The sequence below is a fragment of the Zonotrichia leucophrys genome, chromosome 1A (genome assembly GCF_028769735.1).
Source record: "Zonotrichia leucophrys gambelii isolate GWCS_2022_RI chromosome 1A, RI_Zleu_2.0, whole genome shotgun sequence".
In the NCBI taxonomy this organism is placed as follows: Eukaryota; Metazoa; Chordata; class Aves; order Passeriformes; family Passerellidae; genus Zonotrichia; species Zonotrichia leucophrys.
The window spans coordinates 6,891,473-7,035,651 of NC_088170.1; the positions used below are offsets into that span (position 1 = coordinate 6,891,473).

A 144,179-nucleotide genomic window follows, 5' to 3' on the forward strand; every position below is an offset into this window, starting at 1 on the left:
TCCCTATAAATAGGCTTTCCTTTCAAAATTATTTTGGTAACTAAGCTGACTAGTATCCTGTACACACTCTCTGGGTGTGAGAATAACTTATGCACCCAAATCTAACCTAGAAAAACCTGTAGAAGGAAAAGAGTGAAAAGAGTTCCACAACATTTCCTTCTCTTTTATTCCTCCCAGTACTGGCTTTTTTGTCTTGGTACTTGGCTAAGTCTATGGCTAAAGTTTTGGTTCTGTGATCCACAGAGCTAAATCAACATCTGATTACAGCTTTAATCAGTCACAGTGAAAAAAAATGGTGCTAAATACATCAGAGGTTTTTCCATCTTTTTGTCTCTTCTAGGAAATTTCTATCCCCATAGCTTGATTTTCCCCAAAACTGCAGCATTGTGATTTTTGTAATTTAGAATGGCAACTAGTTTGCTCTTCTCTTAATAAATTGAGTGTTTCTGACCTAGTTCTATGTAACAATAGCCTCAGTGTCTTCACAAAGAGGAAAATATTGCTTGGACCTCTTCCAGTTGTGTACAGATGTAGTGGAGCAGTGCTGTGGTTGACGAGAGCCCTGCCCTTATCCCCTTATCTTCTCCTCAGGTTCTGGATGTCGCCTCCAAATTAATGGCACCACATAATGCTCATTCACCACCCCAGGGAGAACCTTGCATTGCCATTTACAAGCCGTAGATGGACTTTTATGGAATAAGCTAACTGTGAAAAGAGGGAATTAGTGAGAAACCCAGGCAGAGGGGCTCTCCACAAAGTCAGCAAACATCTAAGGACAGGATGAAATGAAATTAAATGCTCCATGACTTTTAGATGGCCAGTTCTCTTGCAGCTTGTGTCCTCTTTTGCCCTAAGCCACAAAAAACATTGCCATCATTCTCACAACAGCAATAACATGGTTTTTTTTAAATCATGTTCCAGTTGCTGTTATGCATGATCTGGAAAGGAAAATACCTGAGGCCAATACTTGGCAAACTCTTTTTGTGTAGCAGCTAAGATTAAATAAATCTACTACTGAGCTAATAATCAGAGCAAATTTATACCCTGAACCATTTCTGAAAATATTTATTCATTAAAAAAAAATCAAACTAACTTTCCTGCCACAATTTTTCAAAGAAATATTAGAAATATTAGAAAATAAAAAAGAAATAATAAGGATTATTTACAGTGCATAGATTACATTTTTAATGTTTATTGGGGCATGCATTCTGAAAATTATTTTATTCCAGTATTCAAGATTTTAGAAATTAATATTTTCCCAATACACTTCATTGAATTACTCACAAAAATAATTGAGTAAAGCTCAATTTAGCATTTCTAACAAGTTATTTACTGTTTATCTCAACTGCTTCTGCAGTGGAGAAAAGGGGAGGCTTCAGGTAAAGCCAAGAACCTGTAAAAACTCATCTTTTACTCATATAGGATGATGTAGATTCCATCCAGTTTCAGAGGAATGACACAGAATGGGTTTTGCATTGTTTGTTAGAGTCAGACTGATTTTAAGTCAAATAAGTACAAAGGAGAGCAGGTTGAAGAAGGAGACCAGTGAAACTCAGAGCAGGATTCAGGATTTGCAATATCTATCTGTTCTGAGGGCTGTGGAGTTATGCTTATGCATATTCTCACAATCTCTTTGGTCTTCCCACTCTAAAGAAGTTTGCAGTAAAGATTTGGGTTATTAAAATACTCCTAAGGTAAACTAATACCTTGAAAAGCACTAGGTGAAATAGCACTTTCCAGGCTCACAGCTGATTTTCCTGTGTTTTGGAGCAGTGTAACTCTAAGCCAGGATGTCACAGTACATGAAGTTCCTGTGAAAGTTGGTTGGGATATATCCTGAAGGATTGTTATGGAGCATGCAAGCATGAAATATGGATCCAAAATATAAAAATGGACACAGAAATCTGCAGCTAGTTTGGCCTATGCAAGATAATGAAAAAAAACTGCATGAGATTTGTTTAGTTTGAGGGGTTTTTTGAAAATTCAGAATAAAAACTGTGTTTGTCTGAAGCTTTATTCAAATCCACTAACTTGTCTACTGATTCTGAATCCTTCTTTCAGATAAACCTGGGCTGATTTATAAATTGGTATCAAAATCTCACTAAACCATGGTTTTGAGCAGTTTAAACTGGCCATGCTATAAAATCGAGGTAGCAGCCAGTGGTTTTGGCCGGGTTTTTCAGTGGCTATTTTGAGTTCAGCAGAGCCCCAAGCTCAAGATGGAAAACCTGGAGGTGCCAAACCTGTCCTGCTCCCTGCCATGAGCTTTGGCAGGGCTGCAGGGGCACACAGGGGAGCTGGGTTTGCTGCTGCATGAAGGACTCCAAGGGGAGGAATCTGCCATTTCTCCCCCAGCAATTCTCCCCCAGCATTCTGAGATGTGCTCAGCCACAGAATGAAGTGTGAGAGTGTGTCTGCAAAGGGCTGAAAAGCTGGTCTGGGCAGGGAGCACTCAGGCAGAAGAGTAACTGCTGCAAGTTCAAGACTTTTGTCCAGTTGTGAGTTGAGAGTGTTTCTACTTGTGTTATTATGTCTATTATTATTAACCTCTTTCTTCAGCTCATGCTGGATTTTATCAGCAATGTGTGTTTTGAGAGCCAAACAGCTCCTTTTGGAATGGGGCTTGTGCTTCTGTGACCACTTGTTTTGCATCTGTCTTGGGTGATTCAGGAGCAAATTCATCCACTTGTCTCCTCTGCAGTATAGCCCTGCTGTGCTTCCATTACGTGCATGATTTCACATATTAAATTTATTTCTTCTGCTGCATTTATTTTAAAACTTTATTCAGCCATGTGCCTCTCGGTGCATTTAAAAGGAGCCACAAATATTTATGAGGCAATTTTAACACTTACCAATTACTTTTGTGGTGTTTGGTACTTTAATAGCTGTAGTTGTATCAGCCTTGGCTGATATTTCCTAATTATTCATATCCTGACATGTTATCAGCCATCATAGAGCATTACCAGCATCATTTTAAGCTCTCTTCACCTTCTTCAGTCTGGGTTTTATTTGAAAAGCAGACATGCAGTCCCCAGTGAGAATTAAAGTAGAAGCATTAGCTTGCAAAATATATGCCAATGACCTAATGATTCTGACATTTCCACAATACAAGCTTTACAAGAAGGCATGCAGACAGCAAAGTCTGTTTTTCTATCTCATATTTTTTTAATGGCTAAATGTTTGGAGGAAACAAAATGGATTTATTCTGCTCAATCCAGGGTATAATATCAGGACTTATCCGGTTCCGGGCCCCAGGGCTTCAGACAACTAACAAAACACATCTTACTTCTGCTCTGCTAGCTCTCTGTTATGCTTTTCACATGCAGGAAGAAAGAGTAAAAGCATAACCCAATTGAATAAAGCAGCATGGCCTGCTATTCTTTGCTTATGAAGCATCACATGATAGACACCAAATTAAGAAGAACCCCCCCACCTGTGGTTAAGTATGTATGCAACTGTCAAGCTGTTTTATCTAATATAGAGGGAATTTCACCATTCCCTTCACTGCCAGAGTGCAAGAATATGTTTAAAATGTTAATGCCTTACCAAAGCATGCTTCATTGTTTTTGAATAATCCAGTGATTTTACATAATTTAAATAAAAATCAAAGCTGCTCCCTGATCTATTTTGAAATGCTCCTACCTTTCAAAGCCTTTGCTCTGATATATGGAGAGAAGGCTAATCTGACATGGTTCTCCTTACAGAGTTTAAGTTGCAATTTGTTTTTTGGCTCTTCAGTCGCTGTTTATGTAAGGATGTATTGGGATAGGGCTGTCTGCCATGATATGGCAAAAAAAACAAAACCATCTTTCCTAATAAAAATAAGATGCTATTTAAACAAGAGGCTAAAGGAAATCTATCCTCTCTGTTGACCTTTCAGACTGTGGTAAGCACAGAACACACAGTGCCAATTTTATGACACAGTCATGTCAAATAGATTGTATGTGACACATTTGAGCTGTGCTTTCAAAGAAGGTTTAGATGTAAGAGTCAGGAGGGAAAACCCATTCAAATGTATTCTTGTTGCTTTTTGTGCAGTGACTTCATGGACCAACCACCTAATGACTAAGACATGCCATTTGCAAGAACATTCCCTTAACCACAGATTTTTCTGGTTCATTTGCTTGAAGAACTCCAAAATTTTCCTGTCATTGCCCAGGAAATCACAAGCAAATCTGGTGGTGGTGTCAAAAACTTAGAGGTGCCTGGCATCTGTTGGGGTACTGAGCTGGTCATTTCCTCCTTTGTGTTTTTCCTTTCTCTCTTTTCAGCCTTTACCTTCTCAGGCAGCGAGCTGGTTTCAGGAATTTCTCATACCTTCAGAGAGTGGGATCCTTGCAGCAAAAGAGCTTAAATGTCAGAGGTGGGTTTTGGACATTAAAACCATGTAAACCTGGATTGCTTTTTTTTGTGATGCAGTGTTCAGAAAACAAGCCACAAAAGAATCATTTCAAATTCAGCAGAAGGAGTCACACTGCAGTTCTCATTGCCAGGCTCTGTGACAGAAATATTCCAAATACCTGTGTGTTGACCAAGGACATGCAAGTTTCAGAAGTGGCTTCTCACTGGGTGCAAAACCCCTCAGTAGTCCTTGCTGAGCATGAGAATCATTAGTTGCTTTCAAATAATTCAGGATTTCACCTGGAATTTACATGACTCCTTTTCTTCCCACATTTTTTCCCTGCAGTTGCTGATTCTCTCTGTGCATGTAAAAGCACTGCTAGGGTCATCATTAATGTACAGCACCTCTTTTCTTCTTAACATTGGCTTCTCTTTACTGCAGAGGTGAAAGCTGTGGAAGCCTTCTGCCTTTGAAGAACTACTTAAGATGAAATGGTTCTGAAGTGCATTTAAGGGTGTTTACTTTAGGCACTTTATTTTTTTCTTTATTTTTATTCCTATTGGAACTGGCTAATGTTATTCATTAAACTAACAATTTCTCCCCTGCCTGTTCTTAAGTGTGACTTGTGACCTTGCAATCTGTGTATTTTGTCATCACAATGTGTTACCATGGAACTGATTTTGATGTCATGAATAAGGGCATTGTGAGTTTCCACGTTCCCAAGCATATTTGAGACACAGGTTTGGAAACAAAAATGACTTCACCAGTTAAATATTGTTAGATCCTATAGTATATCAAAGGTAAGAACACTTGTGCCCTATATTCCTTTACATAGAAGAACCTGAGGTTAGGAATTTCAAAGCAGGTATATACAAGAATGACACTACAAATAGCATTTCACAAGATTAAATATTTTGTGAGAGTATTGAACTCTAACCCCTTTATGTTACTGTAGACAAAAATCTTTCATATTGTTCATGGAGCCTCCTCAGACTGTCTAGTAGGGATTCTGTCTAAAGAGGAAGAAATGCAGTGTGCTGAACAGCTCCAGGATGCTGCTGGGACTTAACTCCTTCAAGACAATAGTGGCTGAAGGGAATTTTCCACCCAAGATCACTCACAGGCAGGCAGAGGGCAATGCACCATTGCTGCTTTTGAAGCTGAGAGGAGTAGTAAGGATTTTTCAGAAAAGAGCCTTGCGCACAAAGGGAAAATACACTTTTGTTGTGCAGCAGAATACATGTATTGCATGCTTTAAATTGAAAAAAAGCAAGTTCCCTCAGTGATCTACCTACCCACATGAGGTTAAAAGTGTTCAATGGAATCTCTTGTCAAGCTGTTCCCCAGGGTGTTTAATTCATCACATTTAAAGTCTTGATAGCATTCTATTATAATGGAGAAGTTTGAAAAGCCTCAAGTGGGGTTAAAGTCCTGGGTTGCAAAAAAATCTAGTCTAGCAGGAACCACATCTATAGTTCTGTTTACTTCATCTGCTGGGGTTTTTTTTCCAGATGAGGCTTACCCATCCATTGCATTTTACAATCTATCTCAGCAGCATTTTGCTCCTGGCAGCAGGCAAATATGTCCTCATTAAGTAAAATTTATGCTAATACCATTCTGATTAGCAGCAGTCATTGATATTCACTCTCATTAGCTAAATTGGTTCACTGGAAGACATCCCGTTGAGGGGATTTTTTTTCTGTTTTAAATGGAATATAAAATGTATGGATTCACAGAGAAGACAGATGATGATAATTATACCCTGTGTTTACTCCAGCCATGTTTTTTATCCTAAAGCCTCCTGAAGTACTTTGCAGCATTTAGATCTGCAAGGAGGGAGAAGATATTTTTCCCCCTTCAGAGAAAAATCTCTGTCAGATATAAAGAAGCCATTCTGGTTTTACTGTTCTTAGCACAGATGACACAAAGGAGTGAATGTAGGTGCACTTTTTGATGACACAAAATGCAGGACATTTCATAGGAAATCTGGCCAGGGAATAAGCTCAATTCATGGAGTAATGGGACTTTCTGCATGCAGTCTTTTTGGAGTAACCTTGTGATTCTGAGTTAACATCTCTTGGAGTTGGGCCTGCACTGATATTGCAAAATTATCCTCAGTGTGAACCTTTTGTCAAAAATGCAAAGATCCTCATCTTTATAAATCTGTTCATCTTTATAAATCTTGGTTGAAGGGAATGATAATTTCCACTGAGAATTTTATTCTATTTTCTCATGTTAAAACACACTTGATCAGCTCAAGCCATGGTTTGATGCAGTCTGGTGTGATGCTGTGATGAATTACTGTTTTCTCTTAGCTCTCTTGAAGGGCTCTTGTCGGGCAGAAAAGACCAAGTTGGAAGCTGTTATTGCCAAGGTGTGATAATCTCGCCATTAACACTGTTAGGTCCAAAACAGATTTCTTTGTATCATAGCCTCCAATTCAAGTGCAAAAAAGGAAAGCAGTGCTCTTAATGCCTTATATTCTTACTCATATTAACAAAAAATCCCAGTTAATGTCTCTCTCTATATGCAGACCTATCTGTCCTTTACAAACTCTGCCTCTATAGTAGTCTGATAAAGTTCTGTTTACCTTTAAATATTGACTCTGCACATACTCCGTTCTCTTTAAAGAGGAAAAACATTTCTCTGGTCCGCCCAACCCTTGACCTTCCTAGAAGGATTATAAACAAGGATGTCTCTTCTTGCTAATTTTTTACCTTTTGGATCTGCAATCAATCCTGCTGCTTCATCAAGGCTGCTGAGCAGCAAACAGATGGCAGCAACCACTGACCACTGGCAATGGTGAGATGGGAAACACTGGCCTGCAGTGACCTTTGACTGGGCTTGAAATTCCTCAGTTTGCCTTTGAATTCGCATCCCTGAATAGCTCACATCACTCCTGTGCAATAATTGCAGCCTTTTCACATGTGCACTTCTGTTTCAAGTCTCTTATATTGATCTAATCTTTCTCCTTTAATCAAAACTAGTTCCACATCCAAAAGATGCTTTGGAGGGGAGATCTGTGGCCACAAGCAGCAATGTAAAACCACCCAGATGCAGATAAATTGCCATTCTCTCCCACTGCACAGAGAAATTGGGTACTAATGGTATAGCAATTACTTTGTTTCCATGGTAACATGTGTGAGCGCTATAAATAATGTTTGATGTTTATAAACAATTCAGTTTACACTGAATTATATACACTATTTGTATGCTAATATATGGGATGCATTTCTAGTTGTTTCACAGCAATAGAAGAGCAAATAGAAAGCTGCAAGTTTGGTGAGCACTGCACTGAACCATGTGATTATTATTTTTTCCCATGTCTATGTCCAAAGGAAAAGCTGCATGAGCTGAATGTATTTTCTTTCATACACTCAATAATGGAAAAAATCCTGGAAAGAAAAACTTACAGAATTAGCAGATGGTTTTGCTCCCCATCATCATTACAGTACTGGAGGTTTTGTCCCAGAAGGTAAAAACTATTTAGGTTGTAATTCAGCAAAATGCTTCTGAGCATGCTTATTTTTAAGCTCGTGAAGTGATAAAATATCTTAGTTCGATGTTTTAAAATGGCTTTATTTTTTCCACCGTTTATTATATAACAGCAAAATATTTTCTCTGTTTAAGATTTGGCCATGAATTTTCACTTTTTTTTTCACAAAACCAATAAGAAGCAGCTGGTATTTGTTCAAATAACATATAAATTCACTGCATTAGCAGTTTATTTGCTAGTCACAGGTAGTGGTCAGGGGGGAAAAAGGGCTACTACAAGTATTTAATGGAGTTGCAGAGAAGGCAGGTTTTAAGAAGGGGCACATGAATGCCCACTGGCAGCTGGAAACACCAGCACAGAGGCATCTGAAAGGATGGGAGGCAGGAAGGGAATTCCTGCTCCCTCCTCCTGCCTGGCTGGGGAAGCAGAGCTCTCTGGAGCAGCTCCCTGGCCAGGGGCCAGCCTGGCTGGAGCTCTGCTCCTACCTGGGCGAGCTCTAATTGCTGCTGCTCACTCTCTGAGCTCTGTTTGTACTTGTTTGGCTTGGGAGCTGGGACAGGCTTTAGCAGCCAGGCTGGAAGAGGGAAGCAAACAGGAGCAAAGAGATTTATGTTAGCAGGCTGTGAGTGCTCACAGGGCACAGCACCTGTGGGCAGACACGTAGACAGCAGTGGGTACGCCTCTGGAACAGCAAGAGAGTGCCATTTACCCATTGTCAAGGAGTAAATGAAACACACTGCATTAAATTTGCTCCTTGGCAGCCATCCCAGCTGAACTGCCATGCTGGTTAGCTGTGGATACCCCTGTATTTACATTAAAATAGCTCCGAAAATTTCACCTTTATTCATGCCCTCAGTATGCAAACTCAATCTCTTCAGGCAAAGCATGGAGGTGTGCTGGAGGCTGAGGTTTCACCTCTCTGGTTCCTGGCTCCACACCATGGCTCTTTGCAGGTGGCAGGGCAGCAATTCCAGCCCATTCCCCTGAGCAGATGGGGTCCCCTCTGCCTTTGATTTCCTGACACAAGCCACAGTCAAAATGACACCAATGGAATATTTGCTTTGTCATCTGGGCAAGACTTGTTTGTTTGCGTCACCCACGCTCAGAGTGACTCCTCAGCCTGTGCTGAAGCTGTCTAGCAAGAGGCAGCATGTTTATTTTGCACTGTTTGGTTATTGGTCTGGAAAAGAAAGACACTTGGCTTTTGGGAAAGCACCAAGGAAACAAATAGGAGCCAAATAATGAGATTAAATAGTGTGGGATTCAGTCAAGGGCTGTTATCATTGTGACAGAGCTGCAGGGTCACTTGGGAAGCTCTGCTTGGGCACTGACTGCATCCTGTCCCTCCCTGTCATAAATAACTTCTCCATCACTGGCCTCCAAGTGTTCTCCTGAGCTGGTGCCACGAGATGCAGGAACAACCACACCAAGTTTCCCATCAGTTTTCCTGCAGCTCTCAAAGTCTTGCCCTCTGCCCTCCTCTCCCCCAGAGGATGCAGAAGCAGTCATTAACCACGAAGTGCAGAGAAGCCAAACATCTTCCACTTGGAAATACTGAAAATGACTGAAAATAGCTCCAGCCATAGATTGCCTGTGGTGTGGCTGCTGGTAGGAGTGTTCCTGTGTTCCACAAATAGCTGTGGGGAGGTTTCCAAGCCCTGCTGAGTCTGTGCCTTGCTGCACCTACCGTGTGCTCCCTGACCTCCATGCTCAGTTTGATCTCTCCAAGGTGTCCTCTGCTACCCCTGACCTCAGCACTGAATTTCTCTAGGGTCTGCTGAATGAAGGAAAGGGGAAAATACCCCAGGCTTTGGGGAATATTTCACCAATGACATCCCAGGTCAGGCCAGTAAACTCCTATTTAATCGCTTGTATTTATTTTAAAACTACGGCAGTATATGATAGCCTGGCTTTGTTTTAATGGTGGACTTTGACTATTTCAATTTTGGTTTCTGTGTTTTGGAGTTATCTTAATATCTTTTAAAAGTACTTTTAACACCTTTTGGCTTCATATATTTCTCTAAGATTAAGATGGTGCTGTACTCCAATTTTGTTTGATTTGCACGTTTGAATTTGGAAGAATAACAATAACAGTATATATCTGAGAAAGCTTAGAGAGAGGAAAAATACAGCACTATCTTCTTTTGGAACTGAAATATGAAACTATACTGTCACCCAGTCAAGGTTTTCACAAAAGTTGGAGGAAATCAAGATTATCAACTGCACTGGGACAGAAATGTTCAAAAAGCTAACTTGCTCTCTAACTAGGAGTACAATGATTTCCCCATCACAAATATACACACACATATACACAGAGAATCCTGAAAATTATTCTCTTTCCAAGGAAGCACGAAAATTTATAGTTCCCTTGATTTAAGACAAGGTCTGGTTTGGACCAGCCATCTAATTTCAGTTTGATATTTGTGAAATCCTTCTGTATCTTGTTTCTAATTTTTTTTCAAGCTTTTAGATTAAATATATTAAAATAATGCAAAAACTAGGACACTGAGGAAGCCTGCCTTAAAAAATGTCCTCACTCCCTAGCCTTCTGGTTTTATATAGAAATTGAGAGATGAGTCATAACTCTGTTTTTCTCTTGATTAATCTGTCTTTTGTCCCCAAGTAATTTTTTTGCGAAGTTTTAAAGGCACACCAGACTTAGTTTATAGCATCCTCTAGTCTGGCTTTGCCTGGAGTCAGAGCTGGGTTTGGTGAAAACCATCACCTTGGAGAGGTTTCAGGCCAGCATCTGGAGCTGATTTGATTTATTGCTCCTCAGGCTGGTGTGTCTCACCTTGCAGTCCTGCACAGTGGAAGGGGAAGCTCAGCTCCCTCCTCTTTCAGCTGGGATGATGGGAGCAGGCAAACACTCGAGTGCTTTGAAGTGCCCCCAGAAAAGCTTTCAGGATGGTGGCCAACACCCTCTGCAAGTGCCTTTTGGATCTGTCTCAGCTTGAGTAGAGACATTTGAACAGGTATCAGGCTGGGAGGGAGTGTAGCCAACTAAACAGCTGAAGTGGAAAAAAGAAGCTCAAGTGAACCCACCTAGGGAAAAGAGGCAGCTCTTGAAGGCAAAAGGCTTTAAAACAGAAAACTGAGGGTACTGTTTTTAGAGGAAAGCAAACGCAGGTCCTTGGGAAAGCATTCATTTAGCTGGGTTTTGAAAAAATTTATTTCTGTTTATTCTCTTTGCTAGTGGGTAGTTAAGGATAGGGAGAATGTTTCAGGAATTACCTAAAACAAAAATTGACAATTCTGGTACTTTCATTAAATGTGTTTGAAGTATACATGACTTTCTAATGCAGAATCAAAAACTACAAAAATGGTTCAAATATTTTTAGAGGCCATTCAATTCACTAAATTGACTTCCACTTCAGGAAAACATCCCCAAAGGAGTGTATTGACATCTTATTATCTGCTTGTAAAACTGCAAATAATGAAAAAGAGTTCTAGCTCTCAATTCAATAAATAATATGATTTTAAAAGTATGCACTGATTAAAAATTAACATTTTCCACATCTACCTTTTCATTTTAAATTTGTAAATACAGCCAAAGCATAAAGTGGCATCACCAGGGATTGTTAAAGACTCATTGCTTCTTCTTCCAGGTCTTTGGGACTGAAAGTTGATATTTACAGATAAAATGGGGATACCTCTGGATAAGTTAATGGGAGCATTACAAACCCAGGAGTTTCTGGTTTATGATTCTGAAGACTAGAGAAGCTGAATTTGGATAAGGTTTTTGGGAACAAAGAAATTTGGTGTTGTGGCCTAATTGTCCTTTTTGCTACATTTTTTTCCTTTTCTAATATTAGCTTTACAACTCTATTGAGAATCTCAGTGATGATTTCTATTTCATGGAAGCATTTCAGCAGAGAGTGTAGGAAGTGTTGCAAAGGGTTTGGAGATGTAGAGTGCTAGGAATGTAATTAGCCAAAATTAGTATGGCTGAAAAAGTCCAGATATTCAACTTCTGTAAAAAGACCTTCAGCTTGAATAAAAAAACAGAGGCTTATACCAGGAACATTAATGCTTAGGAGTGGCTCTGTTTGACTAAGAAAATGCCATCAGAACCAAGTATTTATGACTAAACACACTTGAATAGAAAGCATGCAGAGAAAACCCTTGGTAGTTCTTTTGTCAAAAGCTGGCTGAACTGTAGCCCTGTAATAATTATGTACTGGATATCACAGCCAGAGGAGCTGGTAACCACAAACTGACTTCCTCATTCCTTCTCCTTCCTCCAGGAGTGGTTTGGATTAGGTAGCCAGCTGAAATTTCCAAAGCACGTATTTTCTTACCGCGCTGCTGCTACCCATCTCCAGGTACTCCTCGCTTGGATTATCCCTAACACCTTCTTCTTTTGTTTCTTTCATGAAAAGTAAAGCTTATTAATGCATTGGCTCAGTAAATCTTTCCCAAGTCCCTCTGCATGTGTGCACATGCACAGAGAGTAAAGCAATTTACCCCCTAAAAAAAGACAACTGGGCACTCTTGAACACAATCCAACAACTCTGTGGTTCCTTGTGCTGAACAACAGACATTCTATATCACCTAATATTAACAAACAAAAGACTTTTTCCCACGCCATTATATATTTACTTTACCCTACTCTTCAAGCTTGGCATGTTGGCTTCCTTAGACTATTTCATCCCAGATGCAGCTCAGTGCCAGAATTGCTGGAACAAAATGCAGTGGGTGGACAAACCTGTCCTGCTGCATTGCTTCTGGCCTTTTAAAAACAGAAAGCATTCATCTGACTCATTACTGTAAATGTGCTAACAGAGCATACCAGTGATGGTTTTCTGACTGAAAGTGCCTGCATCTGCTCAAAAGGTTAACACGGGTGCAGATCAAGTGCATATCATGACACATTTGTTGGTATCAGCCAGGGGCAAATATTAAGTAGCTTATCTCTTAAGGAGAGAGATAAGGAGGAAGGGTTGTGAGGTGCTTGCCAATAAATGTATATTCATCACAACTGTCGCTCCTGTGCGCTGCAGGAGCCACGGCAGGTGGGGCCAGCAATAGCACTGAAAAACAGGAGCTCTGAATTCAACCCTCACTCTTGGCCTTTGCAGGGCCTTTGGCAAGGGATTTAGAATGGAATTAGGCTGCCTTCTGTTCCTGACTAGGTGGAGAGAGAGTGGTTTCACACACATCCCCTTTTAGCAAGTGCACAAGCATAGAATCACAGCACAGTTTTGGTTAGAAAAGGCTCATAAAAATCATCTAGATCCAATTCCCCTTCTGCCTTCCATCAAGCCCTACTAATGAAAAAAAATCTGCAAATAAAAGAAGGAGGTATTATCAGAAGTTACTAGGTGCTGATGACACAGATATATGGAAGACAATATAGAAAATTTGTATCCCCATATTTCAGTAGGAGGCAACAAAATCCACTCCCCTTGAAAAAGGACAATCGGGGAAGGAGCTTATAGAAATTCTTCTGAATATCTGCAGTATTTTTTGGATATGCACACACATATGTATTTTTATGTATTTATATGTATCTGTACATGTTCATGGAAATACATGGAAAATGTACATGCATTTTAGGCTTTTTATTTGGGATACAAGATGCAAATTGAAGATTTCATTTTCTCCCTCTCTCTGGGTACGCTAATTCCTTCAAGTATTATAGAATCATGCACAGACACCCCAACAATCCCTCTCTGTGCATTCCTGAAAGCATTTTCCAAACCCTCCTGGAGCTCTGGCAGCCTTGGGGCTGTGACCATTGCCTGGGGAGCCTGGGCAGTGCCTGAACAGGAGGAACAACCTTTCCTGGATATCCAGCCTAAACCTCCTGTTATGTGTATATTTCTGTCTTAAAAGAATGTAATACTTACCTCAGCAAAGTGCTGAGATGATGTTTAGCACTGTGGAAAATTCTGTGTTTTGTCTAGTGCTACTGAAAATACATGACTGTTAAATTTCACTGCCTTTTGAACAAGCCTAACCTGGAAGCTGGCCTCAGCTGGGTGCAATGACAGGGTGCAATCCCTGCAGATAACTGGGATGCAGTTGCTGTGATATCCTTTCAGTGCAGCCTGGACCCACTCTGGTGAAAGAACCAGGAGAGGACTCCTATGAACATCCATTAGGATTGTCCACAACCAGTATCATGGCACTATTAAATGTTCACCCCTTGAATAAGTATTCTCTGGACAGGTTATATGTTTAGAAGAATTCAAAATCATAAATAAGATGCTTTGTAGGCAACTGCTTACAATTCTCTTTGAAATAATTTCTGCGGGCAGATTGTCCATGCATTAAACCAGGAGTTGGAGATTGGTTGGAAGAGAGGAGAGGGTGGCAGTAAAAAGCAAAAGCAAAGCAAATTTCACTGATGGAGCATCTATTCCATAACATATAAAATAAAAAAGCTTGCACTGAAGAAAACCCTAGGGAAAATGGAAATGGTGCCCAAGAACAACTAAGGCAAATGGTAGAGGGGTAATGGAAATTCATTCCCGTGATACAATTTTTGGTGTTTAATTTCAGCAGTTAAATTATCCAGCCTTGTCTTCCTAGAGCTTTTCTCCAGAGGAGAGGGAGAAGGTCTGTCAGAGCTGAACTGAGGCCCCCCTGGAGCAAGATTGCTCTGCCTATTGTAGAGGGACTCCGGAGAGGCTGTCACTTCCCTCAGCCTGTCTTTTAGTCCTTTAAGTTGAGTGGTGTGAATAGCCTTCAAAATGCCTTGGGGTTTCCCTTTACCCAAAGATTGAGGGAATGCCCCTTTTCATTCTCAGCCACAGGAATTAAACAATAAGATCAAAATCTTGTAATCTTCTTGGGAATTCCTTTTAGTTGTATGGGATCTAAAATGCAGGGTTTTCCCTAAATTGCTGGGCAAATGAAGGCAGAGGCTAATCATACAGCTGGCTTTAGATGCAAACATTTCCAGTGTCTGGTGTGGTTGCGAGTTGTTTGGGATGCCTATGAAACAAATATCTTAATCGTTTTTATGACCTATGCAAGTTTAAGTCTCATTAAGATGTTTTTTTATTGATCTGAGGATCTGTTTGCATCAAAAATAAGAGGACCTGGAAACAAAGCAAACTTTTGTATTTCAATTTTTTGGTCTTTCATACCACTAACTTCTGAAAAGGATGATCAAAACAGACTCACACAGGGGTCTCCAAACAGCTAATAATTAATATATTGCTTTTAGTAAAAAGAGCAGGACTAAAGATTTTGAGTTTACAGTAGTACTATTCCCTCTGTCTTTGTGCTCTATGGAACACACTGCAAACAATTACCATGTATTATGTGAACTACCTTTCTTCACTGACCAAATCTTCTCTGTTAACAGATATGTTTAACAGAACATATCTGTTCTGCAGGATTGTGCTGGGGGGGAAAGCCTTAAATCTTCATTTTAAAAATGAGATGCAAATTTTAAATTTGCGGCTATACATTCCCTGCCAGAAAATGATCCCCTACCATTTCCTAATAGCAGATTAAACAAGAAAAAGGAAATACTTGCCAACCTTTGGGTAGGCTTGTTGAGGTCTGAATGTGTAGACATGCAGACAGGGACTTTGGATTTGAGGGGAAATGAGCTTGTGGGTGAAGTTCAGCCTACAATGCGGTTTGTTTAGCACACAGGAGGTTTCTTACAATATCAGTAACACAAACTGAAATTGCTTACAACTTCCCCTGCCTTTCCAGCTTTGATTTTTTTTTTTTTTTTCCTTAGGCATAGTTTTTGTTGTGTATTTCCCACATCTTGTTGTGGCCATCACTCAGAGAGAAGAATGTTGGGTCTTTGCTGTACCATTTGCTGCACCGCCTTCGCTGTGGGAACTGTCACTGCAACAAAAGCTCTGAAGGGCTGGAAAGGAAACGTGCAGTCATTCTTGTCCAGTTATGAAAATTGCTATGAATGCAAATCAGCTTTATAGAAAGCATTTTCTGCTGTGTGCCAATTTTGCCTTCAATAATGAAAGCCACACTGAGTCATTTGCAAGGGAAAGCTGCTATAAGGGAAGATCTATAAGGGATTTGTCACTTTCAGAATCACTTTGGGGTTTTAGTCTTCAACTAACAAAGAGACCCAAGGAAATATGTTTAAAACTTTAGGTGACCTGCTTACAACATGTTTTAGATTTGTTAAAAGATTTGCAAAGCTTTTGATGAGTTTCATCTAGTTTCCAGATGTCATCGTAGAAACAAATGTAATATTACCATGTGCTATAAAAACTTCCTGCAGCTCTATTAACAAGTTTCCCATGATGTAATTAGAAAGAAGGTGCAGTGTTTTCTTTGGCATCTGTGGGTAAAATACTGTGAATACTTATGCTACTGTAAAACCCAGGCCAACTTAGTTCCTTTTAATGAAGTTATTTTGGACTCAGTTCATGTAGAATTTCACTATAGCACTATCTGTATCTGTATCCCTTCCCTGAGGGGTAAATAACAGCCAAAGTTGTGCAGTTTCTTTAGATTTTGTATAGGAAGACAGTATTCTCAATATCAAAGAGGTTGTAACTATTCTAGCCAAGGTAAATGCTGTAAAATCCTTCAGGTTCAGATTCAGGTAGGGTTTTCAAATGTGTCCATAGCTGGCTTGAATGAGCTGGATCTTCTTCAAGTGCCCAAGTCAGGACCTTCAGCCTTCTCCTCTACAGCTCTTACTCCTCTCTGCTTGCTAATCTGTTATGTGAGGTTCATGGTCAAGAACCATTTTTGGGTTAGATGCCAAATTTCTATCACAAAACATTTATTTTCTTCCACCAAAATTTCATTTTTTATTGTAGCCAGGTAAAGTCTCTGGTAGCAGCATTGTTGGTGCCGGTTTCTCTGTAGCACTGGTGTAGGTAGATGGCTCAAGACTGATACCACACATAGTCATGTTCATTACTATTTTTCCTGAAACACAAAAACTGTTTAGGACTTGGAATTCACCTATAATTTCTCACGTGGAGAAGCCTGTACACAAATGGTCTTTTCATAAGGCCCTGTTGCCTTTTTTTTTCCCTTAACAAAGAACAAATAAAAGGAAAAGGAACTGGAAGGGGAAAAAATTAAGTTTTAATGGAAACACATTTCATCTTTTGTTTTCTGCTCGCCACAAAACATTAACATAGTAAACAAATTGATCTTTGCTCTTTAGTTCTTTAATAACATAAAGTATTTTGAGTTTTGCCATGGCAAAGGTATGGTTAAACCACATGTTGCTGGTCGTGTTCCAACCTCTATTGTCACAGGTCTTTGACACCAAACTACATTTTTAAAAATAAAAGTTGTGTGTAACCCCCTTCTATTCACAGACATCTTCGTTAGAAGTCGTCACTTTGGGGAGTGTTTTGTAATATTAGTGGTAGTGGTATTCTCTGACCAGAACTGCTTTTCCACGGGATATCTTTCAAAGTCCAAGCATTCCCACTGCCAGCCCCTGCTTTGTGCCATACAGCACCTTTTGGAATGCTGCACCTCCACATGAGCAAAGCTTTTGTAGGATGCTCTGAAACTTTACATTCTAGACTGCTCACCCAGTCATGGGACTGTTACAGTGGTCTCACAGTAGCAGACAGAGCTACTTCAAATAGGGCTGTGGAAGAGAGAAAGTGTCACTTTGGTCCACTTTTTGGAGTGGTGTTGGTGTTATAATATATAACCTTTTTTCCTTTTTTTCTTTTCTCTAACGCAGTGTAGTTCGCAATAATTTAAAATACTCTATAGACATTTAAACGATATACAATAATATAACTTAATTGGATTCCTCAGTTGTACTTAACAAATACTATTCTAATAAATTTACAGTATCTAGTACCATAAGACTGTGCATTACTGTGTTTGGGAGCTTTATTTGCTTCCTGTCAAGAATGTAGTGAAAGTACAGTATCATCACTATAGTTCAACAACAATACCCATGAGTCCAAGGGACTTTAAATTACATGGAGTGAATCGAGTATTTTGGGGGCCCCTGTTGACTTCTGTGAAGTTGCACTCATTCATGCCAAGGCTGGTATTTAGAAATTAACAGTAAAATCAAAAGAAAAAAAAAAAAAGGGAATTTTACATTGCTCTGTGAGTCATCAAAGGGGTCTGATTTTCAGAGGATAAGTGCTTGGGGTCAGAAAGTGTTCAAATGAAGGTCCCCAAATCATTAGTTACTTTTGATAATACAGGTCCACAAATTGCAGAGGTAATTCTGGCTCATTCACATATCCAGCATGGGAGTTGGTGGAGCTCCAGGTCCCCCTTGCCCCAAGAGCACCATGTGGATGGACAAATGCTTCCATGTTAGGTGGGGAGGGCTCATGGCTCTGCAGCCCCTCAAAATAAGGAACAAAAATTAAACAAAAGCTAAAAATGCAGATATGCAGATGTAAGGAAATTTTTAATCCAACTTTTCAGAAAATCAGGCAGGGACCCTTGGGACAAGCAAACAATTACATGGTTAAATGGGCTGTGTTCTAAGTGGGCATATCTGGGCTCTTGGGGTTAAAACACTAGATTTTACAGCAGTAAAATATCTGAGGCTGTTTTTAAAATCTCTCATAGGGAAAAGGTGTGGGAATATAGGATTGAGTGCTTTAAGTGAGCTTCTTTCTTTTAACATTCATGTGCTTACCAGGAGGTACTCTATTGCCAACCTTAAAATAATGATGACACAGACTAACCCAAATTTTGGCTTTCTTATGCTCATGAAGCCATGACAGCTCAGAGGTTGCAGCAACCTAGAGCTCAGCTGCCAGGCTTTTATCATCTTCTGAGTGCGTACTGAGCATAAGTTTCTTAAAAGTCTTGAAAATACTAACTTTCAACCATTAAAGGGAAAACAAAATGCCTGGAAGACCCTGCCAGTGCATTCATTGTCAAAGCAAAACCTTTGATACTTGTTGAAGCACACCTTTGTATCCTAAAACTCCCTATGAGGAGCTGTGAGCAGGTGCTCCACACCTCAGGCCTGAGTCTGAAAAAGTCATTCTTATTCAGGAGGCAAGTGGTAAAAGTCAATATCAAACATTGGTAACCAAAGTTTCATGTTTTTGCTCAGTTCTGGCAATTGCTTAAGGCCTACAGTAATTCAGCTCTCTAATAGTGGAGTGACAACAGATCAGTAGCATTGAAGAACTTAGGCAGAACCAAATACAAAAGTCATACAGTCAGAGTTCCAATAAGTTTACATTTAGTACAGAATTAAGACATAGCTACCCGTTAGTGCTTAGAATTTTTTGATACTATTAAAACCATAAATAATTATTTTTAATGTTCATTCAAAGAGTTCCAGTGTCACTGGCAGCTGATGTAATTTTGTGAATGCTTGTTGGGATTTTATTCCAAACTGATAGTGGAGTATTTCTGACATACATTTTGCTCCCTACCTGTTGTTTTCTCTCTATCTGCTTTCTTAGAAATTTTGGTTTTTGCAGAGAGAACGCTGTGTTCTAGTCTGTGAAGATTTCATTTCCTTAAAAAAGTCTTTGTTTGCACAGGGCCAGACAGTTTTGTTGCTGCAAAATAGGAGAAAATGTCGTTTTCTTTTAAATGTCATGGGAGCTGCAAAGCAATCAGCTTCTCTGATATGTATAATTTAAAACACTAAGAGAACTCTACAACACCCAGATTGTAGTTTCAAAAAAAAAAAAAAAAAAGAGAGAGAGACAGAGAGAAAGTTTCATGTGGTTGTCAACATCACCTTAATCCTGTTGCCCTTGTTTCCAAAGCAGTTACAACAGCCAGCCAGCCAAAATGCACCATCCTTAGAAAAATAGGTAGTTGTGGGGAGGGAGTGGTTGTTGTGGTGTTGGCTGGGGTTCTTTCCCCCAAGAGGATCAGATGTGCAAAATGATGCTGTCGTTGTTTGTTGTACTCCACTTTCCTCGCTCGCGGCGCTTCGCTCTGCGCGCACGGCGCCGCTATTTGCAGGTGAACACCTCTGTCCTCTCGCTGCACGTGTTGCACTTGACAAAGCAGCACCAGTGGAATTTGCAATTGCACTGCCACACCTTGGTGTACTGGTGTGTGTTGTAGCCCCTGCCGCAGCACATCATGTCGCACCCGTCCGCGTTGGGAGAGGTGCGGTTGCAGAGCCGTCCCTGGGTACCGACGCTCCCCGTGGAAGCGTCCTCCTCACAGTAGTTGGGTGACTTTTCAATGTACACTAAATCCGTTTCCATGGGTTTCTGGTAGCTCTTAATCTGCTTGATCTTCAGGAAGGTTGGCTGCCTCAGTCTACTGGCTCTTACCACCTCCACTTGCACTGCAGCGTTGTATTTCTCTTTCAAAATATATCCAATCTCTCTGAATTTAGGGAGCGTGGTCCAGCAGGTCTTGGTTGTACAGGAACCTGAAACTCCATGACACTTGCACTCCAATTTCATTCTCTCTTCGAGAACCTATGTGTACAGACATTTGCATATTGTTACTGCAGGAAAATAATGTCACAAGCCTGCCTGAACCTCAGTCTGTTTAGTTCATATGAATATTCGTTACTGCTGGTTGAAATTTTTCAAATGCTTCTAATTATGCTTTATAATGCTTATATATGCTTTAAAATGCTTAGAAATCTTCTCACCTCCCAGCAGAACGCTCATAACATTTTGTTTCAAGTGGCACCTGGTTGGAAATACAGTGTTTTGTCTTTTTTTGGGGAAAACGTTTCCATTCTTTCTCCAAATGTTGGAGAATATTTACTTAAGTTTTAGGAGACATATCTTTAGAGCCACAGGGGACTTCAAATTTTTTTTCAAATCATTTTCATTTTGAAAACAGAAAACAAGAATTGGCTTACCACAAGGGGGTTAAGTGGTATAAGATTCAAAATATTTAATTGCTTTAAGTAATGATCAAAGAATGCTTAAGATAAACAGTGCATACTGTGCGACTGAACAAGTCTACATGCAGGGAGCTGGAACTAGATGATCTCTAAGGTCACCTCCAACCCAAACCATTTTATGATCCTAAATTCACTGCACAATTAAAGATTTTTCCTATGTACCTATACCAACACCACCAGTGGTAAACTTACAGACTATTCCACCCACAGAATGTCCCATCCCCTTAAAAAAGCAGCACTCATTGCAGTATTTAGTCCAACTATTCAGCAAACAATCAGCCACAAACACATTTTTTTCCACCAGGGCAATGATAACACAGCATTAGAGGGAAAAATATTCACTGAAGGAGTGAAAGCAATGCATTTCTCTTCTCTCCTGCTCAAAGGAGTACTGTTAACCATGAGACAAGAGAAATGCATTGCTGTTGTAGAGGAGGTTCAGCCAGAGGGGTTTAATTCAGAGTCAGAGGAGACACAAACTTGAGGGTGGCAGCTCAGGTTGATGCTCCACTGTCACATTGCTGTTTCTGCTGCAGCCCAGCCGTGCCATGCCCAGCACATCCCTCCTTCCCAGGTGTCCTAGGTTGACTATATGATGCTTTTATCCCCAATTGTCTTGTTCTGTGCTAAATAAGAAATTTTGCACCTTTAAGACTTGTTCCAGAGAGTGAAGGGGCCAGAGAAGAAGCACACAGATTGTTTTCAGACACTGCACTCGCTCCTCCACATCCCTGCTCCTGGACTGTGCTGTCTGCACATGGACAGACAGCAGGACAGGGCTCTCCTTTGCTTTCAGGTAGTTTTAGCTAGCTGAGGCAAAGAAGTTCCCTGGACTGTGGTTTTCTCCTTTTTCCCTTTCCTTGGGCCTGTTTAACCCTGCTCTGCACAGAACACCCAGCAGAGCACCGGCAGCTCCAGCTGTGGGCACCGGGCCGGGCCTGGGCCGGGGCATTTCCAGCACTGAGGGGCTGACAGAGACTGAGTGATCAGAGACTGAGTGAGCTGAGCTGCAACCCAGGGAGGGGACTTTCTCAGTTTGTAATCTCTTTTGGAGCAGCAAGGGGTTTATTCATTAAGTTTTATTGTTTAATAAACAGGTTTTTTCCACTTTTCTCCAAGGAGGTATTTTCTCCTGGACCGGTTGCAAGGAGGGGCCAATTGAATCTGCTTTCCTAGAGAAGCCCCTCTGGGGGTTCTCTCCCAAATTTGCCCTGAACCAGGACACTGGGCCAGGTTGTGCAGGGTGAGGGCAGCGGTGTCCTCCCACCCCGTGTGTGCAGCAGGGGGAAGGCAGCCCACGGAAGCGCCGCTCTGTTTTCCTGCCCTTGCGTTACCACTTAAGGCTGACCATAATTACACCCACAGTCATCATTAGCTTATGAAAATCAGGGCCTAAGAACAAAGCAGGCTGATCTTTCCCCTTCGCAACGGGATGCTAACAAAGAAACATGAGCCAGGGAGCTTGTCTGAAAGCATTACTGATGCTGCAGACCATCTCCTGTAGCGGTTTCGCTGCAGATCCCAGAACATGACTGAAATGGGCAAGGGATAAAAGGGCCGAAATCTGAGTACAATGGCATAATGAAGTAGGAGGGAGTAAAAAATGCTTACTGCTTCAGAAACTGGCCTTAAAATAAAAGCTGTACAGATCTGGTTATCCCTGCAAATAGAGGGCACCCTCCTGAGTTGTTTGAGTTTCACTTAAATTGTATGGTTTGTTTTTTCCCAAATTTCTGGGGTTTCAGTATTAAAGAGAATATTTGGATTTGATTCTTCCTTTACCAACATACGGTAGCAAATATGAGATAGCTGAGCAACCTATGCATGAATCATAACACATCCTGAGCTGGAAGGGGCCCTTGAGTCCAGCTCAGGACAACTCCAAAATCCCACCCTGTGCATCCCTGAGAGCATTTTCCAAATGCTTCTGGCAGCCTTGGGGCCGTGACCATTCCCTGGGGAGCCTGACAATGCCTGAACAGGAGGAAGAACCTTTCCCTGATCTCCAGCCTGACCCTGCCCTGACCCAGCTCCAGCCGTTCCCTGGCTCCTGTCCCTGGTCCCAGAGAGCTGAGCTCAGGGCCTGCCCCTCCTGTTCCCCTCAGGAGGAGCTGCAGCCCCTGCTGAGGTCTGACCTCAGCCTGGTCACCCCTTAGACCTTTTGGAATCACAGGCTTTACCACAGTGAAAGTCAAGTTATACTATCAGAGGCAGAAAAGGTGTTTCCCAGGAAGGGGAACTGAGTTGGGGAAGAAATTCCTATAGCTGCAACTGCTCTAAGAGAAGAAAATCAGCAAGGCTGTGAGGAGCTGGGTTTTTTGTAGACACTGGAATGCACTGCATCACCTTCCTGTCTCCCATACTGACAGAAGAGAAAATTTGCCACCTTCTTCTGCAGCAGCAGCAGCATTTCAGTGGCAGTGAGGAGATGGATGCACTGTGACACACTCTGGGGTCTTTTAGGGGTCTCCGGGGTCTCCTCTGTATCCACTTCTGGCCTATGGAGAAGGCCTTTCTCCAAAGACCCCTAAGTAAGATTTCAATCCCATTGCACAAATCTGGGTTCAAATAATCTATTGATATTTAGATGTGTTTGTGTATATATATATATGTATTAAAACATGCTTAGAAGTTGTGCTCAACATGAAGCTGTGCTGAAAAATGTTTGGTTTTGTTGAAACTAACCCATTCCTACAGCTTTCTCAACATGCAGCTGTAAGAACTGCAGCAAAATCCATGACAAGAGATGGATGGATGCAACTTTTACACCTCCAGCAAAGAGCACAAGGATCTGAGGATTTCCAGGAAAGCACTGACAATGGGATCTGTCATCCCTGAGTTTTACTCCTCCCTGAGCAGTAAATATTGCTGAAGGGTCCATATTTTTTCATGCCCTACATATGTTTCTGGAGTCTACATTTTGGTTGAAAAAGCCAAGCCAGTAACTTGCTAAGAGTGGGGGGAGATGAAGTTCATGAGGCTCCTTATTCTTCTGTGGCTTCAACACTGTCCCAAGGTGCCTCTGATGTCCTTCCCTGATACACTAGAAAGTGTCATTGATCCTGAAAGACAGACATCATCCATTTTGGTGTCCTGGGTGACATCTTTGGAAATGTATATTTTAATTTTATATCTATATCTATATCTATATCTATATCTATATCTATATCTATATCTATATCTATGCCTGTCTGTCTGTATAATAATTGTTTGTCTGTGTGTATTTGGTTGAGATGCTGATGTTTATGTACATTATTACATACATTATATATATATATTACTTATAGACACTACGTCACAGCCTCTATAGTACAATGTCCAGCAACTTTATCCTAAGTCTTGATATTTTTTTCTTTTTTGCCATTCTCTTTCTGAAGGTCCAGTTTTGTGATTCATTTTGGTGAGCAGAAACCTGATTTCACTGCTGTGCTTTTTCAAAGATTCCTACTATTTTTGATGGTGGGAGGACTTGCAAATGCAAACCATGCAGACTCAAAAAATCAGAAGTTTCAAAAAGTATTAATTCATGCTCCTGAGGCAAATCTTGCAGGTTTTTTTAATTTTTTTTGGAGGCTTCTCTCATGAATGTGGAATGCTTGGGGTTACAACACGGAGCAGAGGCCCAATCATCAGGTAGTTAAATTCCTGAATGCTATAATTTGTGTGCCCACAGTCAGCTGTGGGTATAAAATTGTGCCCAAAGACTTGGAGGTTCAGGGAATACGAGGCCCAACCTAAGCAGATTCTGAGCAGCATTTTTTCCCCTCTTTCCATCCAGAGTGCCCTTCCTTGCTGACAGGCCAGCATGTTCTGGCCCTCCAGAGGAATTTCTCTCTGTGTGGTACCTTGAGCAGATTCCCACTTGCCAGGGAGGTGTCATGGGGACCTGGAAAAGGTGGCTGGATGTGACCCTGTTTGCTCAATGCACTGAATGAAGAATAACTAACATATGGCCTCCTAAAAGTCTCCCCAGCTCAGCTTTCCTCAGGAAAATTCCCATCAAAGCTCTGACCCTGAACCCTAAAGGTACTTATTCACTCAAATCTAAGACATTGTGCCAAGCTAGGTGCTTAATTAAAGATTGAAAATCATTAGCTCCAATGAGCCACTCTCTCAGCAGTTTCATTTGTCATATGTCACTGCCTGATATCTAATCTTGAATGGTTTACAGCAACATCTACCTCCCAAAGAGGAAATTCCCATCGTTGGGCTGTGCTGCCTCAGATTAATCATAGGAACATTTCTCAGGTCCCTTTTCCACATCCCACCCCAGTGTGATCTTGCCAAGTAAAATTTTCTAACTACTGCTACTTTGTTAAATGAATTGTGAAATAGAACGCTAAAGCTTTCTTAATCCCACATTTTTATACCTATATAAATCATACATTTAAAATGCAATTTGAGGGCTGTCTGCTGCCAGTTAAGCAGAAAAAGACTTGTGAAGACCAAAATGAAACAAAATTATATGCATTAAAAGAAATTCACTTTTTCAAGTTTCATATCTAGACCCAACTGCATAACATCAGAACATCAGATACAGTTTCTGTACATTGTAAAAATCCTATTTGGATAAAAACTATATATATACATATATATATATATACATATATATATATACACAATAATTTTACATATATATGTGTAAAAACAATAGTCACATACAAATAAAAAAGAATTGTTTGCATTAAAAGAAATTCACCTTTTCAAGTTCCATATCCTGACCCAACTGCATAACATCAGATACAGTTTCTGTACATACTAAAAATCCTATTTGGATAAAATAAATACATATATATATATATATAATAATTTTACATATATATATGTAAAAACAATAGTTAAATTTTGTGTGTGCATGTGTTTTGGCTTACTCCTGCTGGTTTTTGTTTTCCTTAATGGAAATGCACATTGTTTGACCAAGTGTTGAATGTAACAAAATCCATATAACTTTTTGACTGAAGCATCAAATAAAATAAAAGACTTGAGGAGTTTTCCCTCCTTAAATATGCAAGTGATCAACTTTTGTTTTGGGTAATAACTACCAAAAGAGACAGATTCTGGTCACAAGATGTCACCACTTCTTTGGTGCTCCTGCAGCTGCAGCCAGGAGAGCTGATGGCTTGCTACTCTTCTAATACAAATGTCCTGAAATTATTCTTTGTTAAGAGTAGCTCACAGAGCCCAAAATTGAGCAGTTCATGGTGTGTCTCCTTGGGTTGTGTTCCTTTCCTGTGACGAGGGAGCATGGAGCCTGCAGGAGAGGAATAAGGGCACTTCAGCTGCATGGCTTTCTTTCTGCTCCTCTGTGAGGCTGCTCCATTGAGCATCACAACAGAATTTATGTTCTGTGGGATGGGGAACTGAGTTACTGTGTTTATTCCTCTTGTCACATTCTTAATTGTGATTCTTAATTGTAATTCTTGTCTTATTCTTAATACAGTGAAATGTTGCAAAGCAGTTTCCTTCAGAAGTATCCTCCCCACCATCCCCAAAGCGTGCTTGCAGTGCTGCACTCCGTTTTCTAAGGAATTTGTTGTAAACATTAAAGGTAAAATCACCTGAAATAGTTAAAAATATTTCACTGGTAGTTTTATTCCATCAGGCAGAACAGATGTGTCAGGTTTGAGGTCGTGCAGTGATATTTCACTGGATGTTTGATACATGGCTTTCATGCATTACACGGTATGCATGGGCATGCACATTTCTTGAATAAAACCATTTAGCAAGTCCTAAAATATTTGGCTATTCCCCCCTCTAATTTTAAAGCAAGTTGTTCAAAAAGCAGGGTAGTACCAGATGTAGCTGCTGGCAGTCTGTGTTAGGGTGTGTTTCTGGAAGAAAAAAATGAGCTAACAAATCCAGCCCAACTGGAAGCAGGAGATCTACCCTCATGAGATTTTGAGCCAAAGCTTGCATATTCAGGACCTATGGATAAGCCCTTCGTTATCCATCTAACCCACCCAAGCTGTAACACCAAAATTTTTTAAATTGGATTTATGTAACTGACTGCAAATCAGTTTAAGTGGGAAGATTGAAAATATGGCATGAAGCACAACTACTGAAAACTTTTTTTTGTGAAAGAAAAGTTCTCACAAGGGATGTGTAGTGAAATAATTTGTCACTTTTAGAGAAAGAAACTTTCAGCAAATGATAGACCCGAGGCTGTAAAACCTGGAAAGTAACATTCTTTGCATCACTGAAATGACTTAGGAAACAAAGTCACATTTTAAAGAATACTTTAGGCTTATAACAGCATAAAATTAGTTGGCTTTCACGTTTGAAACTGGGATTCAGCCTCCACTGTGACTTCAGAACATTTTATTCAGAGTCTTTCTCTGGGCATTGCTTCTTATCTTTACATCCTGTCAGGCGACAGTGTGGGCAGCCTGCAGCAAATTAGGCACTGTGCATCGTGCAGGAATGAGCTGACTAATTACAGCGCTTCACATGAAGTGAAGGGAGCAAACACTGTCTTACACAAAATATGCACAGACCATATACATAAATATGTAAAAATATCCATAATTATGTGTACACACTATATATATTTATTTATATTTATATTTATATTTATATTTATATTTATATTTATATTTATATTTATATTTATATTTATATTTATATTTATATTTAAAAAGTTTATGTAAATATAGTATAATATAACATAATATACTATAACATTATATTATATATTATATATTATATATTATATATTATATATTATATATTATATATTATATATTATATATTATATATTATATATTATATATTATATATTATATATTATATATTATATATTATATTATGTTATATTCTATTATTATAAATTTTGTATCTTTATATATGCATATATGTAATTAATGGTAATCAACAAATCACCTCATTAGCTGTTCTACAGCCAAAGGAAGTCAGCAAAAGAACCCCTTCCCAGTACCACAGGCCTATTGCACCAGAAACTATGAGAAAAAAACATGTCTTAGGTGGAAATGTTGTCCCAAATAATTGAAAATTCTCTTCTGAAGAGAGCTTGAATTATTTGGTTTTTCCCCCCACTCTTATTGTTTCATATGTAAAATTAGCTGTTGTCATCTTCCAGGCATTCCAAAAAAATAAAAACCAAACAACAGGAGAACACCATTGGTGTAACAAAGGAGCAAATATTGGGATGGTGTCAGGCAGAGCTGCTGGCAGTCAGAGTGATGGGTGTGTTTCTGGAAAGGCCAATTTTTTCTCCACATAACCACAGTCACTGTCTGTTGTAAGAGCCTAACTGATTGATAAACTGTTAGAAACATTTCTACTTTTTGGTAAAAGCTGCAATCTGCTACCAATTTGTCAGTTTGTTCTTTTAACTCACCCCATAAAAACAAACAGAAACCTCCATTTTTATAAATGAGATTTCCCGTGAGAGACAGTCATTGTTTTGAAACTTTCAACAAAAAGTTAAGCTTAATGATGTGTGTTCCCAGATGTTACTCTAAATTCATTTATCCCAGAATAAAGATACTTATTTCTAAAAATACATGGAGGAAAGCTGCTTCATAAAACAGCATCAAAGCTGACTTGGTTTGTTGGTATTTAATTTTTCATTACTCTGTCAAAGTTTTGCCCACAGATCTCTCTGTAATCTTTCAGATTTGCAACAAAATGTTCTTTCAGTAACATTTGTCTTAGACTTACACTAGTCCTCCTTTGGGGGCTTGTTTTCATGTACCACACTTGTTCTTTCCATCCCAAATCACAGCAGATGTTTAGGAACTGACAGGGAATTTTGTTCCTCTGCTCTCTCACACCGTGCAGGGCTGCTTTGCCACCAAACATAAATCTTCCATCAGGACAGCCTTGTGCCACCAGGAATCCCTGAGCATTTATTCATTCCAAATTACACCAATGACAAGATTATGATTTTTTTCACTGGTGCTTCCTATTGCAAATTTAGCAGAAACTTTGCAAACCTGCCATTAGCTAGAACAATTCTTAGAAATTCAGTGCAGAGCCATACAGGATGCAGGGTGGGGCAATTAGGGTATTCATTCATTCCGCAGTCATCAGAAATTCCCTGAGAAGTCTAAATGTCTTTTTTTTCCCAATGAGGTCATTTATTAGAGGGTTATATTGAACATCTCAAGCCTAGACAGAAGTAAAAGACCTCCCCAAGACTGTTTTTCCCTCATCAGTTTGCAAAGTTTGTGCAATTATTTTTACAGCATGCTGCTTGTTCCACAACAAGAAATTCCTCTGGGCTCTGATTTTAGTAGCAGTGAAGTACCAGCAGGCCAGGTTTGAGAGCATCCCAACAAAGGCAAATTATTAAAGCCACACTGCTGCTACAAACCCCTCTGACACCCAGCCATGTGTGGCACAAGTGCTGGAAAAGGTGGAGAATGGGCAAGATTTCGGAGGGGACATGAGAAAGCCATTGTGGTGGTATAAAAGAATATTCAAATAATTGCTGGGGGGGCAAAACTGGTGGCCACAGTCTTGATTAATGAACCCAGCAATGAACCTCTGGCCACCTGGTAGATGTTCAGTGAGGTAATCAAGGGCCCAGCACTGATTTCAGAACAAGTTGGAAACAATTGGATGTGGGGTTGGGAGCTTTTTGTGTCCTTTTTTCCTCATGTTTCTGACTTGGAAGGCTCTGAGATTCAAAAAGAAGAATAAAAGGAAGGTAGCATATTTTTCTGGCTAAAAGTTGTTCTTCTTAGCTAACTCAAAAAGCCGATTTGGAATGACTAAAAAAGAGCTGCAAGCCTTCCCATTATAGATGTGAATTAAGGGTATTTTAAATGGTGAAAGTGCTGTGAAATCTCTGTAGGAAACTACACCAAAACCTTTCAGTGATTCTTAGCTTTTGAAAGCAATACAATGAATTAATAAACAGCTATGGGTATAAATAACTACTGAAAAATGCAACAGATTGTCCAGAGAGGGTGTGGAGTCTCCTTCTCTTGACATACTCAAAAGCCATCCCAACACAATCCTGAGGAACATTGTCTAGGGAATCCTGCTTGAACGGAGGGGTTGGAACCTTCCAACCTTACCCATTCCATGATTCTGTGATCCTGTGATCCTGTGAATGCTTCTGAGATTCTGTGATCCCTGACTTGAGTGTGAATAAGAATGTATGTAAGAATGACAGCCATGCATAAGCAAAATTCAGATTTTGTGTCAGGCTCTCAGTGCAGTCCAGGTTCACCAAGGACCCCCAGAAGAGGCAGATTTCAGGTGAATGTTGGTCAGATTTCAAGTCTGCCTGGATTCTCAGAAGGATCTTGTGATTTCACATTGAAATTGCAGAAAATTCTGTAACTCCTTTTGCAAGGGTCCAACCCAGAAACACAGGAAGCATATCCTAGGTTCCAGAGTTTTGTTCTAATCTTAAATTTCAGTCAGACTTGAATTCAAAATGTCTAATTTATCCAAATAGCAAATTATCTCGGAAAAACCAAAATCACTAAATATTATTTACTGTACAACTCTGAATATTCAATTAAAGGGAACATACATCGTAACACCAACATTATTTCTAAACTTGACCCCCCAAAACCATGTTTTATATTAGCACATTCCTCTGGATTTTATGGATTATACTTAAAACCAGAAAACTACACCAAATCCTTTCAGTCATTCTTAGCTTTTGAAAGCAATACAATAAATTACCAGTTATGGGTATAAATAACTACTGAAAAAATGCAACAAAAAGTTAATAAATTCCAAAATACTATTTCTAATTTTTATAAAGGAAATAAAATATATTGTTGGTATTGCAAGCCTTTGTATTCCTTTCTTAAAATATGAAAGTATTATAATTTTCCTTTGCAAGAACATTTGAGAAAAAAATTTAGAATTGTTAAATAAAATTTATTTACATGAATTCTGCTACCAGAAGTATCTGTAAAAACATACATTTATTTGGTTTGCTTATGTCCCTCTGCTTATGAAATTCTGATGAAAAGTAAAATATAATGTGCCTCATAAGAATCAGCAATGTGGTCTGGTGGTTACAGGGCTGTATTTAGAATTGAGGGACCCATGATCAATGCCTGGTTCACATAATGAGCTCTTTCATTCCTTGGGACTTCACTGTTCTCCATCTCAGTATCTGCTTTTGCTCTTTTGTCCCTCTTTCCCATCTAGACTGTGGCCTGTTCCAAGCAGGACCTGCCTCAGGATCTCCATGGGGGTGGCACAGCAGACACCACAGAGGATGCCACTTTAAGCAGGGATGGGAATGCATCTAGCAGTAATAAATCCTCCCTGGCAAGTTTAAGAGTTGACTTCCATCTTCTTTCACCTCCAAACACAATTTGTGCTGCTGAAATTGCCAGCCTAAGTGATGTGATCAGACCTGGAGCTGATCTTCCAATGTCAATTGCTGAATGAAGTTCTTTTATATCTGCGGCAGCAATTTTTTGGGAAAAAAGACTGTGGCCCCCAAGGCTGTTTCAGTGTGAACCATCACTGAAGTACCCATCCTGTCTCTACACTTGAGATTATGCCTCTCTCACCACACTGAATTTATGCAGCATTTCCATCCCAGTGAACACCTGCCCATACAGAACCCTCTGTTTCAGTGCATGGCCAATGCAACTGTGCTAGCAAACAAGATCCAGGCAGTAAAATAACTGCATTGCTTCTGTCACCACCAATTCTATTCTCTCTGCCCAGTGCTCAGTACAGGACTGAAAGCACACATGGTTTTGGAGGAGGAAGATTCAGTCTTATTTTGGGGACTAGAGAAGGAGGAAGATTTTATTGGATTGTTACATTGGTATATTGGATTTTTCTGCAACACAGGGTATAATCTCTCCTGAGGTAAGTATATATGATGCAGAAAGATTTGTTACACTTCTTAAAGGAGAGGCTTTGACAGCTATGAGTATTGGTGAACACAAATCAGCATGGCTCCATGCATGATGTTTATTGTTACCATGAGAAGCAATTCAGTCATGGTTGTAGACAGGAAACTGCTTCTTCTTCTTCTGAAGCTCTTTGTAGTTACAAAGAGACAGTTGTGCATCTGCTAAGAAGTGCATTGTGTACTACTATGTGTATTTCACTAGAGCTGGGGTCAAATAAGTGATTTGGGGTTCACTGGAATAAATATCTGGAAGTGCTGTGGAAGCTGAGCAATGCAGTTCTGTCCCATCACAAGTCCCGACATCCCTTGGGATGAAAAGCAGTGATTTATCATTATGCTAAACAGACCCAGCAAGGTCCTCCCTGTTATCAGGGCTATAAGGAAGGCTTAGGAAGCAGAAATTTTTACAGGAGTACCTGTAATTCATGGTACTATAGGTACCATATATACATGGCCAGCTCTGAATAAAAAGAAACAGGAAAAAAAGGTGAACAACAGATGGGTCGATGTGGGTGCGGGATAACATCAGAGAGAGGGGTGAGCTCTCAGGAAATGCCTCCTGCCACCAAGCCAGCCTCCCCCCCATCCTCCAGCACACAAGTTCCCATCCCTCATCCTTTCTGGAATACCTTTCTTCCAGCCTCATTGTTGTGCAAGTTCATCAGCCTCCGTGCATTCTTTTTGATTTCTCGGGCATCAACAAACCTCCGGGAGAACTCAATGCCGTATCTGATATCCGCAGAGCAGCCTCCCCACTTCCAGCCCTCCTCCTGGTTGTAGTAGCCCTGTTTCTCTCGGTCACAGCCACAATTGCTGAGGTTGCCCTGGCTGCAGGCGGCCGTGACAGCGTGCGCGACCCCGGCAGCAGTAATGGCATAGGTGAACGCGGCCTCCCTGCTTCCTGTGGAGAGAAGCCAAAAGCTGATGGGTTGGCAGAAAGGCAGCTGAAGAAAGCACACACACACATCATCTACAGCAAGGGGGGTCAGGCAGCAACGTGAGGTGAGGAGGGGCATCATTCCTCAGCGTGGATTTCTCATCTTACGGAATTCCGCGCGTGTTTGAGACGCGTGGCTCAGCTCGGGGCAAATTATCCCAGGTATGCAGGCATGGGATGGTCCCAGCAAACCCCTTCAGCAGAGGGGAACTTGGCAGTGAATCTGCACAGTGCTGAGGTGAGGCCACAGGGTTTGTTTTCACACTGTCTAGTCAGGTTTGCAAGCTTGACGTTTATCTGTTTCAGATTAATAAAAAGTGAGTTGACAGCTACCTCTAAGCACTGGCACTGCAATTGGAAAAAGAGAACTGTTCAGACAACAACAACAAAAAAAAACCCCAACAACAAAAAATTTATAAAGTTAGATTAATAATCAGCCCCGTTTGTATCCTAATACAAATGGGGCTGATTATTAATCTAACTGTATAAATGCTCCAGTAGCATCCATTACTGATGCTGAGTGTAAAGTACTGCAAGAGAGACCTATAGAGACAAGAACTGGGTAGGGCTCATTTTCTTTCAAGGCAGAGGTTACCCCTTTCCCTTGCAGACCTCTCCTGTGCATTAGTTTTGCTGAAATGACCCTTTCCCACTCCCATTCTGACCCAAACCTCTGCATTACCATGGCTATTGAGCATACAAAGGGCACAGAAGTGCTGTGGCAGCACTATTTTCTCTCCAGATTAGGTGAGATACTGTCCTGGAACCACAGACTTATTTTTAAAGAATAGTTGGTTTAGAAAAGGAGTTATTTTGGGGGGGTTTGGGGGGTTTTTTTTGGTCTGTGATGCTGCTACTTGCAAAGGTTCCTGGTTGCCAATTCCATGCAATAGCTGTCGATTATGAATTTATGAGGAGAGGGGAATAAGACCCCTTTCTACATTATTGCCTGAGGTGCCTGTGAGGTGCAAGGAGGCAGAATGATGGCAGGGGAAGATGCAGCCCATCCCTGCTCTTGTGTGAGACCACTCTGTCACTGACTGCACACAGGGCTGGGTCGTGGTGTTTTGCTGCTGTTATTTATGACACTTCCACACAAGTTCCCTTCTCATTGCTCTCCTATGTGTGTTTCTCTGGTAATAAACAGACAATCCTGTAGTGCTGCAGCCAAAGAATAACTGTAAAGGATTTGCAGAAAGTTGCTGAAATGCTTTAATGACCACACACAGACCTCTAGCATCATTAGTGGATTTGGGAAGGGAAAAAAAAGAACAAATTTTCCAGAGGAGGAACAAAAAATAAAGCCAACTTAGAAGCTAGTTTTAATTTTTTAATATTTGGCTTCATAGATCTCATAATTATTCTGGAATGATAACTCCACATTGTGGGTGGAATTTACATTTCTTATTTTCACAGTTAGCTTCCCAAAAGATTACACCATTGCCAGATACGAGGAAGATCCTACAAGAAACAATCAGAAACGGAGGTTTGGCACCATTCGCTTGTTTCTCCAAAGAAATAAAAAATAAACTTTGGGTAGGGGAAAAAACAAAAGGGTTTTGTGTTGCTCAGCTCCCAAGAAGGTTGAGCTGGCATGTGCATTATTTGAGTAGATGGTGCAGTTGCAGGAGTGCCTCTGTTTCAGACCCAGCCGTGTTTTGTTGGGGTGTACGATGTGTGCAGTCTGGTTCATTGCTTCCCAAAAATGCTCTGCAGAACACTGGTGGTCCAGGAGGCCACGCTAAAGGGTTCGCAGCTAACCCACAGAGCCATGTTAAACACTATTTTAAATAGTGTTTTCAATTAAAAGCTTGATGATAACGATACCTGGTGGTCTGCAAGAAATTTCTGAGGGTTTATAGCAATCCAAACCAGCTATGGAACCACTATTCTAGCTCCTAGTGTGATCTTCACATGTTGATATCCACTCCTCTCCTCCCTGCCTGCCAGCTAAGTTCAAATCTGGGACTCTTGTTTTAAAATTATTAATTAAAATTATTAATGTGTCAAAAATTACAATGTGTTTAAAATTATTAATGTGTTCTGTTGAGTTGCATGATTACTTTCTTTCTTCTTTTTTTAAAAAATTCTATTTCTAATCTATAAATGGACATATTGGAAGTATGAGATGTAATAGAAGCTACATTTATAGATACAGTTGGCTTTTCTTCAGGATGAGGGTAAACAACAATGCAAAACCAGACCCAGGGAAATTTTTGGTCAGATACCTTTGAAGTATATGTAGAAAGGCTTATTAACAAGAAGAAACTTAGTGCTGTGAGGGAACATAGCAGCTGTGACCTACAGTTCAGGAGATTTACTCAGAGGTTTAGTGACAGTTGCTCATATTTTGTGTTTCAGCTCAATATATTCCCCATGTCTCCAGAGCACATGGTAAGACATTTTATTACAGCCACTGTGTCTCTGCCTTCTTTGCACATTTTCACACATTGCTTCCCTCGATCAATTTTATAAAATGAAAGAAACTCATGTCTTTATCTTCCTTTCTCTCTCCCCCATTCCCATTATACCCCTGACTATCATCAACAATAAAGGAAAATAACTTTCCTTTATCCATTTGAGAGCTAACAGCAGCGATGGAATTTTCTCAAGTCATGGGATAATATCCAATGGAAACCAGACTGACTCTCTTAAGAGATTACTCTCCTGTTTCAATGCAGCTCTAAAATAAGGTCTCAGAAATTAGCAAGTTAAGTTGTCCTGCTAAGAATTAAAGTGTTGGGGGTATTTTTTAACTAGAATACGTTTTAAAACTTCTCTGAACTGTTCCTGAACAGTTCACTAAGGCCCCAGGATCAGTGGAGTCTATCAGAGACTGCTGATGGAGGAGGGAAGGGAACCTCTGTGCTCAAATAATATCTGCTGCACACAAAGATTTCATTAGCATGTCATCACTTGGAATCAGTTCTAAGCAAGTCTTTGTCAGGCAGCTAAAAATATTTAAGTAATGATTGCTGTGATACCTTAATGGAGAACAATATACTCATTTTATGGAATTTTCTGAGATTTCAAAAATATTCTTGGTCTGCAACAACATCCAGAAATGTTCATGAAATGAAGATATAAGTAGCAGCAGATTTAGGGTTTGACCTAAATTTGGGGCTAGATATTTCTTTTTCCAGTGAATATCCTGATTATCTAGTTATTTGGCACTGTATACACTCAGTTTCTCAGAAGAAAAAATCTTGTCTGACTTCCAAAGTTTTCTTTCACATAGAGCAGAAAAATTCTGTTGAGATTTTTATTTTGGTGGAAAAGACACTGCTTTGGGTTTATTGCATCCCTTGGATTTGTCCATTTCTCTGTTAGAAATGCCTGCCTTGGTGTCAAAGATGACAGTTCTGACTTTATTCCCAAAACACAGAAGGGATGTTTTCATGAATATAACATGAACTAATAAATATCTGATCTGATAACTGTCTGATTTAATAACTCCAAAAGGAGATGACTGCCAGTATTAATTAAAATTAAGCCTTTTTTCTTTGGTGAAGGTGCTCAAGGCCACTTCTAGCAATCTGCCTGGCTATCAGAGGAGTTTGTAATTTGCCAATCTGAGTTAATGCCATTTTCTTGAGTTTATTTTCATTCTAACAGAACTTTAAAAGTGTTCTAAGAGCCAGCAATGCAGGCAGCTGCTTCTCAGACAGATTTTGGACCACTGATTCCTTGGCACTTCTCTTCCATCAGAGAGGAGCCTTTATCTGTCCTTGGAGCCATGGAGTAGCCTGTGTTTTACCCCTCTTTTAGATGTCATTTCTGGCTAAATTTAAGACTTCTAACTGAGCACTTAACTTAGCATGGTTTGATGTGGAAATTCTGACAAGTTCCACAATTGCTGTAGTTTACCAGACTCCAACGTGCACAGATTCAGCAGAGAATTTCCAGCCTGGAGCCACAATCAGCTGAGAATCACACAGAATAAATACATATTCAATTATCCAGCTGTGAGCACAGGGTTAAAAATTGAACTGTTCCATAGCTGTTTGCAAGACATCTATTTTGTCAGAGTAATTAATTAGATGAGAATTCTGCTGTTGCACACACCATCCCTGAAATTACTCATGTCAGCAGCTGGATGAATCAGGCTGCCACTGAATGTCAGCCATTAGAACTGTAATTTATCTTGAAATATTTAACTGTAGAACATACAGTGTTTGGCCAGCAATTTCCTAGATCTTGCAGCAGCAATGACAGAAGAAAGCACTGCACACTGTTATTAAACAAAACAAATTCTTCATGCACTTGCACAAGACACTAGATTGATTATATGACACAATACAACATAGGTCAATGGGAAAAAGAAATTAACCACAGCAAAACTAAAATTTTTTTTGACAAACCTACCCTTTTCAACAAGTCTGGTAAGGTGATGACAGATTGAGTCAGTTTTTTATGGCAAAAGACAATAGATACATCCAGATGAGTAAACTAAAACTCAGGCAACAGCATCCTAAGTAGTGTTGGATGAAGACTTTCACATACAAGTTTATTTCCTTTGTAATTTTGTATTTTATTCAACACATATTAACAATTGTCAAGGAAAATAGTGCAGGCTCTGCATTTTGGGTTTGATCCTAGGGCAGTACAAGTCACAGGGAGTTTTCTCACTGTCTGGAGCAGATCCTTTATTTGCATTTTCAGTGTAATTAACTTTGATTTATAAAGTAGGGACTAATTAAATTAAATTTAATTTCTATGCCCCTCTAACTTTCTGTACCCAGTGCTACATGTCAGAACTAGCGGCTACTGAAATCACTTTGTACAGGCAGAAAAATTAAGGCAGAAGAGCAGAAAATTCAGGAGGGTCTCTGCTCTGTCAACCCTAACATAGGCTAATAAGACAGATGTTCCTCACAACAGCTTTTATTGTTGAACAATCTTTATTGTTCCTGTTCTTAAGGATCTTCATAAGAGGAGGTTCCAGGGTCTAGCCCAGAACCTTAGGACCCCTCCTGGTATGCATTTCACTAATATTAACCTGAAACTTCTTTCTGAGTGCAAACCCACTGCTTCTTTCTCTAGAGCTGCCACAAACAGATTATTCCCTCCTTCTAGCAGCAGCCTTGAAATGTGCAAAGACTTCCACCCCTTCCCAGATGTGCTGCACCATCATTTCTGGCCCAGCACCCCCAAGGGCTCTGCCCCTTGCCCTGCTCTCCCAGCTGGCTGCTGGAGCTGCAGTGCTGGAGATGGGGCAGTGCCCCAGCTGAGGTCAGAGCAGAAGGAGCCCTTCATGTGCCTTGTGTGCTGCAGTCCTGTTGGTTCCTGCCAGCATTCCTCATCTCACAGCAGCAGGACGCTTTTGACTCTTACTCAGCTTGCAGCTGTCCTCTGTGCAGCTGCTCTGCCACCAGATGTTTCTCATCTTGCATTTGTGCAGATGATCATTCCCATGTATAGATCTTTGCCTTCCTGATTTGCCTCCTCTTTCTTTGCATTAAGGCTTTTTTCCTTCTTTTCTGGATCACTTATCCATGATCATGTTCAATTTTGACCCAAACTTCCTCCAGCTTCCTTGTACTCCTTCCCAACAATATAATTCACAAATGCAATGTGCACATTCTCTTGCAAATGCAATGTCCATATTCTCTTGGTCCAGTCAAGAGTATAATCCTGACTGGTACCAGCTCCAGCACAGGTCACAAGAAACCCAGTCAGCACACCTTTCCATTTTGATAACTACCCTCCAAGATATTTCCAGATGGTCTGTAAACAACTGGCAAGTTCTTATTTTTCTTATGTGAGTTCATATAAAGCAGGGTCAAAAGCTCCCTTAAAGTCCAAGAGGTATGGTATAAACTGCTTCTGCTCTGCCTCTGAGGCCCTGGGTGGCCCAAGAAGGAAGGAAATTACTTTGGTTTAACGTGATTTGTTCTTGACAGATCCTGATTGACTCTTACTCATGTACTTGTTCTTAGTTATGAGCTTACAAATAGAAGTTTGTTCCCACATTTTTTCATTTACCGGGGTTAACCTGATTGGTCCTACAATTCCTTTCTTTTAGGTTTTTGGTGGGTTTCCTTTGGTTTTTTTATAACAAAGGCCACACATTTGTCTTTTCGATTCTTCCTAATTAGAGTTCTCCACTAGTTTTCAGCACTAGTGGCTGCAAGGATGACTCACTCCATTAAATGTTCTGAGATTAGGGACAGCTAACTGGAAAGCAATCAAAATAGACAAATTCTGCTCTCTAAAGCTCAGAGGGTTCCTCTGTTGATAAGTTTATAACCATCTGCTCACCATTCACCTGCTTAGGAAAGTCTGAGGCAAGAAGTCCTTGGCCTTCTTGATATTATCCTTGGCTTTTTACTCTCCTCTGGAGTCCACTCCAGTGGGCAGTGGATCAGCCTTTGTTCTACATCTCCTACTCACAGAAGTAGGAGATGTAGACAAATTACTAGTGACAAATTACTACTAACTCATTGATTTCTCTGTAGCCTCCTGTAAAAAAAACCCAAACAGATATAGCCATCCATGGCTGTGAGGTTCCTTTGAAGCACCCGTGCTCAGAAGTGCTCCTGAACAATGAATGTGATACTGGGTGAAGGAATCTGTTACTGGCAGGACTTTCTGGGATGGAGCCTGCTGGTATTCATGTTCAGTAATGTTCTTTTTACAGTGTTCATTCATTTCACTTTTCCTCCTTAAATCCCTCATTTTCTACTACAGTCTAACTAAAATAACTTGTTTAATTTTGTTTGATCCATACAGGTCTGTTTAGTTGAACTAGAGCTAGAGCAGGGCTGATTACAGCAGCTTCTTCCTAGGCTGCCTGTGGTATCTATTTTCAATTACACATGGCCAGGACAGAGAAAATTGCAGATCTCAAGGCTGAGCATGTGTAGTGATATGACATAATGGTTTATTTACAGATTCTTCTCTTACTCAGCATTTTTCATCTCCAGGCTCCCACTAAGTTCTTATGGCTGGAGGTGCCAGGATCTTGGCCATCAGTTTAGAATTGCTCTGTCAACTGGATTCTTTTCTGTTGCTCATGTGGGTTTGTCAAATCTTATTTTAGAAATGGGCTGTGCATGAGCCAGAATTATTTCACACTAGCCTTTTTGCAGCTTCTTGCTGTCACTCTTTATATATTTTGAAAGCATGTCTATTAAAAAGAGATACTCTGCCTCTCCTTTTCACATTTTTTCAAACATTTTTTGAATGTCATGGGTATTTTCTAAAGGCTTGGTGTTACTTTCCACAGTGATTTCTGTAATGAGTCTTCCAAGGATTTACAGGGATTTTAAAGTTAATTAACCCCCTAATTTATTCAGTTAAGTCCTGGCAACCTTAAACAATAGTCAGCATTTCTGTTCCAGTGAGCATAATTCTATTATGTTTTTGACTGTCTTTTGGCAACATGTCCCTTGGTGAAGTTTTCTGAGACAGTTTCTGTGAGGTTAGTGAGTTTGCTGTAATCTCTGAAAAGATCTTTAGCAGTGCCCAGAGAAATATGAATGTTTTGCTGTAAAACTGTATTTGCCATAACAAATATTTCTTACCAGCTCAGCTCTAGGAAGCATTCTCAGAGAAAATGGTGAAATGGAGTTTTTGGTCCCAAAGCACCACTGCTTATTTTTGTCTCAGCTAAATGAGAACATGGTGCTGAGCACACATTTAAAGAGTGCAGGAGAGCATGGCCTGAGGAGCACGAGGGGGGAGTTCCCAGATGCTCTGTGCCTTTCAGAGGAGCCTCTGTGTGTCACACACGGCTGTGTTTCCACAAAGCTGCTGCTAATACTATCAAAGCAGCATGTGGGAAACAAGGGCTGGAGCAGAGGGATTGTCTCCTGCTTGTGTTCTCTTCTGGACCTGCTGGTGTCCCACTGTGGCGCCCAATGGTTCCCTGATGAATGTTTGGTGCATTTTCTTTTCAGTGGTGACAAGAGGTTTGATATGTCACAGTGTGTGGAAGCTCAGCTGGAGATGGAGACATCTTCCAGTGCGCTGGGGTTTAAAAAAGATCTTTGCACCCCTTGCCAGAAAGCATGGAATCCTGAAGGCACCCCAGAGAAACTGTGCTCTGAAATGTACCAGTGTCCTTAAATTAAATGAGTCTGTGAGGAACCAGATGTGTTAGATATTCTATTCCTTTCCTTTCCTTTCCTTTCCTTTCCTTTCCTTTCCTTTCCTTTCCTTTCCTTTCCTTTCCTTTCCTTTCCTTTCCTTTCCTTTCCTTTCCTTTCCTTTCCTTTCCTTTCCTTTCCTTTCCTTTCCTTTCCTTTCCTTTCCTTTCCTTTCCTTTCCTTCCTTTCCTTTCCTTCCTTTCCTTTCCATTTCCATTTCATTCATTTCATTCCTATCTTATCTATTCTATTCTATTCTATTCTATTCTATTCTATTCTATTCTATTCTATTCTATTCTATTCTATTAATTCTATTAATTCTACTGCCTCAACCTGTTAACAGCAGTTCTTATGTAGGATTTCACAGTGCATTACAGTCTCTCTTTTACAGGGCATTTCACAGAGAGAAAATAAGTCCAATATTTAGAAAAAAGGGAAGGGAATCTATAACTATGTGGGCACATATTTTATCTTTTTTTTAGGTTTGCTCTTGATAGTATTCTTGCACTATAATATGGCCTGTTAAAGGTTTCTGAGGTACCTGTGTGGGGCTCAGCAAGGGAAACATTGTGCACTTGGATTTAAGAAATAGAAAAGATGCTTCCCACTCTAATAAAAAACAGAAGGAAAAAACCAAGCAGAAAAGAAACCTCCACTCTGAACCTGAGAAGAAAACAGGACAGTGCTACCAATCATATTTTTAAACTACATTTGCTTTCAAGTCAACTTCATGCTCTGTGTCAGGAGATACAAGAGCAGAGGAGGTGGCTACCATAACCACTGAGATTTTCATGGGCACAGATTTTAGAGGCTTGGGCCTTTCATGAGTGAATCTGTTCAGAATGGATGCACTCAAGGTAGGATCCTACCAATCTAAATTATTCTGTAATTTTGTGACTGTATTTGATTTTGCTGTGGATCCCATTTCACAAATTTCACTATCTGTCTATATTCCTTCTAATATACTCATGAGTATCAAAAATCCACTACCATGCAGCATCAGACCTTCTCAGTGGACTTTCTGCTGGGTCAGTATTTTAATTAATTTAAATCATCTCAGTGGTCTGACATAATTGTACTGTGTTGGAGAGCACCTCTAGAAAAATAAATCTGCATTGCCATTTGCATCAAATCATCTTTTCCTCTATTACCTTATGTCATTTCTAGCCCAGATAACGAATCCCCAGGGGCAGTGGTCATGTTTGTATTGTTTTTTAAATCATTGTGCATACCTGTCCTTTGGTGTAGGAATGTTTAAATAATCCTCTAAAGGGTCCACTGAATTATGGGTGAATGAAGGGTCATATGAATTATGGGTTGTTGTAAGCACCAAACTCCTGTACCTGGGCGTGCCAGAGTGTCTGTGGATGGGTTTCTGTATATTCTGCAGATAAAATTTCTGATCTTGCTTCCTGAGGTAGTTTAGTTAAATCATGAATATTACCTGAATGTTCTGTGCAGAGCCTATGAATAGGCCAGTACCACTTTGCCAGAATTGTTGAATTACAAATGTCCGAGTGATACCTGGATGAAATTGGTGTTAGACACAAATCTGTTTCTGCAAGAGGCAGCCCTTGCTCTAAGGAGACTCATCTTTCAGCTGGAGAGGGCAAGAGAAGAGAGAGATAATTACCTCTCTTTCACAGAGGCATGAGGAGGTTTAAGGTATGGATCCAGAGGACAGAAGGACCTGCTCTTGCTGGATTCCTTTTGTGAGGAGATAACAGTAATTCAGTTGGAATCTTCTCAAGCAACAACTGAAATACAAATTCAAGCCAGGGAGAATATCCATGGAGGAGCAGTAGTTATGGGAGTGGGAATCCTCTGCTCTTCCACTGTTCAATACAGTATTGACCTGCACATCTGCTGGCAGAGACACTGAGGGATCTGGCACAGCAATGCTCAGCATCCCAGTGCCTGCCAGAGAAAGCCATGGCTGTAGGAGTCCACTCCTCACATTCACACCCACACACATCCTCACATGCCACACCTGCTTAGCATGGATACACACCCCTCCTTTACTTTTAATTTGGAAAAAAAACCTGACCAAAAAATACCTAATTTGTCTTCCCAGAAGAATTTCTGAGGTTCTATTTGCCCTGTTTCAGAGAGATACCGAGGGATTCCACATCCCCATTTGGAACTGACATTTCCTGACGACTAGTGAGACAGGTACAACCTCAAGCTGGATACTTTGGATATTTTGTTTGTCAGTGTAGACTTTTTTCTTGTACTCATTTTTTAACAAATGTTTGAGAGAGGTGGATGGATGGATGGATGGATTAGATAGATTAGATAGATAGATAGATAGATAGATAGATAGATAGATAGATAGATAGAAACATATAAATCTAGAAATCTCTTTTTGGGAGCACATACAAAGCAAGGGTAGCCCAGGACATTTATCAAATATGAGATACTGCTTTCAGACTAATGTGTATGGGATACAAAATAATTTACATCTATAGGGAGCTAATCACCCAGAGCTAAATCTGCAACAGGGTGTTGGCTCTAAAACACTGTCTTTCAGATGTTCCTCCACATAGCATTTTCCATGTGGCTGGCACAAAAATCCAGCCTCACCAAGAGAGTTAGAAACCAAAAAAGCAAAGCTCCCAGAAGGTATCAAGCTGCATGGGGAAGCCCCGAAACTGGCAGCAGAAAATGCAGGGAAAGGGAGAGTCTAAACTTATCCCATCAGAGCTAAGCCAGATTTCCCTGCACAGTGAGCCTTTCCAACTTTGCTGGCAGCAATCATCTTAGTGTAATTGCTGGAGGGACATGGTGGTTTTAGAAAAGGAGAGCCCACCCTTAAAATATTCTGACTGGGCAAAAAAAGATTTCTTCACATGAAAAGCCAGGAGATGACTTTCTTGCTTTCACTGATTAGAAAAAAAAATATATTCTTCTGAACATAATTTCTTGTAGTGTATTTTTTTAGATTTTTTTTTCAGTATCATTTAACTTGGTTCTGTCAAGTACAGAATCAGGATGAGTTTATATAAAGTACTAATTCTACTTTGTCATGACATTTCTAAAGTAAGAATTTATGAAGAGCAGCTGTATCTTTTATTAAACTGAATCACATACACCAGGCATCTATGTGACCTAGGAAGGGTCTAATATATATATATATATATATTTAAATTCTCTTTCAGACTTTCAGACTTTCAATCTAAGTCCAGACAAATATAATGAAATGGAATAACCACTGACCTTTTTGTTCTCACTGCAACAGCAACACAAGATGAGCATTATGTCGAATAACTGTGAAATAATGACCTCTAGAAATACCTTGCTCTACACAACATTTCTTGGTAAGAGCAGAGAGTATGGAGGACATCCTGCTCAAACTGAGAAATGGTGACAGCCAGACTGGGAGGTCTAAAAAGCATTTCAGGTCATGGAGAAACAGCTCCTGTGTGCCCAGGACAGCACTTGCCTGGCACAGAGATTGTTATACTTTCTTATCTGGTGACTCTACTCTTCAAGGTGGCCTTCCTCTCAAGGAGTGCATAGACATAGAAAAAAGACTTATGTTTGACCAAAAAAAGGAAAAAATAATTTGTGTCAAATAATGTACCAGAATGTTTTCTTCTTCTGTATGAATTCTGCACAGGAGCACAGCTGAGAGGTTCTTGCTGCATTTTCTGGGAAGTCCTGTTGGATTATCTCCTGAAGGATGAAGGTATGAAGGTTGTCCCACAAATCTGTAGCTCACACAAATTCCTGGCATGGTTTCTAATGCCTGGCTGGACACCTTAGAGGACAACTCAGCAAGTCACTGCAGTCCTCTCTCCGGGCTCAGAGGTTGTGGAAGGCAAATGAGAAAATTCTGGTGGGAGGGCTGGGTTGAGACTTGCTTTTGAATTTGCTTAAATATTTTCCAAATGCTCTTTCACGCTGCTTGTGTGGCTGCAGTCACCTCTCTGATACATCTGCCTTGCCTGTACATCTTGCTGGGAGGAAAGACATGGTCAAGAAATGATGCCCACCCTTCTTGGTGTTTAATTTGTAGTCCCATTTGTAACCCCAGGGAGCAAGACACAGCACAGATCACACATATGAAAGAGATTTAAAAGAGTAAAGAGCTCAGAGAAGTTTGGATAAATACACAAAGTTTAGATTCTGATCCAAACCTCTCTGGTTTGCAAAATGAGTTTGGAAGCATCACAAGAGCAAAGTCTGTTTTTTCAGCTCTGGAGCTTCTGGTCCTCACAAGGGTTGGGAAGTGACAAGATTCACATAAACAAGCAAGGTTTATCTGAATCTTCTCAGGACTTACAACAGATACTGAATCAATGTTTCATCTGAGCCTATCCAGCTGACCCCACTGGGTCAGGTTATCTGATGTAGCAGACAAGTGGTTGCTGTTTATTATTTGTGTTGTGTTAAGTTTGTGTCTTGCCATGGACTGAGTGAGCTCACCCTAAAATGGGGATCCAAACCTGCAAGAGACTGACAAATGGCAGATGCCATAACAACCCCGCAAGCTACCTGCTGAAAAAACTAAATTTTATGAGAATAAAATGATCAAATTTCTAGCCCACAGTCAATTGTTTTTAAGCAGTATACCCTGGAAAGGAATGATGAGTTTTTAACAAAGACAAGAAGAAAAATGTCTAGGTTTTTAAGGTACTCCAGCCTCAGACCAGGCTTTGTGACCAGTAAAGGAGGAACAAGGCCCATTCTGCTGTACATGAGTATTTCAATAGAGAGATTGGTACTAATACCAGTCTTTGAGATGCTGCTTATGTAAAACTGCTCCTAAAACCCACAAGCAAATCCCTCATTAAAGTGAGAAATGGCTCTCACTAAATAATCTTTGCAGCCCCCCACTTTCCAGCAGCTCCTTTCCAGATCTGAACTTTGGAGCTGACCCCTGTCTTTGTGATGGGCCAAACCAAAAGCCAGATCTGAACACCGCTGAACTCTGGGAAAGTTCAAATCTATCGTTTGTGGTTCAGGTTCAGCTCTAATTAAAATGGACCAGTTAGAAAGGCAAATGTCTTAAAACCAAACCAAAACAAATGCTTCACGTGAAAAGTTCTGGGTTGGGCTGTATGGTACCAAGCAGTGTTTTTGTCTATCACATGATGTCATGTTCTTCTGGCTAATTTATCACAAACTGACAGCATGCACACGCTGCTGTGTGAGATATTTCATGCAGACACTTTGAATCCAGCTTCAAGAAGAAGACAGTATTCATGGAAATGCTTTCAGGATGTGCAAAACCCAACAGCAATCTTCCTGCCACTCAGCTCTGAGGGTCGGCTGCCACCTTTCAAACTTTCCATGCCCATCCCTTCTAGTCCAGGGTCTCCCAAAACAGTGTCCTGCCTTCTCTGAGTGAAGCTTATGCCTCATTATGTCACCAGTATGTGGATTATTGCCTCTAATCCCTGAAAACAAACAAGAAGGGGGTGCTGCAGAACCTTAGGTTGCATAACAGGGCCAGGAAAACCTAGCTAAATCCCTGCTCAGTGCTTCTGTTTATACTATAGTTAATACTACAGGGTAATAATCAAGATGGTTGATCAGCAGACAGGGGGAAAGCAAACAAAAGGGAAAGGAACTTGGTTTCAGCATTACTGAACTGCTGAAGTGAAAGAAAATGGGAGACAGCAAGGAGAAAGAGAAAGGGAAAGAGGGGAAAATTGTTAATGCCTCATCTCTGGTGTCAGGATGTGCACCAGTAGCTAGAAAAAGAGGGAACACAGACAGGAAGATTTACTCAAAGAATCACAGCACACATACAATTAAGAACCAGAATTTACGCTCCCTGTGGCCTTTATTCTGTCCCTTTTATGTTACATTTCAGTACTGAACATCAGTTCAGTATTTTCTTTGTGAAATTTGAGTGGATAATTACCTAAGGTTTTCAAACTTCCTTCTCCTGCAAACTAAGCTAATAATCCTACTAGGCCTCTTCTACTGAGATTTTTCACTTTGTTGGGTTTTTTTCAGGCCTGGACTCACTTTGTAGAAGACCATATTCCTCCATTATATTTCCTTCTTTTCCTTTTTCTTTCCTATTTGAGTAGGAAGACTTTACCTGCAAACAGTTTTGTTTGAGGATATATCCCAAATGTTTAAATGGAGGCTGGTCTCTAATAATTTCAATTCCTCACTGAAATTAGTCATTGTTAGTTTCCAGAGAGTGAGATATGAAGTGACTTGTCCAAGGTGACACAAAAAAGCACAGCTGGGAGCACAGAACAAATCCATTATCTCCTGGTCCATGCTTTCACCATAAAATGATTACTCTTACACTGAACTAGGAGACACAGGTATGTGAAAAAGGACAGGAAGGGAATGGTATTGAGCTTCTCAACGTGATTCCTTCCTTTTAGCTTAGATAAAGAGAATAAAAAATTATTTTATCCATTCTGCATGAATATTTATTGAGTTAAAGAATATTCAAATGTTTTCTCTCAGAAAATTTTCGGTTCATTTTCACTGGTGAAGTTGTAACTAAAAGAACAATCTAATTAATCATTCTTAGCAATATTCTAAATTCTAATTATGGCATAATTTTAAAGACACCATGACAACATAAAGCAGTAAAAGACACACCTAAGAAAAAGAATGAGACACAATATTTTTTTCTGCATAAGTTTTGTGATTTTCATGAAATAGGATTACCAGGAACCTAGTTATTACTTTGGAATTTTCTTTAAGGCAAGGAGTAGAATGGAAATACATATCAGCTCATGCGCTACACATTATAATGTATTGATGGTTGAAAGAATCACGTGGTATTTTGTCATTGTGACAAACATGGCAGAAAATGGCAAAATATGCTTGTTGATTTGTGCTAATCCTGCTCTGAGTATGGAGGACCCAAATGCTTGAGAATGAGAAGCAGTAAGAGAATAAAACCCACCTGTTTAGGAAAGTTCACCACCTTTACTATGCCCTTAATTAAACACCATCTCTGATTCTGCCTGGGGTACTGGCATTAGCAAGTTTCCAAAATATAGACATCAAAATTGTCCTTCAAAAATGCACTGTCAGGTGCCCATCATTGATAGCCAGAACTGCCTCAGCTAAAAACAGGAATGCACCAGTGCTCTGTGCTGGATCCACCTTGGATTTTGGATCCTGCCATTGCCCTTCACCGTTACTGATTTTTCCTGCTTCTGGCCCATCCCTTTTCCTTTCCCTCTCCCTTCACATGTGTTTATAGGTCTGCTTCATTCTTTCCCACCTCCTCACATCCCTAGCCAGAGAGCTGAAAGGCTTCCATTACAAAGATTGAAAACACACTCCATATTAAGTGTAACAGGATAGCATGGCCAGCAGGTCCATGTTTCAAACACATTCAATTTATATCACAGCTGAGAATAAAGAGCAGGGGAAGCTACTTGGTGGGTTGCTGGAGGCTGTGGCTTCCATTTTTTTGTGGAACATGTCTCTGTCACTTGCTAAATAGGTGCACCATCTGGTGGTAATTTTGGACTCCCAATTCTTAAATTTCCAAAGAGCAGCGGTGGAGCTATGCCTGTGGTTGCAGCATTCATTTTTGGGTTTTGCCACTATCTGTCTAAAAGTCCTCAGCTAAGACAACTTCTGCAGGTACTACTGGTGATTGAGTACTGAGAATTGGTAGGACTTTAAATAGGGATCAAGTTTCCATGTCTGCCATTTGGGAGAGCAGATTTGGCTTTATGGGAGGACCAAATGCTCCCCTGAGGAACTATATCCATAGAGATGGAAAAAATTCAAACACAAAGAGAATTTAGGTATTTAGGGAGTCTAAACTCCCAGGATAGGCAAGAGGGACCATTGTGCAGTAAAATTAAGATGCAAATCACCCTCTGGAAGTGTTTCTCCCTGTTCTTTGACCATACAAGGAAAACAGCCTGACTAGGTTCCTATCTCAGACATCTCAAGCAAATGCCGGGAGCTGTGTGATGTGAAACTGGGCCAAAGAAAAGAAGTGAGGGTGGGTCTCCTCATTTTTCTGCCTTTGTTGTCTGAAACCCTTTAATTCAGCAGCAGAGAGAAACCACTTGAGCCTCTTGTGCCATTCCCCTCAGGAGCTGCAAGGTTGCACTGACCCTGTCTGATGGGACTGAAAATGGAGATCTCTTCTGAACAAGGTGGATAGAGGCTGAACCAGACAGAATATGAGGTTCCAAATTTTGGTGAAGAAATGAGTGAACAGGTAAAAGTAAGTCATGACCCATGAGTAAATTTGTTTGTTTGTTTTAGCAATGTGAATAAAGCTGCAAAGTCTACAGCAGTTCCATGCATGTCTGTTGAGCTCCCATCTAGAGAGAGCAGAGCCTTCTCCCAGTGCACCAGTGAGAGATGTCTGGGGTGAGAGCAAACCAAAAAGACACCTCAGTAATTCAATCCCATTTAACTAACACCTGCTAAGCCTTAGGAATTATCCTTCTCACACAATCCCAGAAGAGGAGTTTGAACCTCTGCAGTGGAGAGAGCATTGTAGATAGCAGCAAACTACACTTGTGTCTAAAAGCAGTCTCCATGATCCACTCCAAGTGGATCTGGGATGGGCAGAAGGACCCATCCTCTGCTTGTTCTTTCACTATGACTTCTATATTCTGCAAACCACTTGGTTCTGCCTTTTAAAAGAGGCTTTCAAAGCCTCCTTTATGGCACTTACAAAGGGTTTAAAGTTAAGCATGTATTGGGTAAAAAGAGCACGGCTGGAGTCAGTTCCCAGCTTGAATACTGAGAGAATGACTACCTTAAAATGCTAGATTCACTTTTTCAAATCTCCAAATAACAGTTTTTAGAGTCCTCTTGCTTGCTTGCTTTATTTCTTTTCTTAATTTTCCTCTTCTATCAGTAACAATAATATTATTCTTCACAGTCTGAACATCAGTAAGAAATAAACTACAGTCATGCACAATTTAATCCAATGCTAAAAGGTCAGGCCTGATACGCACGAAGGAAATTTTGTCAATTAGAAAATGAGGTATTTGTCAGATGTAATATTTTGCAATACACCAGCCACTTTGTTAGGAAGAGAAATTGCTCGTGACTGGAGGCACGATGGCAAACTGCATGGATCAGTGGTCTAATCCTGAATGCTAAAATATTTGTTTGCAAACCAAAATGTGCAGATAACAAATGCTGTGTTTTCTGCAATGTTTGTACATGCCTCTCTCTGCATTTCAAGTTTTCAATTTAGAAACAGATCGTTTACCAAACAGAACCTATCCCTAAGAACAGAGGAGGGAAGGGAGGGATGCTGCTACACATGTAACTCTGAAGCCTAATGTTATGTTTAGCCTGTCCTGCTTGGTGTAGAGGTTGGACTAGATGACCAAACCTATCATCTGTAATTCTAGGGAAGAGATTTTGACAACACACTTAACCACAGTAGTAAAGCTCAGGGAATCTCCAGAGCCATTGGAACCCAGATTTATTAAGGCATCACACACCAGCAGGTGCTGTCCTGCACTCCCTGTCACCCTCCACAAAGAATTTCCCCTCTCATGGCAAGGCTTGGCAGCACCTGCCTCTTTGCAAAGTTGCTCTGTACTTAAAAAGTCAAATGTTGTATGGTTGATTGTCATTTAACTAATTGGGGTTTAGCTGAATCCCTCTATGAAGTTCAGCTTCACTTTCAAATTCTGCTCACAACCAAAAGCCTGGAGAGTTTTTTGTGGTTCTAGTGAAACCAGTGGCAAAATTTCTACTGACAGCAATAGGACAAGAACTTGGCCCCTGTCCTTTTGGATGGAGCCCAGCCCCACTTTATTTGACTTTTAATGTCATTTGCCTTCCTGTCTTAAGCATGCATTGCATTCTAAGTCATTGACCAATAGGATTGGGATGCAGAAGTAACTAATGAGTCAGCATGCTATGGAACATTTATACTCAGCAATAAAACTATAAAAAATTACACTAAATGAACATTAATGTTCCTTGGAGGCGTTTGGAAGTAAGGAAATGCCAAGCTTAAAGCTGTTATGCAAAGTTAGCCCTGGGTCCAAACTTTGGTACAGAATTCAACTAAACCATAGCCTAGAATTTGTACACTATCTTTTCCACAGGACCTCTGACTGACTCATCCCAAGAGAAACCAGAAAAGCAATATGGAAAATGTTACCCTGAATAGCTACAGACAAAGCTAAAGGAGAAAAGGAGGACTTTTGTGCTGAGCAGGAAATGATCATCACAGACCCAAGGCCCCATCACCTGTTCCTGCCCCCTTTCCACTACACCTAAGCACACAAATAGGATGATCAAATTCCAAAACTTATGAGTACCCACCCCTCTCCCCCCAAAAAAATGTTTATTTTCCATACTGGCACTTAAATGGAGCAATTCCATACAATAAAAAGGTCCATTTAGTTTTGAACCATGGAAATGATGTGTTAAACCCCATGCCCATGCCAGCCCATTGGTTTTTCAGGAGATCTGAGGTTTAGGGTCACAGGAAGACAATGTGTTCTTCTATATGATGTTTCCTACCAAGCTGTGCAGTGTAATGGGCCCTTACATCCCAGAAAACCCATGGAAGCATGTGAGAGCAGAGATCCAGAGACTTGAGTCTCCCAGGTTACAGTTCTTGGCATTAATTTTCATCAATGCATGGAGCAAATTTAAAATTAAGTGCTCTGAAAACGAAAATGGAATCCTTCACAGTCAGGTATGTCAGTGCATTTAAATTTGAAAATGTCTACAGAAAAGCACCTGTTCCAAGAAAATCTTCACTTTTATATGAAACAGGATGAAACAAAAGCCCTTTCCATAGAATGGAAATTCCAGATCTCATTCAGATCAGTAACCACCATTCCCCATCCAGCTGCCAGCCACACACAGTTCACCAAGTAATTGTATTACCATATTAGTGCTGTGTTTGGAATAAGGATATCTGTCTTTTAAAGAAAGACTGCTGCCAAATAGGTAAATATTTAAATGGCAACAAGAACATTTTAATTTAAGAGAATTTATACTATTCTTCACACACAGGGCCCTTGAGGGATACAATTGAGCTATACTTGAACTGAACAGTAAAACCTTACAAAAAGACAAGGAAGTGGAGAAGATAAATTGAGATATATAAACATCTGTCTGTTCATGGCTGGAAAGTATGATATGCTGTAGACTATATATGCTTTTATTTCTTTTATGGGGGGGGCTAAGAAATAAAGGTTATAAAATTAATGTGGCAAACTGACAGTTTTTCTAGTAAAGTAAAACAAAATTTATTTCGGTCAACTCATAATTTACAAATGGTACTGTTCATTTATGTTTGTCTTTTCCTCTATGATTTACAATGTATTTTGAAAACATTACTAAGGCCTCCCTGATTAATTTTGAGGTTCTGACATCTAAGAAATTTTTAAAACACAGAGAAATTGTCATCCACAAATGTTCAAATTGATCCAGCAAGCTGGGAATCCTCCATCCTGTCAAAATAGGATGTTTCTTTAATACAACAGTACTTTCTTAGAATAAAAAAATATTTTTCTTTTTCTAAAAACATCCAAGTGACAGACACTAAGAGTCTGAACCTACCACTCCCACAATAACCTGTCTCCTCAGTTTAAAAAGTACAAATTCTTAGCACCTTCAGGGTTTCATAACTTTTTTTACTGCTCCTTCACAACCTCAGCTACCGCCAGCTGGGAGGGTTTATTTTCTTATTCTGGTTTGGGTTACTGTCTTACCTTGTTACTTGTGATAGCGAAAAGCTTATCCAACATTCAACAGTAAGAAAGTATGAACAGTTTGAACCAACTCCTCAATTTCCCCCAAAAGATGATAATGCAAACTGAAATGCCCTCTCACATACTTTGCCTTGTTATTGCTGCATTATCACACCTTTTCCCCAGTGCTCAGCTTTCAGCTGAGATGAAATGCACTGAGGAAACTGTTCTGCTAAAGCAGCTGCCTCTGAGGACTTTTCTCACTGCCTGTAGAATAACTCAGACCAGCACACAGGGTTTTGGGACAGTCCCTGACACACCAGAATCCTTCTAACATAAGGAATATATAATACTATATAATAGCAGTATACTATTATACTATATATAATATTCTATGTATTATTGTACTTATTAGCTATATATATTACTTTATATAGCTAATAACTGAGAACAAATAGATTGGACATCCTTAAGGTAAAGATATTTTGGTTTCCCCTTCCAGCAACAACATGCCAGTTGAGAAAATAAAGGTGCTGTTTGGGACATTTTAAGGGGAGGCTTTGCAGTGACTGTTTGCAGGGTGGTAAATCTTTCCTGCAAAATGAACATGCAGAGGAATTCCACAGATTTTGGGGGTTTTGTCTCTTTACTGCCTGCCAATTATCTAGCTGCTAGGGGTGGAGATTCATCATGCATGTCTTTTTAGTTTTGGGTTTTTTTTTTCCATTTAGGCTAATAATGAGAAAACTCTCCCTCTCCAAATAACCAAGAAATATCCAACTTATTATGCACCACTGTGCTTCTATTAAGAGTTATGCTTGCTTAAGCCACAGATCATTAAGTTTGCCATGGCATTCGTAGTTTAACTAAATCAAATGGGCAAGCGCAATGACTCCACATGGAATCTTGGGAAATGGACACCATCAGTCACTCCAAGTTGGCTACATGAGCAATAAAGACACAGCTTGTGTTGGTCCTCCATCCCCTTCTGGAGCTGCACACATCCTCAGCACAGACTGCAGCCTATTGAATGCATCCTGTGCACCTCTCTCCCGGAACCCCAGACAGCCTGCTGCACCAGGAGCTGAAAGCTGATGCCGTGCCCTCAGAAGCCACCCCTCACACTGGAAGGGTTTTACTACATCCTAGCACCAACAGAGAAATCCAGTTCAAATTACTGAAAACAGATTTTTTTCTGCGCTGTTGCTTGAGTGCTCAAAGAACATTGTTGTCTGGGCCTGTGCTATGCGACAACAACAAAAAACCCCAAATTTTTCCACTTTAGGTCCAAAAGCCACTGTGCAATTGAGGTTCCCATAGCTGACAAATGCCTAAACCAATCATAGCACCTACTGCTATGACAAAGATAATTACTGCCTTTCCGTCGGTGAAGTGTGTACCCTGCTCTGTATCATATTTAAAATAATCTAATTCCAACTCATTTTCCCCCTCCAAATTGTTTCCAGCTGTACAATTCCTCTTTTTCCCCCATATTGTTTTTATTGGATATAGTGCAAGTTCGTAAAGATAGATTTTCCCATAATAAATACGCAGATGTTAGAATAATAAACATACAGTCAACCTGATATATGAATATTACTAAGCCTTAACAAACATATAACAAACAACATAAATCGATTTTAAAAAATTGAAAATGAGAACATAAAGTAGCAGAGAAAGAAATGGCAGGAGAAAATAAAGGCACAAAGTGAGCTAGCAATGTACTTACTTTAGCAAGCTGTCTGGATTCATTTATGGTTCCCTTTATTGACTTGCTGATAGCATTAAAGCACAGCTATGGTTGTAAAGCATTCCTAAGAATGCCGCCTGTCTTCATGTGTCCCAAGTTTTCTGCTCACACTGAAAGCCAAGCTTCCCAAGTTGGCCAACTCATACCACACTAGACACTACTATGCTAGATTAATCCATCTGCTTGGACCCAAATATCCATTTTTGGAGAATAATGAGCCTCCCTACTCCTCCCATTTTTGGTAGGAAGTTTTTATGAACATTTGGCATCTCGGTTAAACCATCATCGTAGCCCAGAATAAAAATGACTGGATTCATATGTGGAATCCAAATTTAATTTAGCCTATATATGGCATGAACAAAGAATAATTTACTGGCTGACACCCCCTCAGCATGTATGATAAGATGCCAACTGCTCCTCCATGACTCCATCACTTAGGTATCTTCCATGCCCAATTCCCATGTTTTTCCAGGCCTGCAGCTGAAGCATGGGATCAAGAGGGGACTGACAATGTTACCTGTTTCCAGCACAAAGAGAGCAAGAATCTCTGTTGTTTATGAGTATCTCTCCTTCAGAAGTTGTCTCCCTCCCTTTCCCAGTCTTCTGTTTGGAATTATCCATCCTTTTCCCGGTTTATGTGTGCACATGTACAAGTGCATGCTTGTAGAGAGCTGTGAAATTGAACTTTATGTTCTGATTGTGTTTGCCAAAAGTCTCCTTCACCTGGGAGTTAATAAAATCCATGCACAGATTTTGTTGGTTGCTTAAACTGTGGGGTTTTTCTTTCTCCCATCCCTCCCCCTTTCTGCCTGGAGAGTGGATCAAAAGTTAAATGAATGGGAAGAGACAGGAAACTACTCAAGATGTTCTTCTCCTAAACCTCCCCTGGCAAGCAGAGCTGTAACTTCCCTTCAGAGGCATCCTTTCAACACACCAGAAAACTACAGATCAAAACAAAGGGTAAGACATTAAATAAAAAAATTTTTAAAACAAAACAAAAAAACCAAACAACAACAACAAAACAAAAAACCAAACAAACAACAAAAAAACCCCCAAAATATCAAAATCATCTTCAGAACTCCCTTAAGTTTGGTCTACTTGTTAATATTTCCCTGTCAGGTGTCCAACATAATGATTTTCCAAACCACTGCACCAGTGACACAACCAAATATTGCTAAATCATGCTCGTTTTCCACATCATAAGTTTGAGAAAGAAGACCGGTACAGATCACTTTGGATATCTTGACAGATATATTTTCCAAAACACCAGAACAGCTCAGTTTTGCCCTGGATTTAGCACTGGTAAGAGCTGCCTGCTCACAAGCACTTCAGTTTAAAGCGTTCCAGTGGAAAGGGTCAATGCACAAATAATTAGCCACAATAATCCACTGTCAGCATAAGAAGGTGACAAATAAAAAAATGTACAAGGACAGCATGAGTAAAGTAAGAGCAGGACTGACTTTCTTTGGGGATGGCATGACTATGGAAGAGTTCCCAGCTATAAATATATCAAAATAAGTTATGCATACACAATGCTTGGCAAATTCATCCCATGCTACAGCCTTTGTTCATGCTAGTAATTTAGATTTCTCTGTCACTTTTATGTCTGGCTGCTATAAATCTTTCACACCAACATGAATGCCCCATGATTTCTACAACTGTTATTCCATCCTCTGGACTATTTCAATTGTTTTTAATATAGATTCCATGTACTGTATTGGTGGTGCAGCCCTCATTCACTGAAGTACTTCTGTGAATAAATAACTCCTCACTGATCCATCTTAGGGCTCAGCTAATAAACTGAGGGCTTCTCCTGGCACAGCAGGATCCCTGGAAATCACCAGGGGAGACATGTGTCCCTGTGTCAGGTCTTCTGGCTTGCTGGAGGGTGGAAGACATGCATGGTTAGAACATAAAGGCACCCAAGAGGTGATTGTAGAAAGAGATGTACATCTGCTGGAGAAACCTCATGTTGGGTGAGTGTTTGCTTTGAGTTTTGAAGTTTTGCTTTGTATTTTGTTGCATCAAAATACAAGTTAGAATAACCATAACTCTGTACTTGTCAGTGTGGTGGTAGAGGCTTGGTCAGTGGCTAAAGAGCAGGTCCTCTCCTTCCCATGCAGCAAGAGTTTAATATGTTATCACTGCTTATTTTCCCTCCCTACCTGAGACCTGAATAACTCACCTTCAGTGTTCATCTCCCCAAGGGGTTCTGGGACAAAGCTTTCCTTTGGGGTGAAGTGAAAAACATGCCTGTCTTATTTTAGTTTTAGTCCTTTCTCCAGTGTGTTCAGGAAGAACCAAATGGCTGGTTTAGTGTTTCTGTGTCAGACACGTTTTGTTACACATGTGAATATTTGTACTTTTAAGTAGTTGGGATTTTTAATTCTTTGTCCATTTTTTACCCTTTTCCCCCTTGCTAGTGTAATAACACTGCTTCCTAAACCCTATCCTTTTCCTAGGTACTGACCTTATCATTCTGAGTGCTACCCCAGTAATAAAAAAGAAATAAAGACTTGTGGATTATGGGATCCTTTACAGACCTGCATGGAACTCATCTGGCTCGGCCGGAAGGGGTCATGTAAACCTTCTGCAACTCTTAGAGTCTGTGTGGTTTCACACCCAGCAAATGTCAGAGCACAACTCAGCTGCAACAGCCAAGTTTCATCTGCGTTTGGGTTAACCCATAAAAGAACCCACCAAATTCCACTTCAGTCCTTTCAGCCATACAAGAAACCACCCAGGTTCAGTGAACAGGTCAAGAATCTATAAATATTTTGGAAAATATGCCTTGAAAAGTGGCTCAAGAAAGCCCTGTTTTTTCCAACTTTCTATAGTCTGGCCAGCCTGATAGCTGGTCCATCCTCATGACAAATAATTTCTGTTCCTTGTAGCTCTTACCTTACATAGAAACATTGAGACTGAAAGCACAACTACAGCTTGTCCTCTTTAGGCATTTGGAGTGCCCTCACTTGCAAAGTTTTGGAGGATGAAAGGAATCTCTCTGGTGAAGAGGATTGCTACCCACGAGCACAGTGGTGAAGATGGTGAGGCAGCACAAGATCCTCAGTTGAAGAGGAGAGCATAAGTGGTGGAAACCTTTTCACTGGAAAGCTTTGAGATGACACCCACTCTGGTACAACCCTCCAGAGTGGCCCTTCCCAAGCCATAAAGGATCTCACAGAAGGTGAGACAACTCACTTATCTAAGGTCAGGGCATGCCTGCAAGCTTTGGCAGATGAAAACAGAGCATGAAGAAGCACAGAATGCTTGGCAGATGCACATTTTCTGACAACAACATAATTCTGGTTACCAACCAAAATCAAGCAAACATAATACCAGCCAAGGAGGACCAGACCATGCTTCTAACAGTCAAGACAAGTCACTAGATTTTTTTTTTCTGGCTCATTTAAATTTGAAGGTAGAAGTCAAAAGTTAGGTTAATCCCTGAATATGATGCCTTGAGAATGTCATGTAAAGCTCACAGAATATGACAGACCCTCTGCAAATTTAAGTCAATTGCCCAATGCCAGTGGATTTATTCCCTTACAACACTTTGCAGGTGAACCACTGTGTCCTTAAAGCACCCAGACCTCAGCCAGACTCTCAGATTTGGATGTTCTTTCAAAAAATATTCCATTCCTTTGTTGACCCAAACTTACTTCAGTTTTTGGCATTCATTTCACAAGGGTGTCAGACAAAAACCCTGACACTTTGACCACCACTAACAACCAAAGCATCACCATCTGAGTCAACACCTCTTTGCACATATGAAATTAAACGTTATGTCTTTTTTCATACAGTATTAATGAGATCTTATGTCCGACCACACTCAGCTGTATTGGAAGCACAAGACTCACCCAAACCATTGAATGTAAGAGGTATCACACACAGAAAAATGGGATACAAGAAGAATAGGCTACAACCCCACTGAGAAGCCGGATGGTATCACTTTGAGTGCCCTTGAGAGAGCCACACAGCACAATATGTTATCCCAACCCAGAACAGCAGATAGGAGAGTGGACAGCCCTTGAGGGAGAGAGGAAAGGTCAGGAATAAGTTAAGGATACCCAGCTGGGAGATGAGGAAAATAGTGACTTCAGTGCTGGAAAAAAATTTACATAATCTCCCCTGTGAAATAATACCAGACATAGAGTAAATGAAAAGGTATTGATCTAACTTCTGCCAGCTAGCAGCTTGTCAGGCCAAGGCCATGTATTATTTTCTTTGAATATGTTTCCTGCCTCAAATCACTTGCAGTATTTTCTTTGCAGTATGATAGCAACACTAAAATGTATCATTGCCACATATTGGAAGGCCAGTGTTGCACGCACAGTACTTCCATCAACTATTTGGGACTCTCCCATTACTTAAGCTTCTGGGAAGTCTGAACAAAGAATAATTTACTGGCTGACACCCCCTCAGCATGTATGATAAGATGCCAACTGCTCCTCCATGACTTAGATATCTTTCATACCCAATTCCCATGTTTTTTCAGGCCTGCAGCTGAAACATGGGATCATGAGGGGACTGACAATTTTACCTGTTTCCAGTACAAAGAGAGCAAGAATCTGTTGTTTATGCTGTCCCCCTCCCTTTCCCAGTCTTCTGTTTGGAATTATCCATCCAGAGGGATTTTTCTTAGCTGCTTTTAGTTAATTTTTGATTGGCCATGATATTCACCACAGGTATCATGACAACGTGTAACAGGACAGCAGTTGGAATTAGTCTTTTCATGGGTTGTCACCTTGGATGGCTGTGCAGGCACTGAGGCCACTGCTGGGCCTGAATTTGCACAGATATGAGTGACTCCATCTACAGCTCACTGGAGACTCCATGTCTCTTGCCAGCGACTTTTCACTGAGTGGAAACACACAATTGTCCTGTTGAACTCCAAGTTATGAACGTTTGCAGGAAAGGTAAGAGAAAACCATCCCAAACAGATCCCCACAGCACTGCAGGGACAGAGACACCCTTACCTACTCGAAGCTCTTGTCCAAAGACTGTTTTCTCTCCCAGAGCAGAGCAGTTCCACCTCCCGTAGCGGAACTGGTACTGGCACTCATTGATTCCCATCTGTGCCCCTTCGCCGATCACGATGATGGCATCAGGGCGGCTCTGGCAGATGGCGCGCTGCCGAGGGGCCAGGCCTGGGATTTTGTTGCAGATTATGTTAGCTCCTAAAGCCACCACGGATGACAAAGCTCTGAAGAGAAAAGCAGAAAGACACGTTATAACCAAACTGAGGTGAGCAGGAGCTGCTGTGTGGCTGGCAGGGTGCTCTGCAAAAGGGGAAGGGTAGGATGTTGAGTTCCTGTAATTATGCCAACTTGGCACAGTGTCTCTGGTCTGGTATAGCAGCCTGGAAATCTTGCAGTAATTCCTGGTCTGGTTTGTGCCAGAAGAAACAAAGAAATTTAAATTTGGCACTTTTGTTTCCAGTCCTACATGGAAACGTCAGCTTGTGAGATGTGGAAAGAAAGACTTGCTTAAAATCGAAATATAGTGATAAGTGATCATCCACAAATCTCTGAATACAGGTTCAGAATTAGTGTTTTAGTTACTTCAGCCAGTTCATTCACCCTTCATTTGAAAAAGTTAAGCACAATTTAGAAAATTACTTGACACTACCAACTCTCTTGCCCATTATTATGCTCAGGGTATTGAATGATTAATGAAGTTCACCAGCATAACTGTGCTTTTAGATCTGGCAAACATCATGGAGCACATAAGAGTTATCCTTAATATATGCCATCCAGGCTAGAAACATTTGCAGTTCTCATTCTTCAAGTATATTTTCAGAATTCATTATGAAGTTTGCATATAACTTGCACCTGCCACATGTTTTCACTTGAGCACATTTATTTTTCATTTTCCAGCTCACTTTTCAACATCTTCACAGGCTCATTTTTCATATTTACAGCCTACATTTTTAATGGTAATATTTTGAAAAAAATAGGACAAGATGGGTAGATGTTCAGTGATGCCTCTGGTCACATCTACTGAGTACCCTCCAGGCCTATGGAGATGCTTCAGCTGGTCTGGACAGACAGACAGACTGCCCATGATCCTACTTCCCACCTTGAACACCAGCCTGGGCCTTTCATCTTAGTGTTTAAAATTTCCCACTGGAAATGTTCCCTTGGGGAAATGCTGAGTAATCAAAATTAAAGAATTATGTAAGAATTTGTCAATTCATCACAAGGTAACTGCAAAGTTACATAAATGCTGCATTTCAATGAAATCAGAGTGTTTAATTTTGTCATTTCAATAGGATACAGTAAAGCCAGAGCAAGGAGGGTGAAATACTGCTATTCCTGCGAAATGGAAATTCCATGATGATCCACTCTGCCTTTAGTAGGTATTTTTGCACTTTTTCCAAAGTTAACAGTCCATGAGAAATTCACCACTGGTGGGTTTTTATTAATGGCGGCACAGGGGTGTTATGGATACAGAAATAAGAGGAAGCCATCTCAAGGTGCATGCCCTGTTTTTCTGCCCATTAAACAGAAGTAAGAACAAAAGGTAATTCCAGTCTGACCACTCCCAGTGTTGGAGCAGGAGTGCTCACACCTGCAGCTTTAATTTGTGTTTCTCTGGATGCTGAGCAACAAAGCTGAAGCATCAGCTGGAACCAGAGAGCCCCTGAGATTCATGCAAGTTTTGAGCTAAGGTTTTTTTCCTGGCAGAAAGTATTTCTCCTCTTAAAAATTAAAAAAAATTAATAAATTTTAAGTAGCGATGTCTTTAAATTAGGACTTTCCAAGAGATGTGATAATCTTAAGATGTATTATGTTTGATACAGAGACAAGATTCTCTTTACAGTGGCTTATGACCTTTATGCTATGGCTTCAAAAGATCATTGAGTAAATTTTTTTTGAAAATCAGTACATTTTTGAAAATCAGTACATTTTTTGTCTTTTTTTTTTTTTAATCACACCCTTTTCAATATTGAAAATAAAAGTGTTCTTTTCTTCAAAAGGTCATGGAGCTTTTCTCTCTCTGACTTCATCCTCTTTCCACACAAAGTAGGATGAACATTCTGAAAATATTGCAGTAAAATACAAAGGAAAGCATTTTCCCTCAATAAATGATGTGTCAAATACAGAAACAGAGGCTCTTTGATGGTATTAAAATGCTGTGCCCCATTCTTGCCCCATCCCCTCCACCTGGCTTTGCCCATTTCTCTGGGACACGCCAGGTGCCCAGGCTTCCTGCAAGACCTTCCCACCTGGAAATCCATTTCCACTGCTGCTTCAGACACTGACCCTTCCAGGAAAACCTACCCCTGAGCAAATCTGTGGCTGGCTCCTAAGAAAGAGACATGCACAAGGTATTCAAAATCCCATCTGATGCTTGGCACATGCACAAGACACGCAGTTTTGGTCTTGTAGCTGCTTGATGGTCTTCAAATCACCAGCAAATCAACTTACTAGCAAAACTTATACCTAAAAATTATTTATATGTTATAGAAATACTTTTTTAAAAATTAAAAATTTATAAAACTGTGCAATAACTTCCTGACAATATTTTTTGAACTGCTGGGTTTCCACAGTTTCCACTAACTATTCTCAAGTTGAGCAGCAAAAACCTTACGACTTTCAAAACAAAGGAAAGCAAGAATTGGCCACAGCATCTAAACATATAATTTTCAGTTAAGTTGCTTCCTTCATACATGTCCCTGCTGTCTCATAATTAGGTTAAGGAATATATTCTTTGGGCTCCCATTGTTTTTCGGAGCAGGCTTTGGTCAAAATATTTTAATAGAGTGGGTCAGCTTATTCATCCAGAAAATAAGCACAATCATACCTGCTTCAGAAGGTATTGTGAGGGTATTATGTTATTATAATTATTGTGTGCTTGTGAAATGTATTATAACAATTAAACTGCAATTATTGGGGGTGGAAGGGGTCTTGGTTTTTCTATTACTTCCAGAAACTTCCCCCTCTCTGGCCTGAATTTACCAGCATACTCCCTCAGACTTGTTTAGCCTACTTTTAAATTGTTATACTGCCAAAAGAAATGCTGAATCATGAAACTGAGGTTTTGGAAAGCTTTATTTTTATTAAAGAAATGCACCCAACAGCATTTCAGGCTTCCTCTCCTCCATTTCTTGTGGTGTCCCTCAGTTTGTGCATCCATCACACATTTGGGAGGGCTGTGATGAGCTCCTGCCCCTTGGCAGGTTGAAGGCTAAATTACTTTTATTCAATTTACAGCTGTCAAAAGGCAGATCCTCCATGCCACATTTTGGCATCCTCTTTCATCTAATCTTTCTCTGTGGTGCAAATTGCCTTGATTCTTATCACCAGAAACTCCTGAGCGTGGCATTTTGTTAAGATTTCTGATGCAGTTTACAGTAATTGCAACCATCCTGCACCACAGCAGTCTCCACACAGCTCAGAGTGTTCTGCTGGGTCACCCACATGGGCTATTCCATTAAACACCATCCACATGGCTTATCCAGATAAACAGAGTGAGTGGAATAATGGCACATTTCCTAAGGAATCGGCACCAGTGCCTGGCATATGGAGAGCTTGGACATTTCTTCATGCCTGTGCCATTCATGCAAGGGAAACACCAGCACTGAAATTGAGCAATATCTATAAACAGAATTATGCCCAAATTAAAAAAAAAAAAACCAACAACAACAACAATCGCCCCCAAAAAAACAACACAGGAAAAACCCAAACAACCCAACAAAAACAAACAAACAGAAAATCCAGACAGAAACAAACATAAAAACCCCATCAGATCTGGGCTTGGATAGGACCTTGCAGTTCAAACTTCCATCAAATTACACCTGATGAACAAGATTTTGGAAGGCTTGGTTTCTGCATAAGAATTCTGAAACATCAGGGTTTTTATCATTTCAGAAAATAACTAGGACTGTGTCACAGCAAGCAGAAAAACACGGTGGTGGGACAAAAGTTTCAGCTTATTTTCTGAAATAATGCTGGCTTACTGGTGCAAAGACAGATGAATCCTGTCACAAAAAGAGAAATTTCTCCTTCCAAATTTATTTCCTGTTACAGTTGTATCTCCTCTGTAGCACCTAAGCAACTCCAGCACCCCTTTTCACAAAGTGAAATGGAAATTATTAGATATTCTAAGTGAGTCATAAAAGTAAAGGTCTTTGAAATGCTTCAAAAATTAAGCACTAAGGCCACTTGAGTTTTAAGAACTGCTTGTTGGAAGAGAAATGTGTTCCTCATTCCTGGTTGGCTTGCTGGAGTCTCCATTTTATGTTTGCAAAAGCAAGCATTCACCTAACTTGAGCATGAGTAATATCATTCATTTCAAATATTATCATGTCCTTGCAACTTCTGATTAATTTTACATATAGGAAGGTCATGATGTGAACTGCAGTTTACAGAGTCTTGGCACAAGTGGAAAATATATAAAGTAAATCCTTATAATGGACAGCTGTACAAGCACACGAGAGGAAAAAATTTAAATTTTATTCTTGTTAAAAGAATCTGAATTTTGATAAAATTATGAAAGAGAACTGTCTACTTATAGATGAAGAGCAGTAACTGACCAATCTTCGGAATTGTCCCCAAGCTCCTGCACAGGCACAGGTGAGTACTGAGATTTCTCCTAGGAGCTTAATGTACTATTCTGACAAATACATGACAAAAGATGTAAAATAAGAGATTAAACCGACAACATATTGCATACAGGTGAAACAATCAAGTTGATTTTAACCTTTTGGTTAAAAAAACTAAAAAGTTGCCTTAAAAATTCTCTGCCAGTCTGTGCTCCCTGGGCAAATTACATTTTATTGGCGCTCAGGACCGGCGTCAAGAACTTCTTCTCCTCCAGCACCATCCCTCACCTGCATTCCTGACGGCACAACAGCACAGCACACACTTTCCACAGAGCCAGCCCTGCTGCAAGCCCTTGGATAACAGCTATAGGGTCACTGTGATCCCACCCCAGCTCTGCTTTCTGACATTCACCTGAAACTGCTCTTGGGCAGGGGGTTTGTTTTCAGCAAGGAATGAAGGCATTTAGCCACACGAACCCCATTGACAGCAGAGGAGTTGTGCAGCTTTTTGGCACACTGTACAGAAAACTTACCCCACCATCTCGGACAAAAAAAGAAAAAAATCCACACAGAGGATTCTTTGTTAGCAGGAGCCACCGAGGTATTTTGTGGTGACATTGCGACACATCTGAAACCGTACACCACTACCAAATGGTTGACTTAATTAAGAATTCCTAAGTAAATATTTTGAGTGCGTATCAGTTGCAGAAATTGGCAGGAGTGTCCTGGGCTCTGAATGCCATATGCATTTGTTTAGGCTTTCAGTTTTGCTTTCCACCCTGGCTTTGGGAAGTCGACGCTGGGCACATGTGGGGTTGAAGCGGAAACCCAGCCAGGCTGCGTGGCTCAGCCCTGTGTGCCTTCCCTCTGCTGGGCTCCAGAGCTGGGGGCTTTTGGAACCCAGGACATCCCTCTGGCTGCCCTGGAGGATGAGAGACCCTGGCAGGGGGATCAGGGACCTTGGCACGGAGTCAAAAACACCCGTGCCTTCGATTTTAACCCGTGGAAACAATTACCAACTTTGTATGAGGAGTTACAAGCCACAAGAGTTGGAGTAGAATGATAGTGAATTTATCAGCAGGTGAAAATGTAGAATTTTGGGGGTTTTAGAATGAGGGTTCAGGAGACAAGATGGAGGAATCTGGGCATGTTCTGTCCTTCCCCTTCTTCTTGTCCTCCATCCTCAGCTATGATGGTGACAGTTCTGGATTGGTTTAGAGTAGAGACAGACTGTCGAACATAGGTGATAGGTATTGGAAAATTATTGTAAATAATGTACACATAGTTTTTAATATAAAAAGGTAACACCATCCCAAGGCAGTCAGTGTGTCATGAACCAACGTGCTGAACAGATCTCAGCAGGTCACAAAGACAATGTATTAAATAAGAGCAAATAAACAACCTTGAGAACAAGAGCCAAGGAATCTCATCTTTTTCTTCAATCTTGGGACTGGGAAAAAGAGACTTTCTAACACCTCAGGTTCATCTCGAAACCAGAGACCCCATCAGGGGGCTGCACACAGACCTGATCGCTCCCACCAAATGAAAGGCAGAGATTTCTCTGAGCTCACCCAAAAAAGTGCCTGGTATCCTGTGCAGTGTGCGGGCTGGCATGGCCAGGGGGAATGGGTGAGCTGGGGGATGACCGACACAAGGGCAGAGCCTGCCTTGGGGTGAATGCCTGTTTAAAAGAGGAGTGGGGCATGCCCCCCATCCCTCTGTGCCACAGTGATCAGGGAACAGCAGCAAAGCCTTGGATCACACCCTGCCCAGCTGGGATGGCTGCTGTGAACCATTGGGCTTCAGCAGAAGGAGGGGAGACATTGCCTGGTATGCCATTCACAGATCAGCACCAGCCTCCTGCAAATTCCTGCTGTTCACTGAGCAAGAGAAATCTGATTTTGACACATATCTTCTTTGCTGTATGACTGGTCCACTGCAATAATTTTTAATAATTTTTCAGTGAGGCAACACTTGATACCTAGCAGCAGGATATCTTAAAGACTGTTACATCTGTAGTTTACCTGTATTCAACATTTTTACACCAACAAAAGACTCATAGAGAACAGAAATGCCTCACAGGCCTCATGTGTCCTGTTGTAAAGGCTGTACGAGCAAATTTACATTTCCATTTTCATTGGATACTCACTGTCCTCCAGAATTTTTATGGCAAACTACTGTATAATGAGGGTTTTCTTTCTTGTCTCAAATCACATTAATTTTTTTTTTTCTATTTAATGTCAGAGTTTATTCCTTCACAGGAGAACTGCAATATCCCAGCAGACATGGGTGGTGAGCCTGCATGAGGCTGGGTGGTGCTGCAGAGGTGCCTCTGTCAGAGACATGGGTTGAATTACAGCTACTCTGCATCTCCAGCACCAAGGACAGGAGGGAGGATGCACCTTCCACATCACCTCAAAAAGAAACAGATCCTGCTCCTCAGAATCATGGAAGAGTTTGGGTTGGAAGGGACCTTAAAGTCCAACCAGTGCCACATCCTCCCAGGGGCAGGGACACCTTCCACTATGCCAGGCTGCTCCCAGCCCCATCCAGCCTGGCCTTGGGCACTGCCAGGGATGGGGCAGCCACAGCTGCTCTGTGCCAGGGCCTCCCTTTCCACTGGAGCATGTTGCTCAGGTTGGCACAGCCTGGGTACAGGTTCTGCTCCCAGGACAGGTTTTGCTAGGGCTGGACACCCAACTTTAAATGACCGCCCTGGGCTGGCTGCAACTTCAAGCAAAAGAGCCCTGAAAGTCCCTTTCAGCCTGCATTGCTCAGCTAAGCTCCTGCAAAGCCTTGATTTAGGAAGGAAAATTATTTTAGGACCACCTTACTAAACACAAGATCTATCAGAGATTTCAAGGTGCTGACACCCTTTGTGGTTTCCTGGTATGCAGTTCTATTTGCTTCCATGGAAAATTTGGTGTTAACTGCAAGTCAGCCCAAGTCAATGTACCAGAATATGGCCCTGTACAAAGACCTCATGCTAGACACCAGATCCCAAAATAAATTAAGAAGGTAGAGGTGTTACACTAAGGAAGCTGCCTAAGAAATGCAGAGTTGGAAATGCTGCACTTGGTAGGTTTTCTATACTTTTATTTTATAGTTATTGAAAAGAAAAAGAAAAAAAAATGCAACCTATTTTCAAGAAAATAGCAAATGACACTTGGAAATATATTTTTATAGTCTCTTGGTGTGTTAACTAATTTTGTCTCTCAGTTTCTGAGTCTGTTCCCTGATGAGAAAATTATTTACAGCCTTTCTTGTACCTCCACACCAGCTGTAAGCAAAACTGCTTGGCACTTCCATGGAGCAGGCCTGCATTCCCAGAGCCCAGCAAAACTCCCCACTGGCTATTGGTGATCATGGAAAGAGAAATTCTGATCCATCAGATAGATAATTTTTGGTTAGCTCCTTTCAGAAATTACCCTGCTGAAGTTATGAACCAGTTTGTCCATTTGAGAGTATACATGTTGGTTAGACATGGAAATAGGGTTTGATCAGACCTTCAAATCTGTACCTAAAAGTTGGATATTACTATAAAACAGCTTCAGTCTGAGAAAGTCTCAAGTGTGGATAAAAAGGGGGAACCCCTCAGAAACTGCAGAATATAAAAGTTTATTTCCTATGCAGATTTCCAAGCATTTAAAACATTATTGTATGCTGCATGTGGGCTTTGTGTGAACAACAGCTCTCTGTTTTATAATCTGAACTGTCAACACTGGCACAAAATAATGTGAACCCAAACAGGGCTATCTATGAATGTCTAAGGTTCCTTTCAGCTACTTATTTCAAAATTTTAATTCTGAGTGATATAAGAGGCTTGCTAAACCACACAGTAAGTTTTCTAGTTCTCTGGCTTGTTGAGCCTATTGCAGGTGTTCAGAAGGATTAGCAAAAGTCATTCTGAGTTGTTTTTCTAGAGGGAGTTTCTAAATTTGGTGTGCAGCCATAAAAATCTTGCATCTGTGTTATTATCCCAGTGGCCCGTGCTGGGTGTGCCCTTGGTGTTTTGAAAATCACTGTAAGCTTGTGAAAGCAGCTGGATGGAATACTTCTCCTTCTAAAATCCTCTCTCAAAAGATCCCACACACACTGTCAGTCGGACACACCCAGGCATTTACCTGTCTTTTTGTAAGGTGGCATTTTGACCCCAATTTAGCTTCTTCTTGCCTTCAAACTGAAGATGCTGCTGACTGTGGGCATCTTGAATTCCTTTTTCCTGCAGTTCTCTTTCTGAATTTGATAATTTGAAAAAATCTCTTTATGGCCATGTAATTCAAAGAACGAAGAGGTTTAAAGAGGTAAGCGATGAGAACTATCTGGGATTCCTCCTCAGACAGAGGAGGTACTAAAACAGCTCTACCAAAGTGAGCCATGTGCAATCTGTAGGGGCTGCGGGCAGCTGATGGCACACACAGCATCAGCCAGTGAGCACCCAGGGCAGGTTGAGCCTGGCTTAACAGCCACATCTGAGCCACAGTCCAGCGTCCATCATCAGCCAGCCCCACACTCTCACAGAAATCTCCTTTCACTGCCAACAAATACTCTCATTTTTCTCCCATTCTTTTGCCACTGATCTTTTTAACTTTTTACCCCTAGGTGAAATAGAAATTGATAGAGAAGCTAGCTTTCTGTCTGAATTACATTTATCTGTTCCACAGAAAAAAACCTTAAGCTAACAGCAGCATCACAGACTATTAGGAAGCTCAGAAATCATCAAATTTTCCTAAAACTCTATGACTTAAATATCTTTTAAACACTATAGTGTGGGGACACCAGTTGTTGGTGTCTCTGGGTCTGGATTGAAGGCACTTGAGACAGTAATTCATGTTTGGACTCAGGTGTTGATTATTTCTTATCAGCAAAACAGTCTCACTACTCTGAGTTTGGTACATTTTCATTAACAAAGCACAAAATAGCCAATAGTCTCTTCGTACAAGGTCTTTTAAGACTAAACTATCCAATTAAGAGCTGACACCTGGATTATTTTCCCTTTTAACCCAATGACTGATCCCAAAGACCTGCAATGAGGACTTTTCTGCCCAATTACAAAACGCCACTCAAGCCCAAGAAGAAGGAGGAAGAAGAAGCATGAAGAAGAAACCCAGGATGACACCCTGTGCCCTCCATCTTGCTTCCATCCACAACACACTAAAAATCCCAAAACCTAAATTTCTCACCAAATGATCACCTACACTACTCTCTATAATCTATTTCACACTTTTGTGGATTCCAGTCTATCTTGAAGTCTGGGAAACTTTCTCCATGATTGAGGGTCAGAGTCAGTGCTGCCCTAGGGGTCAGGGCACTCCAGAGCAGACAGAGAAATATTCCCTGTGCCCTGGGTTTCCACATCATAACATGCTCAGAAGATTAATTTGTTTTAAAAGGGTTGTGGCCATAGACAAGGACAGCCATGGACATTCTCTAAGATCTGAAGCCTGCAACCAGCCCCTTCCATTCCCCACAGTGAGCATTTGAACAATTAGGCACAGGGTAAGATTCTTGAGGTTCTCCTGTGCAGGGCCAGGAGTTGGGCTTGATCCCTGTGGGTCCCTTCCAACTCAGAATATTCCAATGTTTCTATTCTATGATTCTAGAAAATATCTGCAATTAAAGATCAGGGTTTCTTCTCTGATACCCAATGGGAACAGAATATTTTCTCCCCCAAGGCCTTGCACTACCCTTTAAGCTGTTTATAAACCTTCTGCAGAACAAAACAGCCCTCATCCAAATTTTCCTCTCATGCATGAGACCTCTGATCATTTCCATCCTGCTTTTCAATGTTCTCTCCCACTGGTCCACACTTTTCTGCACAAGAAGATAAACTACATGTGATGAAAAGAATTACACTCCCCTCTTTTCCTCTCAGGGATGCAAAAACAAGATAACTGCTTTTGCCATTCCATGTCTTTAGCTCCACTTAATAAAATAGGGTTGAGACCAAAAGTGGCTCTTCAGTCCTCATTCTACAGTAAATTACAATTGCTCCTGACTTCTTCAGTTCCTGCATGGACTTCATTGCAGCTGTGTAAAACTGGCCCAAAATTATTTTGACTCCTTTTGCCTCACCCCCTCATTAGTGGAACAGTAGCAGTTCAGCAATCAATGTCCAGTAATGAGCACTCCTTTGATTTGCAGCATCTGACTTTGGGAACATGGGGCAGATGGAGGGGAAGTATGGTTAAAAGTATAAAAAACCAATTTGCTTAGATTGCACTTAACATTTACATTAGAGGTTTTACTGTCTGAGACAGATGAAGTAAAAGTATCTTCACTAAGTACCTAAAATACATGAAGTTTGTGTTTTAAAAGCACCCATTTTAAGAGTCTTAAAAATATTGCATATATTGCTTCCTACTGATATACAACCTGAATAAATCTACACCAAATTTTGGTGCAATATTGAGTGGAATTATGGCATAGGAATCAATTTTCACAACAAGGAGTATCCAAAGTAGGCTTGATGTGTTTTGGTTTCATTGCACTTCTGAGAATCAGAGCAACTGCTCAGGCCAATGAGAATTGCTCCAACTGGAACTGAGAAGAGGTGGCATCACCTCCAGCCTAAGTCATTCTCTCTTGTCTACAAACAAAGCCAGAGAAGTTTTTCTTGTAAGGAGCTACACATGTTGGTGGAAAAGCATCTTTCAGTTGCAGGCTTAAATTCTGTCACCCTTTGTTTAATTTCTAGGCCAGTCTGTACATTCAAGGGACCCTAGAGTGAAGATTTACAGTTCAAGTCATTCAGTGCTTCTGAATTTTCTGTAATTCATGGCTTTTCTGTAAAGCATGGATGATATAAAAGTTTCTATCCAGGAACACTTCTAGAATTAAGCCAGTGTTTTCATCCAGCTTCTGAGCACTTCATCCCTAGTAAAAAATCAAAGTGCCTGATTTTATTGGATTACCATTGCATTATGCCATTACCGTGAATCATTAGACTCTGGTTTCCCTACCTCACACATAAAGCATTTGTGCCACATCCTCAAGTTTTCCCAGCACAGCCTATATGATCCAGGATGAAAATTTACTGCCATGGCAGAACAAACATGCAGCATTGGAAAGACATTAATATAAAATAAAACTGAGTGGAAGCTGAAAGCCCAGAGTAACTTTGAGAGCACAATTTTGGTTTCTTTGGATCTTTAATCTCCAGGATGGCTCCTTTTTTTTTTGTCCAAATTGTTCACCCAGGTCTAATGACCATTGAACAGTCTGGCAGGCACTACACATGAGATAGGATTAGGAGGTCATGGGTTCAGTCTGTAAGTAGGACCACTCACCCCTCTCACAAATCTACTCAGTTGACAGACAATCCTTTGTGATGAGTTGGCCACCCATTCGGAGGGTAAACAGAATTCTCACTGATTTTGAAAATTTGACCATGAGACACAATATGCCTTTCCATGTGAGGAAGCCCACCCCACAGACAGGGGAAGAAAATCACAGCTCATGCTCTTCAAAATCCATCTTCCCTAAGGCTCTTCCTGGGCTGACCAGTGTTTCCCAAGCTGAGTGCTTTTATTCTGTCTTCCAGTGTGTTCTAAAAAATACTTACAGAATGCTAAAATTCTTTATTTCAAAGGAAAAACTAATTGCACTAATGGAACAACATATGTATTTGTTCAGTTACTTTAATGAAGAGAATGTTTTGCATGCTTTCAGGAAAAAAAGAATTATAAATAATACCTTAATGCCATGTCTTAAAGCATGCCTCAGAACTCTCCTAAGCATCTTGTTTGTTATGCTTCAAAAATTTCTGTCACCATAAAGGAAAAAAAATCAACAGCATTCCTTCTGTCTTACAGAAAGATGAGAGTAAGAAAATCACCCCTTTGGGGATTCTTAGTTGATGTAGGGAAAACTGTAACTTCATGAAGGATCTGATAACTAACCCATATGGTGCATGATCCTGATAATACAATCCAAACATCACAAACCAACTCCCAAAAGCTAACAAGAATCAGCGTCTTTGTTGTAGAACAAAACAATGAGATCTCATGCTGACCCAGAATCCAGTTCCTCTGGAGATACCAAATGCCTCACTCACAAGGAAAATAGATGGTCACAGATGATGATGATGATGCATGTCCCGCAGTTTGTTGTTGCCTCCCACAGATGAAACAGAGGGCTTGATCTCTTGTGGTGCTAAAAATCCTCTGGCATTTTTGGAATCAAAGAACTGACAGAAAAATCAGATAATTAAAATTGCCTGCTTAGAATTCCTGTAAGTATTAACTATATGTTGTATTCTTCTGCTCTTTTTGTTTAGACAGTTTTTCTGCATTTTTTCTGTATAAAAACCATCCTAGCTTTTTCTTTTTGGGGGCCAAGAAACCTGCTGATTACTCAAGTAAAAGGGCTTAAGTAAAGAGCTGATATTTTCCAGTTCAGATTCAAATGATTCAACCTAGAAGTTCAGACACAATATTTAACTTTATGGCCCAAGAGGACAATCCCATGAATGTAAAATTGAGTACACATGTCAGAGGCCTGCAAACTGTCTTGGGACTCATTTGGGGACATAAACATTGTATATTTATGACTTATCTGTATGAAATGCATACAAAGTACAGGTGAATGTGGGTTTAACTCAAAAAGAAAAGGTATAACATTTTATGTGTTTCTTAGGGTTCTCTCTGCCTGGAGAAGTCAAGTGATGCCAGGATAGATTTTGGCCATAACCTACCAAAGAAGAATTTTGGGTGGCAAAAGAGCCAGATTTATGAAATAGGCTTTCTAGAAATGGCAATGAATGAATCCACATTGCACAGAAGAGATTATTCTCCTTGTTTTACTAATAGAGGAAAATGTGATTCACAGATCTAGAGACTTCAAATGGGAAACTTGACCTTATAATGATTTTTATACCGTGGACTATTTTTGAATCACAACTGTCATGGTAAGTTCCCTATCCAGTTTGGTTATTTTGCTCAAAAACCACTATTGTGCTATTTCAGTGAAAGACAAACACTGACAGCCAGTTTCGAGGTGAAGGGATCTCAGTTCTGCCAAATATTCAGCAGTGTATCATCATGTGTGTCCAAACAACAGCACTGCACAAAACTCTAACACAGAGAAAAGTTCATAATTCATAAAAATGTCTCCCGTGCCAAAAAAATCACTCACTTAGAAGGAAAATGTAAGCCCAAAAGAGAGATCATATAGCTTGTAGTATAAGGTCCTAACACGCAGCAGCCAACTAAAGTCATGTCAGTTTTACTGACTGAATCTGCAGCAAGGCTGAAATGGTAATAAATTCTAGGACAGACCAGAGAGACCTGGAAATATTGGGAGAAAGAAGTCTCACAGAGTGACCCTTCTGCTCCCCAGTGTCACTCTGTCCATGACGCAGTCCCAGCTGTGACAGCACCAGAAGCTCTGCCCAAGAAGGGGAAGGTGACACGGTGTGGCCTGCAGGAGCTGCTGCTCCATGCCAGGCACCACTGACAGCACTGCCAGGGGCACCCGAGCCAAGCTGGGCCTGGCAGTGCCAACCGTGCCAGCGCGCCAAGGCTGATCCCAGAAAAGATGGGCACTATGGCAGAGAGGATTGAGCTGCTTGACCTCAGATGACTCAGTGTGACAAATACAGGGCTTGCAGAGAAAAATAAAACTCTGCATAGCCAACAGTAAAAAAGAAAAAAAAAAAAAGTGATAATTCAGTGTTTGCCTGATGGCTTTTTTTCCAATTATAAAAAGGTTCTTGTTCAGCTTTTACAAGATATAGCTGGTGTGTTCTTTTTTTATGCAAGAACGAAAGGAGAGAAAAAAAAAATCCTGGCACGCTTCTTCTGGTAAGTTTCTAGAAACTGATATTCTCCCTCCCTTATTTCCCTACCCACATGCAAGGATTGCTGCATTCACAGCTGAACTGGAAAAAACTTCTCTGAGGATGAAGAGAGAGTTCCTGTTCCACTACCAGTAAATCTTTGAATTCTATGTAGAGACTATCAATAAAGCAATGACAGATAACAGCTGTGATGTTCTGAGTTCTGGAAATTATCCCAAAGCTGGCCAAACTCAGATCATTCCAAACTACTAGTTTCATCATGATGTGAATCAAAAATGTGAAAATAAAAAGCTCTATTATATTTGCCTATAATAACTTTTCTCACTGGCCACCAATTCTTTGCATCTTCATGAGTTTCAAATTCTGCACAAAATACCAAGATTCCACCCACATTCCACAGGCTTCACTAAATTTGGTGAACTCACACAGAAGTAAGATAATACTTTCAAACTGCTGTTACTCCAAGCTAGAGGGGGTGGAATTAAATATCCCTGAATATGCATGGTAAACTGGTGGGCAGCTTTTATTTTTGTCTTATTGACAGGCTGTGTTCCTGGTGGCTGAGATCCTTGGGTTTGATTGCAAGCTGTTGACTTGCAAGCTTACAGCTGCCCTGGCCTGGATACAGTTATAAGGAAAGCTGCGTAGAAAGCTGCCAAATTGTAACCTGATGCTGACTAAAAAGAAAGCATGAAGAAATAGGTCCCCGAGAAGATCTTGTGAGCTACTGAAGCCAGGAATCAAAGCTGGACTCCACAGTTTGTGTACGGCAACTTTGTCAAGGAATTAAGCGGTGCTGCAGGAATTCTACTCCTATCCTGGCTACAATGTGTTAGTTTCCATCATTTCTTCTTAATTGGCATCAGCTGATGGTGGGATCCAAAACATTCCAAACCTTCCTTTGAGCATGGTGAGTCACTGTACAGGCAAACAAAATAATCTTCAAACCTATCCTGTGTGAAAGAAAAGCCTGGAGTCTTAAAAAATCAGAGATTGAAATTCCCAGCAATAGCAATAGATGAGAAGTGGCCCTCTATGATGTGAATACTGAAGCACAGAAACATGCAAAAAGCTGGGGTTTGGAATTTGAATGTGGCAGTTAATCCAAAACATCTTTTGGTTCACAAAGGTTTTAATGAATTTTAATGAAAAAGCTGGTGAAAAGTATCTTAATTGGCTCCCTACCATCTTAACTTAGTGACATCTTCCACATGCAATATCTTTGTCAACCAGCCTCTTGCTCAGCCCCTTGGTGATTACTGAAACTTAAAAAATCATCCATTCCTTTTTGGAGAGAACTCCAACCATTATAGCACAATAGAAAAGGAAGGGATTGAAAACCCACACAGGAGCTTGTAGAAAATTGTTAGAGTTTCCAGCAGATGTACATCTTTACAGGATCAAACCCAAGCAGTTGCTGGACATGGGATTGCTGGTTTTAGTTGTCTGCACCAGTATTTCCCACATTTCGGAGGCTTACTGCTTCTAAATGGCATGGCACACACTGAGGGCAGTATTTCACAACATTTACATTCCTGTTGTCCTTCTAAATGAAAGGACTATAATGTCAACCTTAGGACTATAATGTCAGATCATGGGAATGATAGGCCAGTTCATCCCATAGGTTAGGATTTGAAATGAAAATCCGAGACTGTCCTCTGGAGTCAGACTCATAGAAAATCAGATAACCTGACTCAGGCCTTACTCTGCTCTGCTCATACCTAGAACATCAGCTCACTTCCCATGTCTGCAAGCTAAGGCAGGTTGTGGGAAGGATGAACCCAGTAGGTGCCGGATATTGAGAGTCTTTGGTCCTGAGGAGCAGCCTAAACTTGCTCTCCTTGTTCACCTATTCTTCAGAAGATCCACAGATAAGGAGTGAAGAGCCACTTCTCCGGGGGCTCCAATAGAGGATCAAAGTAGCAAGACCTGGTCCTGCTCTTGGCTCTGATTTTCTGTGCTGGTTTGAGTGAGCCACCTCCTTGTAGAGTGCTGCTTTCCTGCTTCTTTGCAGTTTTACCTTCCTAGACAGAGAATGAGCCAGGACAGTGACTTGCCTGTACTTGCATTCTCTTCCACTCTACAGACTGAGTACTAGGCTTTAATTTGTTTGGAAAAAATAATTAGAATATATAAATATATATATAAATATTTATAAATATATATAAATATATATGTATATCAACAGAGTCTCACATAGGTGCCACCAGCAACAAGCAGGCTGACAGCAAAAAGACATTAAAACATTAGAGTCCCTTCAGTTTTAGTGCTTTCCTCTGCCATCCAAACTATCCTTTTCAAGCTCTTTTAAATGATCCATTTTGCTGTAGATGCTGTTATTCATCTGCACAGAAGAAAGATGTTGGGTTGGAATCTGGTCTTACCTCTCCAGCTGCCCATAGATTTTGCCTAGCTGAGCTGGTGTTGTTGCCAAAGCAGTAATTCTAAAACAAACCATCCTCCTCACTCCTGCCAAACATGTGTCTGTTCTTTCCAGCTCCAGAGAAGGTACATGAGTGTAGGCACAACAAATCTGAAATATCTCCTTCAGGCTGCTCAGGAGTACCATCTAAAGGACAATTTTCAAATTCAGCCATGTTAAACAGACAAACACTAACTAGCATGTTAGTTACATGCCTAGGATACTAATACTAGTTTGTGGATCAAATATCTCCCTTTAAGGATGAGGTGGACATCTTGAATATATTAAATCTCAAATTCTTAACGTAGATGAACCAAATATAAACCCAGCACAAGTTTTGTGGCCTTTTAGGTGCTGACTCCACACTTGGCAATAACACACCTCCTCTGCTCCACTGTCCTTGCCTACTCCTGCACATCCCACAGGTCTGAAGGAGCCGAATTCCTACAGCACACTGAATTCATGGTGCTGTGCCTTGGCTGGTGCAAGTACAGGACACCCATATCTGCACTGCCTGTCTCTCAGGAGCCAAGGGGCTGCACAATGCCACATAACACTTTGTAGCATCACCCAAATCCTCTTTTGACCCCTAAAGAGGTCACGAATCACTCATCTGAGAAACCCAGCTTTAAAGCACATGCTGGAATGGATTTTGATTTTTCATGAGCACTTTCCGAAATGAACAGCCCATCACTTTCCATAGCAGTTTGCTCTAGCAATTCCAGTTGAAACATAAAAATAAGAATTTTTTAGTTTTCTGCCTCCAGTCATTGATTCAGACACACATTTGTCACAGAAGAGTAAATGACAGCCAAAACCAAAACTGAAACATCTGCAATATGAAATTCAGTTCTGCTCTATGACTCTGACAATGGCATCCTAAGATCCACATGCTTTCTCTTTCTTTACTAACCGATCTCAGTGCTTTTCCCTGGGTTAGTTAAAGAGCAAGAGAGCAAGTTTAACCCATCTCTTTCCCCATCTTAGGTTCTTCCCAGCTGCCCAATCTCTTTGTGTGTTCAAAGAATACTACAGTGCTCGCTCTAAAAGTTTAGCCACAACCCAGGGGCCTCTCAGAGGGAAAGCTCTCACCTTTCCAGGCCTGCCCATGGCCATGGAGCGGACACTGGAAATAGGGGTGTTAATTACTACTGGTTACAGAAGTGGCTGGGTGGGTCCCATGGGGGAGCTGCTGTGAAGCCACAACATCTCTTTTCTCCTCAGCCACCCAGCAGCTGTGGTGTGGTGATGTCTCCCAGCTAATACTGCTCTAGACAGAATTTGGGCAGCTCATTGTGAAGCTGGGGGATGTCTATTCAACGGACTTTGGTCAACCAACCATTCTTCTATCCAGATACGTGCCTCACTATCCTGCTTCCACTACCTACCACCTTTCTTCACTTACCCTGGGAAACACAGCCAAGCTGCTTTGCAGGCTGTATCTTTTACAAGGGATTTTTTCTTAAAAAAAAAATTCCAAAGCAAATCCAGAAGTTGCTGAGGTTGATTTTCTTCTTTCAGCTGAGACTCAGCTCCACCTTGTTTCAGATACTGGCACACACGTACACACGTAGCTGTGCTCATACACACCCAGCCACTCACCTGCCTCCCCTGCTCCTGCCGAGTGCAATCAGCCATAGAAATTACAGACTGTTCCAACATCTCTATCTAAAAATACATCTTGTTTTAATTAGATCAAGAGTTTAGGAGCTAGGATGGATTTAATCAAGAGTTTGCAAGCAGGGTGCAACCTTTAGCAAGCTTACTGAAATTATCACTTAGCGGTTTTCCATCACCCATGTAGCCAAGTTTTCTTTTGTCCTGTGAATGCTTCTGTTTCTTTGGCAATACACAAAATAGTTCCTTTTCTTTTTTTTTTTTTTTGTTCCCTGCAAAAGCATCCAGATATTTCTCTGTTTACTGAGTTGTTGGCACAAAGGAGTCCAGTGTAATAGGCCAAGTCGATGTATCCCCTCACTGTGAGCAGGACTAGCAGGATTAGCCTTCCAAAATGAAAGGGGTGCAATAAGCCAAATACCAATGTCATTAGAGCAATATGATGGATGAATTTGAGCAATGCCTCTACATTGCCAAACTGTTAAACTCTAGGATTTAACAGGCTTCAATTAACTTGGTAATTTAAAAATGAGCGAGCCAATATATTATGATACAGTTAAAGCCTCAGAAAATTAAGTATGAAAAGAACTGCCGCTTAAAATGAAAAAAAAAAAAAGTTTACATCAGGATTTTATGTCCTACCTCATTCTGCCAGTCTTTCCATTCAAACCCCTCTAAGCATACATAATACCAAGTGATAGAAAGCAACTCTACACTAACATTTTCAGGTCATGAGGTCAAGCACATGCAAGTCAGAAAATGCCAGGACAAGGATTGACAGTGAAACTTGAATTCACCTGTCTCCTGTGCATGCACAGGAATGCAGCTTGCAGTTCTACAGCAGCACAACTTTTTTTTTTTTTTCCACAGGAGCCCCTCATCCACTTGGTGCACAGTGGATGCACTCTCTTGGTGAGGAATTGGATTGTCTTGCTTCCTCCTTTTTCACAGACCCAGGCTTTATAAGCATTGCAAACCCCATTTTATTGAAAGAGTCTAACCTTACCTTCTGTATGGTGATGATCATTACAATGTGTGAGAGAATGACAGAAAAATTATCCCATAATACCCCTTTGAGGACAGGAGACATGAATCCTCCCACCTTAGAAATTCAGCAAGTTTTCGCTATCAAGTATTCACTGGTCCCAGGAGTTGAGTTTGACAACTCTTAGGACTTCAGCCTTTAAAACATTTTTTGTTTTCTGATCCTTCTGGCTGCTTCTGCAGCTGGGACCATTCCCCATTTCATAAAGTCACATTCTGGGAACAAGCAACCAAATACAGGCAATACCTACTTCTCATTAAAAAAACAAAAAACTTTCATTCAGCAACACTCAAATATTTGACTCAGAGGAGATTTCTGCTCCCCTGCACAGCCCCTGGAGGAAAGCCTACAGCCCAAAGTCACTTTACTGAAGTAAATGCCCAGAGGCAGAAATGCTGTAGAAATATGTGACTGAACTAGAGAACAGACACTAATGCACATTTAGGTGGGAGCCACATTCAAGATCCATTGGCAGTTGCCAGAAAAAAAAAGAAATAATTGCTAGACTGAAATTTTAACCCAAATGGCAACTTCCAAATACCAAACCTGGACACAACTTGAATAGCAACTGCAACTCCCTGTTTCAAAAGGACATTATGACAGAAACATGAAGGTCAGAGTAGCCTCACTTTCTGTAGCCTCTTTTCTAAGCATCTTTTGCACCACTTCATCTGAAATCACTGAGGCAGAAATTTCATGTCACGGAACAGGAAAAGTCTTGATACCATATCAAATGCATAACAATCCCTCCTATAATTTCAGATAAAAATTCTCTCTTCCTGCTCTGTTTGCATGCACAGCCCTCACTTACATCCGTGGCTGAGTTTCCCATGCTTGCATCCATTCTGAATAGTGGAATACTTCACCTGAAAATCGATACAGTTGAAATGGCTTAGGTGCATTATTGACAATTTAATTTGAAAATCACTGCATTCTGTCCTTCAGAAAATGGGGGAAAAACCCACTTCTGAATTTTGGGAATGCTCAAAATTTAGGCTTTATAAAATTGTAAAAGGGTTGGAGAAAACTCTGCATTGTCCTAGACATTGTTTTTCTGTCTCAGCTTCAAAGATGCACTTCTATCTTTTTTATTTCACAATGCCTGTTTTGTTATTACAATCTAAAACATGAGTAAAAATATTGTTATAATGCTTATTCACCTCTCAATGCAGAAAGATCCCATCAGATACCTTCTTTCTTCTAAGGAAAGAAGATAAATTAATCACTGATAGGCTATTGCACCCCACAGTGCAGGCTTTTGCAAGGGATAATGTTGCAAGCAGTAAACAGTGATCTCTGCATTGACAGAACTCCCAAAAAGAAACTTCAAGAGTTAAAAATGTTTCTGCAGACTGTCTCACATTTAGTGCCACCTGAAAACCAAAGCAAGAAAGACACATAGCACTGAAATTAAGCAGCACTAGGAAAAAAAATAGTGTCTTGCAATGCTTTATGGGCAAAACTTACTTAGTTATGGAAAAAAAACCACTAGAATAAGAAGGGGTTTTCTTGTATTGTTCATGCATTCTAGCACCCATTTAATAAGAGATTACTGGGAAAAACAGCACAACATCTTTCTGGAAAAGCTAATCATCCAGTCTTGTGCCCATGCCACATAATTGCTGCTAATCCGTGCTCCATGATGTCATCCCCCGCAATGCTCCTTCCCTTGCCTTCACAGCCCTGATACCTCCTCTTCCTCCACTCACATCATCCTCTCTGGTCCTTCTAACCGCAGGAAACAGTTTTCTTTTATTACTTTCTGAAAATTGTGGCTGCTAAAACCCCTTTGGTATTTATGATAACTATTAGTATCTATAGGGTTCGATTGACTCACACAGCAGCCCTTTGCTCTTTCATGGTAATTGCCTTCCACCCACACTCTCTACCTTCCCAGATCCGAGCTCCCTTCTCTTTCTCTCTCTCCCTGTCCCTCCCTGTGACTCACCCTTGCTGCCTGGAAGTCCCAAGCACATGCTGGCAGCTCCAGAGATTATGTTCCCTCTGCCCAAAGCGCTGCCGAGCCCCTAACCTGTTTGAGAAACCTTTGCTCTGCTTCCTTCTCCCTTGGACACTGATAAACCAAAACAAAGCTGGAGAAGCTGTTTTGCCTCAGGAGCAGGAGTGGGTTGGTATGAGTGGAAGCTGTGTCAGGGGAGGTTCAGGCTGGATATCAGGGAAAAGTTCTTTACCCAGAGGGTGTCGGGCACTGAACAGGCTTCCCAGGGAACAGTCAGGTTCCAGAGCTCCAGGAGCATTTGGCTAATGCTCTCAGCACAGGGTGGGATTGTTGGGGAGGGCTACTTAATGATCCTTGTCTGTTCTTTCCAACTCAGTATGATACACAATCCCGTTTTCAAAGAACTGTAGCTCTCTGTCAATGCTGTCACCCTCCTCAGCCCAGCAGCCTAAAGAAGGATGCCACTGGTGCAGCACCTCAGGACTATTTCAATTTATGAGGGGCTGTTACAGCTCCAGTTTAGCAACCTAAAACTCCATGCCGCACAAAAACTGCCATTGCTGAATTTCCCCCAACACTGCTTGGGTTCCTCGGATGTGATGGATCACAGGCTCAGAGCAGAGTTTGGTCCTCTGCCTCTTTAGCATCCCATTCACTCCCTTTTAATTCTCTTTCAGCTCAGCATTCAGGCAACTAGGCTAGGTTTAATTATTTTAATGGGAATTAAAAAGAGATTTCTTACAGAATTATAGAACATCCTGCGTTTTGGTAGACTTTTTCACTGGATCCTGTTTTTTCTCCATTCACAGTGCCACTAGATGCAACTGAGGGAAGCCACCAGGTTCCCTCTACCATCAAGGAAAGAGCCAGACACCTCCCAGGATGATTCAGAGCAGAGGTGGATTGAATTACCCCATGGACCTGCCTGTCTCTCCATTAACTAAGAAGACACCCAGGGAGACTGGACTCCTAACTTGAGAACCTCTCCTCATTGCCTAAATCTGGCTGTGTGAATCCACCTCTGCATGTTGCTGCAGATAAACATTCAAATAGATTGCAACATGCCACTGCCTTTCACAGCTCCTTTTGTTCTTCTCTTTGTTTACCCCTCTCTTATCGCAGAGCAATTGTGGTTTCCACAGATTGAATTTTTCAAAGTAAAAATCCAACACACAAATATGCATTCCAGTTGACTTTGAAAACAACTCTGGATTTTAACACCCTAGCCAATTTTCTGTCACTCCATAGCAAGTCATCTCTGAGGAGACACTCTGGTATCCTTTGGCTTTAACAGGAGCTGCCAAACATCAGCAGCAGTATCTGCTGTCCTTCTGGTCCACGCAGGAAACGCAGTGCGTGTTATCAGCCACTCCTGGGCTCGATCTAAAGCTCATTGAAAACAGCAGGAGTCTTTTCACTGGGTTAATTGGACTGGGAAGTCAGTTCTCATAGCAAAATGATTCCTTTACATGTTCATCAGTACATAACAGACAGGTGGGGTTCTAATTTTTCATGATACAGGGGCCTGAGCTATGGCTGGATTGAGGTGTCAGCTCCCCACAGATCAGGGGCCATGTGGGTCTGGTGCCACAGTCTCTTGTGCCCAGACCTTTTAATCCTGATGGGTGTGCACTAATCTTCCTTTGCCAGGCTGGGGATGACTTCTCATACACACAGGGGGGTTTACAAGAGAAGATAAGTGCCTTTTCCATCACTAAGCTCCTCTCTATCTGCTCCATCCAGCATTCGGCATTTGAATAACAGGGTGTCAAATAATCTCAGACTTGCACTCCAGTTTATGGCTTAGCTTTTCATTTTTATGCAATTAGAAGAAGTGGTAACATTTATCTGCTTTCAAAGGAGACCATTCCCTCTTCCTCCCTTTAACTGCAATTCCACACCCTCCCCTTCAATCAGCTGCATCTCTAACTGGAAGGGAACTGGTCTAATTTCACTCTCATCATTAAAGCAAATTATTGTATCAAAAAAAGGCAACCTGAGCCAAAGTCCATTTAAGTCTACAAGTCTCTGGGGACTTCAAAGAAATTGCTGTGCTCCCTAGCAAGCAGCATACTAGGAAGCCAGGATTAGTAGCCATGCTCATGATTGCTGCCTTAGTGTTCCTGTCTCATGCAGGACCTTGCCAGTGCAGGTTTCCCCTTTCCTTCCCTGCTAGACCAGGGAGTGTGGGGTAGATGATGCCCCCATGGGTGCTGATGATTGAGCCTGCTAGAAGATAGAAATCTGGGCAGCTGTAGAGCCCAGCTTAAAATAAATAAACAGTAAATGTTAGAGTGGTAGTGAATGGGAAAGGACAATGCTGGGGTGACCACCCCTAGAACAGAGATGGAGAAGACCAGGAATAACGGATCACACCACATCTTTGTGTATGGATGGGGTGGTGAGGCAGCCCTGAGGGCATTTCTGTGAAAAGAGGCACTGGGATGGGACCCAGGCTATAGCCAGAGCCAGGGAATGTGTGCATCTTTGGCTGAGTGAACTGGCAATAGCACAGACATGCAAGGCAATGAATGTTCTTCAGGCCTTCAGAGAAGGTGACCACCTTCACAAAGCTTTTAGCAGTGCCAGGAATGGCTTCATAGAATGACAATTAAAAGGCAATCTGTCTAGCAGCCAAATTTTCCAAGGAGTTGAAAGCCACATATCCAGCACAGGAGCAGCCTGATTTCCTGAAGAGCTCCTGTCTCCCTTGGACAGTGCATGACATTACACGTTCAGCACATTCCAAATGCAGATTTGTCACTTCCGATTCTGCTGATTGCAGGCAGATTCCCTAGAGGCCTAAGCTCCTGTGCTAAAGGCAGCTCTTAAAAAGAGCTACACAACTGTACAAGCAAAGAGGAAAGGGACAAACAAAGCATTCCTGGTCAGGGAAAAATAATGTAACTGGAAACAGTCTGGTAAAGCAACCACCCACCCAGGGGAGCAGGCTGTGACTGAAGCACACACGTCACTGGTGGCTGCTGGTGACACAGCCTCTGGTGCTGGCCCTATGGAGCACACCAGGCATGGGCTGTTGACACACTCTAAAGTGTGTGTGGAAAGTTTTAAACACACATATGCTCCCTCTGAGCTCAAAGCAGAGCCAGTGGGATACTCCCAGACTTCAGTGTTTTGGTGAAATTAGGCCAGAAGTGACCCTGGATGGGAACCCAGCACAGCAGATTGCTTTGTTTAGCAAGACACTGATACCACTTACACTGTGGTGATATCAGCTGCTAAACTGTGGAAATCCTCCTACAGTATTTACCCTGCACCTCTTGTAGCCATTAATCCAGGCTCCCTGGAGCCACCCCAGAAGCCCCAAACCTAAGCAGCAGTTATAAAACCACCAGCACATACATAAACATATTTCCCCCCAGAATCAGCATTTCCTACGTCAGGCACAATGGTCAGCCTTGCATGACCAACAGGATTCATGTGTAATTCTCATAAATCATTCTGGCTGGAAATGAGCATGCTGCACCCCTGAGGAGCTAGGGTTTGTCTTCTGTCCATTTCTAGGTCTTACAGGATCATACAACTCTAAATCAATCCACAATTTTACATAGCTTATGGACTCAGGTGCCTAAAAAGCACCCCTGGTCCAACACATTCTCATTCACCCTGTGGTCTACAGGTTATGAGGTTTTTTATACTTTCAAAAATACAATTGTGTTTTCTCCTGGTTGCAGATTAATACACTGGACAACAAAATGGTCCCAGAGCCGGATGGGATGAAGTGAGAGGACATGATCATAGAACCATTAAGGTTGTAAAAAACCTCCCAGATCATCAAGTCCAGACTTTGACTAATTCCTACCATATCAACCAAGGTGTTCCTTGGACACCTCCAGGGATGGGGACTCCACCACCTCTCTAGGCAGTAAATGTCTACAACCCTTTCCATGAAGTTCTTCCTGACTTCCAACCTGAACCTCCCCCAGCACAGCATAGGCTGATGTCCTCTTGTCCTGTCAAACTTAAGCTGAACTTCAATTTCCAGATTTTCACCAAAGGCCAAGTCATCAGAGCAGTGCCAGCCAAAAGGATTTTGCACAACTGGGCACTTTCACACCTCCTCAGTGCCAGTTCTGTGTTACAGACAAGAACTGTCACTATTACAGACATCTGGCTTAGGAGGGAGGTGAGCATGACCAGCAGTAAAAATGAAGTTTCATAGCTCTCTCAGGTATTTCCAGGATTAAAAAATACACTTTTTTTCTGCACAGAGCATCACAGAAGAACACAGAAGGCAGGTACAGAACTGCTCTGGGTGCAGCAATCCCACCCCAGCAAACAGGAGCACCCACAGGGTCTCCATGTGGGGCTCCAAGAAAGCCATTTCTGGGACACACGATGACAGAGACAGCAAGGCTTTGCTGCCAGCAGCTGCACACCCCCAGCAGCACTTTGCACATGCTGGCAGGCTGTCCCAGACAGGAACCAGGGCCAGCTACATGAACACGTCCTCACTCACTGCTGGAGCTGCAGCCCCGCTTTGGCCGCGAGTGCTTCCATAAGAAGCCTGAAACCTTAAGTCCAAGAGAAACATCACAAATCTGCTTTTCCTGAAATCTGGCAGAAATGGTGATTAGTGTGCTTAATCATTTCACTCCCAGTAATGCAACCAAAAGCTTTTAGGCAATGTGCTCATGGATCACTTTGGGTTGAAGTAGCATCTCAAAAGGATGCAGCATGGAGAAGATTCCTCAGTCATTGATGATGTGGGATTTAAGGAAAGAATTCAAGCTCTGCATCTTTGCACACAGCCCTGCTCCACCTCCTGTCTAAAAGATATCCCAAGGGCTCAAACTACCAAAACCCCTTCCTGTGCAAACTTTCCAATTTTCAAAGGTGCCAGCTTTCAGATCCTTGTGTCCAACTCCCTACTACTCTTCTGATAGACTCTTGCATCAAGGAAACAAGGGGAAAGGATTAATATTGTAAAATTAAAATTTAGAGCAACACAAAATGCTTATCAGAATATAACAAAGCACAAAATAAGGCTTTTAACAGACAAGAGGTCATGCCCACCCAGATATCATTTAAATGCAATCCTGATGTGATGTATTTTGCTGGCACAGGTTGTATGAGAACAGCTCCATTTACTTTCTCTCTTAAACTTGTTTCCAAAGTCTCAGCTCTAATGAGATGTGAGATTTTGAAGAGTATTTAAGTTAGTCCTTGGAGCCAGCCCAGCTTGAGGTGGTGCAATATAGAGGAGGAGAGCAAGAAAACACTAAGGATAATGCATAAGGATCTTGTAGGAAGAGGAGCACATGAGTATCATTCTGACATTACTTTGCCTCTTTACAGTCCAGGATCATAAGCAGCAAAGTCTAGCACCTTTCTGTCTGGTCAAACATGCCAGCATACTGCCAGAAAATTTTTGAGAATTCCCTGCTCCTCAGTGGTTAAATTTTTGTCCTTTGCAATTTCCAGATTTCTGAGAGAACTCCTAGTGACAGTTGTAATAATATTCTGCAAAATGTTGTGGTGGTGATTCTTTGAATGCCTTTGTGGTTTGCTGTCCAGAGTTATAATAACCTATGCTTGCCCAGATATGTGTTCTCAACTTGGAAACACTGGAGCCAGCATTTGCTCTTCTGCCTGGGCAGCTGCACGTGTGTGCCTGCATGTGTTTGAACATGGGAGTAAATCTCTCTCCAGGTATTTGCCAGGTGCTTCCTGGTCCCTTGGTAGTGTATTTTGGGGTTCACTTCTTCAGGAAAGTGAGGGACTTGAGGGTTATTCCAAATAGAAGGACGCACCAAAGAGAATCAGAGGTGGTTTCTGAGCCTCCTTTGAGTTTCATGTGTTTCTCTATCAGTTATCTCCTTCCTTAAGCATTTTATTTTAGAAACAGCAATAGAGGGAAGAGAAGAGGGGGAGAAAAAGAAAATACAGCTCTCTGACTGTATGGAAGACTGAAATGGCATAGCTGCACTGAGACAAGCCTTGATAACTTTCTTCAGACACCAATCTTCATCTCAAGGAGTTTGAGCTACTGAGAAGGATGAAATTCAACAGCCACCTTACAGCAACATTTGCCTGGTCTCAGGTGTACACATACATGCCCTTGGAGAAAACTGCTGAGTGAAACCCTGAGGATCAGGCTTGGACACACACCAAAATCATATATGTGTAGATGAGGCACAGATTTCAACTAAAATGGTGTGTAACTTTAAAAAGAGGACTCTAAGGACTAAAAAGAATATCCCAAAACCACTCAGACCTTCTCTGGAGTCTTTCTATAGCTTATAAATATTTCATAAATATTTGTATCCACAAAGAAAACAACAGAGAAGAGAGATGTGAAATATTAATTGTTCTGAACTTAGTTCTATATAAAAAGATATATCCCAAAAACACTTTATAAAGTAATAAACTAGATCTTTGTAGTGCATGAATGCTATAAAATCCAAGGTCTCTATTCTGTGCCAAGCAAAGGCTCCTACATATATTTTTAAAAACTGGATCCCAGTCAGCTGAAATATTGAAAATAGTTCTAAAGATGGCAAGGAAAGAGCTGAATTTAATTTGGGGGGAAAAAATCCCTTATGGTTTGGCTGCACACAAGCAATTCTATACTCCCTGAAAGCTGGCTTTTGAACTTAATTCATGCTCTAGAGGAAGGCAAAGTTGAGCATCCACTCACAGTGACTCTGTGAGTTCCAGCTCACACACCGGTGTCACACCAAGGATTTGTGTTCCCAGTACACACTGCAGGTGCAGACTCTCAGCTCAAATAGTATTTTTACCCAAAAAAAACCAACCAAAAAACTGTGAAGACAGCCCTTATTCCACATCTCTTTTGACCATCAGTATTAGAGCATTTCTGAATCTCTAAGTTTAAAAGTGCACCCGTGTAAAGGCCTTATTATGTTTCTCAAATGTTAAATTGCAAAACCGTCCTTAGGACAATCCAAGAGACCCCAAAATCCTGCAGCTGGAGAGCTGAGCACAATTTATGTGGAGCAGCCATGCATAAAGTCTTCTTCAAATACCAAATTCTCTTATTGATGTAAAAGAGAGAAGAGACAAAGCACAGTTTACATTCCCTCTCCTGCACATCTCCTCTCAAAAAGGGGATCATGCTCTGCTAGCTGAAACCAGCCAGCTGTGACCTGCACTCTGTCTGTGCTCTCTCCCTGGCCACCAATGGTCACTCACATCCTGTCTGGGGACAAACAAGCCACAGCAGCACCGTGGGTGTCTCTGGGCTGAGCTTGGTTTCCTGAGCCGCTCTGCTGACCCCTCCTGAGCACACTCCCCAGTGCCCCATCTGCATTCTGGTTCCAGGATATGATCCTCATGCTCAGGGCCAATAAAGCTGCTGTGAGGTGGTTAAATCTCAGAGCAGCTGATGGGGTCATGACTTGGACCCACAGGAGAGGTTGGCAATGATTTAGCTAAATGCTGAACCTCCCCAGAACTGGCTCCCTCTCTGGCAGCTGTCCTAAAGCCTCTTTCATCCTCCAGATCCACCTTTTCCAGGCTTCATGGACTTCTTACTTTCTTCCTTTCTGTTGTTAGTCTCCTTCCAGATGGGTTTTTCCACCCCACCCTTCTCTCCATTCCTCTCTCCCTGGGGAGCACACAGACCTTTCCCTGGCTGTCCCTCCCATGCCACCACCACTTCTCATCACTTCTCATCTCAAAACTCCTAGCTTGGTCTCCACTCACAGCCAACAAGCTTGCAGAAAAAAATCTGACTTATTTACATAAACTTATACGTCTCAAACTGAGATTTCTCTGACAAAGTTCATTTTCAGTTCTCTTCTCATGGGTTTGGAAGGGAAAAAGTAAAATTGAGATGCCACTCAAATTTAGATCTCGTTTCAGGAAAGAGTTAAGCATGTCTTAGAATCCCTTTCTACTGAGGAAACATAAAGGGTGCTGGGCACTGTGTATATCCTGTTTTCCACATGTGTGACATGGTCTGTTTAAATATGTGATGTAACTACAAACTCTCCAAAGCCTGTACGCTTCCAGCTCTCCATGAACTTAAGCCTCAGTTCTCACTAAAAGGGAAGCTTCTACTCCAAAAAGATAAATTATAAATAAAGGGCTCCAAATAAGAAGAGAAACTTCTAAAAGAGAAGATACACAATTTAAAAAAGTAAAGAATTATTATTTCTATATGTATCTATATGGCTATATATAATCTTCAAGCACAATTTCTTCAATACTCTTTATCTTCCTCTATTTCTCTTAACAGGGATAACTTTTCACAGCAGATAGATACATAAAATATTTTCATTTTCTTTTTAACAAAATAAAAGGAAATCCAAGATATATGCTTCACAGTCCAAGACTAATAAACCACAGGTAAGATGCCTCGGACACTTCACCTGTGTACCAGAAAGCAGGTTCTACCACAGCCCTATAATACCAGCAATAAATACCATTTTTTTTCTCTACTTGTTGCTTCTGAATATCCACAGCTGCAAATGGATTTTACTCAGAATTCTCTATCATCTTTACAACCACTCCTTTGTTATCCCAGCAGCGTCACCTCCATGTGTAACAGGGAAGAGACAGGTGACTCACTGTTCCAAGGAACTCAGGCAATCAAAGCAGTGCCCTCCTGCCAGCTTCAATGGAAATTAGCCCCAGAAAAACAAACACAGTTACCCTTCAGGAATTGCTGCAGCTCAGGGGAGGGATGGTGGCAGCACTGCATGGTTATACATTACCTGAGAAAGGCCAGAACATTTCACTTGGCATGCTGAAAATGTGCTGCTCACCTTCAGAGCTTTCTGGGGCTGGGTCTCTTCTGGGCAGGAGCTAGAGCCCCAGGAAGTAATGTAATTTATTGCCAACAAAACTATTTCAGCTGGCCCTAATTCCTCTCTCAGGTGTGCTGAAGAGAGGAACTTCTGGTTTGGGGGTTAAGCCGGAAGTCAATTTCTGTGCCCTGCTGGGCCATGCAATCCAATAGAAACCTTGGATTTTATAGCATTCAGCAAAAATATTTAGTTTTTATCTCTGACAAATAAATCACCTCCCAACAACTCAAAGCACTAGAGGGCATGCACAGAGACCAACAGGAGCCACTGATAATAGAAACAGCTGCTGGAAATGCTACCAGATCTGACACACAACTGACACACACTCTGAAAGAGCAAAAGCAACAGAGAATCTTATCTTCAATTTAATGGCAATTTTTCTCCTGAGGGATTGTGAGATAAATCTCAAGGTGTAAAATCAATTTTAGGTCAAAATATAATGTAAGCTGGGGTGCCAGTGTGTAACCACTATCTCTGAGAGCTTATTTTTGATCACACCACATGGGTCTGCCACCTGCCATCTTCCAAAGCGCTTCCCATCATCTGAGCCCTCCACAATCAAGTAATGAAAATTATGTGTCTTAAAGTGCCAATATGCACATTAAACATCAGCAGATCAAAGGAGAACCTAGGACAAAAAATAGTGTTTTCCTTCTTTAAAAAAATTATTTCGGGAAACTGTATGGCTCAGGGGCTTGGTACTGGGATATGGAGTCTTTCATCGCTGATCCAAACATGACCCAAGTCAGTAGTGACCAAAAAAATGGTTACTGGTTGGCAGGAGCTTTGTGGCCTAGAGTATTTGAAAGGAGTTGATGGTCTTAATCCAGTTCCCAGTGGATGGCTCTCCACATCACAGAAACCACCACCACAATTGGCACCCTCTCCAGCAGCCTTGGCAGGTTGGCCAAGGATTAAATGAGTACAGAGACTGAGCCACCCGCCTGTGCCTAGCTAGAGGTTGCCCCTCTAGGTCATGGATGAGACATGAGGATGGGGTGGAGTGGGGAAGCTCACACACCCTCTGCTTGTGCTGTCCTGGTTTTGTGGGTAAGAAGAGGAATTCATTTTCCAGGGCTGTGCTTCAGGCACCCTTCACAAGCACTATATTCATATACATCTGTTTAATTTTAAAAGGAGTTAGAAATCGAGAGAATTTCAGTATTTTTTTCTAAAAAATAAGGTGCCAATTTCTGGGCTATTCATCCAAGTCAGGGTAGTAATGCCTGGGCTGCATTTAACAAACACATACAACCAACCTGTAAAGTGGCTCCACTTCAAGAAACATTCCTTTTGCTGTGCTGTGTTTTCAGTCAACGCTTTAATTATCTCACAAGATGTCTTAGAGTGTACATAATCTGTGCCAGCTATTGTCAGAAAGCTAAAGCTGATTTCTAATTAGGTATACAATGGCAACTATCACGTAAAAAATATCTGATATACCTTAAAAAATCCTATCTGGGCATAACAAAGAAAAGCGGGATTTTGATTAGTGCTGAAAGAGGTTTTCAGTTTTAGAGAGGTAAAATGCACCAGCCTCTCTTTCCAAAAAACAGCACTCTCCTAACAAAATATTTTGACCTAAATCCTGAAGTTATTCTGGCGATGTTTGTGTGGAACCAAAGTTTAAACTTCAACTTTAAGCAGTACCCAGATGCAGTGAGAAGGGCAAATAGCAGAAGCCTTGCATGTGCTTCCCTGCATGAAGGCACAGAGCCATCCTCCCTGCTTGCAGGCCAGGCAGGCAATGCTGGAAGAACTTTTCTGTGCACTGTCAGGAAAGGCTTCCCCAAAGCTGGAGCAAGACTTGGCAGCACCTCAAGCCACTTCTTGGCTGTCTCATTTCTTGCCTCCTACAGCACTGCAGCAAACATGGCAAGCAGTGACAGCTCTGCCCAAGGAAAGACACAGAGAAGGAACACTGCAATTCACCGGAGACCCCCCTTTCCTATTCACCTCCATGACAGCCAGAGCACTTCATTTTCTGTTGGACTTTGCTACACCAAGTCTTTAACAAGAAGCTGTGACTGATTCAACGTCTAGCGTCCACACCAGGAGTAAGACAGCAAGGCAAGCCAACCTGGGACAGCAAGGCATTTTCAAATTACAAAAAGGAACTGTCATTTCATCTGTCCTGCTGCATGGCCCTCATATGTCTAAGATTTAAAAGAACTTCTTGCAAAATGGAAATCCCAGGAAGCAAAAGTGGCAAACTCTTAAAACGTTCCTCATCGGTTGCACACGAAATGGAGCAGCATCTTGTCCAAAGGAGCCATTTCGTTATTTGCACCTGAATCAATGCTCGGATTAGTGGCTCTTCATGAAGGGAAGGTCCAGATTTGGACATAAGCAGAGGTCAAAGTGGTGAGAAGTAGGATCTCTTCCCGGTTCATTAGGAGAACACCCCTCAGCCTTGTGCATCTCCTGACCCTGGACATCCACATGTTTCTCCATGCCAGCACATGTTAAGTGTGAAGAGCACCCTAATAGAAGCACTTGACCCAAACTGAGAAAATTTCCTAATTGCAGTAGGACAGCACTTGAGGGTGTGGTTATGACAGAAATCACACCCATGGAAGGATCAGGAGCACCTGGCTGCACCTCATGACTCCGAATGTCCCAGGGGCACAATTATCTCATCAGGTGCCACCTGCCAAGTCTTGTTGCTGAGGAACTGGCTTTGGCACACTGCATAACTGGGGTGGGGAAAGGAGAGGAGCATACAGGGCCAGGCACACATGCTTGTTTTAAGTGCATTCCTTAAAAGTGAGTATTTACACCAAGGGGAGACCTTGGCTCTGCTCTGAAGCATGTCTGCATTTGGGGGTTACAAACAAGGAGCAAGCTGTTGTTTGTGAATCCTGTCCTGCACCTCCATACCCTTGGCACAGCCTACATTCTGTGTTACTGGTTAATGGACATCCCTGAACTTGCAACTCTCCATCCACAGCTTTTCCAACCATTCAGTGCGGCCTACAAGAGTCCCAAAGAGACAGACAAACCTGGAAAAGTTCCTGGCTGTCAATTTTCAAAATGTTTTGCCCTTTTTCTCCAAAGAGAGCACAAAGCCACAGTGAGGTGCAGACTTTATGGCTTCCAAAGTGCTCTGACCATGAACACAACATGCTGAGTTCAAAGTCAGTGTCCAGGTGAGGCTGTGCCACACACATCACCTCTGCACGCAAGGCCTTCTCACCTCCCCTGCTCTCTTTCATCCCCAGTTCAAGGTGTCAAACCTGACCTCAACACAACAATTAGTGGATCATGGCCTAGCAGGAGAAGGCAGAACAAGCCTCTGCCTCAGCTGCAGAGCTTCTCTGGAGCAATGGAGACCACAAACGGCATAACAAAGCTCTGTGCCTAGAGGTAAGTTACTCTCGGTCGAAAGGAGACAAATTTTTAGAGATTAGCCTAATCCAGAGTCCGATGACCTTTAGGTCATAGTGCAAGAACTTCCTCTTTGATACATCTTTTACAACATAACCAGAGTGACATTAACAACAATAACCTGACCCCATCTCTCCCCTCAGGAGCACCTACCCTGGGCAGAGCTCCCCAGAGAGAGAGCAGGCAGAGGAACAAAAGACCCCAGGGAGTCTACTAGGGATGTGCCAATCTAATTATTGTGGGCAGTGCCAATGAAAAAAGCTAACCAAAAACTGTTAAGCTAGTTGATATACCCTTTAGGCCATGGGAGTGAAGAAAAAGGAATTCTCTGTGAATCAGAAGCCATATTTATTTGTGCTTCCACCCTCAGCCCTCTTGATAGCGTGAAAGTCCACTGGGTTTGAAGCTACCCTGAGAGATTTAGCGGCAGTCCACAGCAGCAGGGAAGGGATTTAAGTCTCATCCTTTACTTCTTGCTCACTGTGCTGCAGCAGAGCTGTTCTCCATCCAGCAAAATCATCTTCTTCTTTAAGGCCCAGCACAGCAGATCTGATTCAGGAATGCTTCCCTTCCTCTTCATTCCCCTTGAATTTCTCACCCTGAGTCACCGGACTACAATATAACTTTAATGTGGAAAGTTTTGTGGGTACGTTTTGTTTTCTTTTTAACTTCAGAAAAGAAAAGGTACAACCAGAAGGGGAAAAAAAAGTGTCTCATGGTTGAGAGGACTCTTTTGACCAAGGAGTCACATGGCTCCCTGGCCAGCAGCCAAAGGAGTCATGAGAGATGCAGCCATTCTCCTCAGCACTCCCTTAACCGTGTCCTGTCTGTGTCCAGCACTCCAGCCCCAGGCCAGCAGCTTTCCGAGGCCAGGGCTTGCTCCATGCTGCCCACAGTGGCTGTCTGGAAGGAGAAGGCGCTGTCAGAAGTGATGCTCATGACTTTGGTGAGCAGCCCTGAGCTCTCCCCAAGGCCATGCTGGTGGTGAAGAGGGCGATGGTGACGCCGCGTTTCGGTGAGTGCAGCGGCATCGCCTTTGTGCTTGTGGTCAGAGAGAGAGTCACTGAAAGTCATGACGCAGCACTTACACTGCGTTTTCTCTTTCCAAAGTGCTGCGGCAGCTCTTGCTCTCCTGCCCCTCCCCTACTTTCAAGCCTTGCCAGTGCTGTTATTGCCCTATTAAAGCTGTGGGAAACTGAGGCAGGCAGCAGTCACGATACTGCTATTCAGCATCTCAGACATCGGTTCACTCTCGGACCGCTCCAATCTTCACCTCAGAGCGAAACCCACCATGGGAAAGTGCAGTGTTTAGAGGGACTGGCCCTGGCCAGGGTCCAGATCAATCAGAGATGTGCTTGGGCTTTTTCAGATGCTTTCCTGCCCAGCTGCCAGGAATGCCAGGACTGGTGCTGGTCCTGCACGTCCATACAGCTCTGCTGGGTGCTGCAACTGCTGCACCCCGCCCCAGGAGTGAGGGAAATGATCCTTGCCCAATTCACTTGCATACTGCTAGGATTAATTCACTTACAACCCCTGATGAAAGAAATTATTATTAAATAGTAGTCACATTTGATAATTATGTCTCACTTCAACCAGACTAGTAAGGTGCATATTACATCCAGTCCCAGTATTGCACCACTTCAAAATTTTTAATTGGATACAAGTCAAAACATTTCTCAGGTCCTGCCTGCATGCAGACAGTGGTTTATATCTTTCTAGCTTATGCTTACTTCCAGCTTTGGGCTTCTCTGCAATACTTCACATGCAACAGCAAATGCTTCAAGGCTTTTAATTTATTTCTCTCCTCAAAAAATTAAATAAGGTTTTGAATTTATGTCTGGTCTTGCTGATTCCAAAGGCCGTAATTCTTTCAGTGGCCCATGGAACTGTTTTTCGGGTTTGTCTGGCATGGCCTCCTACTAATATTGTCTTCACTGTATGTTCTTGCTAACCATGGCCAGATTCCCTACAAATTGCATAAAACAGCAGCCTGGGTCAAGGCTAAATTCAAATGGATACTGTAAGGACAAGGCTGGTGCTGACTTTCTTTTTGGTGCTCTATTTGATTACAATGGAGTCACTCCCTTGACTGCAGCAGAGCCACTCCTGCTTTATTAGGTTGCTGAGCTGTGGATATGGCCTCAGGGCAGAGAAGCCTTAGGCTCATAAAGCTTAAAAGACAAAAGGTAAGATCTTCCCAAAATTCTACACAGAGATGGCCATGCAGAAAGAAATTATTTTGAATGCCTTTGTTGTGCATTCCAAGTACATGCTGGTGGAGACCCAGCTCACCTGCATTACTTTTTGCATCACAAATCAGTAAAGTCCATACAGTTCCATCACCTTTGAAAATGGTGTCACTGCCTGTAACAGTGTGGCCCTACTTCAGATAAAACCTTTGGGATGTGCAGGGACCAGTGGGCCTGGTGCCACTACACAGGGGAAATTCTTCTGCCACTTATCAAACTCCTAACCCTCACTTCCTCCCTCACTTGCACACTTGCCTTACCACTGGATGTCTTTTTTCTCCTTATTAGGAACTCAGGGTGAAATCTGACCTTGGACAAAGAGCTGGAACAAAGACTGTCACCACGATGATTAAGTGGGATTTTTGCATAAACATGAAGTTTATCCTTTCTCAAGGGAAATCTGATCCACAAGTATAGGCTGAAACAAAAATAAATGTTCAAAACTGTAACAGTGATACGGGTACAAACTGTATGCACCATTAAAATTATTTCCAGAAAAGAAAGATACAATAACTCTCTGATTTACTCTGTCTTGAGATTTTCTAGAGGAGATATGATTTGCTGAAAAATAATTAGTGATAATCATCTTATTATCAGATCCCAGTGGAAGAAAGATGTTTTTATGATGAGAGTAACTATTTGGCCTTAAATAACTTAACTTCAGTAAAACTGCCCATATTCTATTAGAACTGAATAAGGCAGCAAACGTTCAGCTCCATCCAGAAAACTGACTTTCAGAAAGAAAACCCAAGAGGAAAGCATAGGAAAAAAACAACTCAGTATGTTATCTAAAGGTTTGTCCTAAAAACATTTTGGCAGTAATGGAAGGGAGAAGTCACAGAAATGCATACGGACAGAAAAACATACTGCTCAAACATTTAAGTCTCTGTATCTAGAATTTTTTTCCATTTCTACTAATGCAGAATTTGCTGTGTTCCTTAGGCATATGTTGTAGCAAATGCAAATACATAGGAATTGTCCTAGCAAGAAGTTAACAGCAAGTCCTATGCAGCTATCCACAATGGAGAGAAAATAGATCTTTCTACATTTGGGGGAGGATTGAAGGGATGGCAAAAGAGGAGAGGGTTCTAACAACCCTCAAAAGACTGAAAGACATTCTCCAGAAACATGCATTCCTTGGCTTTTCTTCCAGAGTACTCCTGTGCCTACACTCCTGGACTTTCTTATCCTCCTGCATAATTCTGGACTTGTAAACCTGAAGCTTTTGGTGATGAGTTTCTTCTGCTCATTGGCAGGGTTTTCATATGGCACAATTCCAGAACAAAAAAGTCATGGAGACTTTGCTTTTCTGTCATGGTTCTCACAGAGAGAGGCCTGTCTGATTCTCATAGAACCCTTCCACACAGAGTTTTACTGTACCACTGTGCAAGTTCCATACCTGGGGGAGGTTGGAGAGATGCTCTACAGAAAGGCAGTGGAGCATCAAGGGGGAAAGAGTAGAAATAATGAGAAGAACCAAACAGACAGGTGAACCTGTGTTGCATAAATTCATCTCTCAGGTAATTAACAGGTAGACATGCTTTGCCAGCAGCCATGAAAGGAACTGGTAAGAGTCCACTGAGGATATAGAAACATGCAAAAGTTGTGGGCTGAAGAAACTGGGCTTGCAACATTAACCAATTCTGTAACTCATAGTGTCAGCATACCTGTAGAACTCCTTTGATCTACAGCTGGTCCTAGGTTTTTGTCACTTGGGGTAACCTGGGAGGACTAGAGGGTTAAACTGTGTTTTGGGGTCAGGAGGCTCTCTCATTGCATTTCAGCCCCAGTTACACAATCCCATGCACTGACAAAGTGGATGCCACCATTCTACCCTCAGCATGCTACATTGCCAGGTATACAAGGTGCTTTTCCCATTGCAAAAAAAGGGTTTTGTCAGTCTAACTGTATAATTGCTGCTCATTTTGTTTAGCTCTTTAACACCTTCTTTGAAAGACTCTCTTCTGAGGGATTAGCCTTGTTGGGTGTTTAATATGCAAACACATCTGAATTCATCCTTACCTATTCATCTGAATATTTCATATTGCTTTTTATCCACTTTTTATTCTGTGTTAGTAATACAACATATGTAGTAATTCCATGCTGTTATCCTACACATTCTGGATGCTGCCATTTTTCCTTATAATTTCTGGAGTAATTTTTTTTTTGCAATTTCAAGGTGTACTCAACATCCAATTCCTGGTACCTGATTGTTGCAAAGGATTGAGAGAGTTTCCTTCATCCAAATGCATTTGGATTCAAGGATATTCAGGATTTCAGTGCTAGATCTAGACCTTGACAGGAGAGGAGTGGACTATCCCAGATTTACCAGAGTTCTCTGATTTTAGAGAGGGAATTTTATTCTGGGTCTCACAGTGAAATGCTGGACTTTGCCTCCTAGAGGTACCAAGAAATCATATCACAATCATTCTCCCATCTTTGTGTAGCTGCTTCAATACATGGAAATTTCCTGTGTCAGGCACATAAGCCAAGCTTATGGCAGCCCAGCATAAAAATATCCTTTATCTTTCTCTTTTCTGCTGAGCAAAAGCATTAGCTTTAGATGAGCCTGAAAATACTTGATACTCTTTGAAGATTGACCTGTTCTGTCTCTATGCAAACACATCTTTGAGGGATGGTGAAGTGGAAGGAAACCCTATTACAAATCCTCTTATAGACAATCATTATTACAGTATCACATAAAAAGGAGAAAATAACAGCAGAGCTCTCCTTGGGCATTGCACACTGCATAACTAGAGGCTGAGAGAGCAACCTTCCCCTAAAGTCTCGGTTATAAAATGGACAAGGTGCAAAAGCAGAGAAATGATGGATTTACACTGCAGCTCAGTGATTGAGGCAATCCCATCCCCATAACAGCCAGCTTAATCACAGAGGTTGATCCTGCCCTGATGTAACCAGGATGGGAAGAGTGGGCCAGCCTGTGTAACTCTGACTGCACCAGCTAAAGGGGGAGCATCAGCCAGGCTGGCTGGCATTGCTATGAAGCTGTGCCCCCTGTGCCCTTGAAGGCTCTGCCTCATAGAGCAGCTGAGTTGTTCTCTGCCTGTGCAGCTCCCTCCAGCACTGATGGATTAAGAATCAAACTCCAGGGACTCTCTCCTGCAGTCCTAATCTTTAGGGATTAGGCATGACCACTTTCCTATAGGCATATGAACAATCTGCATCCCTTCTAATCTGCTTCCCACAAGTGTTGAGAAGCCCTGTTGTTAAGGATACGGAATTGTAAGGATGTGGAAGCACCAGCAGAACAAACACAAAACATGCAGAGGATTTTACTTCCTCTACATTTCCTAACCAAGCAGTGATATCTACTCACCAATATAAATTATTTGCTGTGCTATGCTGTTGGAAAATGTATCTTCTTTGAACATTTGTGCTGCTGTTACTACATGCACACACACTCTCTAAAGAGTTGTTCCAAATCACTTCATAGCAAATAACTGAATTAACCGTATCTATGTGCCATCAGATAATCCCCAAATAAGCTTTTTCAGAACTGTCTCTCATGCTGCTGGTGAATGCATCCTGCACTAAATAAGATGAACAGTGAAAGGAGTGCACCAATGGAAAAGCAACGATCCCCATCTTCTTTAGAAGCAGCTGAATATGTGAATGTGTACAGACACTTGCACACTCTCACATGCACTGCAAGAAACAGTGCCAGTGTTCTGCATAATCTTGTTGTTTAGACATTTATGCTAATTACACTGATATTATCTAATGGCAGCTTTATACTTTAAATATTTCATTGGATTACCAAAATACGTCCAGCATTGAAATGCATCAGCTATTGGAGCCACAATCAATTTTCTTTTTCAGAGAGGCAGACACTAATTTCTTCTGGTTCTAAAAAAGTTCACAGTGCCTCAGCAGGCCAGAGGTTACCAGGCAAGCACACTGAAGAAGATGACTTAATCAGATAGCACACTTAAAATAGAGAAATCAATTTTATAAAGGAGTCAGGTTTTAAATTAATTTGGATGTAGCTGACCATAACTTAACCTTCTTTCCAGCTATTGCACAAAAACCACTGAGGTGTGGTGCCCATTCCATTTCATTTCACCATTGCCTTTTCCATTCAGAAAAATCTGATGGGATTTTTGCTTGACAGGTTTTCTCACAGAATAACCGGGCATTATCCCATCTCCCCCAGCCTGCATTCCCTGCACCAAGAGAGACGGAGCACGGACACCCCGCACTCCATTTGCTTGCCCGCTGAAACTCACCCCCTCTGTCCCTGAAGGAGCAGCAATGCAGAAGCCAAGGAGTCATTCCCACAGCTAAAAGATGATGGAGATCTCGGGGAAAATTAACATAACCATTGACCGTCCCCGAGAGCTCACCAAACAGCAGCTTGGGAAGCATCCTCTCCTCCAGAGAGCGAGGGTAGCCGAGACACCAGCAGATAATGCTCCAACAAGACTCTACTATGCTTTAATCTTCAAAAGCTACCATTAGTAAGCCAGAGAAGTATATTTCCCCACCAGACAAACACCACAAGTAGGCTACTCTCCATTAAACCCTGAAATAACTCCTCTTTCTTTTCACTTCGTACGGGGAGTGAGGCAGCACCGCGGCTCTCCCGCCGCTGCCCCCGCTCTCTGGGAGGGATGGGGGGACACTCTGGAAAAGGAGCAAGTGTGGCTGGTGCTGGGGGTGTCACGGAGGAGAAGCAGAGGGGGGGTCTGGTCCCGGGCACCCTGATCCCAGCGGCGCACGCTGTTTTCCTCCCGGGAAAGCAGCCGGCTCCGTCCCTCCGGAGTGATGGATGGAGGGAGGTGGGCGTCGCTTTGGGGCTCCGCTTTGTTGGGTTTCACCTCCTGATCCCTTTCGCTTCTGCTCTGCTGGGCTGCAATAGCCACCTCGGCTCCAGCCCCGCGGGTCCAGCTCCCCGTGACCTGCCGCGGAGGGGATGAACCGGGGACGGCCCAGGGAAAGGCGAGAGAGCATTATTTATCCACCACAACTTCTCATTGTCGCGGGGCAGCGCTCAAAAGATCCACAAGCAGTTGGCTTTAAATAAAGCAGGCATTGCTTCCCTTGTATTTCCCCTCAGCAGTCGCCTTAGTATTATTATTATACTTCTATAGCTTTTGCTTTCGGACCTTATAATTATGTCACACAGCAAGGGAAACCGCCAGCATCCCAGCATCTGGTGTGCGGTTGCAAACTTTTGTTTTAAGATTTGAACTATTTATAGAAGGAAAACTTTGTAGGATAGTAATTTCCTACGGTTTTGAGAAAAATATGGCTACGCTTATATTAAAAGGGTGTATTTATTTATTTATTACGACTCCTTCCTCCTGTATAAAAAAACATAATAACCACAAAAAAAACCCCAACCAACCAAAGATAGCACGGCAAGCTTTTTTACAAGCTATCAGTCACCTACGCAGCAGACATTTCCCTCCTGTGAACCGAACCAGGCAGCTCTGGTTGAATCAATCTAACGTGCTTCCATAAATCTAAGCGCTTTTAAAAATCGGTGGCCAAGACATGTGCATTTCATTAAGAATTAAGAATGTAGAAATAGGCTTTTAGTTTCTTTTTATGGGCGTGTTTATTCCTACTTTTCTCCCACAGCAGTGGGATATGTTTTTTTCCACAGCCCACAGAAAACAGACGGACACACACACGGAGGAACACACGCACACGTGCTTGTTCATGTGCATGTGCTCCTGTGCGCACATACAGAGGAAAAAAATCCCAAATACATATAAATTCACGTACAGTTTGGGGATAGAACCTCAAAATCGCATCCTCGGGGCACAAAAAACTGAGGTCGGCTTGGGGGTAGGAGAGTAGGGAAATCCGTCCGGCCGCGGCAGCCGAGATAAACGCGGGGCCGGGGATGCCGGGCCGGGGCTCCCCATCCCCGAGCGGGGTGCAGCCCTGTGCCGCAGCCCCGGCAGCCCGGGCAGGCTCCGAACCGCCCGGGCCCGACCCCCGCGTCCCGGCACTCTTGTCCTGGGGTTAGGGGGATGCCCAAGGCAGGGAGAGGCTCCCCGATTTCACAGCGGCTCCCTCCGCCGGGTACCTGCCGCCGCAGCGCCCTCCTCTCCGCACGGCTCTGCTCCGGAGCGCAGGAGAACAGAAGCCCTTGGCGGGTCCCCGGCAGCCCCTCCGGGCTCCGGCTGCGCTCCCGGATGGGACCCCGGCCCATCACCCCCGCCACCGTGCCCCGGAGGCACAGAGACCTGCCGGGGACCTGCAGCAGAACGGCGGCGGACACTCTCCGCGCAGCCCTCACGGACTAGCCCAGCCGCTTCTTATCCCCCGCAACGACAGATACAGATATAGATATTAAAAAAAGAGACCGAAATTCCTCGCAGTCCCACCCACCGACTCTCATTTCCCCCACCCCTACCTCCACCCCCTTCCTCACAAGGAAAAAGTCCTGGAGCCAGCTCTAACTGCGGCGCTGGAGATCCCTCCGGAGCGAAAGCAGCCGGCCGGCGAGCAGGGCACGCTCCGCGGGCGGCCCGGGCCGGGCGCTCGCCGCCGGCCGCGGCAGCCCCGCGCTCCCCGGGACCTCCGCGCACGAACAGCCTTCCCCCGGCGGGCGCGAAGCGATGCCCATCTCCGGTTTGGCAGGAGGAGGAGTCGGGGTCGGAGTCCCCAGGGGAGACGCCGGCCGCTCCGCGTCCCGTTGCCCCGCCGCCCTCCCAGGTGCGCCGCCCCCGCTGCGGGCACGCCGGGCCCCGGCCTCGCCGGCGGGGCAGCCCCGGGAGTTACCTGGCGGTGCGTCCCTTCCCCCGGCGGGGTCCGACCAGCAGCGCCAGCACCGCCACCGGCGCGGCATCTCCTCCTCCTCCGCCGCCACCGCCACCACGCACCTCACCACCACGCACCGCACGGAGCTGCCGCCCGTGCTGGCTTCTCCCGGCTCCCTCTGCTCGCTCTGCGCATTGCCCCTAGGTAGCTGCTAGCGGGGCCATTGCAAACAGTATTTGGAAAAAAAAAAAAAATCTGGATCACTTACAGGTAACTCCCACTGGTAAGGATGAGGAAAATCTGAGGGTAATACACTGAGAGTAACACACTGCGAGATGAAAAAAGGATCATGGCTGAATCCCGTTTACACTCTTGAGTTCGCTTCCTTGGTTATTCCTTTCTGGCCCCCCCTGGTCGTAATTCCCCACCCTTTTTGGTGTCAGCTGTGGCTTGAATCTGAGTTGGAATCCAGTCCCTTGGGCTTGGGGGGGCTTTGTCTGTTTGTTTGTTTGTTTGTTTGTATTGTTGTGTGTAGTATTCCCCTGGTGCTAATGCTGCTCCCTGTGCAGAGTGTGTGCTGCTGCTGTTGCTGCTCTCGCTGCTGCTGCTGCCTCTGGGCTCCTGCCTGTCATGTCTCAGTGGTTGGAAGTTGTTACAGTGGGTTCTCGTGTCGGAATGAGGATGGTTTAAGGGATTTGGATGGCAGAAAGTGCCTCTCTCTCTCTCTCTCCCTCTCTCTCTGTAACTCTCCTGAGGCCCGGGGCTGCCATTGGGCAGTCAGTCACTGCAATCCGCCTACTTTTTTCTCTCCCTCTCCCTTTTTTTTTTTTTTTTTTTTTTTTTTTCCTAGGGGGAGGATGACAATGGAAAGACACTGATCTAGCCGGGGCTGCAATGAATCCGTGCTCTCTGGCTGAGCCCTCTCCGTACGCCTCGCCCGACAAGGGCTCATTTCTCGCTCCGTGGGGCATTTTTAACTCCCCCCTACCAGCTCTCGGTGGGCTGAGAGCTCCCTGCTTCTGCCGTGGCACCCTTAGCTCGCCCTGGGAGAGGCTGAACGAGCCTCCAGCCCCACTCTCGGCTAATTGCTTTATTGCTGTCCCGGTTCCACCGAAGGGTTCCTCCTTCCCTCCAGCCTCGGCGGGGGTTTGGCTCTTGTCGTACCCCCGATGTTAAAAATTAGGCTTCGATTTCAGGAGCAACGTCAAGAAAAAAGGGAACATATATGTAGTCATAGCCTTGCTGAGTGAGAAATAAACACATGCACACTCGCAGCTTCCTGGCGAGACTGGGTTTCGGGAAAGGACCAGCGCGGAGCAGCCGCTGTAGGGAGCGAGCGGGGGGCGGCTGCCGGCGGCTCCCGGCTCCCCACACCTCTCGCCACCCCCGCAGGAAGAGCTTTCCTCTCCGCTCTTCCCTCTGCTTCTCTCGTTTCCGAGAAAATGCCAGTCCGGAGAGGCGTTTCCCGGCAGGTTTGTCGCCTCTCCCCGCCTTCCCCCTGAGCCGAGCGATTCCTGCCCCTTGGCACCGCGGCAAAGAGATGCTCGACCCTTCCCGCTCCGGCGGGCCCGAGCCCCGAGCCCTGAGCAGCCCTAGGCGTGCAGGAGACATCGCTCTTCCTCTGCATTGTTGGGCGTCTGTCCTTGATTTCGGAAGTGCTGAGAGCGATGGTGAAATACGTGCGCTGTGGATACCGGGGCTGGGCGTTGAAAACGAACCCCGAAAAATAAACGCCCATCGAAGACACTTGAACTGAAATGCAGCTGAAACGGACAAGAACCAGGCTCCGAAGTGTCCTCGGTCTGTAAATGTTCGTCTCAGGTTAATTGCCTATTGACCGAAGGAGATGTCCTGGTGTTACCGAACGCCCTGGTAACACCTCCTCCAGTTAACCAGTCCCAGAACATGCGTGCAGCTGTCCCAGCGACACAACGAAATATGCCCTCAGATGGACCGGGAATTGCAGAACTGGTGCAAAAACGTTGTATGCCGCCCAATATGCGATAAAAATCTTCTCGGGGTTTGGTTGCTTTAGCCACTTTAATCTGCAAGTTCAGCACAGACGTTGGGGCAGTCAATGTCCTTTGGAGAAACGCTGATCTCGATTAACAAGAGACCGAAGCTTAATCCTTTCAACGATTACTTACATCCCAGAACCGTCTTGTTTATAATTATTTAAGATTCTAAAATGGACGTATTTATACTTGTCTAAGTGTGCATACAAGTCTATATATAGAGTTAGAGATGTATATCTCCTCAGTGCCCTTTTCCCTGCTAGACATGCGGCTGGGGCAACTCTGCTGAGCGTGAAACCAGGAGAACGAGAAGCCACTTGGAATGTTTTATTTCTTGCACTTGTCCCCCCTCGGATAGGTGTTTTAAATGTGCGTCTGCTTTTAAAGATGTGCCTGGGGGGGAAAGGAGGGGGACAGCGAACTGTAAAAATGCAAATAAAAGTTGGCACTGGAAAACTTCGGACTTGTGTTGGCAAAGTTTGACCCACTCCACCTGAAACGAAGACGGTTTGCCAATTTCCATCATTTTCAGGTCGAAACTGACTTTATCCACAGATGCGCTGTGTAGAGGAAGAAAAGTCGTATAAAGAAATCAAACCGTGCAGTTTTCTTTCCGGGGAGTTAATTTTTATTCTAAAACCATGGGCCGGTTATTATGGCGAAAAATTATTGATGATGAATGATGATGAGGAGGAGGAGGAGGAGGAGGATGAAGATTATGACGATGATGATGAGAATAACGTTGCAAATTCCGTCCAAATGGTTTCTATACATATATCAGCGAGAACCACCCTCATTTTGTTGATTGAAGACGGAAACATTCCCTTCAATAAAACGTCACGCTGGAAAGGAGGTATTGTCGGCAACGTCTTAGACGGGCACTTCAGCATCTGTCACTCCTTTTCCCACAAACAGCTGTGTGGGAAAAGTTTTGTGACAAAATGGGGCAGAATTACACTGAAATAGTTGCCGACGCTATAGTCGGGCGGGCACTAATAAACAATTTGCTTTGTTGGTGTTTTTTTTTTTTTAATCTCCTATTATCTATCTATTCCCAGCCGCGGATCCTTTTTTACCCCAAGCCTGGGGAGCGCCCGGCAGAAGGGCACGTCGGAAGCCGGGAAGATGCGCCAGGTGAACAACTTTCTGGGCGGAACCGGGCGTTTGTTGTATCTCATCAAGCTGCAAGCACAGTGCCGGGGGAAAGAAGGCAACAACGAGTCCCAGAATGAGCGGCGTCGGGGCGATGGGACAGCAGGGAATGGGGTGGCGGCAGCACAACGACACCTGCCCATGGAGGGGCCGCGGAGCGATGTTCCCTCCTGCGGGACGGCGCCAGGCAGCGGCGCTCCGGGCGGGAATCCCGGGGTCTCCTGCCGGGGCCTCGCCGCCGCTCCCGGCGCCCCACGTGCTGCCGCTGTCGAGGCTGAGCTCCGGTCAATGCCTGCCCAGGGCCGGGGGGACAGGGCCGGCCCGGGCGGGCTCCCCGCGGCCGGACAGCCCCGCGGATGGCGAGGGCAGCAGGATTTCGTTGGCCTTTACCGCAATCGTCGCAAAGGCAAGGCAAATTTCCCCGTGGGGGAAGCGAGCGGGACCGGCTCTCACGCTCCCCGCCGCAGCATCCCTGGGAGTCCCGGGAAGCCGAGCGCCCCGGCCTTCCCAGAACCCCTTCCCAGAACGGGCCGGGGTCCCCGATGTCGGCATGCCTGTGCGCCCTCGGCTCGGATGGGCACGAAAGAAGCGTCCCTACCTCGCCTCAAAGGGGTGCCGACACCTTTCGCTGCTCTCTTGGGCAGAGCCAGCTCCCGTCGCTAGCATCCCTCTAATGTCATAGTGACCCCCTCTCCGCGGGAAAACTGGGATCTTCCCCGCTCCCTTTGGAGCTGCCCGGCTGTCACCTTTCTTTTCCTCCAGAATAAAGGGGAAAAGGGTGGGGATTGCCCCCATATCTCTGATGTGGGTATTGCCCGCCACTTCATCTTTCCAAAAGACGCATCACTCATACCCAGAGCTTCCGCTGTTATTTGCATCTGTAGCACTGTAAATTTTTACTGCTGTAATTTTTAATTTCTGACGTGTTTAATAATTAAAACGGTATCCGAATTAAGCGGTATCCGAATGCTCTGTGATCCTGGCAGGAAATATTTATGTTTCAATCCCGTCTGAGGTCAATGTTTGATGTGACCTGCTATCGCGGGGGGTTACATGAAGTCAGCAAGGCTGCAGATACTTAATGGTTCAGTGCCTGGAAACGTCATCGACAGAAATTTAAGGTATGTTTCACCTCATCCCTGGTTTTCCAGCAATCTGGGGGACCGGAAATAGAAACGGGAACGACGGAAGATCCCCTAGAGGAAGGACTGTTTGAGTGGGACCTGCTCTCTCCTCCTAACTGGAGGAGATAGTGGCTTCCTTATGGGATCCTGCCATGTAACACCCCGGCCCGTCCAACAGCTTATGTATTGCGTTACTTTCTCTCCCCTCTGTGTCATGTTTGCCACCGAAAGTGGAGCTTTTAGTACGTTTTATTAAGACATGAAGACGTGCTCAGCAGGAAAAAAAAAAAACCAAAAAAAAAAAATCCCAAACTGCCAAGACTCCCGTTCTTGCCGTGGTTGACACGACGACTCTCTCCTTCCCATTGAAAATCAACCGAATGCCCTGGAAGACATTTTATCCACCTTCACCTCCCCCTTCTCAAAGCAAAGAGCTCACCAGAAAAGGCATCATTACACCCAAAGGATATGGTTTCAACAAAATGGTAGTTCCAGTGGCTGATGAAAGAGGAAATAATTGCATCCCACATGCCTAGCCTAGAAGTAGCCCTGGATCTCAGAGCAAATTTCTCTGCTATTGTTCAGAGAAAGTGAAGTATCCTCATCGCCTTACAGGCATGGTGATGGATCTGATAGGGTTTCCGCAAAGGCTTTTACTGTTCCTGATGTCCGCTCAGTTTCACTTCCAGGCTCAGTGCGACAGCATTCTTGTGATTTTTGCTCTGAATCTCCTTCTAAAACAGCCAAAACCAATTTCAAAGAGAGATCTGCCTTCCAGACTGCCCAATCCCCAGTTCCTTTCGGCCGCAGGCAAAGCAATAGCTGCGCCATTGCCCTCATTTTGCAAAGCGTTTTCCTTGAGCTCGCCTGCCTCTGTGTGCGGGGTGTGCTCTACAAAGTCCTCACGCTATTGAAGTAGATTGGGTACCCTGTCATCGCTTCATTTACGGATACACAGCCTCAACAAATTCATCACACATCTCCACTCCCGGCAATCCGAGCCTAGAGGGGGACAGAGCCGACAACGCTGCGACAAAGGGCGGCGCAGGTTCTCGGCCCCGCAAAGGTCAGAGCACTGAAAGGAGCTGTCTGCAGCAGGCAGGATTTGGGGCTATCCCCGGGCTCAGCCGGGCCAGGGGGGAACGAGGGCTCCCCACGGGCACAGGGCAGGGGCAGAGCGCAGGCCGTGCCCCTTCCGCACCCGCGCATCCCCCGCGGGGCAGCGCCCCGCTCCGCCGGCCACCGCGGCGGCACCTGCGGCTGCAGGGGCGGGCCGAGAGCCGTGCCAAAAACACCTAAATGAGCAAACACAAAGGGATGCGATTCCCGAGAAACCCGCTGGGAACCCTCCGGGAAGCAGCCGGCTTCTTTCCAGGGTCTCGCCGGCACCCTGAAAACGGGAAAGCTCTGCCCTTGCTGAGAGCTCCTGGTGGGCTGCACAGACCCTGCCGCTCCTTTCTCACCGCCGAGGAGCCCAGTTTAATTCCTTCCCCCCGCTGTTTAACCTTAATCCTGGGCTCTGGCGCGCTCCCTCCCGCAGATTCCCTCCCTCTGGTCTCCCCCTCCTCCCGGCGCTGCTGACAGCGGGGACGTGGCCGCTCCCGCCGCGCATCGTGCGCGGAGCAGCGCCCGCGGCTGCGGCTCCCGGCGGGCAGGGCCGGGCCGGGCCGGGCTGCTCCTCGCTGCCCTCCCGCTCCGCTGCCCCGGCCGAGCTCCAGCCTGCCCTCTCTCTGGGGAATTCTCCCAGAGAATTCCCTTCCCGTTCTCCTGCCTTTGGGAGCTGCCCTTTGGCTTCCCCGTATTGATTTCAAGGTGGGGAGTGAGCGTTTTTGGAGTGTAACTCACCTTAGGTATTCTTGATCATTAAAAAAAAAAAAGCATAAAAAATCCCGCAAAGACAGGATCTTTAAAGAGTTTGTAGTTCGACAGGTAAGGACTCGGCTGGGGCTCAGGAATGTGGAAATTCAACTCAAGTCAGCCTACTGCGACGAGCAATATTAATAAGGGCATACAGGCAATGGGGGGAGAGACAGAGGGAAAGAGGGCGAAACTTGGCAGCCAAAATAACCGCGTGCACTCGATTGCGGTGATCAAACAGCGAGGAGCAAACAGCGGGCTCCCCGGAGCCCCCGCTGCACCCTGCAGGGCCCCGGGCCGGTCCCTGCGCCCGAGCCCGCTCGGCTTCCCGGGAGCACCAGAGCAGAGGCAGCCGGACCAGTTGTCAACTTAATTTCAACACGTCCGTGTGATGGATAGAAACGCAAATTGTGTCTAGGCCTGCATAAACCAAATCCCTGAGCGCAGGTTCAGAGCAGGGATTCCCCTCCTCCCGCCCCTTTCGCCTAATACCTCAACCCTGCTCTATTGTCCCAGCAGCAGCGCCTGAGTTAACTCTGTCAGGCTGCCTTTTCTTTTCCTTTTTTTTTTTTTTTTTCCTCCGAGGGTACTGTAAGCCAGAGATAATATTTAAGTTCGCTTAAGCAGTACAAAATAAAAGGATCCGTCATCACCAGCGAGCGGCTCCCTGCAGGCTCGGGGCGGGCGGAGCGCCCCGGCCCGGGACCGGGGGAGACAGGACAGCCGTGCTTCGGGGGGCTGCCGGCGCTGGGACACCCGGAGGCGGAGAGAAATAATATTCACATCTTTTCCTTTTTTTCTCTTTTTTTTTTTTTTTTTTTTTTTTTTACCTCCTCTGCAGTTTTTTGCTCCCAACTCCGCACTTAACGTGACCCAAAAGGCAAGATTTGTCGTGCAGAAGGACTTACCCTAGTTTGACATAGATGACTCCAAAGCATAGAAACACGTAGAAAATCCACTTCCGAAAGTTTCTGTGCATGATCTAGAAAATGGACTGAGCCATAAAAATTGCACAAAAAGCCGAACTGATCTTGTCGATTAAATCCCAGTCAAGAGCATTGCTGAAGCTGCCCAGGAGCAAAGCCGGCCGAGCTGCAAAAAGTCAACTCCGCGCAGATAGGCAGCTCTTCCCAGAGCCATGGTGACCGAAACCGGCTCCGATATTAAAGCTAAAGAGGAAGAAAAAACGGAAAGGGCTGCTCAAAAGAGTAAAACAAAACCCCAAGACAGACAGTCTGAGGGAGAGAATGAGCAAGCACTGATCTTGATCAACTGCCTCATAGAGCCCTGAAGTTCAATCTGTTTTTACTTGTTCTGACTTCCTCAGGTAACACTACGTATCTTGCAATCTATGGCTCCAGGTAGGAGGATCTCTCTTTCTCTTTCTCTCTCTCTCTCTCTCTCTCTCTCTCTCTCTCTGTCTCTCTCTCTCTCCCGCTCTTCCCTCCACCCCGCATGTGTCAGGATCTAATACATATCTTATCTGCGTGTGCGTGTGCGAGCTGTGCGTGTGTTTGTGTTTCAAAAGGCATGTCCTTAAGCCGGGGTGTTGGGGAAAACACATGAAACGTATTCAATAAGGGAAATAAAGGACTCGTCCTCTGAAACCGAAGCATTTTTTCATTTCCTTTAGTATGGTAACGCGGCTGGATTTGCAATGTACAGACTTCACAAAAGAAACTGTTAAACTTTTCTAATTTTTTTCTTCGTCTTTTTTTTTTCCTCTCTTTTTGTTTTTTTTTTTTTTTCCTCCTTTCTAAACAAACAGAGGCAGGCGTTAATCCCCACTTGCTGGCAGCTGTATCCTAAAAAGCAACATGTGTCCAGACTGCTTCTTCGGCCATTTGACCCTGCTGGACACCAACGTCTGCCACCAAATTTGATATCATTTTCCGCAGTAAGAGAATATGCTTCCTCCTTTGAGCAACTGATACACTTAGCTTGTAACACTAGCTTAGGATAGTCAGTTTGCTGCTCCTAGAGAGATTAATCGGTGGGACAAAACCTCACTTTGTGTTCAGACACTAACAATGAAGCAAGGCTTCCTTTTCTTTCTGATTTTTTGTGGTTTTTTTCCTTTCGTTTCTTTCTCTCTGTTTTTTTCTGTTTTTCTTCCTCGCTGATTTCTGAGCTGCTCCGTTTATTCTTGCATTCTGCAGAATTATCTGTTCCAGTCTACTACACAATGTGTGCCTGTCCGGAGGCACAGATCTGCATGCATATGCACGCTTAAATAGCACTCCGATGCAAGTCTGTGGGCTGCAGGGAGCTACACAGATACGGAAAAACTCGTGCACCTCTGCCCTCTCCTACACACACATTCATATACGTGTAGCAACAGTCAGCACAGATGGCTCTAGGCATCTCTCAGAGAGAATCGGCTAAACACACACCAGGAAAGCCTGAAAGGAAAGCAGGCAGTGACAAGCAAGCAAAAGAGGCTGAACATAGAATTTCATCGTAAAGCATCTATCCTGATGGAGAAAACAAAGGATTTTTTTAAAGGCCAGCCAGGCTGCCGTGGTTGAAGAGGCGCAGTGTGAAATCGCAGGTCACGTTCAGACCGCCACAGTAAAGGCTGCCCGCACCTTGTCATCATCCACTCAGCCCACAGGAACAGGGCAGGGACCCCAGGCCAGTCCCTGGGAGCGAAGCGGGGCAGAGAAGGGCCGTGCTGGGGAAGGGGGGCTCAGGGCAAGTCCCCAGTAGCGACGAAGGCAGCCGAGACTTCCCAGTGCACCGCCAGCTCCGATTCCTCTGCTGCGGATCGGTTTGGCTCTTTTCCCCCGCATTCCTCAGTCTCATTCTTTAATAATCAGTACTCTAGCTCTCGGAGGCAGCCAGCTCTCCTCCAGTCCGCTCGGCTACACTGTCATCAATACCCAACTACAGACAATTTGTCCTTTAAAAATGCCCAGTCTTCCCTTCATACTCATTTCCTTCTATTTAAATGTCATTTATTATTCTTTTTTTTTTCCGGACCCAACATAAAGATTATTTTGTTCTTCATCCCCATTATTTTTTAAGCAATTTTTTGTAAGATGAGGCCGTGTTTCACAGAATCACAGGAATCCCAGGCACATGGTGCCATTCTTGGGACTGTCCTGTGCAAATCCATGGGTTGGACTTTGAGGATCCTTGTGGGGCCCTTCCAACTCAGAATATTCCATCACACTTTGATTCTATATTTCACTTTTGCAGAACCATGTCTCCGACACCCTCCTAACTTTACCCACAGCTGTCTCCCGAACTCTTCCACCAACACCAAAAACTCATTCACGATGCAACCCCATCACCACCACCCGCCACCTGTGAATCTTTTTGCCGGTTTTTGAAACTTTTTGGAAAAGAAGTGTTATGTGTCACTCATGATAGTCGCGAGGATGCGGTGGCGGGAGGAGCGGGGTACAGAAAGATGTTTCCTGCGGGGCGGGACGAGGCGGGCGGCAGGGCCGGGAGCGGGCGGGTGCCGCGGGGGATGCGCCTTGGGGATGTGCCCCGGCGGTCTGTCTGTCCGGAGCGCTGTCCCGAGGATGTGCCCGTCTGTCTGTCCGGAGCGCTGTCCCGGCCCGGCGGAGGCGGTCCCGGGCGGTCCCGCGGGGTCACAGCGCCACCCTGCGGCGGTGCTCCGGGCCCGGGGCGTGCGGAGCGGCTCCATCCCGTGGGGCCGGGATGCGCTCAGGAGCCCCGGCGCTGCCGGGATGCACAGCCCGGTCCCCCCGGTCTGCAGAAGTGCCGCGCCTGGGAGCTGCCCGTGAGCTGCTTCCCTTTGCTCCCGCACCCGAGCACAAATCCAGCCTGCCCTTTCAGGTCTGTTCCGCACCCAGGCCTGGCCGGGTGCGAGGCCATGAGCAGGAACTGCTCATTCACTGTCCACGGAGATTAGGAGGCGAGAGAGGCTTCGCATCGCAGCTATTTGTTGTCACAGGTCTCCTCTACAGACCCCTCGTGCCTGTTTTGTCACAAACCCCACGGATATGGGAATACAACTCACATTGTCTCCGTCTCCTCAGTGACTGTCAGGCTAGCACACCCCACTCGCTTCCGCAAACTTCATGAAAACCCAAGAAGTTTCAACAACAGAAACTAGACTAGGTTGTAGCATGATTTAAAGGGCAAAAATTTTCTGTATTTTTGACCCTTACTCCACTGCTATCTTTAGCTAATTGATTTGAAGATCCTAGACTGAGGGAAAATTATATATTTTCTTACCTTCAAATATCAGTTTGACCATTCCTGAAAATTTAGGCTGAGGAGAAGAAGACTTAATGAAGCTTAATAATTCTGTGATTTAAGAAAAAAAAATTTGGTAGAATATTAAAATGCTTAATTCTCACATTAGTATTCAGAGATTCACCTGATTACTTTATGTGCAAAATATATAAAGCCCATTGAATCACTTTAAACAAATAGCACCTTAATAATGCTGAAAGACTTTCTGGATGCAAGGTAATATTCCTAAATAGAAAAGCATTGGTAGATGTTGGTTGAAATAATTTGCTGAATGGTCTTCTAGTACACAGTTCTTATTCATTAATCATCCAAAATAACTGGCATAGCAGGGGATATAGTCAATTTAAAAACCAGTAATTCAGTTTCTCCTGCACTGACTTTCTGCTGGCAGAGCTCAACATTCACACCTCCAAAACCTGCCAAAGGAAAGGTCACCTACACACACTGCTGCTGGTCCCTACGCCTCTTCCACACCTCCCCACAGCCTTCTGATAAAGTGGATCCTGTGGTAAAACATTGCAAAGCCCTGTTGAGCTTCAGCTTTCCCAATCCATCACAAATGCATTTACCCCCACTCCAACTCGAGAGCCTTTTCCTTCACCTAGGGAGGAGAATCCAAGTGACCTTCAGAAGTCTCCTGTCAGGCTGTGAAAGCTTAAACAACAGGAGGTAACTGTTGGCTGCTGCTCGAGGACAGCTTAGGTGTGCATCTCTTTAGAAAATGAAGATGATGGGAACCAGAGTCACTGGCCCAGGCATGGGTAACATTTATTCCAGGGTGCAGCACAAGGGACACAGTGCTGTTGGTCTGACCTGGGGCATACAGGGTTTCATGAACAGGGAACCCTGCCCAAGCAGGAGAAGCAAACTACACAGTATGGGAACAGCTTGCAGCCTGTACAGCTCTGTAAATTGAAATCTGAGCAAGCAGGACCAAAGGGAAAGGAACTGTTGGTCAGAGCTCACATCACCTTCCCTAGCATTTTTCCAAGAATAGTGTAAAAAATCAGAGTAAATCACATGAAATTTCTAGGGAATGCAGACAGAAGAGATAATTACTCTGTGACAGGCCACTTTACATGCCTTCCTCTTGTTTCTGTACTGCTCAGATCAACCACTGGACCAGGAGCTGGACTTCAATGATCCTTGGGTTCCCTTCCAGCTCAGCATATTCTCTGATTCTGTGTCCTTGTTCTAAGTCCCAAAGGCTTAACTACAAGGCAAATCCAGCTGCATTTATCCCAGCCAGCCACTCTCTGGCACTGTTGCTCCACTGTTGCAGTTGTAGATGAAGGCCCCATCTATCACTAACAAAACAATTGCACAAAAGCATTCCTCAGGGGAAACACCCAGACCATATGGGGCTAAAAAAGAGAGAAAAAGAACTAAAAGAAGAAAAATGAAAAAAAGTACACAAAGATATGTATCTTGCATTTGATCAGGATTTTACACACAATTCATGCACATTCCTAACAAATGTACACATTAAACATATGCACATACTAGTAGTCATTAATATTTTGTACTTGTGTTACCATGCTTTTGCACATGAAGTCTTAAATCACACTACTGCATTTACCCACCTGCTTCCTATGTCTAAGATGTCCCTTTTTTCTAAGAGACTACCAAACCCACCCTCTGATGCCAGAGTTTTTTCCAGCTTGGGATGTCCTTCAGTGAGCTTCTGATGCTGAGATATGTTCCCAGTCACCTGGTCTTTGAGCTTTGATTCAGCAGAAGGGTACCAAACTGGTAAGAGATTATGCTTTTGGCATGTGCATCAGGCATGGTAATGACTTAATGGCAATAGCATGATTTAATGGCAATAAAACCTGCACCATAGTCCAGGTTTGAATCTGGTCTTACATGGTAACTGACCTGTCCACTGCCCTCTTAGTTCTTCTCTCACTTGGTATTATGCAAAACAGCATCTGGGCACATCTTTGATCACCACTGCCTTTCATCTCAGTTTCTTCCCTGTTTCTCTCCCTCTTTTTCTTTCCTCTCTTTTACATCTCACTACCTGGAATATGTTCCACTTTCTCAAGCTATCAGTCTTCCTGTAATTCCCAAGCCTGTTAAGCCTCCACCAGTATAGCAGACAGCTAATTTGATTAATAAGTAACAGAGTTGTCAATGCTCAGTTGTTTCAGATGTTTCATATATGCAGGTAAATTCTGGCTTGAAAATTTCTGTTTACTTGTCTCATCCAAGCTCAGAGTCAGTGTTCAAGCAGAGGTACTGTACACATCTTTATAGCAGCATGAAATGGAATTTACAAACTTTCTCACAAATTCCTTCTGTGATAACTGAAGCTTTCCTGGCTTTGTTGCACTGGACTTAATATAATTTTAGATTCTTTCTTCTGTTCTTCATGAACTGATGTCTTACTTTGTTGACTGCATTACTTTGAAAAATTCTCTGCAGAAGAAGGGTGGACAGTTAAAAAGGAATGTGAGCAAGCAATAACATATGTTGCAAAAAAGGAGAAATACTATGAATAAACAAGCATGTTGTATGGGAATGAACTTGACATGTTCTGTTACTCTGCAGCAGTAGGAAGTCCAGACTCACGAATGAAATTGTCTTCTGGCCAGTGACCTTCAGTCAGTACACAGACCAGCTAGAGATGACCCAGAGGTGAACAACAGGAAGATGATCCACTACAACAATGAAATACATGATCCATGAGGAAAGGTTGTGTTGCTTTATTTTACAGAAACACAAACTGAGCAGGGAGAGTAATAGTCTTCAAATGTGCAAAAACACGTTGCAAAGACAGCAAGGTAAGGAATTGTACTTGTGATTAATGGACTTGAGCAGCATTTAGACAAAATTAATGGCAAATATTGCCATTAATGGCAAATATTGCCAAGATTTAAGATCAGGTTAAATAATCATCTACAGAAATTTAGTAGTACAGGATCCTACCACAGGCTACAAACATCCAGGCTCCTTTTAGACATGAGGCCTTTGATTCTGTGACTCTGCTTTCAACCACTGTGCTGGCAAAATTCCTTTCACCTTCAAAAAGCATGGTGAGAGGCTTCCTGACTTCTTCTGAAAGTGTTTCAGGAAGCATCTAGCTTGACCAGAGGAGATGGAGTTTGCATCCAGGAGTTTAGAGGAACACCCAGAGCAGTTATCTCTAGGCAGTATTTCATGAAGCCTTTCATCCTATCTTGCAGAAACAAACATTCTCCCTGGTCCTCATGAAGCAAATGTCTAATGAAAGGAACCTTTGCACATTTCTAATCAGTGCAGCAATTCAGAGACTTAAGATTTGAGACTGTAGATTCTAAAGTTCTGTGAATAACTTTTATTCCATGCTTCAGACAATACAGTGAGACATCATCATTGAACCCAAGTCCATGATTTGCCTAAAGTAGCCCTACTAAAGAAGCTTTATACCAAATGAATGCAAACTAAATACTGATTTTAGCAAAATTTCTAGATAAAATAATTTTAGATTAGTAATTTAATCTATAATCAGCAAGTCTGTAAGCCCTACATATGATGCAACAAAAGGAAAAATCAGGACTCAGAAGTGATTTTTCCTGAGATTGACATGCTCATTTTCTTATTATATTCTCAGACATGTCTAGATGGGCAAACACATTTTTAGTTATCTGTGGTTTTGAAAGATGACTACAAAAGATACCATGGTGGGGTCAGATTACACTTAACCTTTAAAATCATCTTTCAAAAGCTAAGGGACTGAATAGTTTTATGTGATATACTAATTTTGTTTTGCCTGCATATTGAGTGCTGCAATTTTTGTAAATATTACAAAGGAAGCTGCATTGTTAAGCATTTTTTTCTTCCTAACTGATTTTCTCTATTTTAACCTTACTGCACCTAGAGTAAAATGCTTTTTAGCTTCTGAGTTGCAAACAAATAAGCATTGATACTCAGCCTAAGACTAAAGCTCTAACTCCTCTGTGTGTTTGGCCTGATGTTCTGTCCCAGTGAAATTGCACCACTGTAGATTTCAAACCCAACTAAGAACTACAGTTTGCATCACAGGGTTCTTTGTTGACTGTATTACCTTGAAAAATTCTCTGCAGAAGAAGGTTGGGAAGTTAAAAAGGAAGTTGAGCAATAACATATGGTTGCAAAAAAGAGAAATATTATGAACAAACAGGCATGTTTATTCCTTTATTCCTATTTAGACCTTGAAATCTCACTGAGGCAAGCAACATATTCCCCTTGGCTCAGACACAGTGAGACCCACAGAGAGTTTGTCACCAGGGCAGCATTCCAGCGTGAGGCCAAAGTGGCCACAGTGCCAAATGTGGAGATGAGATTGCAGATAGGGACCATGGCACTCTTCAATCAATGCTTCTATCAAGGAAGAATTTCTTCTTAGCAGAATTATGACAGAAACCTTCCTACCCTTTAAATGACAAAGAGAAAAGTCTACCAGTGTCGCCGTCATATTTTCTGGAAAAATCCCCTTGCCCAGGATTATTCTCATGGGAAGCTGAGAACCCTCAGAGAAAAAGGAAAACAATATTATCTCATTTGCTTCTCCTGTGTTTTGCTGCTTTGGAATGTGTTTGGAGATTGTTTATCCAACAGGTGATTTTTTTATTGGTTTCTGGTGTGAGTTGTTTTCACTCATTGGCCAATCAGTGCCAAGCTGTGTTGAGGCTCTGGAAAGAGTCACAAGCTTTTCTTTAGTATCTTTTAGCCTTCTGTAAGTACCCTTTCTGTATTCTTTAGTATGGTTTAGTATGGTATTCTTTAATATAATATAGTATCTTAAAAAAATAAACTAGCCTTCTAAGAACATGGAGTCAGATTCATCATTCCTTTCCTTGTCTGGGAACCCCATAAATACAAGATACCAGGTCCTGCTGTAGGTTTTTCAACACTGCAGCTGTCTCCTTATCAGATATTGGTTTTGATATTGGATGTAGAGAGATTGTACCTTATCAGATGTTGGTTTTGATATTGGATGTAGAGAGATTGTGAGTCTAGAGTTGCAGGGTCCTTTGGAGTCCTTCCTCAGGTAACCCTCCAGAGATGAACTTTTCATTGTAAGACAAGGCGCCTTAGTAAGAGTAAGCAAGAGAAATATAAGGGGGAAGAGCGTTAATTGACAAATAAAATGTGACAATGGTTCTGTCTTCCAGTCAAGCCAGACATCAACATTTGGAGCTCTAAGGTATCAGGAGGTTTCCACTTACTGTGCCTCATCTCCATTCATTCATGTTCTGGCTTCATTGCCACACACTGAGAGAAAATGTACTTGTTTCTAATTTGAGCAGTGTGGACATTACTCACTTCCCACTGGCTTGACCACAACATGGATGAGCTTACCTCTTTTTTCATTTATCATTACATCACTGGTGATACAGCTTAATCATGTGAATCTCCTTTAGCAATTCATCTTATTGCTTTCAAAGGCATTGCTTATAATCTCTCACATATATGCTTAAATGCATTTCTGTCATCAGAAATGTGATTGCCCCCAGACCAGAACAGCATCACTGCATGTAGCCACACAAAAATCTTGCATTTTCACTACAAGCAAATACAAAATCTTGTAGCTTCATTACTTGCAAAACCAAAAACCTTGTCATTCCAATAATTGCAAATAACCATCTATAAAAGAGAAAAAAACCCTGAGTTTTTGGTGTTTTGTTGTTTTTGTTTTTCTTTCTGATTTCTAAACTACACTTTCCAGAAATCTCAGGTCTAGAGTCAAAATGCCTATTTGTGTCTTGCTACCTGGCGCAGTCTCCTGTCAGGGAAACATCCTGAAAGGCAAATAGTGCAGATGTAAGAGTATATTTTTCTCCCTCTCATATCAAGAAAATATCCCATTTATTTCAGCAACCAGTAAGAAACTCTGTAATTGCAGACCTATGCTTAGGTCATCTTCGTTATCTTGTAATTGTGCCTTTAAACATTCATTTTTCTCCTAAGAATAACTCATTAACAGACTTGATAACCATCTCTTCATAAAAATAAAGGACTTTATGGGCTTTATTCATATTGAAATTATTAATTTGTTTTATTGTATACTGCTTACTATTTTGAGATAAATCTGTGTGAATATGAACGCTCCTGTTTGGAATAAAAATATCATATCTCAATTTTATGCATGTTGTTTTTAAAAATTACTCTGATGATCTGTATTTATATACATCTGACAGTACATTATTTCTAGATTTCAAAAGCTAATCACATGCCTTCCAATGCTTGATGTTTTAAAATGGCAAACGAAAACCTCTGGATTATTTTATTCCATACATGTGAGATGCCAAGAAAAACCCCTAAATGGGATTTTCTTTTCCACTACTCACAGAAACTATGGCCTTCTAAGAAAAACAAGCATATCTAGAATTGCAATATTTAAAATTATCCTGATTTTTAAAGTAAATCTAATAATGGAAGTGGGGGGAGGGAGAGTCCAGACATTATTTTTGAAAGCACAGGATTGATGATATTAATGCTGCCAACCTAAACATGAGAACATTGGTTTGTTTAGCTTGCTGTCTTTTCCACCAGCCACTATTTAAAAACATCTACTGCTCTTACTGAGTAGAGTCTGCAATTTATTTACAGCTACAGTAAAGTCAGTGGAAAAAAATGTTCATTCATAGGCTACTTAGGAGTTAGAAATATTTCTAGTGTCTTAAATCAAAAATAAATGCCCCAGTAAAGAGGTTTTCAGGTGAAGATGACTTCTAGGGAGTAGTTTTATAAGGATGTGCCCAATGAAGTTTACTCTTCATTCATCCTTCATCTGTTTTCCAGAACATTTGTCTCTTTTACATGGATATTTTAATCATTGCTTCTGTGTATCAGGGTTTGGCACACCTAGCTGTGTTGTCATGCTGCAGTTCTAGGAGTTCTATGACAAAGCAGAATGGGATATATTAACTTTATATATATATATATATATATATACACGTAATGACTAGACTTTGTAAATTATCTGAAAACGTTTGCCACTCTTCCCTTTACAGCTTCCAATGACTCATCAAATAATGTTTGCATCATGTCCTCCCCCAGGTCACTGACTTAGAATGGCCACTTATCTACACATCTTTCCTACATTTTCTTTCTATTACAATAAGCCTCTCTTTCATCAGGATTATCAGCAAAAGCTGCAGGATATTTTATCTGGCTGCAATTCAGCTTCATGTGGGGGTGCTCACATGCACCCTGCGGTATTTTGTGCAGTTACAAGCAATTTATGAAATGTTTAAAAGTGCATACTTCACAGATTTAACTCTTTGCTTGACTCCAGTGTCTCCTTAAACTCAGTACAAGATATCTGTAGAGACCAGGGTTTAAATCTCACGCGGTGTTGACAGCCTCTCCTCCTTCATCACCTCCTTTGGGGCTGAAAGTTCTCTGCAGGTTGTTTGGATGCAGCCCTAACATGCCTCACATGTGTTATAAAAATCATTAAAAAATTCTTTCCAAGCTAAGCACAGGTGGAACTCCACACACAGGCTCCCTGAGCAAGGGCCCAGAAGAGGAGGAGATTCCTCATTAAACCTTCTTGGCATGAAACCTGCACTCTTGGTCTGGGGTTCGGCTAGGTCACCTTTAAAGGTCCCTTCTAATCCAAACTATTCCACAATCCCATGTTTATCTGAAATCATTGTGTGGCCACCACAGTGCCTGCCTCTCCCACCACCGAGTATCTCCCTGAGAGCTGCCAGGGTGTGGACGGTCACCTAAGGGAGCATCCCAAACCAGCCCTATAGGACACTGGGCTGGCAGCTGCTGGCTCCTGCCATGCCCACCACTCCTGAGAGCAAAACAAGTCCAGCACAGAGCCAAGACCAGTTATTGAGTGTCCTCAGCCACGGCCTTGCCATAGCAAGTCTTCAGTTCTCTGTGGTTTCTAGAATCAATTTATCTTTCTGCTTTTTAAAAAGAAGGAAGGAACTCAGAATAGGTGCCACTGTGCTTGTACCTGTACACCCCTACCTGTGCTTTGAAGAATTGAAGAAACTTTGCAGAAGTACTAACAGTTCCTGTAGGATGAACATGTCTCATCCCAGCGTATTAATTAATTTTTTCATTCTCTGGGTGCAGACAATGACTTTTTGCTACAAGTTCGTATGAGGGTTACAAATTGAAGCCTAGCTTTGTGACCTTCACATAACTGAATTAAAATTTCTGATTACTGAATGTAAATTATTAATTCCCAACATCCTTCCAAATGCAGAGCATAGCTCCAACCCAATATCACTCTTGGGAATGTTCCTCAGTAATTCACATTGTCCCTGGGGTCTCTAGGTGCAGAGTGAACAAATTATTTTATACTGGGTTAATTATTCCCTCTAAAGTGACCAAAAGCTTTATTCATGGAATCATTCTGGACTTGTTCATGTGCATGCCACAGCTAAAACAGTCTTTTGCCCTTTGATATTTGGGACCTTTCAAACTCCAGGTGATTGTTATGAATTGTCTACTGAGCCTCTTGAGCCATAAAGTGAGAACATATTTATTGCCTTGATAATATACAGTCTCTTAGCTAACTGTCATTTTATCATATCTTTTCACTGCATTTCTTCTTCTTTTCAAAAGTCTTAACTTGGATTGATTCACGGGCAATGGCTTAGCATCTTCCACAATCATGAGGCATAAAGGTAGGGAGAAAAACCCCTCTTTTGGCTTAAGGCATCCCCCAACTTTTGGCAGTTAAGAACTAAGAAAAGCAATTTCCTAGAAGTTTCCTTTCGATTACCATATTGCTGTATGGGTACTTTTCCTTTGTAATGTGAAAATCAAAACTTATCTTTTTTAGAACAGCACTGTGTCAGGTCTTGCAAAGTTTGCCCTGTTAAAAAAATCTTACTTTTATTCCTGTCATAACAAAGAGCAATCTATTTTCAATATGTAGCATAATTATATGTTTTGGGAGAATCCAATTTAGGACAATAAATATTTAGAGGGCTTTAAGGGTGCCTATTATTTCTGTTTACATATTGACCAAAAAACAGAGTCTGCAAGAGAACATAAAATGGAAGGTAGAATTGAAGAACGGTGATATAAGAAAAAAATTGCATGCAGAAGAGAATCAGCAAACAAAGAGGACTGAAGGAAATAGGAGTTAACTGAAATAGGAGTAAAGGAAAGAAAGATTCTGGAACAAAAAAAAATCAAGCACTTTGATGAAATGAATTATTGTATTAAAAATATACAGGAAATACAGCATTTCTTGGTATTTCTAGGAATTTGTTGTAAATCAACAACCATATTTTGAAAATAAAAAGGAAATCTGGGTTCAGGAGTGTAATCTAATAGAAAATGTAGTATTTCTAGAATCCACAAGATGCTGTTTCTTTTACAATTTCCATGGCTAGAGCTCCCTTTTTGAAATTAGAACATTACCTCTCCTTCAACTGGCCCTTCTGGTCTTCCTGTTAGATGCTGACAGACCAATGCATTTCAGCTTCACCTCAGCCATTTTAAGTGTATTACATTGTTAGTCTGTCAAGTCACACTGCTGATAATGCAGTAAAACAATACAACCATAGAAATCACATAACAGGCAAGTGGGTGCCTTCTGCCTTCTGATTCTTTGTCACAGATTACTTCAGCTCATCATTGCTGCTGTGGTTTGTCATGACTTCAGGAAGGCTGAGGATGCTGAATTTGACATGCCTGAGTCAGTCTGCACTGAATCATTGCATTACTGAATGATTGAAAGTCACTTCCATCACAGTGCCTCCTGCCTCAGCAAGGAGATGGGGACTTTCCTGCCAATTCCCTCTCTACAGGCTTGAAGGAATGAAGAATCTGAGCTAGAAAAGCAGGATATCAGCAGGGGTATCAATATTGGGGAAAGCTAAACAGGTGGCACTAGGTTTGGGTGATATGACAGAAGTGATAAAAAAGCCAAAGGATATAAATATTTCAGTTTTTGGATGTGTGAGCTAGTTTTGCCAAACGCCAAACCCGTGACCTAGGCCTTTGCATTCATGGCTTGCAAAAAGCAACATCAATGTTTTGAGGTTTTTACTGAGAAAATTGTTAACACTTTTCTACATAAAGGGCAGGGTATTGGTCACGTTAGCACAATTTGTAATGAAGGCACTGCTACAGAAAGCATCTGTGAATGCCAGTGACTGCATCAGTTGTTGCTCATTACAGGCAATTAAGCTGTTGATATTCTCACCTAAGAGGTCTTCCATAAATTATCTGTTTAATTACTAATCTGGGTGAAACAAGGGAAAATTACCACTTCCTCCCACGGGGAGAAACCAGTCAGGAGATCAGGCTTACCTTATTGAAGACACCACAGGCATTTTATGAGATCTTCTGGTACTCCTGAATCACTCTTGATTTGTTCAGGGTGCTTTTTAGAAGTACAAGGACTCTGATTTCTGTGGCTACTTCCATTCCCTTAAGATACTAAAATATTATTTACCTATCATTCCTAAAAGCATTGAAGTTTCCAAAAACACTAGAAAACCCTTCCTAGAGAGATGATCGATGATCAAAGCCAGACTTAAAGACATTTGGACAATGATAACATGTTTTAACTTTTGGCCAGCCCTGAAGCGGTCAGGTAGTTAGACTAGATGATTTTTGCAGCTCCTTTCCAATTGAAAATATTCTGTTCTATTCTATTCTATTCTATTCTATTCTATTCTATTCTATTCTATTCTATTTCTCAGTTTGCAAGCAGTTTGGATGAAAAAAATACTTTTCTTTCCCAGTTACTTAGAGAAAATGCATCATGCTCAATTCAAACAAGATAATGGTGATACTGGCATGTAGACATATATTGAAGGAAAGAATTCAGGATGACAAAAGCATAGTGCTGATGCAGAAACAATTTTCACACTTCTGCCAAAAGGCCCACTGTGTGTGTGTTGCACTAAGCACAAAAAAGTAAAAAACCATATATATTAAAACAAGCTTCCTTAGACCTTAACATATACAGAGAATCTCTCATTTTACTCAATGCCAAATCAGTGCTTTAAGAGTAAACCTTTATTCACAAGTAAGAGCAAGGAACTGGACACACAGCGTCAAAACACACTCAGTTTTATGGACCATTCTGAGTTTTGGTTTGAGCATGAATCATTAAATAACTTCACACACAGTAAGAATTCTCATGACTTAAGGCATATCTTCACCTGTGTAAACCTCATGGACTCATTTAAAGGAGCTCCCTTGTATTTCTTTTGACAGGTCTATGAATTTCTATTTGTCTTCTTCCAATTCTTATTGTTTTACCACTCTTTATGTTCTGCATCTGGGTCTACATGATGCTACTGACCACACGTAATTTAATATCCTGTCTTTCGTTTCCTACCCAACCACCAGACCATATATCCTATTTATTTTCTCATTTTTCAGTCCTTTTTTTTTCCTTTTATGTAATTCTCAGTCTCATATGAATAAGCCCAACTCTCTCTGTTGTTGCACTAATGTTACTGAAAGTCAGATCTACCTCTTAGAAATTGACACTCAGTTTCTTCTATTGACACCAATAATATTTTTTTCCGTAAACTTCCTCATTATCCCATTATTGTTTAATGTTACAGCAGAATATTATTCTAATCCAGTCATTTTCAACCAATCTAATATAGCCCCAAAGTGGATTAGCCAGCAGGCACTGGTAGGCTGTGCATCCATCAGTTGACAGCTATAAAATCCCAGGATAATTAAATACAGACAGATATCCAGAAAGGGAAGGGAAAATTAATTTGCCTCCTACTTTTCCATCTGTTGCTGTTCACTCTATACAACTGAGGACCAGCTCTTTGCCCTTTCTTCTTCCATTCACCTAAAGCTGGAAGTGGCAAACAATGCTCTGAGAAACTGAACTAAGGGCAATGATGAGATGTCTGATCCCCCCACCCTGTCCCTAGGCAGGAAGTTTCTGCAGCAGTCCCACCAACACCAGGGTACCTACACAGGGTTTGCACCATGATGGATTAATCAGTGTCAGTACAGTGAAGCATCCAACCCCATGGCTGGCATGTCCTGAGGGTGAGCACTCTGTAAATCACCCGTAAACTGGACATTATATGATACCTTAGTGTCATAATCACATTAAGTGCTGATTCCTTTGTGTGCATGGGCTTTTTCTCCACGTTCACATTTAATCATAGCACAAAATAAGGGAGTGAATCAGATTTTTTTTGTGAGTTCAATTTGTCTCTTTCTTTCAGCCCACCTTTTTTTTTCCTTAAGTACATGTCACCAGAACATGCAAGTTTGCACATTCTATAGTCATGACTTCTTTTATTCATGTTCCTTTGCTCAGCAATTTTTTTTTCTTACATTGCAGAACTTATCTTCAGAACAAAGAAGGAGCTTGAACTTTTATGTTTTGTTCATAGCAAGGTGTCTTCCTTCAAGCGGGCTAAACCCCACTATCCCAATGCTAATGCAAATAGTGATCAATATGAGCACTACTATTTCCATTCTTTGAGGTTACTTGTATTTGCAAGGAGTAAATTTATATTTGCTATAAATATCTTCTGTAGCATTTTCCATGTAATTAATTGCATTGTGATATTCACCTAACTAAATGTAACTGGTTATCAAGCATGCAGACTTTTCCCCTTCTGTATCAGCATCCTCCAACCCCATCTTCTCCTTCTGACATTGTCACAGCCACTACACGGCTGCTGCTTAACTACCACTCTCATCAGTGAGTCTGAAAAAGTAAAACTTCAAAGCAAGTAAGAGGTCCATTTCTCCTTTTGGCTACCTGCCAGCAGTGTAGTCGGTGGGGATTAGTGTTTGAGGCTTTTTTCCCTCCTGCTTTAAGGAGTGGCTATTGAAAGCTGCCTGAGGAACCTACTTTGGCAGGGAGAAGCTAAAAGGTTTTGTTAGTTGCTGTGTGTATGAGGTGGACACTGTAGCACATTTTTGTCAGTCTGAAATAAAATAACCATTTTAATGGTGTGGCCTCCTCCCTGCTGCCCAGAAGATGCCTCAAACAACTGCAATGGAATGGGAGTTCTGGGGAGGGAGGAAGATGAAATGAGTCATGAGGCCTCCAAAAGACTCAGGCTGCCCCGCTCCACAGACCTTTAACTCTCGCCCTAACGTTTTAAAGTGTTCCTCTGACATATAAAAAACAGTCTCATTTTCTGAATAAGATAATTCTCCTTGGGCAACAAATAAGATAATATTACTCCTTACTTCTGCAGATCCAGCTGTTTCGACAGAGCTGTTTCGACCCCCCTTCCTCCAACACCAAAAAAGCCTTGTGTAGACTATGGCTTTGTTTCCATAACTGATCAAAAGGGACTCATAATTAAGCAACATCCAAAGCAGGCCAATCTGCAAATCTTGGCTTTCTAACTTGACATGCTTAAAGCCAGAAGCACTGAAATTATCAACAGCTTGTAAGAGACCCTTGAAACAGCTGGAGCTGGGTCAGGGCAGGCTCAGGCTGGAGATCAGGGAAAGGTTCTTCCCCCAGAGGGCGTCGGGCACTGCCCAGGCTCCCCAGGGAATGGTCACGGCCCCAAGGCTGCCAGAGCTGCGGGAGCGTTTGGACACCGCTCTCAGGGATGCACAGGGGGGGATTGTTGGGGTGTCTGTGCAGGGACTGTCGGGGTGTCTGTGCAGGGATTGCTGGGGTGTCTGTGCAGGGATTGTTGGGGTGTCTGTGCAGGGATTGTTGGGGTGTCTGTGCAGGGATTGTTGGGGTGTCTGTGCAGGGATTGTTGGGGTGTCTGTGCAGGGATGGTTGGGATGTCTGTGCAGGTCAAGAGGTTGGACTCGATGATTCTTGTGGGTCTCTTTCAACTTTGAATATTCTATGATTCTGTGAGAAGAAAGGGGATGATGAACACTTGGTCCTGAGGAAGGAGATCATTCTCTCTCACAGGATAGCAAGACACATGGCAAGAATTGTGTTCCTCAGCTTATGCAAGGCTGTGCATAAGCTAAGGAACACAATTCACCTCTACCCCTTCTACTTCCATGAAATCCCAAACTGCTATCATACCTTACAGGAGTATTTCAGTGCACAAGCCCACTGTCAGCAACACTGTACATAGTATCAGCCAATCTGCTTTTCAAAAGTAAACGTAGAACAAAACCTTGATTACCTGCATAATTAATCCCTGTTCACAGTCATTTGCATGCCTGAATAATTAAAGAATTATGTTCTAAAAATGAAAAGCGAGCAAATCCTGCATTTTTGTACTTGAAAAGCTGCAGCAGCAATCATGATAGTTCATAGCACATAAATAATTCAAACTGAGCTTCCTTGCCTTTATTTTTTTTCCTTGCAGAAATCCTCTTAGCACTTCCTAATTAAATGAAAATATTTTATAAGCCATCACTTTCTGACATCACAAGAATATTTTAAACTCCAGATTATACAAACCGGATTTACATTTTCAGCATTTGCGATCTGATATTCAGGGCCATTTAAAGGAACCATAAAGGGTGATTAAATGGGCATGTATTTTTAAAGGAAAAAAAAAAAGGGAAAACAAACTGCATTGCACTGGTCAGCTGACTTTAACACAACCTTCATTTTACTTGGCCACTCTGCACTTTCAATTTAGACTGCTAAATTTAAAAATTGACAAAATCCTGACACAAATTATACACTCAGCAGGTGGGCGCGGGGGGGGGGGGGGGGGAGGAGGCGGGGGTAGGCGTATATGCTGCAGGATGCTAAGTCAGCGTTAAAAGATTACATTTTCCCCACAGAATTAGTAATTTTTACATATTTAACTGTCCCGGCAGCCCTGAGGGCCGCGACCGCTGCGTGAGGGCAGCAGGGGGCGGCCTCGGCCCGCCATGCCGGGCGGGCAGAGCCCGCGCGCGGGGAACGTTCTGGAACGGCCCCAGGGCCGCCTGGAGGAGCCGAGCCGTGAGAGGCCGAGCCATGTCCGGAGCCCGGGGAGGATCCGGCTGCGTGTCGCTGCCGTGTCCCGGTTAAGCCCAGACGGGCGGGGGGAAGCTCACTCGCTCCCGCCTCAGCATGAAGCTCGGACCGCCCCGCTGCCGCCATGCAACCACTCAGCGCTACGATCCCGCCTGCCTCCATTTTCTCTGGGCTCCCCCCGCAGGCAGCCGTCCTCAGCCACCGCCCCCGCCGCCCACAGCCCGCCCTTCCCTGCGGGCCGAGCGGGCTGGCACGGCTGGGAGGTCTCCGGACGGGTGCCGGGCAGCGGAACCCCGGCTGGCGAGGCGCAGAGCCCTCTCCGCCGTGAGGGGCAGCACCCTCAGACATCTTCATTTCGATCGCCCCTTCGTGTTCGCTTGGAGGGCCGTGCGTGAAAACACAAACTGGAAGAGTTGGCCGGCTCTCCTCCCTTTTTTGTAAATCTTGGGCTCTCTGGAAGCAGCGCTGAAGGGGCGCGGTGGGCGCAGGGCTCCGTCTGCTCGCATATCCCTCCGGGGGTTCCTTGGCTCCTCCGCGGCCCCGGATTAAGGCTTGTGCCGCTCCTGGATGTGATCCCAGCCCGTCCTCCGCTGTCCCGTTTAATGCGCAGGAGCGGTGGCTGTGTAAAATGGCGAGGCTGTCTGCGTGGTGCTGTGTGCAGGGACCGCCTGCTGCCCCCCGGGGCTCCTGTCCTTGGATCGAACAAAAATTCCCCTAAATAGAACATCCACAGCGTCCCGGTCTGTCCTTTCCCTCCCGAGTAACCGAGCACGTCACATTCCGGGCCCCCGAAGTGTATTCTAAAGACAAGGTTGCTGAAATCATACTAGCCCTTTTAAGAAAACCATACCGATTGTTCACAATTGTGACATGAGAGCATATCACTACACCTAATTTTATTTTTTTTTTAGCCGTCCGTGAAGAGGACAGTGAATCCTGGCATTTAAAACTTTCCCCGGGTGCGATGGTGGATTTTAATTCCCGCATCCAGCGCCCCGGCCGGCATTCGCGAGCAGAGGGATAACCGGGGATGTGCCACTGTAAAACAGCCCCGAGGTGTCCGCAGAGAGTGGCACGGGCCACTCTGTTTTAGCACTGCGGTTTGTCACGCTGCTCGGGATCACCCGGGGATCGTCCTGATTAATCCGGCTGGTTTAGACTGAGCGCTGTCTGACGCAGACATAGAGACAAAGCCTGTCAGACAGAGCCGAGAAAAGCTGCTCCTGTTACTGACTTTGCATTACCTCAACTCTTTTTCCCGATGTATTGAAAAAGGTCTGGGGGAGCTTAGATATATATTTATACATGCGCATATAAACACATAATATGTACTTTATATATTTTATAAATAAATGCCAATCAGAATATCTCAATCCCGGGTTTACCCTTTGTTAAACTGTTTTGGGAGATTCTGCAAGGCCTAGTGCGCAGGGACGGGGTTGCCGCTTCGTACAGAAAAAAGAAGGGACATTGAAGGGGGGAAAACAATCAAATAAACAGAAAAAAAACTAAAAACACAAATCAACAACAACAAAAAGATCCAAAACAACAAAAAAAGAAGGAAGGTTCCTTCCATTCGTGGTTGGAGCGTCCGGAGGGTAATCAGAGCAGCAGCAGCTCGGTCTCCGGGAGCCAGCAGTGCTGTGCTGCTGCCCGCCTGTCCTAAGCTGGTATTTGGGGGTGAATTTTTGTTACTTTTAAATTTTCTTTCTTTGCTTTACTGAGATCTCGGCAATATTTCGGGTTTAGGTAGTTAACTCTTTTTGTTGCTAATTTACGGTCAGGGCAGGCAGCGCGGGGCCCGATGTCACAGCCCAGCTCGCTGCCGGCGGCGGGCTCCGTGTGTCCCTGCGAGCCCGGCTGAGTTCCAAGGGTGCTTTTCTATCGCGGAGAATATCTGATGGCTTGGAAAGGCCAGACGTGGATAAAAATAACTGGTGGGACTCGGGGCACGCTCGGCTCTTCCCCCGTGGCGATTTTGGTTCTCAGCATCCCCCGCGGGTGGGAGCCGGGGCAGCGGCGCTCACAGCAGCCCGGCGGTCGGAGCGCGCTGGCTCTGCTTCCCCACGGAGTGGACGAGTCCTGCTCCAGACTGTCACATATCCTAAAAGTATTTTTCGGTTATGAGAGCCCTTTTTAAAAAAAAAAAAAAAAAATCCTTTTTTTTTTTTTAAATTCCTGTTTTCCACCATATTTCTGTACTGCTCACATTGTTTACGGCATCCTTTGTGCGTGGTGCAGTGAATTTGGGATTGAAACGACATCGTAGGGTTTATTGCTTGTTAAGTCCATAGTTAGGCCTTCCTCAAAAAGGTAGCCCGGTTTCTCCTAAGGCTTCAGCCCCCAGCACCTGCCAGAGAAATCCACGGTAATAGTAAGGAGGAAAATTAAAAAAATAGGTGCTCAGAACGGAGGAAAATAATTTTCTTTGTATTAAAAGTAAAACTAGGAGCCCCAGTGGCGTCTCCATCTTGCAAAATGAGGGACTAACTCTGCATTTTCCTGTTTGAGAGCCCTCTTGCTTTCTTCGAGTAGTGCATGCTATGTGGAGAGCAATGTGAAAACGCAAAGAATTTTCAAATAAATAATAACTTTCATGGAGCAGTGATGAATAAGTAACACTGGTCATAATAGCAGTTAATGGATTATTAAAGTATTTTTTTTGAAGCGTGAATGGAAGCTAAATATTGTACTGGATAATTCAGTGTAGTCCCTTTTCGCTGCTCTTTGGAAGGGAATATTTGCCAAGCCCCCGGCTTGGCTCTGGCTCCCGCTGCCGCGCCGATCCTTGGAGCAGGGCAGCAGCCGCCTGGCACTCGTGTGCCCTCGCTGTGCAAAGGCAGGGATCCGTGGGGACGTGGGGAGGGATCCCGGAGGGTTTTGGGAGCGGCTCCGTGTCCCTTGGGCCGGAGCAGCCCTGCCCGGCATGGGCGGGGGTGCGGCGTTGTCCCCTCGTCTCTGAGGCTGAGGAGAGAAAGGAAAATACACCCGACTCCTGTCGTGGTTCTCATAGGGCCTCGTTCCCTTCCACCCTAAGTCAATAGAAATTTTGTCTTTCCGTTAATTAAAAATGTACAGTAAGGCCCCACTCGTCGCCTCCATAGTTTTGGGTTTGTTTTTGTTTCTTCTGGAATTTTTTGGTAATGGACTAATGTAATAAACATGGATACAAAGTGGATACTGAAAAACAAAAACAACAATAAAAACTCAACATAAAATAAAATAATAAAATAAAATATAACCAGCCAAAAATCCAGCACCTCCTGAACTCTACATTTTTACTGCTTGTGAAGAGGAAGGTCAATACAAGCAAAAATACTGAAATCTTGTTTTGTGAAGTCACTTTTGTAAAAAAAAATCTTTAAAAAACCCATTAATTCCTAATTAGGGAAAATGAATCGCTACCAGAGTCCTTTTTACCTAAAATACTTAGTTCTTAAATCGGCAGGGTCATGTTTTAAATGTTCCGTACGTCTGTAACCGCTGAGATCGTCTGTAACTTACGGAAATCTTTAGTGCGGTGTCAGCCAATATTTTAACAACAATAGTAACAATTAAGCGAGCGGGATTTTTAGAAACGTATTGTGTGTTTCCTCCTAAAAGCGGCGACACTGGGGCTCGGGAGGTGTCCTAGATTTTGTTTGCTTGTTGTGTGTGGGTTTTTTGTAAGTTTGTTTGTTTCGGGATTTTTGTTTGGTTTTTTTTTTTTTCTGCCCACTATCAGTCCTTCAGCATCAACAGGCTTCCCTGAAAGGTACTGACAGTTTCGGGAATACTCTGTTGCTTTCCCGTCATTTCCAGGTAAACTCCGATGTGGTCTCAGAATTATTTCCTGTATTTATATGTTTATGATTTAAAACCAATTGCGGCAAAGTAGCCCTTAAGAGTAGAATGTTTACCGTCTATAATGTTGATTAGCTTCCCACGGGGAGCTGTCGTCTGGATACAGTTTTTTTTCTTTTTTTTTTTTGCTCTCCATTTTAAATGCTTCCAAATAATCCCGCATCCTTCCAGCAGAAAAACCGGGGGAGCGTCTTCTAAGATGTTATTTAACGCGAAATAACGAATCGTTTGAACATCCACGAAGCGCTGATTTCGTGTCTGCTCTCAATCCATTACCTCAAATAACATCCCACGCTGTGTTCAGGGCAGGCGTTTGCTCTCCCGGCTCTTCCTGTGTCCTATTAATAGGACAAATCCGCCCGCGCATGACCCTTCCTACAAGAATTCGGCTACAGTTTGCTTTGACTTATCGCTGCCTGTAAAATGGGTCCTATAATTAAAAAAATCCAAATCTTTTTCTCTTTCACAGCACTTCGATGGAGAGCTTGGGGTGGAAGAGCACCACGCGTGTATACCTACAAACCAAGATAGATGCCGAGCTTGCCTGCATCTTGACAGAAATCTGCTGGCTTTTACTAAATAAATTGTGTTTAGTTTAGCATTTTTTCTCCCATGGAAGTGTGTTGTGGTTGGTATGCAAAGAGCAGAGCGGCAGTGAGAGACTTGCTGCTGATATCCCCAAACTTTGTCAAGCGTTGTCAGACCAGGACATGAAATCACTTGTATAAGCTTCCTTTTTAAAAGAGAAAAAAACCCCACTAAATAAATACGCAGAAACAAACGAACAAATTTTTTTAAAAAGCAATTAAGAAAAAAAAGTAATAGAACAAACTTAGGAGTTTTTTAAGGTAAATTTGTGCTCAGCTGAGGGAGAAGCCCAGCGGTTGCTGCCCGCACATGGAAAGGGTGCCGGGAGGAAGAGCTGCAGTGCAGGGCCGGCTGAATCCCCGCCACCATCCCCGCGATGGGGACATTGTCCCACCTGGGCACCCCGGGGGTGGCTGCACCTGCAGCCCAGACCCCCCTACCCGGGACCACCCCCTCTCAAAAAGCCGCTCCTGCCAAAAATCCAAAAATCCCGTCTCCTGGGAGGGACTGGGAGGTACATTTGCTGGAAGATGCTAGGAATGAAGGAAAAACAGCTGGTGAAGATAAGCTGGAAAGCTCTGTGTGTCTCCCATCAGCATAGACACAGCGCCTCACCCCCCTTTTAATTTTAGACGTTAAAATCAGAGTGTATTTCCTCAGCAGGTACCTAAAGGAAGAACCCTGATGTTTGCTCTACCGTCTGTCGGTCCCTTTGCATTTACAAATGGGCTTTTGTGCATTTGTTTCTCACAAGAAGCTATCATCGCTGTTAATGATTGTAAAAATGTAAAAAAAAAAAAAAGATGTTAAAAAATGTGAATTCATAGCCTGCTAGCAGAGAGTGCTCCTCACTCTCCTGGCAATTAAATTAAGGGTGTCGATTTGGGTTAGGGAGCATCCTTCAATTTTAGGGGAGAGGTGGTTGAAGTCAAGAATGCCTTTTCTGTTTTGTTGTTTGTTGCGCTTTTTTTTTTCCTTTTCTTTCTTTCTTTTCTTTTTTTTTTTTTTTTTTTCCCCGAAGGCTTTTCCCTTTTAGTATTTAAATCGTGTTGAAGAAAACATTTCTTCTCCGTGCTCGTTTAGGCTCTCTCTCCCTTGGAAACTCCAGACGGGAGGGCAACAGGCGTGCATGATTTGGGAGGTTTTGCTGTTTTTTAAAAATGTTTGCCATGCTGCAGCCATTATTCCGAGAACCCTGCGAGCTCTTCATTCACCGGCTTTCAGGGCTCCTTTCTTCATTTTGCAGCCGGCCCAACTTGAGACTCCGGAGAAGAAATGAAAACCAAGTAGAAATAATAAGAATAAAAAGAGAAAGCAGCCTCCCGCCTTTCCTGCGCGTCACCCCAAAACGAAGCTGCGCCCCAAGCCACGCTTCTCTTGGGGAATCGAATTGCCCCTCTTCCCATCGGGACGCTTGAGAGTGATTTTATCTGCCTGAACTTTAGGACAAAGGTGTTTTCCAGAGGAAATTTCCACTCCTGCTGCCGCCTCACACCAGAGGGCGCCAGGAGCCTTCCCAGGTTTTGCTGCCTCAAGCGCTGCTGGAAATTAACTTTTTGGGCGCTCTCCCTGAATGTTTTTCTAACCTTTCCCTTTTAAAATATACAGCTGGATTCCTACTTTTTTTTTTTTCCTTATAAAATGCGTGTTGGTTTGTTCTGGTTTGGGTTTGTAAGGTTTTTTTCCCTGTCCTCGTAGTTCCCTTTATCAGCTCTTCCAGGCCTTCCCTGCAGCAGTCGCCAGGACTCTCAGGAGATGAACAGCTTTACTCTGTCTATGCTGACTTGATCCTAATGAAGTCACTGGATCACCTTTGTGTGACATTACCGTGCTGTCCCTCATAAATTTCTGGGATGAAAATTGTCTGGCTATGTTTGAGCATAAAGGGTCACTCAGGGCTCTTCAAGCAGAATAGCAAAACATGGCACTAGAGGAGAAACAGTGTGATGAGGTTTCCAACAGAGCTTATAATTCTAAATAAATTACTAAAAATGAAGAGAAACAATAAGAAGAGAAGAAGAAATAATAATGTAAATATTAAGATATGTCATTTCCACATTTCCTGTAAACTTTTATCAAGAAGCTACATATGATTTTGCTATTCACATCTGAGGATCAGCAGAAATGCAAAATGCATGGTCCAAATAATCATAAAAAAAAATCTGAGCATAAAACATAAAAACCAACAAAGAAAAACATTTTCATTCTGGAGGCTGGTGGGAAAGCTCAGTTGATGATAAATGTTTGTCCTTGTACTATTTAAATTGAAATATGGATATAAAAATTTATGGGCCTGTTTGTTCATTTGTATAATTTTATTTAACATCTTTCAATCATAAAAAAAGAAAATTAATCAAAGGTTGCTGACTTTCCTCAAACTCCAATCCCTTTAAAGGATCAGACTGTATTACTTACTTGTTAGTGTTGATTTTTATATTTGAAGTATGTGCATAAGATGAGAATCTTTGTCTCAGAGCAAATGGGACGGTGTGTTGGATATTGTGAGAAAATATTTTAGTGGGCAACAGATGCCTTCCAATCCTAAACCTGGAAATACACTGTGTTTCTCTGTGCCCAACATACTGTGTGTGGTGGAACTCTGACATTCAGAGGTCTCAATGGATGCTCATGCCTGGCCATGGCACTGATGGATGCTTGATAACTTGCTTGATTTTTTTTCTTCTTGTTTTTTTAAGGAGTAGACTTCTTGGAGAGACTTCTTGACTCTTGGAACAAAACAGAAAAAAAATCATGTTAAATTCATCTTGGCCCTTATGCCACTTTCATTGAAGCTGAAAGTAACCCCCTCTTTGACTTTACTGGGAACAGGACCGAGCCATTTAAAATGCTATTTTGTAATATAAATCTTTTAAGTCTTAAATATTTCCATACAGTGGAGCAAAGAAGTCTCAAACGTCATCAGAAAGACTGCTTCTTGTTAGGTGGTTACAATGTGCCATTTCTGTTCAAATAACATTTACAAATAAGAGAGACAAATACATTTGTACAATTTGGCAGTCTGACACTACTAGGGTTGGGTGTTTGCCGCTTTTATACATTATGGTATTTCTGACAATAATTTTAACTCTTTGGGTATGTAAAACAAAGCCCAGATGTTTCTCAGCAGCAGCATCTCCTCATCAGGTCCCTTAGCCGAGCCTTACTGGAGTGTAGGGTTTGGTTACAGCTAAACTCAAATCTAATTTTTCCATAAGTGTGGAGGGACTGTGTGCAAAGGCAGGGGTGGGAAGAGGGAAGAGGGACACAGAAGGAGGAAACTGTCTTCTTCTCCAAATGTGCCAAGTCCACACCTGTGGGATCTTGGAGAACTGTTAAATTCTCATCTTTGTAACTTCTTCCCTCATTGGCAGTGGTTTAAAAAGGATTGAGGGAACAGTTGCAGAAAAAGCCCTCAAAATACTACATTTTTGGAAGGTGAGAGAGGCTGCCTTCTCCAGATCATTGGGGGCTCCAGGGTTCAAATCTGAATCTTGAGCTGCTGTGATATCCTGCCCAGCACCCTGTCTTCTCATTCAGGAATACAACTTCCATGGAGTTGTTTGTTTGTTGTTTGTTTTCCCTCAGCATAAACAAATAAGTACAACTGAGCAGCATCCATGTAGTCTTACACATCTTACCAGTGACCTCCTAACAGGGGGGTATTGTCCAAGTGAAAATTTACCTGATTTTTTGCCAAATACCACTACAAGTCTCACTTTTCTTTCTTTTTCTGGGTGTGTTGTCTTTCTCTGGGTGCGTGATGTCTTGCAGTAAGCTTTTCAAGGGAAGAACTGTCTTTATAGGTTGTGTCTTTATAGCATCTTGTGTAGTGGCCCAAGCTTGCAATTACTGAGTGATAAGATGTCCTCATCTAAAGAAAGACAGACTGATCTTTTAAATTCATGTTTTGAAGTAGATGATGATTAACAAAGAGGAAAAAAAAAAGGGTGAGGGTGCATATACACTGTGGAGAGAAAAGAGACTTTTGTTGTCTCTGCACTTTCTTTGTCTCAGGAAATACCTGTGGCTCCTTGTAAGATGCACATAGCATAAAAATATTTTAATGTTTAAAGGTGTACTGCAAGGGGAATAAAGGCAAAAATGTCAAGTTATAAACCCATTGGAAGGAAATATATCTTTGGGGGAGAGCTTTAAACTGTGGTCTTTTCAGAGGAGTAAAACAATTAGAAATACTACCAACAAATTAATGATAAAAGTAGAGAAAACTGAAAATAGTTCTACAATGGTACTTGTACATTTCATAACAGTTGAGTGACCTTTCCTTCATGCTTTGGGCCTGATCTTGAAGAACATCTTAACTAAATATCTCTGAGGACCATGGTGGTACCACATAGATCAGATCCATGTGTTTGGGTCAAAAGTGGCCCCAGCTGTTAGAGGATAAGTATCAGCAGAAACTCAAACTCCTTTAAGCCAATAGCAGCAGAGGAGTGAAAATGCTCTGTAATTATATCCTGAAAGTGTTTAGTGATATTTGCTTTTAATCACTGAAAGCAGTTCATTCCCTTGTGCTGCTGATCCAGAGACTTGCAAGGAGATCTAAAAACAGCTTCACATCAAAACACTGGGAAAGCACAGAGATGGACATGGTGAATACCAGAATAGCTCCCAGGGTTACAGCTCTGCACAGAAATGCAGGCATCAAAGTGCCAACCCATAAACCAGCAGAGCTCGTTGGGCATATTCTAACTGCACTAGGAAGAATTAGTGTAGTTATTCTTCAAATTAGTGCAATATGGTCTGTTTTGACTCTAATATCTTCCTTGAAAATAACAAGGGGTTCTGTCTGTGGTTAGAGTGAGTAGGATGAAAGCAGAGACCTCAGTGGGATTGTTGGGTAGGGAAGCAGGGTCTGTACACACACATTGGCATCAGCAGAGTCTCTGTGCCTATTGCATTGTTACTTTTGTTTATTTGCCTATCTGATCATGTTTGTATTTGCAGGAACCCCAAAGCACTGTCAAGTAACACTTGTGCAATAGGAGACTCTATACAATAAACTTTACATATTACCTGGTTTTCACCCAATATACCTCTAAGATTCCTCTTTTCACTAGTTCACCGTGGCAAAACTCACTCATTTAATGTCAGTCTTATATTCTATTTAATTGTTGGTTTATGGCAAATTTATTTTGGATTAAACTTACAAGCACAAATGCCACCACTTAACAACAGTCCTCTGTCTAAATTTGTGATACTTTCCAGTGCACTCTAGAGAAGAAAAATGTAAAAGATACAGTAAAACAGCCTCTTGTTTTGATGAAAAATTGCTAGCAGTCATAATGTAATTAACTTAACCAACAAGGCAATAAAAATTAAGTGCCCAGTTTATAAGTAATCCCATAGTAAGGCTAAATTTCCTAGAAGTTATACAGCAAAACATTTTCCATTAGGACATTCATAAACTTTTGTACTCAACAACATCATTTCCTTGAGTCTTTTGGAATCCAACAAGAGGGCTGTGGTTGAGGGAGAAACAGTGATGTACATGACCAAAAGGTTGTGTTCCATCAGTGAGAAAGCTTAGGGGAAATGACAGGAGTGTTATAGATTATATTTTTTTCTGACCAGACTTTACTTAAATGCTCAAATGATAGGGTCATTATTTTTTGTATTTCTGAGGAAGTAATATTTTTGCTACTTGTAAGTGACTGTTTGTAATTTTTGCTGTAATAATAAGTACCTATCCAATCAATCTTGATTTTTAAATCTCTTTCAGTCTCTTGAACAAATATGTTTACAAGAAAAGTCCAGTTTGTTTAGAATCATGCAATGATTTAGATTGCAAGGGACTTTGGAAGTCATCTGGTCCAACCTCCTACTCAGAGCAGACCTAACCTATTAAGATGAGTTGGTTTTCTTTATTTCTTCCTTTCTTTTTTTTTTTTTTTTTTTTGGTAATAACTTCAGTGGCAGTAGTTCTTGCTGAAGAGCTTGTTCTAAACCACTTTCCATTTACTAAATTTCATTTTTTGTCTTCTCTGTGAACCTACCCTGTAGTTCCCTTTGGAATCAACAGTCTCTGTTCATTATTTATTCTGCTCTTGCCTCTTGCATTGGAAAAGGACAGAGACTAATCTGAGTATCTAGGGTGAAATACAGTTTGGAAAATGTTCCTTCTTCCATGTTAAAAAGATTATAAAACCATATTCTGAAGTATGACCATACTTCAAGGTTAATTCCTTGAATCTAAAGGTTATTAAACCATTCTTATGTTTTTAGGCCCAAAAGAAAATTGTTTTCTATATATTTCCAGAGATGATGAGCTGTTGATTTATGATTCTTTGTAAATTATAGGAGAGCTGAACAAAATATGAAACCTAAAGGCCTGGCTTTACTCTCAGCTGTTCTGGTATAATTCAAGCTCAGCTTCTCCAGTGTTGATGAATTTATTCCAGTTCTACGCTGCTGTGACCAAACCAGAATTTATTGCATAGTTTGCATGAAAGATTTATCTTAGATTATGGGCTTTCTCTTAGTTGGTCTATAGCATCTCTTTCTCACCCTTTCCCTATTTTATAATTTAAAAAAGTGTTTCTTTTCAAAAGAAAATGCCAAACTCTACCTGAAAAACTGTATTACACTCACAGTCTTGCAAACTGTTGTCTTTTAAAGGGAAGCTCTTTGCCGACAGACCATGAAACTTGGGAAGGATCCTGTGGAGGATTTGGTCATGTTTAGAAACCATCCAGAGTAGCTATGACAACTTCATATCCAGGGGCCAAGATTGTGTCCACATACCAAATATCTGACACTATCCAAGATCCTTATCCAATGTGAAGAGGAAATTGTAAAACTATAATTGCCTAAAACAACCCCTAGAGAGAGTACTGCTGGTTCTTAGGAAGATTTTTTGACATCTTAAATACAGCTTTTTCTTAAGAGGTCTGAAACAGGAAACTCGTGAAAGAAAAGAAAATAGTGAAATGAATAAGGTATCTATAACTCTGGAAAAACAGGTTTCCATCTAGGTCCCTTCATTGTTACTTGCTGTGATTTCTCAATGAGCATTTAGTTAAATAAACTTGTGTTCTAAAAGCCTCTGAAATATATCAATATCATTTGCTTTGGTTTATATTTTAAGTGGGAGTGGTATCCACTCAGGGTTTCAGCTCCCTCTAATGTGGATCAGGTGGGATTAATGCTAAATGCAGTTGAGGAAGGAGCACTGAGAGATGCTGATTGCAGCAATGGTGACTGGGCAAGGTCCATTCTATTGCCTGGTCCAGGCAGTTCAGAGTCTAACTGTGGTTTTTTGGTATCACATATGGACATGAAGCTTCTAAAGGATAAAAATCTGCATTTCTGTGCAAGGGATATGTTTGCTTCAGCATCTTCAGCCTGTTCTTTTTGGTAAAAGCCAGGCTCTGTGATATTTCTCCTAGTTATTGATTGTTAATATAGTTTCTTCTTCCTGTCCCTGCACAGCAGTGAGATTTTTACATCCTGCTGTATTTAATCCCGTTCTATTTTTTTGGATGTGCAACACAGGTTTTTCTAAAGGAAGAGAGTCCTGGAAAAGGCATTACTAAAGGTACTGATCTAAAAAAACAGGTGAATAAATGGTGGTTTGGTTTTGGCAGATAATATTTTGCATATGGGCTCAGGTAAAATCAAACTCAAACATTTTAATAATGGCACATTAACATAACTGTCTTTGGCAAAATATTTCTGGCTACTTTTCATGAAAGTAAAAAGACACTGATATATCTGGATAAATAGGAGCAGATGGTAATTTTCATCATTCTTCCTTTTCCCTGCTTTTACTAGCAGCCCAATGAGGGAGAACTAAAAGACAAAAACTCCTCTTAAGAGAATTTGGATCAGAAACTGCAAAATAGATATCCCAACTTATGATTTAGCCTTTGCCCTGTGGGGTCATGCTCTTGAATGCTCTTCATGTACTTGATTAATAAAGCCAAAGGATTTTCATCACTGAAAAAAAATGTTCAGACGTGTTTGCCAGATTTTACATGAGTTAAGGGCTGCTTTGATTTGTGAAAACTGCATTTTTGGTGAATATGTTCTTATTCAGGAAAAGCTTTCCATCGTGATAATGGTTATCTGCAAGTCAATGTTAACTTGGCAGCCTTCATGGTTTGGCAGCAGATTTTAGCTTTACATAACACTGAGTTATTATTATTGTATCATATTGCAGCTTTTATGAAGTAATCAAGTTTTCAAATGTTGGGGTTTTTTTTAAGTCGGGGAATGCAACAGGCTTTTTACAGGCATGTGACTTTATGCTCTACATATCCTGTACAGTTCATTACATTTCATTTAAAATACAAATCAGATCAGTGCATGTATCTGGTAATCAAAGATATCTATTACACCATCTAAATACAGAGTCTCCTTTTATGTTTCAAGGCTCCACATTTTTAAAATGCCCAGTGTTAATATTGTACTGGCATATTGTTAATATTGTATTGGAGTTTTTTATGTTTGACTGAGGATATTGGACTAATCTTGATTCAAGGTATCTGTAATATGAGGGACAGAATTTCTCTCAGTAATGCTTTGCTTTTAAATCAAGTGAATCAGAAAAAAAGTACTTGTAAAAGGCTAAAAGGTCCTTAAGGATAGTGGAAAATGCACTTGGTGACAACAGTTCATATGGAGTAAGACCTCCAGCTTACATTGGATCTTCATACAAAGAGGTTTTTTTGTTTCAGCAAGGTTAATGCCTATATCAAAAAGATACACAATATTAACAAGTAAACACCTAGTCTGGCATAAATGCTTGATGTCTTGATTCCTTTCTAAATGCATATTAATTTTGTGCAACTTTCCCATCCCTGTACTGGAATTGAAAGTATGACATCTGTAAGACCAGTAATTAAACCTTTATTTAAAAAGAAAAAACCAAAACAACAACAACAAAAAAACCAAACAAAACCCCCAACAAACAAAGAAACAAACAGAAACAAAAAAACCCAAAAAACCAAACAAAAAGCCCAAAAACAAAAACAAAACCCCTTTGCATGGCAGTGGTCCTATTTCTGTTTTCCAAAGCTGAGGTTGATTCTGCTGTAATGTGTCCCAATGCCATGTCTCTCACATACCAGCAGTAACAAGAAGATTCACCAGTTGCCTTGTTAGTGAATAAATCAAATGCATCTTTCTCAGAAAACTCATAAACATTTCTGCCATTCTTGTGATCCATCAGCATTACCAGTTTTCCCACCCCTTTTTTTTGAGGACACAAGTTTTTTTGTAGTTGGAGTTGAGGGACAAGACAGCTCATTGCTACGTGCAGAGGTAATGGAGCTTTTAGATCAGAGATGTTTCTTACAGGCCTACATTAGAAATTTCTCACATGCTGATGTTAGCCTGGATCTGAAAATAAAATAAATCCCACCTGCCCAGTGGAGCTCAGCCAGCAAAGTTCCTGGTGTGGACACAGCTGTGCTGCCAGGAAAAGGCTGCTGCCAGATTAACCTGTTGGGTTTAGGGCCTGGTGTAACTAGGATGGCATAAAATCTTCTCTTTCAGCTGGCAAACGTTGGATTCTGTTGCAGAGCTCTGCTGTTGTGGCTCTGTAATGCTCACAGGGACTGTACCTGCAGACACAGCCCTGGTGTGGCAGCAAAGGGGACACAAAGACACCCGGAGTCATTGCCAGGTCTGTTATCAGATGTCCCTTTGGACTGTGGGAGCCCCTCTGAAAACTTCCCCCTCCATAATTCCATCTTTTCCCCCTGGGAGATACATTTTCTCTATGTGCCAGTTCCTGCCCCTGGGTGCAGGAACATCTCCTGATGTGACTTGGTTTTCTTTGCCTCAAAAACACTGAGTATTTATTGCCCTTGCACTGGCAGCTAAGTGGTAAAGAATCTGACCCAGGAGGATTGCTCTGTGTAGTAGAAAGGCGTTGGGTCTTCAGCCAGATCTTGTGAGTTCCTCTGGTTCTTGGCAGGTTCTACAGTAAGGACTCTCTGCCTGCTTCACAGTCACAGCAAGAGGACTGCACAAAACCATAACCCAGCACTGGATCAGGCTCAAAGTGTTTCTTGTGTCATCACATGCATCTGCCTTAGGTTATCAGAAAACCACAGAGAATTGCAGCAGTGAGGAAATATTCAAAGATGAGCCCAGGGTCAGTCTGAGTGACAGGTGATGATTGTGTTTTTACTAAACTTTCTGTCCCTGATACCTGTTGGTGTAGGAATGGTTGGGTTCATGGAGGCCAGCAGCTTCAGGACTCTTTAGTGTATGAGGACTTGTTTGATTACTCTTTCTTCCTCAGATGAATGTGAGAAAGCTTGGATGGGTTGCAGCAGTGGCAGACAAAGAAATGTGACAGGGATGGTCTTTGACCAAAATTAATTGTCCAAAGCCCTTTAGCATGGAAAAAACATCACTGGAAAATGACACAATAGGAGTTAGTGGAGTGAAGAAGCTGAAGAGGGAGCGATTGTTCACTTTTTCTGCAGTATGAGAAGTAGAGGGCATCAAATAGAGTTTAAATTACTCAATACTTGGGAAATATCTCTGGTTCCTGAGTAGAGGTGTTTGGAGCTGGATGAGACAAGTACCAGAGCACTGATCTTAAACCCTTGGCCTTTGTATGGCAGCTCTTCCTACTGTTATTTTCCCCTCATCAGGAAATAAAAACCTGAATGTCCTCCTTCTCTGCCCCATGAGGAAGCTCACAAAGAGCTGCTCTGAAGAGAAGGTGAGGCTGCAGACAGGGAGGATACCAAAAATGGGAAGAGGGGACAACTGCTTCCAGAATTCTGGAGGAACTGTAGCTGCAGCCTAGCACAAGTGGAGCCCACATGCACCCATTTTCCCTTGTATTGAAATATTAAACATATTTTTGGTTGAATATTAGGAACTAGTCATGCTAGTTGTTGTTATCAAACAGATTTGATAAGGTGGCTATTTAAAATCCATAGAAATGTGAAGTTTCTGACATGATTGAAATGAAAGTGTTAGGGAGTCAGAGTAATTTTTTTACAGCAAGCTTCCAGTTTCCCATTCCAATTGAAGAAAAAAAAATTAGAACAATCCCTGTATCAGAATTTCTAAATTATGAAAAATCAGTTGCTTCAAAACAATACCCAAATCATAAGATACAGCAATCAAACAGAATATTTTATTGACTTTCTTATTGGGAGTAACCTGTTTGCTGGCCAGAGACTGACAGGCCAGCAACCATGCCTTTCCCTCACAGTGGTGTTTGAAAATGGGCAGGGAGCATGCCTTACACCATGCCTTTCCTTCTCCATTTCCATGGAGGGAATGGCCTAGCACCACTCTGGAGACAGCAGCACGCCCTAGAAGCTCAGAAGTGGAAGAGTGAACCACAGCAGAACATGGAACACTTTTCCAAACTAGAAAAGCCTTTGCCCCAAGTATTTTCAATCCACATATTTCAGAACATGTCAGACAATTGATTAGCAATCTGCTGCTGGAGTGATGTATTTATCTGATGCATGGTTTCACTTAGCAGCTACAACACGTACAGCAAAGAGCTGAAAAAAAATGAACTGGAACTCTATACAACATCTTTTATTCAAAACAGATGTATTACTTGGTATATGTTTAACATTCTCCTCATAATCCCAACTTGATCCTTAACCATCATGCATTAGAATGTTGCTTTTAAAGAAGATGAAAATGGGCTGCTAAAATGCTGCCCATATAATCTGAATTATTTTCAGCCCTGTTGTTAAAGCTTAGAGATAAAATTCTCTTTTGAACTAAGGTTGAAGGCATTGTGTTTGATATATTGGTATAATTCCTGCAATATAAATACTCATAAATTAAGTTTGTGGTATGGTATGATTTCCTGTAATCTGTTTCCAGAATCAATATTTTATTGAATGAACTTCTTATTTTAACTTCTCACTTACTGACCCAGTGGTGCAGCTGTAATGTGTGCTTGATCGCTCACTCTCCTTTTTTTTTTTTTTTTTAAACAGACCTGACTCTGCAGCAGTGTAGATGGGGCAGGTTTTTAGAAGCATTGCACTTAATATTGTGTGGAAAGAGATTGAAAATAACACTATCATGCCCTAATGTAGAGACTCCCATCTTAACATCCTGTAGTAATTTAGAAAATGGCTATGTAATGTTACCCCAATTCTATGGGCAGGAAGACTGGAGCCATGATTATTTCCTTCTTAAAGGATGCTTAACTTTAAGCACCTCCTATTATATTTACTTTTCTAAATGTGGATTTTATTTTTAAAAATCCTTTATACGTAGCAATTGTCATTTAGTTAACTGCCTAAGATTTACATTGCAAGCTTCTGCCAATGAGTGTGTGACCTCATGCACAGCAAAAGATTGCTAATTCTGAGCAGGTAGAATTATCTCACCTTTTGGGAATGTGCTAATGAAGATGCTCAGCAGTGGCTTTGGTGGCTGGGGTCCATTGGCAGTGATAGCTCAGCCTTCTGCTCTGGGTTTCAGCCTCGTGACTTCCTGGGCAAGCCAAATTCCAAGCAGTGGGATTGCCATGTGCTGCTCTGGTTTTAGCCTCTTTCACTTTGCATTACAGGAGCAATGAATTATTTATTATTAGTGATCATATTAGTGGGGTTAACCCTTTGGCTGGATATTCTCCTCAGCAGGCAGTCTTTGATCTGCTCCTGAGGCAGGGGCAGTGACAAAGAGAGGTGGCAATTTGAAATTGTTCCCTTTGCTGACTTTTGACAAAACTATGAGTGCAGAGAAGCAGATTTGTGCACTTTCTTCCCATCCCTTGTACAATTATACAATTCCCATACAATTCTCCACAAATCAGCTGTTTCCTAGAGGCACCTGCCCTTCCTCAGTAAACCCAAAGAGAAATCAGCTTTCTGGTTAAAAATAGAGAGGAGGGAACAATGCCATGCATTTCAGGAACATTTTAGAGGTTGGTTAAAACAAAATGCAATAAAAATTGAAAACCCTACAATGAACACTTGAAAAAAGCAACTAAAAATATTCAGTGGTTTTGGTCCCTACATTTGATGGTTTTCTGCATATCCTGTGAAAGAAACCTTGTTCTGAAAGTAAATCACAGCTTTTTTAAA

The 144,179-nt window shown here is 42.3% G+C and overlaps 2 protein-coding genes and 1 long non-coding RNA gene across 3 annotated transcripts in view; 2 read left to right on the forward strand and 1 right to left on the reverse strand.

Annotated features, from left to right (window-relative positions):
- Window positions 1-16,855: 16,855 nt before the first annotated feature.
- On the reverse strand, window positions 16,856-102,152 carry WNT7B (Wnt family member 7B). The gene is made up of 4 exons (XM_064736761.1): window positions 101,736-102,152; window positions 58,888-59,114; window positions 32,125-32,396; window positions 16,856-20,191 (listed from the first exon to the last, which is right to left on the reverse strand). Exons 1-4 carry the CDS (start codon window positions 101,816-101,818, stop codon window positions 19,712-19,714), a joined length of 1,062 nt encoding a protein of 353 aa, XP_064592831.1. The 5' UTR covers window positions 101,819-102,152; the 3' UTR covers window positions 16,856-19,711.
- Window positions 102,153-103,619: 1,467 nt separating this feature from the next.
- Window positions 103,620-105,443, forward strand: LOC135460099 (collagen alpha-1(IV) chain-like). Its single transcript, XM_064736771.1, has 2 exons — window positions 103,620-104,335; window positions 104,541-105,443. Exon 2 carries the CDS (start codon window positions 104,608-104,610, stop codon window positions 105,295-105,297), a length of 690 nt encoding a protein of 229 aa, XP_064592841.1. The 5' UTR covers window positions 103,620-104,335; window positions 104,541-104,607; the 3' UTR covers window positions 105,298-105,443.
- Window positions 105,444-138,356: 32,913 nt separating this feature from the next.
- Window positions 138,357-144,179, forward strand: part of LOC135456435 (uncharacterized) — an 8,073-nt gene continuing 2,250 nt past the window's right edge. The window contains exons 1-2 of the long non-coding RNA XR_010442545.1: window positions 138,357-138,504; window positions 138,643-138,685. This is a non-coding gene — a long non-coding RNA (uncharacterized LOC135456435). The remainder of the gene's footprint in view (window positions 138,505-138,642; window positions 138,686-144,179) is intronic.

Bases quoted from the DNA above. Each gene is read 5' to 3' on its own strand.
- LOC135460099 (XM_064736771.1), top strand. From the start codon at position 104,608: ATGCGCCAGGTGAACAACTTTCTGGGCGGAACCGGGCGTTTGTTGTAT.
- WNT7B (XM_064736761.1), bottom strand. From the start codon at position 101,818: ATGATCCTTTTTTCATCTCGCAGTGTGTTACTCTCAGTGTATTACCCT. The intron at 32,397-58,887 runs GTAAGGGTGTCT...TTCTCTCCACAG, and splicing joins TGGACAAGAGCTTCGAGTAG to GAAGCAGGGAGGCCGCGTTC. The intron at 20,192-32,124 runs GTATTCCAGAAA...CTGTACACATAG, and splicing joins ACAATGAGGCTGGAAGAAAG to GTTCTCGAAGAGAGAATGAA.